Genomic DNA, 143,558 nt, shown 5'->3' on the forward strand with positions numbered 1-143,558 from the left:
AGCCGCACGCCCACCTGTGCAGGACAGGCATGAACTTAAGCTCCTCGGTCCATGTTTAAAGCAGTCAGGCCCCACCGGTGCAGCCTGCCCCTTCCAGAGGAGGGCGGCCCTAGGACAGTGGCTCTCAATCTATTACCGTTGTGGGCTGCAGTTGCAGCTCTCTGTGTTACGTGGGCAGCGTGCACACAATATATATACTACCCTGAGGATGTCACACGGGCCGCAGCTGAGCACAAGTGGCCTGCAGGCAAAGAACCTCGATACTCGCTCCCCTCTCCTGGCTGCACACGGACTCGCGCTTTCTGCAGGATCCTAGAGAGTAGACCAGTGAGTCCCTTGGCACAGAGGAGAGGTGAACCGATGGAGCCGACGCTTCTCTGCTAGAGAGATGAGCAGTAGGCCCCCGCTCCTGCAAACAAGCACACACGTGACTTAAGCACCTCCTTAGTCCTGCTGAAGTCAGGAGTAAAGTGCTGGTAGAACTGGGGCCTTATTTCCCAGCTGGAGAGGCGAGTGCACTGTCCCCTTGACTTGCCTCTGATGATTTCCTTACAGTGCCCATGTAATTTGCTGAGACAGCTCCTGGTGGAGGCTGGCTGAATTAATTGGTAGACTGTGGGGAGCACAGAGGAGTTCACCCATTTTAGCTTCCGTTCAGCTTCCTTCGAGCAGCTGTCGCTACTGTCAGGATGCTGAAAAGGGGATTTTGTTTCTGTAGATTAGCATTAATATTCAAGCCCCTTGAGAGAGGAAATCGGGGCTGGCGAAGAGTCGCACTAAATTGGTTATTGCTAAAGGCCTGTTTCTGTGCTGAGTTTGCATTTAACGTGCTGGCTGTACGCTGCTTTCATTTACTCAATAAAACAATTATCGGCTCTATGCACAGTACTCTGCACTGGCTTTCCCTCTCCCCCAAGCAGCCTTCCCTCTCCCCTCCCTGCAGCAACAGGCATAATAGACAGTTTGCATCTGTACGGACAGCGAGATTGCACTGCTGATAGCTCCAAGGTTACCCGCTCTTTAGAATAATGTTGAAGGAGCCTTCACTTCCTGAACAACTTCTGGTAACAGGCAGACGGAGACAGCTCTTCACCCAAGAAAGTACCCAGGAGGGATTGCTGAGGTGGAACACCGGGCAAAAGATATCACTAGATGGGCTTCCGCCTTACCCGCCAGCTCTGCAGCAGGAGGGGAGGTTCTCCTTTCAGCATGCACACTACTTAATAAACCATTGACACATGTCACACCTTGCCAGAGCTTAAACTACTAATTGGCTGATAATTGCCATCTGTGCTAATTGGTGCATTTCACTGGAGCACCTGAAATAAACCCACACAGACAAGTCCTGGCACAGCTGGCATTGGGTTTCACTTATGCATATAGTATCTCTTTATTGCAATCTTCAAACATGAGTCAATACATACAAAATTAACAAAAATGTCAATAGAGCTTTATTAATTATATTATTATTATTATTATTCCAAAACAACAGTGATTCCTGGAGACGCCTGACTAGAATTCAAATAGTGAAATGTACAGTGTCCTTTGTGTTCTTATATTACATTTGTTTGAAACTTATAAAAATATATATTGACTTTTCCAGTACGTATTTACAATATATAACAACATGTGGTTAATGAATATCAAAAAACCTAAACTGCTGAACCAACTTGATTCCAATTTTGGTGGGGTTTTTTTTGTGTGGGGGGGGGGGTTAATACCTTGCTAGTTTGAACAAACGCACTCTTGTTAAATTAAAGAATGGAGCTAATGGGTACTGAGCGCTTTTAAGCTCAGCACTTTGGACCATCCTCATTTCAGGCTGTCCCCTCCCTCAGCTCTGGTGGGTACCGACGCTATTGACTAGGATGCTAGTTTTCCTACTTTAAAACCTCCTCCTCCCCAGCAGAGAGACCCATTTTGGTATGGGATCATGGGAACTGTGGGAGTGTCCAGAGACCCTGAGCAGATTAGGGCCACATTGTGCAGGGCACGACCCACACAGGTAAGTCCTTCAGGACAGGGCCTGCCTGCCTGAAGACAAGACGCAACAAGCGGGTTTAACAAACAATGGGAGAGACGAGGAGACCAGCTCCGACTGGCACAGCCGGGAATGCCGGTGCCAGATGGCAGCCTGTCCACACACAGGCTCCCAACCCAGCTAACGCCGGTGGAGCTGAACAGCAGGGACACTTTACAATTATCCCCCCCACACACACACAATCCAAAGAGCCGCAGGCAAATTGCCTGTACCCTGGCAGAGTCGCAGGTATTAGTTAGGGATTATATGGAAAAGCCCTTAAATGTTGCTCCCTGCTAGTGGCTTGAGGTGGCAGTTATGCTACCAGGGGCAAGGAGTGGAAAAATGAGTGTGAGGAAGCCAATAATATGCCCAGACACCTAGCATGGGATGGGGATGACATGCTCAGGTCTGCTCCATACACTTCCTGAGCCCCTGGCCCTGGCAGCCATGCGGGTACAGAATCCTCGCCGGAAGGGAGCCAGAGACTAAGCAACACAAGGAAAAGCCAAAGTGCAAGAATAATGGCCTCATGTTGAGCCTTCAGCTGAGACGTGAATTAAAGTTTATCCTTTGTAAGTTGACAGAATTAAGTCCTCCTGATAAAATCACCCTGGGTTAGCAGCATGCCGAGAACAGCTTTGCCTGTCGAGTGCTTTTTGCACTGGTACTTTTGTTCCAATCTTCGTCATCCAAAGAAAATCCTTTGTCACGGCGTTGTTAGTAGATTAGTGCAGGGGGCACCCGAAGGAGCTTTGCGCGAATTTGAACAGACAGCCTGGAAGGTGGGCAGATGGACACCCCCCCCCCCCGCCCCCCGGAAGAGATATTGTTTCACTGGAGCATGCGGGGACAGAGGAAGCAATTGCTGATAAGCCTCTTTGAAGAGGGAACTGAAGTTGCAGCTCAAGGCCAGTTGTTTGCACTAAAAATATAATAGACCTGTGAGTTCGGAGTAATTTTTGGTTACTCAGGTACCAGTGTCTTTCCAAGGGCACCTCTTGCATGAGAAAACGCAGGTTCTGCAGGCATGATGGGTGCAGAAAATCCATCCCTGGCAGCATGGCCTATTGGCCATTCGGGCATGTGCTGAACCGGGACACCCACTACCAGCCTCCTCCCTTACCCAGACAAGGAACTCACCAAGGGGTGATAACCTGGGGGTTTTCAGCACCCTCCGGCAGGGAAATGCTGGTTCTCACTGGCCACCATGTCGCTTGCCAAAGCAGATGTTGACAAGGTCTTGGTGCTTGACGAGGTCCCAGAGCCTTTGCGTGTTAAGCTCTTTGGGTCGCTTTGCTCTGCAGAAGGACATCTGGGATCTAAAGGGTGTTCTGTTTGTTTCACGCTTGCAGCCAGAGCCTTGGCTGAGGAAAAGCTCCCAGCCTTTGGCCACTGGGTGCCCAGCTGTTTACATACAGGATAACAGCCCCGTACCTAGAGGTACAGAACTGTGGCCTGGCTTAGGGCAGCGAGGCCAATGGGACAAACTCCAGCTTGGGTTCAGTGGCTTTTCCCACTCCTGGAGCAGGGGAGGGGAAGGGAGACCAGAGCACAAGCCTACTTGGGGGTGGATTCTGCCACACACACACACTCGGTGCCTTGGCTGCATTAACGTCTACAATCTAATCCTGTCATAATTGCATTTCTTAGCTCCAGTAAAGCCTGCTGATTACCAGAAAGTGTTCTTTATTCTCCGCTGAACAGGTTCGATTACACTAATGCCCCCATGGGAAAGAGAGGGAGAACTGTGGCAGGAGCATGAAACCTTCCTTACAGCCCAAGTGATCAGAGTATCCCTGTGACTAACAGGAGGGAAGCTGGTTCTCACTGTGCCAAAGGTTGGGTGGGAAAGAGAATAAATTCCTCGGTTGAGCAGCTGACAAACAGTATTGCTAATTCATTGCATTATAAGGCGTTGAACACAGCCCTAAAGGTTAGCTACTGATGGGATAGACGTTAATATTAAAAATAGAACAATAGTCTACAACTAGGGCCCTACCAAATTCACAGCCATGAAAAACGCATCGCAGACTGTGAAATCTGGCCGTTTGTGTGCCTTTACCCCCCTATACGTTACAGATTTCACGGGGGAGCCCAGCGTTTCTCAAACTGGGGGTCCTGACCCAAAGGAGAGTTGCGGGGGGGAGTGTCACACAGTTATTTTAGGGGGAGTCACAGTATTGCCACTCTTACTTATGCACTGCCTTCAGAGCTGGGTGGCAGGAGAGCGGCAGCTGTTGGCCAGGCACCCAGCAGCAGGGCAGAAGTAAGGGTGGCAATACCACAACCCCCCATACAATAACCTTGCGACCCCCCCCCATAACTCCTTTTTTGGGCAGGACCCCTATAATTACAACACTCCGACATTTCAGATTTAAATAGCTGAAATCATTAAATTTATTATTTTTAAAATCCTATGACCGTGAAATTCATCAAAATGGACAGTGAATTTGGTAGGGCCCTGTCTATAACAGCTTCCATTCATCTTGTTTAGTGGCTGCACTGTTAATGAGGGAGCCCAATTAAAGAAGTTTATTGTTCAGATCCGCAAGTCGTGATGACTTTGAATTAATTAGATTCTTCCTTAATCAGCCTACTGTCACCTACCTATTAGCTAATGAGTTCCTGGAGCCTCTGCAGTGATGGGCGAGAAAGTAGATCTGAGGTTAGTAAGGGTGCCATTTTAGGTGTGTCAGGGCTTCTCTAAAAACAGGAACCTGAATCATTCCTAGGCAACAGGGAACGACGCTTAATCTTCTGGGAAGGGAACCTCCCATTTCAGCCTCAGTTCTGTGAGGACTCAAGAAACTTTAGCATCCCGCAAGCAGCAGCATTGCTTCTGAAACACTGCTTGGACTTCCCAGCCAAGCCTCCAGGTAGTCTGCCAGGCGGTCGGCCGGTCAGTCCAGCCATCTGGCAGCATAGTATCCTACTGGCTATAAACACAGGACACATCTAGCTCAGGGGGCTGTACCACTGTGTACACTGCTCCTTGGTTAGACAGTGGAATAGGACATGTTCCAGAATACAAGTCATCTGGCTTCAAGAGCTGCCAATTATAGAGACCTAGATTCCAAGGCCAGAGGGGACCATTGTAATCACCTAGTCTGACCTCCTGCATGGCCCAGGCCAGAAAACTGCCCAAAATAATCCCGACAGTGAATCTTTTAAACAAACATCCAATTGGTTTAAAAATGGCCAGTGCAGGAGAATCCACCACGACCCTCGATACCATGTTCCAATGGTTCATTACTCTCATGGGTCCTCATTCACACTTTAGTTCCAGTCTGAATTTGTTTAGTTTCAACTTCCAGCCCTTGGGCTCATGTTGACCTTCCTCTGCCAGCCTGGTAGATTTTAAGGCCAAAGGGAACATTATGCTCACCTAGTCTGGCCTCCTGCACAACACAGGCCAGAGAACCTCACTCAGCGATTCCTGCATCTAACCCAGCCATTTATGCTCCAGTTCAACCCCATCTTTTGGAATGAGATCCAGCTTTGATTTAAAGACTCCAGGTGATGAAGAATTTACAACTCTTAGCAATCTGCTCCTATGGCTGATTAGAGTCACTGCTAAAAATCTGCCATTGATTTCCACTTTGAACTTTGCTGACTTCAATTTCTAGCCATTAGATCTTGTTATGCCTTTGTCGCCTAGATTTGAGTCCTCAGGTAGCTTTTCCCTGTGCAGGTACTTATAGCTCAGGAACAAATCACCTGTTAACATTTTCTTCAATATGCTAAAGAGGTTGAGCTCCTGTTGTACGGCGTGTTTTCCAGACCTTAATTCATTTGTGTTGCTGTACTCTGGGCCCTTTCCAATTTTTCAACACCAGAGCTGGACACAGTTATTCCAGCAATGGTCTCTACACACCACCCAGAGCGCAGACGACCCTTAGAAATGATCACAGCCAAGAGGTTACAGATACTTGGAACCCAAGGGAAGATTTCAAATGCAATGAAATGATCAGGAATCAAGTTGGTTCAATGTCTTAGCTGGAGGAGCACAGTACACTTTCTCTATAGATAAAATGTAAACATAAAGAGCAAACAAATTGCACTTGATCCTCAGGATCTGGCATTTCTACCAAATGAAGGTTTCAGTTCACAATTATTATTTGTCTGGGTAGGAAACAACAGGAGGTTGACCAAGTGGGCTGGAATTAGATGAACCCTGAAGACAAATTCTTTCCATTAAAAGTTAACCAGGTGACATTGGGGCAGGTGTATTTTTTTTAACTGAAGAAGTGACAAAGAGAAGAGAGTTTATCTACCTCAGGGAGAGTTCCTGACCCCAGCAATTCCCCCAAGAAATGGTGTGTTGAAAGGCATGTTGATTTCTGCATGCTCTGTTGATCTGTAGCACAAATTACAGGTCCAGTTCTCCATGGGGCAATATTTCTTATCTCTTGCTTTGCACACAATTTGTGCTCTGGTTACTCCGTTGTTCCTCACCTTTACTACCAGGAATTGCTTAAATTTGTTTCACAAGCCTGCAAAGAAAGGAGGCAACTTCCTTAAGGTCAGCTCACACAGTCTGAGCTGCCGGGATTCAGGATCCTTTGACATGAGAGTTCGGCTGTGACATTGCCTGAAAGCTTCTATATGGGCAGGAACATTACAAAGATCTTTAGCTGGGACCTCTGTTGTATTTAAAATACACACCCTCTTGGTGCCACATCTGGAGGGTCTAACGTAGTGACATGATGAACACTATCTGTACACCCATCCCCAGGACCATACAACTGTCCCTCTGTGGAACAAAACAGATAAATCCAGCCTGATGACACAAGGAGGCAGTACAAAAATAACCAAGAAAGCAAGCCAGCCAAGTCCCACATAGCTGTCAAAGAGTTACAAAATGTGCACACATCCTTGCCCAGTTTACAGGCAGTGGTCATGAGATGTTATCTGAGAAAATCCCCTCTCGAGAAGAACGTTCCCATTTGGTTTGAGAATGCAACAAAACCAACATAAAGTTGGATAAAACTAAATCCTGCCAACAAAACCGTTGGACTCCAGGACTCCGGAATCTGAACAGATCACAGCACCTCAGCCAAAACAGAATTTTACTTAAGTATGGACAATTGAAAAAGCCCACCATCGAGTAAACCTTTCTGAATAAAAGAGTTAGATCCCCAACGTAACAGGCTCTGCAAGGGTCACCACACCAGTGAGAGAAGTTAAAACATACTATTGCCTCTTTGTTTCATCACCTCTATGACAGCAGAAGGAAGGATGCCCAGGCAGGGGGTAAATACTGTGCCAACACTACAGGGCATATGAGGAGTTAAGGTCCTGTATTTAGTTTCAATTTAGTTTTCTATCCCTATGGTGCAATCTAGTAGGCACATCTGAATCACAATGCAAACAGATTTCTAAATGTGCTTTGAATACTTTCCACTGCATTAATTCCCTTTGTAAATCTTTGTCTTTCCTCATCAATAATTCACTTGTAATGCTTATAGATGATAATCAAAGGCCTACAAAACTCTGTACATCTAACTGAATCCAGGCTGCAAAAATCCATTTAATTAACTAACTTAAAGGAAACTTGTACTGTTAAGCAAATGCCATTTGTGATGTAGGCTCTGATCCCTGACTGAAGACAAAGGGTGCGTTTGATGCAAATAACAGGCCCAGTCCTGCATTCCTTGCACAACAAAACAAGGTGCAGATACAGCCTGCCTTGTCTGGATTTCAAGACAGTTTCAGAGATCCCATTGCTTCATTGATTCCGTTCTGATACCCAATTCCACCATTTGGCCAGAATTTCCTGTCTTGGGATCTAATCTGGCAACACCACCATTAAAATTACCTCAAACTGACACCCCGACTGTGGCTAATCAAACCAAACCCCAAGCAGTGTAGAGTGTTCTCATCCCAGGCAGTGCACATGGCCCAACCCTTCCTGGTGCGACAGCACCGCACGTCTCACATCCAGCGACAAGCTTTGGGATGCACCTTCTGGCTCTGACATAGTGTGATACTGATCCGTGATGTGAAAGGTCAATACTGCGCTACGAATGAACACGGTGATTCTGACCAGCCATTTCTAGTCCTGCTCCAGCAAACAGGAATTGGGACAGTCTCTGGGGGAGAAATGGAGGCTACTCACCTGTTACCAGAGTTGTTCTTTCGGTGGCTGTGGGCACATCCCAGGCGTGGGAATGGACAGAGTCCAGTCGAAGAAGAACAGATACATGCCATATTCTTCTCAATAACTCCAGACTGACTCCCTAATTTTATCTGTCCCATTTCTGACAGAATTTGTGGACTTTTTCCTGCCACTTTGATTTGAATTAGTTATTTTTCACACACTTTTTGCGACTTAATGAGGTAACTCTTGGAATGGAATGGCTCCCGCTGGGGAAAAGTGGGGATTCAGACTCTCCTCTGGAAGGACAGGAATGGATGGGCCGGGCCAAGTCACCTTTCAATGCTGGGCCATTAGAGCGCGCTGTGCTCTGGACTCTATAAAACAGAAGGTACTTGTGGGGTCAGTAAAACACATCAGCTTGTATAAAAATACCTATGGATTTATCAGTAGAACGCTAGATACTAAACCACTGTCAAATCCAGTTTAAAACCAGTACACAAGTGTCCAGTCCACCCTGTTAACCTAGGTACCATGTGAAACGGCATCATTGGAGCTTGACTCTCATCCTACAAAACATTGCTGGGGAAAAACACAACCAACCAAGCACACTGCACTAAAGCTGCTGCTGGGAGAACCCCAGGACAGGAAACGCCAGCTCCTGGACTCCCTCGCTACTCTGGAACGACTAGTTTGCAGCAGACCTGTACTTCCTACCTCCCACTCACACAGCTGCTCCTGGTAAAGTCTCAGAGATTTGGTCCAGTTTAAGGCCAGCTCCCAGCCCTGCTGCACCACTGTCCCCGCGGAGTTTTAAGTCAGTGCTCTGAAAGTGTCCGTCCCTGCTGGGCTCACACCTGCACGCCTCGACCATGCATCTGTATCACCTGGGCTCGCAGGGTCTGGATCCCACTCAGGATGGTTTTCTGATGTTCCACTGAGGTGATTCCCAGACTCAGGACATCTCTGGAAAACAAGCCCCATAGCAGAGGTGAGTTCACAGCATCAGGCCCCCAAGGCCACCAGCAAATGGTGGAAATGGAGATTTTTAGACTAAAATGCAACTGTGGCTCAGGGGTACAGCTCGTGTGGACGCGAAGCCTCATGCAGTTCTCTTTGGAGCAGCCCACACATGGAGTCCCAGCCAAAGGAGACAGCAGCTCAGAGACAGGGACTGTTCAGCGCCCATGGCTGACCGCAGCATGCTGGGCACTTCACAGGCAACAGATGCTCTCTCTGCCCTGCAGACTTTGGATAGGGTCCCACACTGTAATCTCCACCGGATGCAACAGAAAGACTGGACCAGTGACAGGAGTCACAAGGAGAGAAGCCAAACCCAAAGGAAGGAGGCTGGAGGAGAAGGGTCACAGTGAGATCAGGAGCTCACCTGGGACTGTGCTACCTGTATTATCTGGGAATAGGACTATTTATCTGAAGCTTTATGAACTCCAGGTATGATGTGAGCTGTGCTGGGAGAGGTAGCCAGCCAGCCACTCACCCAGAAATACTATAATTGGCCTCCGGTTTTCCAGCTTTAAAATCTAAACAGGTCAAACAAAGGACAGAGAGACACACAAACACATGCAGCTCCAACCTCTCCTGGAGCGTGTTCTCCCGGGGGTCAGACGCTCCATGCATATCTCTTGCTCACATGTAATAGCAGCTGCTGGTATTTCAGAGCAGGCTATTTTAAGCTGCAGCTATTCTCTTAGTTTATTCCTAGAACACTCTTCACTTACTGGACTGTCATCCTTGCCACAGATTCCAGGTAGCAGTACCCCGCAGCGGTGAAGTTATCTTTGTATCTGCCCATCTCTATGGCTTCCAGCCACTCACCCACGGAGCTGAAAGACGGGAAGGCTGAGAAAGTGCGTTCGGCCAGGGGGATGGATGGATTGTGAGGCCTGCCAACTCAAACAGCACACGAGCAGTTAGATCACACCAAAGCAAGGTTAAGCTCCCATCCATAGGATGGAATCTGGCAGCTACCGCTCTAGCAGGCATGAAAGTGGGCTGGGCCCATGCAAGTTTTCAGGGAACAACTGAGGCAAGGCCCATGGACATTTAACCTGAGCACTGGCCATGTAAGGAAGGGGAGAACTGAGGGATGGTGGCTATTTGGCTCCTTAATCCTACCCACTCTGTGAGGATCTGGGATCACAGACTGTTCTGCAGTTCCATCAGGAGCTGTGTCTGGCTGTGATCCCGGGTTACTGGGCACTTCACCTTCTTCCCAAGTGATCCAACAGTAGAGAAGGCTCAGTCTGCCTGGAGCCGGTCTCACCCCTCCACCAAGAACTGGAGCAGAGCAGGTGTCATAAATAGTTAGTTAAGGGTTAAGTTTCCACCTGTAAAGGGTTAACACATAGTACCTGGTGAACACCTGACCTGAGGACCAATCAGGGAAGAGAATTTAAAATTCCTAGGAGGGAACTTTTTCTCTCTCTTCTGGTGTGTGTTGTTCTTAGCCGTTTGGAGTTACAAGGGTCCAGATGTTTAATCAAGTCTTCTGCAAGTTTCCATCTTTCTGAACTAATTTCTTCTAGTCAAGATAGTGAGTATTAGAAAGGTACTTTGTGTCCTCATCTAATAATCCTATGTTTGCAATTCTGTGTGTTTGTTATTGATTATTCTTAATTCTGCCTGTATTGTTTGTACTGAGAAGGAGAGAGGATTCTCTCCAGAAATTAGTAAGGTTATACCCTATGAATGTCCAGCTTGGACTCATAGAGATTGTGTATTTTCTTGTTTTTCTTTTAATAAATTCTTTCTATAAAGATTTGATTAAATCCCTTCTACTGTGGATACAGGGGGAGGGGGCTAAGAAACTCTCTCTCGGTGGTGAGACAGGCTTATCTCCGGGCAGAGAAGGGAGGGGGGAGAAGGGGAGGTTTCTCCCTCTGTGAGCTGATCTGTGTTTCCCCAGGGAACGTCTTTGGAAAGAGGAGGGGGAAAACAGGGGTGTCCCGGCCCACGTAAAATTGACCGGGTGGTGGCAGCAAAAAGGAGACCTACCCTAGGATTTTAGGGTGGGGGGATACATGCTGGTCCTCAACTTGAAACCCCCCAGTTTCAAGTGAGGGTGAGACCATGACATGGTGGCAAGCGGTGTTTCGGACCCATTCCACCAAGAACTGGAGCAGAGCAGGTCATCCGAAAGTCCCCAATGGCCTGCAGCTCTGCCAGCGTAGCCACGCAGCACCACCACCAATGGCTTATGAAGTAATTCAGTCACAGAGCACAGCATGACACAGACACACCCCAACGTGCAGCGTCTCTGCTGACAAGTTGGAAGAGGAGCTGCTCTTAAAGCCCTGCTTCCTCATCTGAAGGGTTCTGCTTTTAGTCAACTTCAGCTGCAGAATCCTCCTCCAGCCAGAGCTCCCAGACCCACCTGCGGGGGCTGAGGAGAGTGTGTCTGACCCGTCAGCGCTGCATTAGCTGGAGGCAGAGAGGTGGGGAGAGGTTTGGCTCTGCAGCAGAGGCAGCTTGGGAGAAAACATCAAACAACGAGGGCGTGGCCAGAGGATCCTCACAAGAGTGCATTTGCTGGATCCCACTTCCCGCGATGCCTCTCTCTGCACTGGCACGCAGGACGCCGCACAGATCAATGGGGGGTGGGGGCCCCGACGCCTTGGGGGCCCCCTGGGAATCCTGCCACCCACCCTGTGCAGTGAGGTTGTTCTGGTTCTGTGCATCCAGGGCCCTGTGTTCCCAGAGGAGCAGGAGGGGTCGCTCTCCAAGAGTCTGGCTACACGGCAGTTAAAAACCCTCGGCTGGCTGGTGCCAGCTGGCTCGGGCTAAGGGGCTGTTAGTTGCGCTGTAGATGTTCAGGCTGCAGCCCAGGCTCCAGGACCCTGCGAGGTGGGAGCGTCCCAGAGCCCAGGCTGCAGCCCGAGCCACCAAATGTCTACACCACAATGAAAGAGCCCGTTAGCCCAAGCCCGCTGGCACAGGCCAGTCATGGGGGTCCAATTGCAATGCAGACATACCCCTGGGGGACCGCGCCGGACCCAAGGCTTGGCAGGTTCATATTACTGGTGTCAGCCCGGTCAGAGCCACACAGCGGTCTGCGAACCCAGCTTCAGCTGACCAGGAATCCCTCAATCCAGCCAGATCCCATGAGGCAGACTGCACTCAGAGGGCCCGATCCTGATCTCAGGTACAGCAGCGCACGCCTGGGAATTATTGCAATGATTTAGATGGAATGGCTCTGGGTTTGCTTCAGCGTAAGTGAGTTCAGCATCTGGTGTCACCCAGGAGTGAGCGGTCTGGCGTGGCCTATGGGATACATACGGAGGCGAACATTCTAGAATTAAAGGGAAAGATCAGTGATACAGGCAGATTTTCACCTGCTGCAAGTGGAGGTGGTACATTTCAGTGGCTCTGGGTTTTGAAGCATCTTGCTTAGGATATTGTGGATGTGTGAGAACTTGGGCCTCTCATTTCGCTCCTTCTGCCAACAATCCAGCATGAGCTGGTGAAGCGGGGGCTGGCAATTCATCGGGGGAGGCAGCCGGAACCCATCCTCGATGGCCTTTATCACCTGAAATCCCACACAGGGGCAGAAAGAGAAGAGAGCTACAGAGGAGTCACTGAAGAGCGGCAGAGCAGGCCCTGTCTGTCAGCACTACTGGAGTACGACATTCCCAGTGTTTTGAGAGAGCCGAGCCAAATCGTTCAGAGGAAACATTTTTCACCACAAATTTGGGTCAACGGAAACATTTAGTGAATTCGTGTTGAAATTGCCAAATTGTTTGGTTTTGGTTGGGGAAAAAACCCCTGAAAAAATCAAAAGGTTTTGTTTTGAAAATTTTAAAACAAAATCTATCGATTCAAAATTATTTATTTTGTTTCAAAATTTCTTTCCATGTCATTAAAATGTTTTAAAGGGTAATCAGAGTAAAAAAGTCAATGAAAAGTTTTGTTTCAGGCTGAAGAGAAACGTCTTGTTTAACCCGAAACAATTGTTTTTAAACTTTTTGGGTTATTTGCATGGCTCTGCTCTTATAGGTCAAAAATATGACAAATGTCCCCCTGCACCACGTTAACCCAAGATGCAAATACAGAGCCGCTCAAGCGACATGCATGGCTTGCAATTCCCAAATACCCGTCATTGAAACATGGGCACGTATCAAGTGCCACTGTCTCCGTAGGGTCAGAGTACGGTGGCTGCAAAGCAACTCACGTCCTGGTTGGACATGTCCCAGTAGGGTCTCTCCCCGTAAGACATCACCTCCCACATCACGATGCCAAAGCTCCACACGTCACTGGCGGCACTGAAGCGATGGTACTGGATGGCTTCGGGGGCTGACCACAGGACCAGGCTCTTCCCACTCTGGCCAGGCAGAAGAAAGGAAGACGTGAGGTTCTCCGCAGCAGGACGAGGGACACGTTCACACAGGCTCACTAATGCCTCCGATCAGCAGGCCTCCCACCTGTGTCGCGGAGCAGTTAGTGACACAGACCTTGGCACCATGTGCAGTTCTAACGGGAGGGGAAAACTCTGCACCGAATTCTTTAACACTGGAACAAGCACCAGCGCTAGTCTGCAGGGCAGGGCAAGTCCTGAAACATTAACGTGGGAGGTACAGTCCCCCGAAGGAGCTGATGGCATTTTATCCATTAATATTGAATGAAAACACCCTCAGAACCCGGCAACCACACCGCTACTCCCTCCCACCTCACCTCCCTTGTAACTAGCAAATGCCTCTGCAGCGTCTGCAGAACCCTTCCGGCTGCACGTGGGACAGCAGGCGCTGGGCTCCTCTGGGTGAATACTAATTAACTGCTAGGGACAGAGACGGACTCCAGCAATCACACACCCTGCTTGTTAGAGAGAGGGGACCCTGGCGCTTCCGCAGGTCTCTCCAGCCTTTCCCCAGCCGGGGCATATCTGGCCCCCGTCTCTCGTTAGCGCCAACGAGGTTTCCATCCATAACATCTTGGACTCGGAGTCTCAGCTATAGCTCCGAGTGACATGCTTTCCCCTCCAATTCCACAGAGACTCCAAGTCGGGGTCTCCCCTGGCCTGCCACTCGATCGGGCTGGGGGGGACGCACTGAACACTCTACCAGCATCAGACACTCAGACTAACCGAGGTCTTTAAGTGCCAGGCTCGCGTCAGCAGATCCCTGTGCAGGCCACCAGGTCGGGAGAGTCACACCCTCGGTCCAAGGGCCGGCTGAAGCCAGTGTGTCAGCAGCCACTAGTGCTTTGTGCGACCAGAATACTGCCTGGGCCAGTACGTGTTCTTTGGAGTGAAGAATCCATTGTCATTTTTAAATACAAATGGTTAATGGGATGATATAATGGGGTTGGCTCACGTATGCTGGCTGTGGGACATCAAACAAAACCATTTTTATTGCTTTTCAGTTAAAAATACTGTACATTGATTTCTTCACTGGCAAGTGAAATGCTCTAAATTGGACTGAGAGTGAATTAGTGAGAGCAGCGCTATACTGCCATGCTGAAGATGTGCTCGTGGGGAAGTGTGCGTCGTTCCTAACGGAGTCTGCAGGACAGTTCCCCCCTCCAAGTGCCATGTTTGGGGTGCGGGCAGCGCCGGCTCTAGGTTTTTTGCCTCCCCAAGCAAAAAAAAACCCAACAAACCTCCGAGAGCGCAACTGCCACAACGCCGCCCCTGCAATTGTGCCGCCCCAAGCACGTGCTTGGTTTGCTGGTGCCTAGAGCTGGCCCTGGGTGCGGATGTGTTTCTGGGGGAATGTAACAGGATCTCAAGCCCCATCTCTGCATGGCTCTGAGTGCGTGTGTTCAGGAAGCCTATTGGCTGGGAACGCTGAATAGGCACGTGTGTGAATCAGACAGGTCTTAAATTCTTAATTGAAAACCATGAATTTCATTACAAGTGATAAAACACACACAACTAACCCCCAGGCTGTGCGAGCTGCTTACAGCTCCCAGTGCCTGCATGTGTACACACACGCACGCACGCACGCACACACACGATGAGAGGGGAAGAATTTGTGCTGCACTGATTCAGATTCATAGGTAGTTTATGCAGAAAGCCTTAGCATTTCACTGCCATTTACCTTTATCTCCAGCTGAAAAGAAAACTCTTTTACATGCAAATACTGGATTCATGTATCAGGAAGAGACCAGGCAACCAGAAAACATACTGCTTCTGCAGCAGGTTCGCTACATCTGGTATTAACTAGAGCTGTGAAACTCAGCTAGCTTCAGATTTTTAGCCCTACTCAACATTCAGATCAGGTCTGCAAACCTCCTGGGCGATGCTGGGCCTAGTTTTAGGTTATCCTTATTGCGGCTTTGCAGCAAAACCAGGAGAGATCCAGTTTTGCAAAGATTCAGTATGAGAACGTGGCCATTCTGCCCAAGGTTTGCTCTTTGCTTTGGGAAACATTGGAACCAGAAGCCAAAGCTAAAGGAAACTTTCTCACAAACCCTGTGAAGTGGAACCAGATTGGTTTATGGCTCCAGCAGTAACCCCAGCTGCTGGGAGAAGGATCTTAGATCTCTCTCAGGGGCAGGGCGGTGCAAGAAGACACTCCCTACCGTGACAGAACTGTGCTCCTGTTCTGATGGGTGGCAGCAGAACCTGCACAAGGAGCCCCATGCCCTTGGCTCCATCGTGGAAGGGGCTTTTGGCATCTGAGGGATCTGGACGTGTTCTTTTCTCTCTCAGGTTTTTGCAGGGAACGTGGTTCTGTCACCTGCCAGGTCCACAGAAGGAGGCTTCTCCATTCTTATGTTTCCAGAACCTCCATGATTCGTACTTTGTACGAGGAAATTCCTCCTGCCTTCTGAACCTATGTCGGAAAGTTTTGCTTCTCAAACTCTACGCTGCACTAACATATCAGTCCATTTCCAAGCACAAGAGATGGTCTAATAACCACATTACCCTGGCAGCTCATCTTTATATTCCTCAGTGACTGACTGTCCCTGACATTCCATCTCATGCACCTTCAAACCCAACCCTCCCCGCTCCCCCAAAGTTAGTGAGTATCCAGCTCTGTCACAGCACAGCTACCACACTGACAGTCCCCCACAGCTTACCATGGTGGTGAAGATGGTCTCCATTTTATCTTCCTGGGGCTGTCTGAAGCCTGATATTTTGCAAACCAGGTTGCTATTCACGAGGACTTTGTGGGCAGCAAGGGTTTTATGTACGTAGCCCATCTCGGTCAGGTACTTCATGCCAGAGGCGATCCCATGTAACATACCCGTCAGCTGGGTGGCTGTGAACTGGCCCTCGTGTTTCTGCAAGGCAGGAGTAGGGAAGGCTGCATTTCAGGGAGGTTTAGCTTGGGCTCACGTCGCACAAACAGCTCGTGCTGTGACTCTTCAGTTAGGAAAATGGCAGCACTGCTAGCCAAGGTCTGAGGGGGTAACCGACACCCAGGTACACTCACCCTGAGAAATGAATCCAGCACTCCATTCCCCATGTATTCCATCACAGTCATCATGGTGTTTCCTGGGCGCACAGACAGAAGAGGAGTATTTAGCTAACCCTGGTTTTTATCGAGCACAGTTCTGCACAGATATAAATACATACACCCAGCAAAGCCTCCAGACCCAAAGATGCCCAGCCCAGCCCTCAATGCTTTGCCCCTTGAAAGATCATTTTCTGCTTGCTTTTCACATGAGAGATTTGGGTCTTGTCTGCTCTGTCGGTCGTGGGAATCTGTGCATAACTAGAGTTAGTCAGGCGGCCACATTCAAAGGACAGGACCCCTGAGCAAAGGAGGGGAGCTGGGGAAGGGATTTCTACCCACCCTTTAGAACCAGCTTTTTAAAAACCTCAAACTCAAATGCCTGATAAACCGTGGGGAGAAAAATCTCTCCTGAAGATTCAGCAACCCCACCTCCTGCTGCCAAAGTGGAGCACTCCCGGAGCTGAGCTGCTGGCTGCTCACCGGGCATGAAGCTGAAGGTTTTGATCCTGTGGGAGAGGGGGCTGTACCAAGGGACAGTCTACATCCCTACATTAGGGAGGGGGCTAATCTTCTCAGCTGGAGACTAACTGGAGCAGTCAGAGCAACAGAGGGGAGGGTGCTCAGAAGACAAATGCAGAACAAACACAAACTTAGCTTGTCGCAAAAAAATTTGAACCAATGTGACAAAGAAGGTGAAGAGAAGAAAATTTTCAGTGGCTTAAAAACCAATGCTGGGAATCTGGGTAACGAGAAAAAGGAACTGGAAATTCTCTCTGATGAGAAGAAACTTGATAAAATTGGTATTCCCGAATGGGCAGAGTGTCCATGAGGGGAATGTTAAAATCACTGGTTACACCCTACTCAGGACTCTATTCGATAGACAGGACCAGTCTTAGAGTTACTGACGACTCAGAGTCTCAGGACCATGAATGCACATGACTCAATGTGTTAAGTAACAAAGTCCAGGGTGGGGTACTGGTGAGTTAGACACCAGCTCAAACCAGAGAGCAGGATGAGTTAGTTATTCCTGAAGCGCTTACCAACGTGTGGAAAATAAAACTGTGGTGTTACAGGAGACTTCAACCCCCAAGCCAGGCGAGAAAGGGTTAACAGCCCAGTCAGTCAGTCACTTCACCTGGGTGGTAATTAGGTAGTTACTCCTCAGACAGAGGTCAGAGGAGGTGAGACTAAGGACTGAGGGATCAGGTGATAACAGTCACCTGGGCCTTCTGCATAATCTGAGAGCCTGTAGCCAAGGGAGAGAAGCCATAGGGAGCTGCTGGCTCTTGTGATAGGCTGAAGGGCCAGAGACGCTGGCGGCTAGCAGCCTCAGGAGGAGGTAGGCTGGGCAGGACAGGACTTGATACCAGAGCCAGGGAAAGGCAGTGGAAGCCCAGGGCCCGGAGGGCAGGTTGATTCTTTGGGATTTGGACTGCACCTGGCCATCGTGTTTGGACCAGCTGCTTCTCAGCCAGAGGGCTGAGTGGCACAAAGACCGACAGACTGCGGGGCACCGGAGAGGAAACCCCTACAGCACGGTACCCTGAGACAAGTGGGCTTGCTGGCAGGGAGTACGCATCGTTACTGGGAGTCATATGCTGGAGGTCTCAAGCAGCCAGCAGTAAAACGTCACACAGAAGGTATTCACCCAATGCAAGGTACCTCTAATTTGGACCTTACTATGGTGGAAGTTACTGGAAGTTAGTGCTTGCCTAGGGGCCAGCGATAATGACCCAATTTCATTCAATACGGGCAAACAGAGGACGGTCCCAACCAGGAATACAGAACGTTTGGGAGTTCGTTGAGAAGAGTTTATTACATGGCCTAAAAGCCACAATTCCACAATCAAGAAAGAACTCTGGGTAAAAGCCCATCCTGGCTCGGGAGCTGAAGTGAAGGCAGCAATTAGAAATAAATTAGCAACATATATGGAAAGGGAAAAGGGGGAAACAGAAAGCAATCAATGTGACTGAGTGTAGGAAATCGATAAGAAAAGCTAAAGACATCAGAGGAGAATCCCTGGCAGGCAAGGCTCAGGACAGTTAGGAGGAGTTAGCAATGCTATAGGCCTATTACCAAAAGTAGATGATAAAACTGTAAATAATGATTCATAAAAGTGTCAAATGAATTTTTCTGTTCTATATTTTGAAAGAAGCAGGATCATGTGCTCGTATCACATGAGGACGATGAAGTACTTTCCAGTCCATTGGTAGCTAAAGACAGTGTTTTAATACAGCCAAATGCAAAGTTATCCCTCTAGGAACCAGGCATTCATGCGATCCCTATAGAATGGGGTTTGGTATCCTGGAAAGCAGCAACTCTGAAGAGGATGTAGGGGTTACAGTGGACAAGCAACTCAGCAGGCGTTCCTAGTGCAATGCTGGAGCAAAAAGGGGCTAATGAAATCCTTGGCTGAAGAGTGAGAAGGAGCAGGGAGGTGATTTTACCTCTGTATACGGCGCTGGTGAGACCAGCACTGGAACAGTGTGTCCATTCCTGGTGTCCACATTTTAAAAGGATGTTGAAAAAGTGGAGAGAATGCAAAAAAGAGCCACAAAATTATTTATGGGCTGGAGAAAATGCCTGACAGTTAGAGACTAAAAGAACTCAGTCTCCTCAGTTTATCCAAATGATGATTGAGAAGAGACTTGATTTCTATTACAAGGACCTTCAGGGGAGAAAATAACAGGCACTGAAGGAATCTTTCATCTAGTGGAGGAAGGCAGAACAAAACCCAATGGGTGACTAATTCACATTAGAAATCAGACACGTTTTTAACAGTGAGGGTGATTAACCAAAGGAACAAACTACCAAGAGAAGTGGTGGCTTCTCCCTCTCTTATCTTCAGATCAAGACTAGATGCCTTTCTGGAAGTTATCCAGATCAGTACAGGTGCAACTGGGTGAAATTTACAGGCCTATGATATATAGGATGTCAGACTAGATGATGGAATGGTCCCTTTTGGCTATAAACTCTACAAATTTATGAAAGGTCCTGCTTCAGGTCTCTAGATCCTCCAGTGCAGGGACTCTCAATCTTTCCAGATGACTGTACCCTTTGCAGGGTCTGATTTGTCTTGCGTACCCCAAGTTTCACCTCACTTCAAAACTACTTACAAAGTCAGACATAGAAATACAAAGTGTCCCAGTACACTATTACTGAAAAATTGCTGTCTCTCTGATTTTATCATACAATTATAAATAAGTCGACTGGAATATAAATATTGTACTTACATTTCAGTATAGAGTATATGGAGTAGAATAAACAAATCATTGTCTGTATGAAATTTTAGTTTGTACTGACTTCGCTAGTGCTTTTTATGTAGCCTGTTGTAAAACTAGGCAAATATCTAGCTGAGCTGATGTTCCCCCTGGAAGACCTCTGTGTACCCCCAGGGGTATGTGTACCCCTGGTTGAGAACCATCGCAGCAGTGGGACCTCCAAAAAACAAGACAAACATGACCTCATACTCCTGATATTTCTCCGGTAAAAAAGCAGAAAAATAAACCTTAAAATAAATAAATAGCAATAATCCCGGCCTCCTTCCAGTATCATCAGGCAGCTGAAAAAAGCACACACACGTTTCTTTTCCCCTTTCAACAAGCTCCCAGCCATCCTTCAGATTTTACATCCACAGACTTCAACTTTCTGCTAGGAGAACAGTGAATTAGGGCTTTCAAAAGCATGGCTAACTATACAATTCCTATATGGTGAAATGCTTCATGAATATCAAGTAGCTGTGGGAATGATGGGAACACAAAGCTCATGTGGGTTTTTGAGGCGATCAGACCCTGAGATGTCTCCAGAGTCACAGCTAGATGATTCATTTATTTTGAAACAAGATCACATCTGCCAAACAGAAAAGGAGGGAACTACACAGAAAAAGGGCCATTAACAGTGAGGAGGGTGTGTTTGCTCAGGGCGAGAGACTTGCTATTCTCTATCACAAACATATAATGAAAGCAACTAATTAGTGTTTCTGATTACCTAACTATCAATGGTGGAGCTGTTCATCTAAATGGCATAATTCACACACCCACAAAGCCAGCACATACCTCGTATTTTGAAGAAGAAATTAGTCAAAGGTAGGAAATGGAATGGACATAATGAGGGGTACTTAAGCACTTGACCATCAGAGGATAGATTTCTGTGCATCTGTACTGCACACAGCGGCTTAAACTCTAAGGGCCTGATTCTCTCGTACCTTCGACCCCAATCCTGCAGTTTGCTCTGCCTGCATGGATGCAAGCGCAAGATTGGCATCTCAGAGGGAGACATGGATCTCACCCCGAGGAATGCAGTCAGCATAAGGGGCCCTGGCTCTTGATTTGGGGAGGAATATTAAATACTCTCGCTGGGAACACTTTGAGTAGAAAAGTATGTGAGTGAGGGTAGCTGGATCGGGCCCTATGTTAAAACAGAAGCTGATCCCCTGTGTTATAAATAGCACGGTTAACAACATGCGTGTTCATGTTTCTCCATATTTAACTACACCTTCCTCAGATTGACAGAGAACACCCACTCCCCCAGCGACAGACAGCAACCACACACTCATCTGTTTGCTAACAAAACTCTCATTTTAATTTGCTTTTGTGACAAGAGTTGGGTTTTGCTGCTAACCGAGTTTGACTCCCTGGCTTTATTAATCTAGCTGTAAAAATTTGATTAAACAGCATCAGAACCATAAAATAATAAAAACCAACACAAGCAAACATTTGGCTTCCAGAGGGCGACTGTCCAGCATCTCCACCACCAGATAATCACATTGCTAAACAACTGCTTGAGCATATTACCAGATTAGTTCAAAGGCGAGACTCCTGCATTAATGACCCAAACTCCATGGTGGGTAATTAAGAAAAAATCAGCATTCTTCCTGCTTTTCCACAGGACAATCACTTTCTATTGCTTTTAAATTACCAAGTAAATGAGGCCGTATTGTTGCCACAAAAAATCAGATCAGGGAGCGTATCGCTTCATTTTGCTGGGCACTAATAACCGTGTAATAATGCTGGAATCACTTTGTATCTATCGATCACAGTAAGTGCCATGCAATCGCAGAGCGGCTGTCTGTGCACATCCCCCTCATGCTGCCCAACTTGCATCGTGATCAGCCCATAAACGCTCTGAGTTACACAGGACTTGGAATTGTGTCGTAACCTGAAGCAAACTGTGTGTGGAGAGGGTGTTTTTACAGCGGTCTCGTATGTGTGTTAAGCATAAAGTCTCATCATGTAACGCACATCTCTCTGGTCTGGAACATCTCCACGGAGTGATTCAACAGCCGGCGAGCCGGAGCCTGGGCACTTGGCCTCCATTGTAGCTCTGACAGACTCCTGGTCTGTGGCACTATTTTGTCCTCAACATTTCCTATTGTTATTACCATTAGCTGTAGCCAAAGCACCGGCAGCCACCGGCATTCTCACCACACGTCATGCAGGGGATACAAGTCAGCAGCCAAGCGCTCCCAGCATTGCTACCACAGTGGTGATCAGCTGGTGAGTGTGTGTTTGGAAACAGCTGGCAGAAAAGTCTAGTGTAGGCACAGTCTGTGTTGTCTAGTCCTCGCCCCTCCCCATGCCTCAGTTTCCCTATGACAATACACACCTGCCTTTGTGGAGGGCTTCAGGTGCCCTGGATGAAGGGGTCTGTGTGAGCATTCACTGTATGTTCTTGCCTTCGCTCTGAGAATCTCACACTGTTAAAACTGCAAGGATAGTGAGTGAAGCCACCACAACGCAGCACAAAGCTGCCAGTATTCTGGGTTCAGCCCTCTCTCCGAGAGAGGGAACAAGAATCCCAAACCTTTCAAGCTGAAAGTGAGGGGGTGGATGCAGGGGTTGAGTGAACCTAGTGCACTAGGCTTTCCGTGCATGAGGACTGGATTCAGATCTAGCTCTAGGATCTAGTCACAATGGGTTTGGCGAGTGTCATCCTAGATTAATTGGCCCTGTCATTAAAAAACCCCCAAACCACACACAATTTGGAACAGAAAGGAAGTCACGTGGGATTGTGCCACAGAGACCTAGGACCAAATCAGCAGATGGTGGTGCCGTCTGGGGTTGAAGTGGGTGGCAGTGCTACTGTCCAGAAGGGGAAGGCTCACCCACATGCCTTGCTTGAACCCAGATTAGCTCAAACCAGCGCTGTGGGTGCTGTGCACACCAGGAGCCCTAGGCATAGCACACAGCTGGTCTGTTTGGAACGCACGGAGTTTGCATGCAGACATGCAGAGTTAATGAGCCCCACCTCTGGTGATGACGCCCTCCAGGCGGATGATGTTGGAGTGATCAAACTGGCCTATGGTGCTAGCCTCTGCCAGGAAGGTGCGTTTCTGCTTGTCTGAGCAGCCAGCTCGAAGGGTCTGGATGGCAACCGGGAGCTCCCTCTTGCTGGGAAGTTTCAAGCATCCCCGGCAGACTTCTCCAAACTCTCCTGTGCCATAGGAGAGACGGGAATTAGAGTGTTTCCAGCTAAAGGAGCGCAGCCGTTTAGACATTTGAGAGAGTGAACATCCCAAGAGAACGCCGCACGGGACTGTTTTCATACTGTCATTCTAGGAGCTGTGCTCGCTGCTCTCTCGGTCACTCACAGGCCCTGAAAATGGGAACGATTGCTACACTGATTTTATTTATGGCTTTCTCAAATCTTCAAATATCACTGCACAGAACAGCGCTGCACAGAACTGCTGCTGTGCAATGGGACAAGGAGCAGTGCTGCTCTTCTAGAAAATCAGCTCCCCTTCTGGTAGCATTTCCTCGTGCCCCACATCCCCTAGCAGGACCTCTGCCTCTGGACCTGCAAACACTGTGATCTGGGGGCGGGCAGCCGGTGTCTGAGTACCTGGCTAATCAGGCAGATGGGCTCTGCTCTGACATAGCAGGGAACTGTATGGCCAGAAACGCTCAGGGAAACATCCACCCACAACACAGGAAGGTGGATTAAGGTCCCTTTAAAAATTCTCACCCTAGCCTCAGTTTACCATCTTCCCCCCCTTCTGGGGGGCATCGTGACTTGTTGTGAACACACAGATTTTGAAACACTTTAGTGCCAGCTAGCAGGTGCAGTAACACATGATGCAATTTCCTCCCTTTGGCTGCTTAGGCCATTCCCCTAATGCACCAGCCAAGTGCACGCTGCACTTTTGAAGTGCTTTCCATGACTGGAAGATTATCTCCCAGAGATCAAGACAGTCCTCACTGGGCTCCGACTCTCTCCACTCCCAAACCTCCTGCCCACAGGAAGTGTAGTCAGGGCCACGCATTGTTCATCAGCACTTGAGACAGAACTTTCTGCTCCTCGCAGTCACAAACGCGGCAGCACATTTTAATGAGAAAAGGCCAACTTTGGTTTTACAGGGAAAGCCAATGGATATGAAGAGCTTTATTGATCCCACAGAGAGGTATCCGGTAGGTCCCACGGGAGACTAATACAAACCATTTCTACGTTCCTCCTATTTAAGAGACCTACCCTACTTGGATTTCCTTTTCATTAATTATCGATTGCTAAAAGTTCAGAATCACTGAGCCAGTTTCTCTGCTCAGATGGCTGTGAAGATTCCTCTGCTCTCCACTGTCTGACAATCACCTTTTATTTCCATGTTAATATTTAAGCTGCTAGTTAAGCTACTCCCCTGCAACTGTCATTTTTTGTTTGTTTGTTTGTTTGTTTGTTTGTTTTTTAAAGAGCTTCTCTTTGGGAAGATGACACCCAGCATACCAGGGCCTCCACAGATCTCGCTTGCATTAGCAATTGAAGCTGCAGGGATTTTAATTTGCTTTGACGTTTTAGGCCGTAAAGTCGATGAAAATCAATAAATCATTGAGTTAGCATATTCATAAATAGTTTTTATGCTGCTGTCAAGCTGCTAAGAAGCAGATAATTGTCGACGTTCTCTGTGAGATGCTGGTCACATCACTGTACGCTCTGCCTGAGGACACTAAATCAAGCCCATGTTCAACATACTAACCAACCGCACTCTGTTTCTCCCTGCTACGAGCACACAGAGCTGGCCAGGGCACAGTGAGACTGAAAATCCCTAATGAAGCCGGTAGCAGGAAATATGGAAATGGCTTTAAAAACCCTGATGAGGCTCCCAGAATCCTATAAAGAGCCAGGCAGGTAACAATGGGCTGCTGAGATTCATTCCTACCCTGGTACCTGCTGCGGTCCCCTCAGTGCACATAGCAGCAATTCACAGGCACCGCGGCCCTTGTCCTCTTGGTTCAAGGGAGCAAGTGAAAGTCACAATCCTTTTAGTCATTCCCAGGGATCTTGTGCGTCTGCCCTGGCTGTGCCTCCTTCCTTTACAATCACTGACGGGTTTGACTGCTGCTGCAGACTGAGACTCAGTTCTCCACCTTCCTCCCAGGCCTGTCTCAGGTGAGCTCCTCCTCTCCGGCAGGAGGAGTGGGGTTGAACAATCCAGAGCCCAAGTGGGATGCACTGTGAGTTTCTCCTCATTCCCCAGAACTCTCACGCGAGACAAGGCAGCGAGGGCCATGGGGCAAGTGAGGTGTTTACACTTACAGCTGGCGAGATCCTGCCATGACCAGCATCCCAGTGTGTGGCACAGTTCACCCCCCCCAGTCAGTGCCAGGTGTCTGTTTCCTAGCACATGGCAGCTCCCGCAGAAACCTCACCGTGGAAAGAAAACCGAGGGTTGTATTTATACACCGGCAATATGCAAGGAGTCATCACCTTACAGAGCCAGGGAGCCAGGAGCTGCGGTCGATTTCAGCTAAGTAGCGCAGGGCCGGCTTTAGGCCGATTCCCCCGAATTGGGCCCCGCGCCTAAGATAGCCTCACGCCCATGCCTAAGAGGGCCTCGTGCCCTAAAGAAGAGCACCTAACTTGTTAATTTTTACTCACCCGGCGGCGGTCTGGGTCTTCAACAGCACTTCGGCGGCCGGTCCTTCAGTGCTGTGGAAGACCTGGAGTGAGTGAAGGACCCACCGCCAAAGTGCTGCCAAAGACCTGGACCGCAGCCGGGGATTCGAATCGGGCCCCGCACTTCCTAACGCCGGCCCTGAAGTAGCACTGTGAACAGGGTGATATGGCTCAGTCTCCTGGGTCGGGGAGGAGCACCTTGGAACTCATTTGCAGGGAAAAGGTCTGGGTTAAAAGCTTGTTTAAGCAGGTCCCCATGCCCCAGAGCACGACACTGCTGATTTCTGACAGGAGCTTATTCACAAGTGACTTGTCTAAATCTCATGAGCTGCATTAGATGGAGAAGTAGCACTTCTGGAACCAGCTCCTTACAGCTGCACAGAACAACGACCTGACACAACCCTGAATGCAGTGTCAGACTTGTGACCCAGAACCCAGATCCACACCTCAGCCAGCCTTTTCTGCACACCCCAGTAACATCCACAGCCTCCCTGAGTCCCTGCAGGCAGCTGAGATACAAGGGTTTGGAGGATCATTTTGTCATCTAGAAAAGGCTCGAGTGACATTTGATCTCTCCATTCAGGTGCTTATCCAGCCCATGCCTGTAGTGTCTGAGAACCAGTCTCTTAGGAACAGGCAGGGTCTCAGATATTGCTGAGTTTGTGTGTCTGTTTCATACTCTCCACCCTGCTGGCTCCCTAGGAGGGGCCAGACAGCGGCTGACAGCTCAGCCAGTCGGACACACACGTCTGCTTTTTAAAACAGAAAACTCTTGGCTGCTGACGCAACGTACTGCTCACAAAATGGATTTACAGTTTTGCTTAAGTCCCCGCTAATGGCAAGAGCTGGACCAGGGCTCCATGCCAAGCAAACCCCGAGGCCAGACTGGGGATTACACAGAACTGGCCACACTCCCTCACCTGGGCGTGAGGAAGGGTTTTGGGGGGGCGAGCGATGTCACTCAGAACGCAGGCCCGCCAGCACCTGCCAGAGCACTAGCGAGCTGTCACTGCACTCCCACTGACTCCTAGCTGGGGGCAGGCTGAGCTCCTGAGGACAGGTGCCAGCAGCACTTGCCGGGCTACAGGGCAGAGGCTGGGGAAGAACTGAGCTGGGAGGTAGGCTGTGACCTGCTCCACCTGGAAATCCTGCCTCCGCCTTGGATTGCAGCACGGAGCCCTGGGAACCCTGCTGGGAATTACCCCTTTGGGGTGAAAGAGGAGCTAGAAACCCTCCCTCCTCATGAGGTGGTAAATCCACACCCGACGCCCGTCCGATGGGCTGAGGACACTGTCTCCTCTTCAGATTGAAGGCTGTGTCCCTGGGGCACAGGGTCCTCGGCCCGGCAGGAATGCCTCTCTGCAGAGCGCCCCGGGAGCCATGCTGCAGCGTCTCAAACAAGAATACTCACCTGTTCCAATGATCCGCTCAATTTTGATACTCGAGTTGTCGAGCTCTTTGGCAAAGAGGTGCACGGCCTGCGTGGGGTCTTCACAGGTGTCAGGGTCAATGTACGTCCTCCTGGTTGGTATCTTAACTACAGCAAAGAGGGGGAATAAACAGAGTGTGTGAGAAGAAAACCCTGTGTCACCTCTGTGAAGCTCTGCCCAGCCAGGACCCCACTGAGAAAGGCAGCAGAGTGTGAACTGGCAGGAGCTTTGCCCCTCTCTTTACCTGCCAGCACTGTGAAACCCCCTCCAGCTCCCACCCCCTTCGCCGTCTCCAGCCCAGCCCACTCCTGCTGCTGCTCTTTGCTCCCCGGGCTTTGAGCTGCGCTTTGGGGCTCAGGACACGAATTGGGCCCACACCGAGGGGCCCTGCTCAGCTAATCCACACCCCGAGATTTCCTTCTGGACACCGTGTCCCCTTTTAGGATCGGAGAGAGGAGCTCAGAGAAAGCCGGTCACAGTCACCCCAGAGCTGGCGTTCACATCTCAGCTGAGCACTAAGTGCTCCATGTAAATAGAGAAAAACCCCATATTCTGTAGCACCCAGAGCGCCAGGACGCAGGCCTCCGCAGCGGGCGGGAGGAGCAGCAGGAGCTGGACTCAGCACTGGAGCAACAGCATCCATCTGGGTTTAATTTAACTAAAAAACATTGCTGTTAAACAGGCAATTAGCTCTTCAGCTTAACGAAATCCGACAATAGCTTCCCTAGGACCCTACAGATCTGTATCCTCTAGCTGTGCCGCCTGGGGCCTCTTGCGGAGCCTGTCTGCGTAGCAAAGTGATGTGGAAAAGAACACGCGGCTCTGCAATCTACAGTATGCGCCGCTGCTCCCAGCCCTCCCGCACTGGGGAGATCTTTGCAAGGCGCTGCTCTTTAGCTCACAACCCCAAACTACATTTGGCAAATAGACTGTCCTCTCCTCTCTGTACACTGTTAATGACGTGAGACAGGCAGCTGTTCCTGTCGTCTAGGGAAACAATAACTGAAGCCAGGGTCCAGGCTTCCATTCCCCAGGACACTCTATCCATTCAGGCCACAGTGCGATTCTGAACCACCAGCAGTACCGCTGCTCCGATAGACAGAGCACCTCTCCTCATTGCTTTAGCCCCAGAGCACCTCTCGAGATACAGCCAGCTCCGGCTACAGGTCAGGTTTGCTCTCGGTGGGGGGTGGCTGGTCAGAACTGCCATCAGGACAGGCCCGGGAGCATTGTTGGGAGTGCTCTCTCCGGGTCTGGACGCGGAAGGAGCTTCGCTTCCAGCATCAGGACTGATGGAGCAAATGTGCTGCCTTTCCCCTGATCTGCCTCAGCAGGAACCTCCTGCCTCTTGGGACTGACCTGCTGCATTAGCTAAAACCGCTGAGAAACTTGGCTCTGTCAGTTTGCTACCAAGTTCCTACAGGGAGAAAAGGAACCGTCCCCTCTGCTCATTCTCACACAGCCCAGCTCCAACAGGGATGATGCCTCTGAACTCAAGGAGCAGCCCCTCGAGTCTGAGCAGATCTGCCTCCCAGGTTAACCCTCCCATACCTGACCGGCTCGGCGTCCAAGCCCCCCAGCAGGGATCATTATAACCATGAGCTGTTCCAGGCCCCGATGATCAGCAGCATGGATTGCAAAGCCTCCCCCACAGGCCGCTACCATCTGCTAAATGGTAACTGACGCTGCCAGACCGAGCCCAGGAGATCGAAGTGCAGTGAGAGCGACCCAGCTACAAGGAACATTGCACAGCGTGGGTGGGGACTGTAGCAGCCCCGTGTGGGTTCCCTGTAAACCTTCCTTTTAAATTCCCAGAACAAATAACAAAGACAGGAGCATGCTGGCTCTGCTGCTCCTGGGGCCTCTGCTCCCAACACAACAGCACCGGGTGCCCTGACCTCAGGGGTTTGCCTTGCACTTCGCGAACAGGCAGGGGGCTGTGCCTGCTGCACGTGGGGCTCCCACTGGGGAACCAGACCGGCAGCGAAGGCCAATCCCACGGCTACTGAGCACAAATTCCAAAGAGTAAATATAACGCCCGCGGTTCCTCCGGCGTCCTGCCTGTGCGTGACGGCACCTGAGGTTGGGATCAGGGCACCAGGAGCAGCCCCCTCCCTACCCAGATCACTAACAGGTAGCCCAAGAAACTCCAGCTGCTGCCCTTCATCTCCCCCTGCGTTGTATGGAAAACTCTCAGCAAGCTTCGGAGCGCAGCTCAGCAATAATCACAGATCCTGAAAAGCGGATGACAGCAGCAAAGGCTTGTCTGAAAAGCGTACAGGCTCTGCTGCCTCTCAGCTGCTGCAGGGAGCAGAAGAGTAGGTGTGTGCTTAACTGGCATATGCCAGGATTCAAATACACTCGGCAGTTCTGACATTTGCATTTCCTTTGACAACAGTTGTCTGTAAAATTATCACTGCTCGATAATCAAGAGATGCCCCAGAAAACAAACCCCCGCTCTCCCGTAGCTGTATGTGAAAAGCTGACAGAATAATTCATACGCCCTCGAGAAAGCTGAAAGCATCTCCATTTCCTGTGGCAGGCCAGTGACCTCCCTGAGCAGCCAGTGCTCTGTGCGCAGGAAGGACGGCCACTGGCTTATGAAGCTGTCAAGCCAGCTGTCTCCGGAGAGCCTTGCTGTGCTGAGCTGGCCTTCTCTGGGCTAACACGGGATGACAACACTTCAAAGGAAGGATTCTGGGCTGCTCTGCAGAGAGCAGGGTTGTTAATGACAGTAAATGCAGAGCTCCCCACACAATCAGACACAGCCCAGTGGCCAGACGTCACTTACAATGGAAGTACAGCTCCTCGTCTCCGTCCTGGCTGGCTTTGCTGTACCCACACTGTCTGCAATGAGAAGCAATATTCACATTAGGCCTCGAGCGTGACTCTCCCACTGGATCCAAAGCCCCAAATGCCAGGGCCCGAGAGTGCTGTCCAATGCCCCAGAATACAGCAGCACAAGGAGCCAGAGGCCTGGGCCAAGCAAGCCTGTATGTGGTCTCTGTGATCCCAAGCCCGACAGGAGACAATTGCTGAGACAGGGGCTGGATGTGGAGTTGCAGCTTCAGCAGTGGGCGTGGAAGAGCGCAGGGGTTACTCTGCAGCACAGCAGATGAGCAAATGACAGGCGCAAGCCATGCACAGTGGGCACTGGCTGATCCAGGGCTGGGGTGGAAGCCAACAAAGGGCAGGTCAAATCTGGAGCCGCAACATGAAGGCAAGTTCCGAACTCCCAGGTATAATGACAGAGCAGCGTCTCCAGGTCCTTTCCAGCACGCTTGAGCCGATGGGCACCGGACGCCTGACACACTGAGAGCATTTGCTAGCCCAGCCATGTGGATAACTCAGATGTCCACATCCTGTGACAGGTGCAGATAAGCCCTGCTGCAGGCAGGATATTTGCTCGCGTGTCCACACCCCCTTTTTTTTTTTTTTTTTAAGCAAAGATGCTAGTCAAACGCCATGGGATGGACGGACTTGCCCCAGTGTGGCAAGCAACGAAATCACCAGGATTTCAGACGTGGCACTAGCAGGGCGACAGTCCGATCCCTGCTCTGACCCTCAGGGACTCCTGTTAGCACAGACACAAAGCCAGCTCAGCTGCGCTCCTATGGACCGCCAGTCATCACCTAACCTCTCCCTGCTGCCCTGGGCAGAGCTGTGCTCCCTGGGCTGATGCTGCACTGGCTGCGGGCAGTGGCAAAAGTCCTGCTGGTGTCCGAGGGAGCAGGGCCCCAGTGAGGACCGAGCCAGAGCGTGAGGCTGCCCTAGATGCCGTTTGGTTAATAAAGCAAAGCCACCACCACGCCCTCCTGCTCCTCTGGCAACTTCCCACCTCAGCCCCCCACTGACAGCAGCTCCACACCAGAGGGAGGAAGGAACGGCCCCAGCTCTAAAGCAGGGGCCCAGAGCCTTGCACCAGGGCTGCCTGCACGTGTAAACGGTGCAACTCTAAACAAAGGAAACAAGCCTCCCCACCCCTGGAGCTGCTCCTCTGCCACCCCAGGGCATTCGGCTGCTGTGGGGAGCTGAGTGAACTCTCGCTGCCTGTGTGAGCCTGGCATTCTGTGCACTGGAGGTCGGCCTGCCGCTCCAGAGTCGCCCCCTCCCCCCAGCCCCAGCCGCTCCGACAAGGGCACAGGAACCTGGGATTTCCGAGGTGAAGTGAGTGACAGTGGCCTGCTCCCACCCCAGCCCTGTTGTTACACAACACTTGAGTCTTCACTTGTAATTTTTTATTATTCTATTTATTTAAATTAGTCTCATTTGGGGCTCAATTTAATCTTCTAAATTAAAAATTACAGATCGTTCCACTGACCCATCTGTCAGAGGAATACCGATGCCTCTCTGAACCATTTCCCTTGTTCCAGCAGCCCTGGCAGGAGGAATGGAGATCAGAGCAAGTGGCTCCAAAGATAGCACAATTATCTGCTTCATATACTTCCCCATGCAGTGTGGAACTCCAGCTGTCTGGGTTTCACCCGTCCTTAAACTCCAGAGCTAGACCCAGCCAAAGCAAAAACCTGAGCCTTAGAAAAGCCCCAGATTGGGAAGATCGACAGAAATACAGATTTTAAAAATGCTGAACTAACTTAAGGGACTTTCTATCCTTGATTTACCAGTTGGAAAAGTGAAGCGTTTCACACTGTTTGGAGATGTCCCAGTGTGACCCACTGGTGACGCACACCCCGAACCACAGAGGATGCGAGTCTGGCACAGTTCCAAGACACGGCTGGGAGTGCAGAGACTCTTGTGCTCTCTCTGAAGGTCTCCAGTTGGCCAGCATGGTGGCCACATTGCAAACAGTGCAGAGAATCCTGGGGGTTTAGTTGTTATCAACTGGAGCCAACAAATTCTCCCAGATTCCCCCCACCCAGGCCCATTTTCACAGTCACATCACTAGTTCCCTGAGCACCACAATGGCTGCAGATGCACAGCTCAGGTTAAGCTTTTCCCACTGTCCGTTCCACAAAACCCTCTGGCCTTGGGAAAGTGACCCACTTGTGTGACAACAGCACTCAGACTCAGGACAGCTTGTAACACTGGCCAGCCAGTCCCTGGGGGAGCTGTGAATGCCACCAGCTGCTCCTGGCCATGGGCAGAGTCACACGTGAGTTGCCAAAGCATTTTTCAGCTACCAAACCCTGTAACCCCACTTGATCCCCTGGCACAAACTCCGGCTAGTCCAAGCCTGGAGCAGGAAGGTGATAGTCCCAGCTCTAGGCTGCGGGCTGGCCCTCTCGCTGAGCAGATTTGACCCTAAGGCAGCCAAACACGCAGCCCACAGGGCAGAACTTGGCTGTTACAGAGACTGTCTCTTTCCCAGTGTCCCCCGGCCCCCAGCGGCAGCATTAGGAGCATTAGCTACACCACGCCAGCAAGCCGCCCCCAGAAATCCTTGGTCTATTGCCATATGCACAATAGAAGAGGTGCGAAGTCTGCTCACCTCCTCCAGATCATCACACCAATCACCATGGAAACCAGCACAATCAGCCCAGCGATTGCAACCACCACGATGATGATGATAGGGTTCTGCTCGCTGGGAGCCACAGTCACTGCCAAGGAGGGAAGCGAAACAGGGGTTAGGCCTGTATTCCCCTCTGCACGTACCCGGCACCATGGTTACAACTCCAGATCAGCCTGCCTTGGCTTGTGCTGCATTCCTGCACCATCTCTAGCACCAGGGTCAGGGCCCTGGCAGTGCAATGGTGTGCGCCAGAGCGCCACGCTGCAGGGTGCTCCTGCACCAGACAGCACTTCCTGCATCACTGGCAGTGTATGATAGGCCCCTCGTGTTTAAACACAACCAGAAAAGGGAACAAAACTCTGGGTATTTCTAGGGCAAATCACAAGAGAGAGACTGAGGTAGGGTGAAAAATCGTTCAGGCTTTTCTGCATCATAAAGCAGCAAGACAAGGGACAGAGCCTCCCCTTGCACAGCTAGACAAAAGCTAGAGGATTTGCCGCACCTTGGTAAGGCTGTAAACGCACTTGGGTTTCAAATCTTGCCATGCTCCCTTGGAGCATCTCCCTGTCCCAGAGCTCGGCCCCTGCTCCTGCTAAACCAGCTCAGGTTCCTCCAGCAAAGAAACTTTCTCTGCAGGTCCAAGCTGCTGCTTATTGTTATTTCTCCAGTTCACGTGCGGAGGCCGTTCTGGCAGCCAGAGCCAGTGCGAGCAGCGTGAAGGGCAGTGTTGACAGGGTGAGCAGAGGAACCTCTAGCTCTCAGCCTTAGCGGACTCCTCTTTCTGTTAGCCAGTGTTAAGGAAATAGTCCTGGTTATGGGGGAGACACATGAAAATGAATAGCATACAAATGATCTCCCTCACTAGTTCAATACCTTCCTCTCCTGCGCTGGCAAACAGAGGTCTGAGATAGCGACATTCGATAGACAACTTTTACTGGATTCGATTCATTCTGAAACGTCTCCGTGTGGTAAATGGATGCAATTTAAAGCCCTGTTAAACACAATCTGCAGAACTTCATACTGAGCCAGCCATCCCTGGACTTTATTTCCAGCCAGGGCGGGTTATTAAACTGAAACCTACCGTCTCGCCCACCCCCTCCTTTAGACAGTGAAATAAGATGTTCTTGACAACAGGTTTGCATGGAAGCTGTAAAAAGTAAAACCCCCAACAAAATCCAGTGAAGCCGTTTCAGCTAGTCAGCAAAGTGACAACACCCTAAGTGCTCCATGGAGCAGGGCCCAAGCAGAGCAACCGTCTCTGATCTGGACTCAGGCTCGAGACCAGCTCTGCTTCCATGTGAAATGATCTGAAGGACCCTGGTTTTGTTCCACTGGACAATAGTGCAACTGACCCCTCTCTTCTGTGGCACTACGTGAAGGCCACCGGGCTCAGAGGATTGAAAGACAGGGAAAGTGCAGTTCAGCAGGCAGCGACCCACAGCCGTTCCCATCTGACAGCTGTTTGGTGGCCTCTGTGTAATGGAACTGGGGGGGATCCATCCAGATGTCAGTGTCACAAAAACCAAGTCACAATTGGCCCTACTGGGCATCCTCCTTGGCAGGCTCAGTAGAAGCCCCAGAGACGTCCGGTTAATTTCTCCCCTCCCACTGCCGAGGGGCTCCCTCGAGGGCAGGGCAGAAGCGGGCAGGCGGGTGCCCTTGTCAACGCTGCACTTGCTCTGTGGACAATCTGAGGACATCCGCCTGCAAGGCTGTCAAGCCAGCACCCTCATTAGCACTACATCAATCTCTGACGTCGGAAGGAAACGGGGAGCTAGGAATGAAGGAATAGGCCCTCGCTCAACAGAAGGGCCCACTCCCTCCCTAGGAGACAGGCCCACACCCAGAACAGACTCTGCTGCTTGAAGTCAATTGAGTCTGACATGAACCGTGAGCCGTAGAGCTGCTCCAGCTCAAAGTAACGCACCTGACGTGTGCTCTGTGTTCGATACGCACCCCACCGGCCTGCTAGCACTTACGCTCCCCCAAGGTTTCCACTTCAATGCCAGGACTGTAGTTTCCATAACCCTGGGCTGACGCCGTCCGGACCTGGAAGACGTAGCGCGTGCCAGGCCTGAGGTTACTGACTGTCACGGCTGTCGACGCGGTCTTCACGGTCGAGTAACTTTGATCTCTTTGATCCTATGAAATAATGAAACACAGGAGATTTAAGGAGATTGACAGCTGTCCTCTAGCTGATCTGTGGAGCAGCTGTCTTATCGCTGTGCCTCTGGGTCCCAGCAGGGCTGACTAGACCATCAGTGAAAATGAAACATTTTCTAGACGCCTCATTAATAGAAATTATACTGAAAAGTTACAAGAAGGGCGAATAAAGGCGGCTAGGCCTAGCGGACATGACAGGTGAGAGGCTGGGGAACAGGTGTTATAAAAGGGGCGATACACCAGCTTCCTTGGCTGTCCTCTCCCGTTCACCTCTTCTCATTTTCTTTCACGCCACCTTGCACGCTGGGAGAGTGCACACCAAGCCCCATGCTCTACCTCCAAGGAGGTCCTGAGCATGGCTCTACAGATCATAGAATCATAGAATAGCAGGGTTGGAAGGGACCTCAGGATTAATAATCACCATAGAGCAGAAAGTAGTTCCACCGGGCGGGGCTGAGAATAAACAGCTAAGCAGGCCTGGCATTCCAGCCAGCAAAGGGTGCTGGGTGCATACTCAGGCGCCAGCCAGCCAGCGCACTCCTGTCCCCCCCGCCCCTCGCAGCCCCAGGAACCTGGGAGATGGGCAGAGGGTGGTCGTGGATGTACCTTGGGCAGCCCTGTCTGGCTATGGAAGGACATTCGGAGGGTTGCGTGGCATGTCCTGGGGGAAGCGCTGAGTACACAATCAAGCCAGCGACAAGGCCCAGCTCCTCGAGGGACTGGGGTGCACAACGGCGCTGCCTCAGAGCAGACCTGGGAAGTCACTGGAACTGCTGGCCAAAGCTGCCGGCGTCCCAAAGGGATATCAGAGGAGAAGAGTCCAAAGGGAGGGACAGGCTGGAAGGTACTAAATGACCCCCGAACGCATCAGGGCAGGTTGGGGGGATGAGTCGCCTGAGGGGCCCAGGAGTCCCATGCTCAGTACCGTGGATGGGGGGGGGGCTGCTCGAACAGAGAGGCTCTTGGAGGAATCAGGGGCAGGGGCAGGGGCAGGCTGAGTGAGCGCAGAGGCAGGTTGGTGCATCCTGGCAGCAGCATGGCCATCTCTTTAAGCTCCCCTGTAACAAAGGGGCCTTTCAGGCTGGGACCGGGCACAGTGGGTGAGAATGTGTAATTGGGTCCCCAGAGAGGGGCTGATTTACACTAAACGGGGGCTGCTGCATGTCCCCGGGGCGCTGCCATGAGCCATTTCCAAGGAGAGGAGAAGGGACCTTCAGCCTTGGGCTGAGGCTGAGCAATGAGGAGGTTCTCAGGGAACGTCACCGAGATGGGGCCACCCAAAGAGGGCTCCGGCTGCAGCCGGGCCAGAGCCCAGGAGGACCCTGAAAAGCAGTGAGCAGGGTGGAGGTGCGAAGGCCAGAGACAGCGCCTGTACTCACTGCACTACTCAGGAGGAGGATGCGTCTGCCAGCTGGAATCTGACTACCTGCCACCACCAGGCCGGCTGGAGAGGGCCTTCTCCGCAAACTGGAGCCAGCTCTGAATGCTGGGCAGTGCTACAGGCAGGTGGGCTTGGGAGACCTGGGTTACCCAGAGCAACAAGGCCTCTGTGCACCAGCTCACCATCCCCGTGCCAGAATCCCATCACACTCCAGCGGGGCCATCGGCTGACAGCCAGCGGAGCCGCTGGACAGCTAGACCGAAGCCCTTCCTCCCGACTGTACAGCGCAGCCTAGCGCCTGGCGCACAAACCAGGTTCCCTGGAGAGAACGGAGCATTTTAAACTGCTCCAGCAAACAGCATCGGGGGGAATCGCTCGGCCACGGCACCAACTACAGCAAAGACACGTCCACTTAGCTGAGCTAGTCTGGAGCTGCCCCCGCCCTGCAATGCCTCACTCATGCAGCCTCTCCTGGATGGACCCGGACCTCACACAGCGTTAGCATAACGAGTCCACTGGGGGCTGCACGTTCTGCTCTTTGGCCAGAGGGAAATAGTTACTTGTTCTCAATCTGGCTAATGTGAAGGCAGCACCCTGGATGTTTGCAAACAGCCTAACTTGATTTCTGTGTTACTAACCAGTGCCGTGACGGGGGGATGGGATTAAACCCACCGGCGCTTCCCAGGCATGTTTGACTGGAGCAGCTCTGCTGGACCAGCCTGGAATGCAGAGAGCAGAGCTCTTCCCGGACGCAGGCTGTCCTTGGCACCAGCAGCGAGCTGTTTCCAAGACTAAATAAACGTGTATTAGCACACTTGCAGTAATCAGAGCTGGCAGGCACATTCTCTAGTGATTCCAGGCCCAGGAATGTGATTCGCCTACCCAGCTAGCTCCGCATTTCTGCCTTGTTATGACTGAGATGGACAGAACCTTTCAAGCGGCAGCTGACAAATGTCAGAGTGGGAAGCTGTGTCTCTGCATGGCAGCCCGGGACAGAAAAGCTCTGACGTAGCATCTCCTAAGGCAATAGGTCTCAGTGGGGCAGAATGGCCGTTCCGAGGGCTTTGCTGTATTCCTTGTCCTGAGGAATCACACAGAACTTAAAGACAAACTTTCAGTGGGCTCCAGAGATGCCGCCTCCACATGCCTGCAGCAGGCACATGTTGCCACAGTCCAGGTGACGTTCTCCATTGGGAATCTCAAAGTCCCAGGCCCCTGGGTATATTCATGCTTCTCCCAGGCGGATCCTCATGTTAGGAAAGCTCCTCCCAAAGCAAATTTGACAAGCCTCCACTCTCCTCAATCCAATCACTCACACAGCACCACCAGAGAAGGAGCTTATGCTTAACAAACCACTCAAATCATCTAGACATACGTAGCATCCCATAGGTGCTGGGACTAGAGGTGCCAGGGGGCTGCTGCACCCCCCTGGCTTGAAGTGATTTTCATCATATATAGGGTTGCCAACTTTCTAATCGGACCAAACCGATCACCGTAGCCCCGCCCCTGCCCCAAGGCCCCGCCCCTGCCCCTTTCTCGAGGCCCTGCCGACACTCATTACATTCCCCCTCCCTCCATGGCTCGCTCTCCGCCACCCTCACTCACTGTCATTGGGCTGGGGTAGGGGGTTAGGGTGGGCATGGGAGGGAGGGAGGGCTCTGGGCGGGAGGTGCTGGCTCTGGGTTGGGGCCAGGGATGAGGGGTTTGGGGTGCAGGAGGAGGCTCCAGGTTTGGGCGGGGGGCTCAGGGCTGGGGCAGGGGTTTATCTCGGGCAGCTCCCGGTCAGCGGCGCAGAGGGTCTATGGCAGGCTCCCTGCTTGTCCTGGCACTGCGCTGTGCCCTGGAATCGGCCAGCTGGTCCGGTTCCTAGCGGGGGGGGGGGGCAGGAGGCACCACACGCTGCTCTTGCCCCCAGGTACTGCCCCCCCAGCTCCCATTGGCCAGTGCCCATCCCGATTCATATACAGGGTTTAGTCTAGTTCAATGGATCTCAGCACCCCCACTACACAAACGCCCCCGTCCAGAACCTCTGTCTTTCCCTGCCCCGGCCCGTTAGGGGTGTGTGCTACATTCCCATCTATTGGACTGCAGCACCCTGGAGCAGGAACTAACCTTAGGGGGGTTCTGTGAGGTGCCTCATATGTTTTGGGGTGTTGTAAAGTAAGTAATAGCAAGAGTAGGTAGCAAGGTGAGAACAGAAGGATTTTCACTGCCTTGTTTGCTATTCCAAGGTGGGGAGTAGGCATTCCCAGCCAACTGGGGCTGTGTGTGCAGGCGAGAGAGAGATGTGGGGAAATGCACTGTTAAAGCTGGGACATTAGATGATGATGATTAATGGGTTACCGCTCTTATGGGAGGTAACAATGACATTTTGGAACAAATTGCTTGGCAAACAGATGAGTCTCCTTTCACCCAAAGCTCGGGTAGAAGTTATCTGAGGCCAGGTTTTACTGCGGTCTGTGAGTTCCAGGATTAATACAGCTGTAAAAGGCTTAGCAGAACTCGAGCCTGGGTTTCTCACACGTTATTTATGCTGAATAACTAACCTTAACAAATGTCTCAAACCCTCGTTTCTAGCATTAATGCCAGAGCCTGGGTTACATTTCTCCAGGGTCTGTAGATGATGTTGTGCAACACGTCATCTATTTGAGATTGTTTTTTCTCAGAGCCCTTGAGTAGAGAATCAGGAAAAAACTGAGTCCTTAAATACAAGGACTAGGTACCAAGCCAGTTTTCTGGAGTCGGATCAAATATTGATTTGTTTACATGTGAGCAACTGCTGAACTGTAGAGTTAAACTTACTAACCAAGTTCAGAGGCTGTCGATTGTTATTTCACATATGCTCCAAATCTCGTGGCTATAGTATTTTTGCTAAGAAATTATCATATTATATTTCAGCACCTGACCTCACAACAAATTCCTCTCTTGGAAACTCTCAGATATTAAAGAGCAAGTTAATGTGAATCTATTTCAAACTCATCTGTTTCAAGGGGAAGAATTTCAGCATGTCACTGCACCTTTTGCTTGGCATGTAAGGAATTTCATAAGGAGCATCCCCATACACTGACAGGATAATTTACAGTCCCATGTGATAAACTGCATTTATTTGGTCTTTGAACATATTCCCCTGTTCTCTGCCCTAGTTTTACTTCTAACATTCTCAAACCTCACAACAGCTATCAAACAGTGGCCATTTTTTTAATTTAAAAGACAATCACAAAAATGTTTGCTTCATTCCCCTCCAGTGTGGAATTTCACTCACAAATCATTGCTCTGAAATCCAGGACTGGTAATAGTCAGTCCTGAACTCACTGAAGTTTTAAGGTCATTCAGTATTTTGTGATCCAGCAGTGCCAAAAATATCAGCCTCATCCTGCTGCAGTTCTGGGAATGCCCCTCGTCCAAAGGGAGTAAGCGCATATATCTAACTTAGCTGCTGCAAGCTCCCAAGTCTCAGAATTCTAATGCACTTAAGGAAAAGCTGTTAAAAACCTCTAAAAGTGATCAAGTTCGACTCTTTCTCCCTGGAGGTTTATATATTAGGACTCGCAGTGCTGATGTAACCTGGCTTCACAGGTGGAGACAGAAAAAAACAATTAAAATAAACTCTAAAAATAGCTAAAATAATTTAAAGCGTGTATAACCAGATTGTGTAGTGGTGATTTAGGGAATGTGGAACTTGTAAGTAGCAGGAGCAACCCAAACTCATGCCAGTAATCAACCAATCTCTCTCTCTCTCTCTCTCTCTCTCTCTCACACACACACACACACACACACACACTTTTTCCATTATTGAAGATTTACAAAGCCAGTGGGTCACAGCAAACGTTCCAGGGGAGGCATGCAGACAGCATCGGTAAGGACAGCTCTATGTATCACAAATCTGGCTGGGAAGCGGGGGGACCTCTCATTTGGACTTTTTGGCATGTCACTGAAAAGATGGGAAACGAGTCTCCAAAGGATCTACCTTTTCATAGTACTTGATTTCGTACTCAGTGTTACTGGCACTTGGGAAGCCCGGCTCCTGCCATGACAAGGAAATGCTCTTCTGTTCAATTTTATCTGTGCGGAGATCAGCAACAAGAGCTGGTGCTGAAAAAGCAGAGAGAAGAAACAAGCGGATCACTAACGCCATCGCCCCACAAGGCTGGGCTCCCCCACCACTCACCCCAGAAACACAGCACCCCGATTATAGCGTCTGACCATGCAGCCGCGCCATGCAGAGACATCTCATGGAGACTTCCATGCGCAGAACTGTGCCAGAACTGGGCCCTTGAGGAACAGTATCATCAACTCATTTCTATGTCTGGTCACAGCAGTAAAATACAAGTGTGCCCCAGTGACAGATCACTTATGAATGCGTGTCAGAACTACTCTCTCCTTCTGCAGCACAAAGGGCACGTCCGCTCTTGGGCTGACACAGAGTTTCACAGACAAACCCTTTGACACAATAAGTTTCACTCACGTTAGCCTAAGTTGTGTTGTAATAAAGGGCTAGTGGGCATCTGCACCACACACCCCCTGCACGGAACCGCCTTGTTTTTCTCTCTCTGTGAGACAAGAGGCTGGAAGGGCAGAGAGAAAATCTCACTCTTGTGCCATAAAACCAGGGCGTTGAGCACAGCCAGGGCCTGCTGCCCAGCTGGCAGCACCTGCTTTGTGGCCAAGAAGTGAGACAGCAGAGGAGGACTGGGTTTTATTTGGGCAATAAGACCCTGGAGTACAAGTCCTTCTCTAGGACTCCTGACCAGCCATGAGGGGACAGGGGCCCAGGGTGAGTCACAAGACACCGGCCAGTCACTGCTGCCCAGGTAATTCCACTGCACTGTATCCTATGCTGATAAGAGAGGCCCTGAGCTAGCTCCTTTAGAAGACAAGACGTTTCCACAGGGCACTTAAAAGGCATGAAATAAACTCAACTGCATCTGCCTTCCAGCTGCACCCTGTCTGCAATTTTACAAACCCTGGGGCTCTGTCTTGCACGAAATGTGCAGGAACTCTCAGGGTTCAGAGTATAAACATGGAGCAGAGGAAATCAGCTCTTCTTGATATAATATTCAGCCAGCCAGTCACATCCCCTGGGGCTTGCTTAGATCCTGGCCTGGCTGCCTGCATTTACAACCCTATAGGTCAAGGACTGATGAAACAGGCAGAAATACATGGGGGGAGCTGAATTTGTAACCTTAGTTGTTTTGTTAATTTCATTCGTCTGTTCAGGTTTGGTTAAGAGCACTGCCCCTGTCAGGGTGGCCTGGCAGAACCCAGAAAGGCCATCCGAAGGCAAGTTCAAAGGGTAACGTTTTTAAATGAAGCAGCTTTGTTACAGCCAAAATCTTTTGCATTAAAACAGAAGGAAACTGCTTCAACTTCTGGCAACTGGTTTTAAACATTGTCATGAATAGTTAGTATCTGGAGTTACAAGAGTCAGATTTTAATCAAGTCTACAAGTTTCCACCTTCTGACTAAGTTCTCTTCAAGTCATATAGAGTATTAGAAGACGTTGCTGTGTCCTCACCTAATAATCCTATGCTTGCAATTCTGTGTGTTTGTTATTGATTATTCTTATTCTGACATGAAGAAGCAAAAACTACAGGGCTCTGGGACCCTCTTTGCTGCTGCATTTAATTGTTTTGTAGCTTAACACACAGGAATCTGTCCAGTCAATTAGTCCAGGCAACACAAACAGGCTCTTTGCTTAAAAAAGGACTTTGTTAAATGTGGAACTCAAGCACCCTGAGCCAGATCCCCCCAGCCGCACTAAGGGGGTCTCCAGCCAGCCAGCTTAGCTCTGTGGACTTGCATTGACCGTCCATACTAGGAGCAGTTCTCCTCCCAGCTCTGTATCTTAGCTCCAGCATTCCTGTCTTGCTACACGCATGCCCCCGCATTGACTGTCTGTCACGGAGTCCCCGGGTGATGCTCTGGAACTGCTCCCCACAAAGCCAGGCAGGACTCTGGGGAGCCTCCTCTCCCTTGGAGCAGACTGTCTTCAGAGCAAGAAGCTCACACGGCTTCACCTCCTGGGTCTGACCTTGGAGCATTCAGCATGTGCCCCTCTGTGCGCTTCCCACAGTGAGCCCGCCCCAGCGGGGTCCTGGGGAAGCCACAGGGTCCTGCACCCCCACTTTGCAGTCAGACGTGACTCTCAGCCAGCCAGTAACACAGAGGTTTATTAGATGACAGGAACATGGTCTAAAACAGTGTTTGTAGATACAGCGAACCGGACCCCTCAGCCGGGTCCATTCTGGGGGGCAGTGATCCAGACCCCAAAGTCTGCACTTCACTCCTCGTCCCCAGCCAGCTCCAGACTGAAAACCCCTCCAGTCCCTCCTGCTCTGCTCAGCTCCTTTCCCGGGCCAGGAGGTCACCTGATCTCTTTGTCTCCAACACCTTCAGTTGGCACCTTTGCAGAGGAGGGGCCCAGGCCATCAGTTGCTAGGAGACAGGGTGTCAGGCATTTAGGTGCACTGGCCCCTTGCTCTGCAGCAACCATACACCCTTATTCCACCACCTGGATACTTAAGAACTGCACAGGGGACACTGAGGCACCAACACAGTATTCAGAGAAAACATTACGAACATTCCCAGTTCGTCACACTGTCACCAGGAATTCTGCACGTGTATGGAAAGCAGGGATTGAAGTAGTGTTCTGCAGCGCAGAGCTGGGAGGGGAATCTCGCCTGAGCCCATTGGGTTAGCTGAGCACTGTGTTTTGCCAGCAGATAAATCAGTGGCTAGTCAGTCTGCGCTGGGCTGTCTAGTCATCTGCAGGAGGGAGATTGAGTGGGGCTGGGGTTTATAGCACACAACTTCCTGGGACCTTCTGCCTGTCAGAGTTTGTGAACTCTCACTACAGTCAGACAGTGTTATGGGGCTGCATGGTCACAGGTGAAAATGAAGCAGCAAAGAATCCTGTGGCACCTTATAGACTAACAGATGTTTTGTAGCATGAGCTTTCGTGGGTGAACACCCACTTCTTCGGATGCAAGCAGTGGACAATGAGTCTCCTGGGGTCTCTAGAGGACACTGGTCTATCAGAAAATCACTCCACAACTGGCAACTTCCAGCACTGGAATGACATGGGGTGCAGTGCAGCACACCCAGGAATGAGGTGCATCCCAGAGTCAGGAGCCCATAGTCGCACATTTAAAACAGATACCAGTGGACACACAGGTCCATTTGCACAAACTCCTGAAAGTATTTTGTTTCCCGAGATACTTGTACTACAGTTCAGCCCCACAGGGTCACAGCACCTGGTTTTCATCTCCGGTAGTGAGGGTTTTTTAGACCTTTTCACTTTCCCTTTGAAAATCTGGCCCACAAAATATAGACAGTATAAATTAACTCCTAGCTCGGTTTCCTTGAAGTGACTGTTATGGCCAGAGGAATTACAAAGCTCCACCAGAAGCTGGGTGTTAGCAGAGCTAAGATCTGAGAACAAACCAGCAAGGCTGTCTCTGCTGGGAGGCCTGGGGTTCTTTTCCAGAGGCGTATGCCTTGCAATTGAAGGGAACATGGCTGGAACCAGCTGCGCTGGCAGTATTTACTGGAGAGATTCACCCGTTCACTGGGGCAACAGCCAGGTGGCATTACTGCCATGGGGACGCAGGCAAGAGCAAGTGTCTTGCCATTTACCATGATGAGCAACTAGCTGGATTTCAAAGCTTCTGAAGAGACAGCTCCAGTCATTTGGGAAAGAAGTGCAAACCTCACCCATGTACAGACCATCAGCGGCTACAGGTTGCTGTTAAGCTTAGAGCAAACTCTCTGGCAAGCTACCAGAGCGGGAAGGTATTTTCAGCTACAGCCCATTGGCATCTCTTCACTGGGAGCCTTTCGGGTGGGCTCTGAGGGACGCTTTGTCATGTAGAGTAGATGAAGGAGACCAGAGTTCAGCTGTTTATTGCCCCATTAGCCTCCTGTTGTGCTGTTAATAGGCAGTAACCGGCCCCCTGGGCAGACAATTGGAAAGCTTCAGACTCCACGGGAAGTGAGACTAAATAGCAACACTCCCATTAGACAGCTTGGAAATCTGAGCAGAGCCCGGGGTCAGGCCCTTCCAACCCGTCAGACAGTAAAGAGAAAGCAAATCTCTGCCTGCACATAACTCAGCGTAGCAGGGCCTGGCATTCCCTGAACGTCAGACATGGGGCAGAGTTTGACCCCAGACAGCTTCCCTCCAGTCATCACCCACAGCACAGAACTGCTGCTCCAGTGACACGAAAATCAGGCTCTTGATTTGGCCTGATAGTCCCATGTGACAATCCGACTCCAAGGATAATTTCATGTAAATTGGGGCCTCTTGATTATTGCACAGGCTCAGAGGAGAGCCAAGCCGCGTGCACTGGCTGGGTGTCGCTCCAAAGTGCAGAGTACTTAATTCCCTACAGCAAAGGAGCCAGCAACAGCAGTGACTGCATCTGGCAAGCCCGTAGCAGGGTCTAGCCGAAGGCAAGTCGCTCACAGAAATCATTGGCAGGGCAAAAAAGAGGCTTTCCTGCCCCAGGACCAGTGCCTGGTTCCACCCCACTTCAGATGAGGAGAGAGAGGCAGGCACCCCGCACTACTGGCACAGGAGCGCAGAGCCAGCTGGAACTCACCCTACCCAGGCGGGGCAAAATCCCAACGGGGGATAAAAACTGTTGGTTTGTTTCAAACTCAGCTTCACAGTGTGACACCTGAAGCGGTGAGCAGGGTAACGGGGAACGAACCCCCCAGCCCAGGATTCCAGAACCAAGTGCCCAGCCGCCCTCCCCGCGTTGGTCACGTTTAGTTCTCCCACTCGTGTTAACCTGCCCGGGAGCCAAAGCAAACTGAGCCATGTGGAGCTGGGACCAGCTGGTGAGCATGAAAGCAGCCAACCTGTGCTAACCCTGGGCCGCTCCCCTGGCAGCTCAGCCTTTGCCCCAGCACTCGAGGCAGGGAGAAGGGAACGACTTGTCCGCCTCCCTCTGCTGCACGGATTTCCTCTCCCCGGCGCCTGCCTCTTGCACTGCTGCCAGCTGCCCCTCCTCACCCGCCGCCTGCTAAACCAGCCCTTTGTGCCCTCGGGCAGCATGTCACTTGTACTCCCCGGGCTCTGCGGGCGTGCTGTGTGCGGCAGGCCAGAGCACGAACTGTCCTGTACTCGTCTGCTGTACGGGAGATACCAGCAGTGTTTGCCAGGTGCCAGCGGGACCCGGACTGCGCTGTCAGAGTGTCACAAGGAGCTGGGTCAGGGACGGGACACCCGCTGGGGCACACGCTATGGGATAGAGACCTCACACTCAAAGCCTCCCCACTGACGGGTTTTTTGCTGATTTATCAGGAACAGGGGAATGGGCTGATTGGGCTGGACAAGCCCAGGGGATGCCAACCGCTTTGCTAGATAGTTCAGCAGTGAAAATCTGTCTGCAGCACACTGGATACAAATGTCCAGTGAAGCCCCTGACTCTCCCCTGCAGCTGACCATGCCAGTTACGGCCTGTCACGTCTCTCCCGTGAGGCGGCACCGATTGCTCTGACAGGAGAGGGAAAACGTTTTCTGTTCTTGGCGTGTTCCTCCTAATACAAAGTCTCTTTCGCAGTTCGCTGTAGCTTGTTGGGCTGCCAAGACCTCCCTCCTTCCCCAGCCATAGGCTGTTGGTTCTAAGATCTAGGTGCTGGGAATGGCCAAGGAGCAGAGCATCGCACTTCACCCCTTGGAGCCGCAAGGCAAGAGCAGAGGAGAGACTTTACACTGACTGATTTATCCTCTGAAATGAGCTGCTTTGAGAAACTTCTGATCTGCTGGTGGCTGTTCACAACCAATTCCCCACTGGGGACACTGCCTGCGCCTGTCCCCTTTCTGCTGCTGGAGCAATGAAGAGGCTGAACCGTGGCCCCGAATCAGGGACACAAACTCTTTGATGTCCCTTTCCCCCGATCCTCAGTGGTCACCAGAGAACAGCAGCGATAATCAGTCTCCGCGGTCAGACTCCAAAGGAGGGAATTTGCTGTTTCCCTAGTCCTGGTTTATTCCATTTTCCGGCACACCCACTGAACTGGGCGTTTACATTCCCTCACTCACAGTCAGAGGGAGCAGCCATGTCTGAGAGGCTGGAGCAAGGGACTGGGAGTCAGGTCTCCTGGGTTCTAGACCAACTCGACCACCAACACTGTGGGTGGCCTTTGGCAAGACACTTCATCTTTGTTCCTCAGCGTCCTCCTCTGGAAAGCTGAGACCAGGATCTTCCTGTCTCACAGCAGGAGCGCTGTGAATTTTAACCACTGAACTGGCACCTTACATTGCCCTTCTGTAGCATCCTTCCTCTGGGGAGTCCCAGCATTGTTATATACATCAGCACACCTAGGATTTCTCCTGCTCCAGAGCCGCCCCCCAGCCCATGGCTCATTGACAGGAAAGGGGAGCCTGGGGCAGGTCAGAGAGATTTACCCTGTTCTCACGGGTTCTGTCTCTCTTCCTAGGTCACTTTGCATGGATGCAGGGTCAGTTTTGGCTTCCTCATTTATATCCTGCCAGGTCATTCAAACACAAATCCCTAATCATTAAAGCCCAGGCAGATTTTATTTTCTGTTAATTAGAGCAAGAGTCTCTCACAACCCATCCATTAGCTGGCCCAGGGGATGGCTGGGCTGAGCTGACAGCCTGAAGGAACCTTGTTGAGGAAAAGCTGCCTGGGAAATTAGCTAGTTCTGTGTTGTCTTCCTTCTCCCCCAGATTTTGGAAGCTTGCTAGAGCCTGACTCTCCTACAGGGAATTCCGGTCAGAGGAACAAGTCCCTGGAAAGCAAACTTAAGTAGCTGTGAAACGTTGTATTTATTACGGAGCTCATTAATCTCGCTGAGAAAAGTCCTGCTGATGAATTATTCATGTTGACTGGCTCCTGGTCCTTTCAGCCTCTATTTAAACAGCTGGCACAGGCCAGACCAGGTGCCACCAGCAAAAGCAAGCCAGGGAGCGGCTGTTTGCCCGTGCGCACACTCTCTTTGCACAGGTCACTTGTCATTTACTTCTAATCTGACTAGATGTTGTTTTTTGACATTTTAAGAACTAATTCTCCAGGTAAACACACTAGCTCTGGGCACTGACCTTTAGGAGGATATTGAATTATCCATATGTGAAGAGGGTGGAGCAAGTTCATTCTAGCAATGGAGACAGAGGATAACAAAGGTTATTAATGTTTCATACCATGCAGAACAGGCCTGATTCCCTGAGTGGGAGCAGCAGGAATGAATGCAGAGGTTGGAATCCAGCTCAAGGCCCAGAATTACAAGGCACAGTTTGGGACTTTCATAGACACCAGGGTCAGCTTCATCATTCCCACAGCTCAGCTGAGACCAGAGACAGAGGTTGGCCTGTTACTGAAGCCAAACATCTGGGTCATCTTGAGCTCTCAACTTTTGGCAAGTCTTTTTCCTAGATGAAAGCCCCTGTGTAGTGCTGGGGGGGGGAAGGGATTCTGCTGTGTTTGAAATTAAAGCCCCAGTGAGAGCATGAAGCCGGAGAAGCACACCTGCGACCGCTCTGCAGGTGGATGTCCAAGTGTGGTCTGAAGCAGCGCCGGTGCCTGCATTACCATTGCAGCTAACTCTGCATCCTGTCTGGTCTGTCAGGTAATCACAACAACAGGCAGAGGACAGCTCTGAAGAAGTGGGTTTTTTACCCATGAAAGTTTATGCCCAAATAAATCTGTTAGTCTTTCAGGTGCCACCGGACGCCTTGTTGTTTTTGAGGATGCAGACTAACAGGGCTACCCCCTGATACTAGATTCCATCTGTAATTCCTGCAACATGCGCCTTGCTGGCATTTCCTTTACCCAGAGTCTCGGGTACGGAGCTGTATTTGAAAACTTCAGGTGTCAGCAGTACAGGATCCCATCGCACCAAAGACACTAAAAGCTACAGTTTCAGGAATAACATGAATGGCACAAAGCCTGCTGCCCCCTTGTGCTAGTTCAGAGAACAATAGTTAATATGACAGGATTAGGGCCGCTTCTGTACTTCCGTATACCGCATCTTGCAGATTACACCTGGCTGCCATTTTCCTCAGAGCCATTTTCTGTGATGGCAAAAATTCAAGTGCAATATTTGCTAAGGGATGAGGGTGGAAGAGGAGAAACTATTTTTATCTGCAAAGAGTCTTTCAACAATAGAGAAAAAACAGAAATATTCTAGATGAAACCATGGCAATTTTTTGCCCGCCTTGCAAAGATAAAGAGACACACACACACACACACACACCATTTCAGCTGCAGTAACTGGAACAGCTGGGAAAATGCCCACCTCCCCCATACTTTAGTGGCTACTGGATGCCTGTAGTATTTTTAGAGCGACAAGGAGGGTGAGGTAATGGCTTTTATTGGCCCAACTTCTGTTGATGAGGGAGACAAGCTTGCGACCGATACAGAGCTCTCCTTCAGGTCTGGGAAAGGGATTCCCAGCTAAATACAAGCTCAAACAGATAGTTTAGCTTAAGAAGTTAGCATATATTCTAAGGGGCCCCTCAATGGCAAACGACCCGTTAACCTACAGTCACAGGACAAAATATCTTTGTGCTTTGTAAGAGGTCGAGTTTTGCTGGCTTCTGGAGAGCAGCCTGCTCTTTGAACTGCAGTGTTGCTCTCCTAACTTGGGCAGGGGGCCTAGGGCCTGGGCCTTTTTATAAATTAAATAAAGACGGACCCTTCGTGTCTTGAAAATTGGGCATATTCCTAGCAGTGACCACAGCAGTTCTGCTCCTGGGCCCTCTCCTTCCAAACAAGCTGGGAAAAGTCATATTGTCTTTGTTAACAATCAGAGCCACCCACACAATCCCACCTCTGTATGGCCTCTAATCAGTGCTGCTGTTAATAAATCCTATTCATTGCTAATCATAGTTAAGTTTTTTTCTGGTAACTCAGTGATCTGCTGCAGACCAGTGTGTGGGGCTTCTTCATTCGTGCCATATGGTAGATACCAGCTAAAAAGTAAAGCCCCAGATGCATTAAAAAGGAATTAAAAAATCATACCGCTATAGAGTAATTTATGTTGTGAATAAAATGTTTCTTATTAATATTTTAAACTCCCTAACATTGCCTCTATTCTGAAAAGCAAACATTAAATTATTCACCATTCTGCCTGATTTTATAAACTCCATCTCACTGTGCGTGGCTTTGCTCCTCTTAATTAACAAACAAACCAGCAGAAAAGGCATAAAAATAGGTGTACTCACTGCAGCCATCTGCTGAGAAAACAACTGCATCTGAAATATGGATTCTAGCAGGAGATGTCTAAAGATGTCCTAAATACCTGGGCAGGGCTCCTGCCTCCTGTCGCCCAGGAGACCTGGGGGAGGCTGAGATCCACACTCATCGCAATGTGTCTCACCAATCCATTCCCCAGGGGGATTTGAGAGGGAGGCTTTGCAAAGACATTCAGACCTGATCCACCAAGGAATCAGAATAACTATTTCTGGGGCTTAGTCTCCTCTCCGTGCATATGGGCAACTCTTGTGGTGTTACGGGGAGTGGAAGCGGAGGCTCAGAAAGGAGAGAATAGGGAAACAGAGGAGATCTGTGGGGGTACCAGACAAATCCCCTCTCTCCATCATAATCAGAGAGGCAAACTAGTCTGCGTCCTGGGGAAGGTGGCACATGGGTGGCTACACGGCAGAAGAAAGAGCTTTGGGATCTCTCTTCCAAGTTCACCAACTCACCTTTATTCTGGGAGAGATGCTTTCATTTTCCAGCTCAATTGCTTCCCATAGGCATCCTGTGTCCTTTAACGCAGCATTAATTTAGCATCTTTCCCTGTAAATTGTGGGCATCATGCAAGTCCTCAGAAGCAGGGAAATATCAGGTTTTTATTCTGCATGGAACAAAGGTCTAAGCCAGACAACTCGAAGATGAACACGCTTGCAAAGGTTTGGAACGTGACTTGAGGCAGATGCAGCCAGAGACTGCCCAGGGCAACCCTAAGGAAACAAAGTCAAAACTGCTGCTCTAAATGCTCCCACCCACCCACCAAGAGGGCATCATGTCAGCAGATTTAAAGAGCACTTCACTAACATAACATCTATACGAGAAAGCAGCTGTTTCTGGGGCTGCACAATTTATAATTCAAGAATTCCCGGGGCGGGGGGGCACATTGCTTTAATAGGGCAGTAAAAGAGATTCCCTCCTCCCCATTCTCGTTCCCCCCAAGGTATTTATCATTTTAAAAGCAACGAGCTGTTGGGAAAGGCTGAAATAGCCTAACTGGCTAATGTGCAAGGCATTAATTCTCTTGAAACTGAAAAAATCCAGAGCCAGGAGGATTCCGTTTTTCTGGGTAATGCAGTTTCAGGCGGCCTGTGTCTACACTGCAATTAAACACCTGTGGCTGGGCTGGCCCCCGTCAGCTGAGGGGGGCTCATGGGGCTCGGGATGCAGGGCTGTAAAATGGTAGTGTAGACATTCGGGTTCAGGCTGGAGTCTGGCCTCTGGGACCCTCCCCCCTCGCAGGGTTCCACACATGTAAACCACAATTTTACATCCCCACAGCCCAAGTCAGCTACCATGGACCAGCCGTGGGTGTTTAAGTGCAGTGTAGACACACCCGTACGTGCAGCTATTCCTGGGGTTTAATGCCCAGAGATGGTTAATAGAGCCCAGTGCCTAAACTCCTCTCTACCTAGGGAAAGCTTCCTGGCACAGCACGCTGTCAGTAGACAGGAGCCCAGGCATCCAAGTTTATTCGCAGAGTTGGCGAGGAGTTGGGTTTAACATGGCATGAGCCATCGTGTTATTAGAAAACTTCAGCAAATCTTCCCTGAAAATCCTGCCCAGTTTGTGTCAGTATGAAAAATCCCAGAAACCAAAAGTGGGAAAACACATGAACAGTTATTGTTGGAATCATAGTGGAGCCTCCCAGGAAAGCACAGCAGGGAAATTAATGGTGTTTAAGGATTCTTTGCAAAAGAACTTTTAACGTGTGATTTAATGGCTAAGGAACTGAGAGGGGCCCTTCGAGAAATCTTTAGAGGATAATATTATTTTCCACAGACATTTGTCTGTCGGTCTCTGTTGCCATTTGGCATGCAGGGAGAACGTGTGATAAGCACACTCCAAGTTATCACACTTGGCGGGGGGAGGGGAAGTACAGGAGAGAGCTCTCGCCTAAAGGGGCAGAGCTCAGCACCCCCAGGAGCCACAGCTATGAAGCAAAGCACATCCAGAGTGCAACCGAAAAGTCACACGCCAAAACCATTCAAAGAAATTAGCGAGAGGGTCCCAAAGCGAAGGCAGGAAGGGAAGAGAACTAACGCTGGAGTTAACTTTGTGGAAAGGCAGCTGATCTCTCTTAACCTGGACAGAGCCCAACAGCCACAGAGACATGCCAAAGAAAAGATGGCTCGAGGATGTGTGATGCTGGGAGCTATTCACTCCGAGCTCGTGAATTGCTTTACAAAATCAGCATTCAGCTATTGCACACTCTATACCTGAGGTCCGATTGTGTTCAGCAGCCATAAGAGAGCCAAGAGGAAGCCTAAATGACCACAGGGACACACAACAGAAGTTTAAGCCACAAACATTAATTTGCACCTGTTAATTTGTGTGAATTGGCTGCAGAGAACTCCAGGCTGTGACATTAAATGGCCTCTGTGAGCCATACATCTAGTGCTTAGTGTCCCTGAAAGGCACTGCATTGACCTCCTGCCCTGGTAGTTGGCCCAGTTATGCACACAGACCAGGTATCGGGGCAGAGGAAGTGGATTTACCAGGAATAACCCCACTTCTCCCTCCATAGGGTATTTGAAAATCAGACACTTAGAACCTGGGAGCAGGGGGACTGACTTCAGTGAGAACTTTGAGCGCTCAGCAAACGAGTGCTTGACAGACACAAGCACCTTGGGACATGGGGATAATCATGCTGGCCAATTTTACAGATGGGGATGTTGAGGCACAGACAGGGGCAGTGACTCACCAAGGCACACAGGAAACCTGTGGCGGAGCCAGGAATAGAACTCGGGAGTCCTGACGCCCTTCCCCCCTCGGAACCATTCAGGAGCCTGCGTTTGTTCCAGAGATCCAAAGAGTGAAGCTAGCGCTCAGGGGCACGGCTTGTGGTGGACTAATGCAAACAGAGCTCTTGAATTTGTTTAGAAAAGCTGCCCATTAAACGCAGCAGCAACAGAATCCACGTATCCAGCAACACTGGCCAGTGCAGGCATGTGGGGAGCACCTGGGAGCCAGGACTGAAACGCTGCTTCGGGCAGGGCGGCTCAGCTGAGGCAGCTGGCTAGAAGCCAAGGCCTGTTGAGAATTCTGCAGGGAACAGCAGCTCCCCTTTACGTGCTGAGCCGACGCTGTAAGTGGGCTGTGCCCAGCTCCTGTGGGTTACCTCCGTACTGGGAAGAATGAGGACGTTTGAATTTCCTCGTTAATAAGTGTCACTCTGAGGAGTTATTGGCTGGTGACGATAGAGCACTGGAATTATAGTCCAAACCTCCGGTTACTCAAATCCAGGAGGGAATTTTCCTCATTAATACAGTCCAGCTGCCTCTCCTGCTGCGGTTGGCACATCCAGATGAACCGTGGCAAAGGGGAGCATATGGCCAGCCCCCTGCCGGTTCAAAGGGAGTCTGAGATCAGTGAGGAAACGGCGAGGGAGCGTACGCTAGAACTGGCACTTTCCTGCTGGAGGCTGCAGATAAGTGGGGAGAATGTCAGGGAACCGAGCAAAATAATTCACACATTCCACAGAACGGCCTGCCTGGGGTAATGAACTCTTCCCTTGGCCAACTGAGCACTGCACAGGACAGTTTGTGCCACCAGGAACTTGCCAGCTAAGCTGTAAATGAAGCTCCAGGCATTTCACTGGGAGGCTCTTTCAGAATAGGTGCAAAAAACCAAAGTCCCCTCTCCTCGGAGCAGATAGGGAAGAGCCCCGGGGGTGTTTCTGCAGGAGACTGGCCCAGGCTTTCCTAACCCTCACGCTTGTGCAATAGGCCAGGAGAAGTCTGGTTACCTGGCTACCCCCCGGTCTGGGCAAGGTGGTCAGGAGCATGCCAGCCACGTGTGGCCATATAAAACTTCCCTACCAGGCCCTAATTGGGCACAAATCCCATCCCCCCCGACACAGAAATTAGAGTGTACTTCAGCAACGGCCGCACTATTAATCTGCAACAAATTTAAAAGACAGAACCCAACACCTGCCGGGAACGTAAAGGACCTTGTCCTAGTGTACATTGGCATGGTTAATGCACTCCTCCCCTGCAGGTAAGCAGCTCCATTCTCTCCTCAAACACTTTTACTTAGCCCCATGCTGGGCCAGATTAGAAAAAACACGGGATTAATTTTGCCTCCTGTGGACTAAATTGCATCTCCCCCCCCCCCCCCCCGACACAATGGAGAAGTGTTAATGAAACCTCTTGTGAACACTGAAGGGGCGGGAAGTGGTTAGAGCTGAAGGCTTTAGTCAAAGCTCTATTTACAGGTACAGGGACCTGGCAGCTAACTAAGACCTTGTTTCATTTTTTAAGTTTTCTTCTGAATCTGTTTATCTGCAGCCGGAGCTTTGCTGCTGCAGATCTCATCCCCTGAAGCTGCCACGTCCCAGGCACAAACAAGGTCTCCTCTGCTTCTGCATCTTCCACTGGGTCCTGGCGTTTCTCTTTCCACACTTCTCCGCTCCCACAGAGACGTCCACATTACACTGTCATGGGGAATCAGAGCAGCTCGGGCAGCCCAGGACACAGCTGGAGATATGCCTGTTCTAACGAGTCCTGCTAAACCCTTCCGTCCGCTTATGCCAAAAAGAGAACAGCCCCTTCCTTAGCTCCAGGAGCCTCCTACTCATGCACCTGTGCTCGGATAGGAACTGACGCAATGGAGGAAGCCTGGGGTCCTCGGCTTGTTTCCAGGCCCTTAGTCCGGCTGCTCTTCACCTGTGACGCAGACTAGCTGAGGCCTGGAATGGTCTGAAAGCCCTGGGCTTGCTGAGGCACCCAACGAGAGCCGGGGATGCTCAGGCTTGACCTTCTCACAGGTGCTCCAGGAACCTGTAAAGGGTCTCACAACCCTGCAGCAACTGAGACGTGAAAGAGCTTCTCAGCGCTGCCTCCATGACAGCTCTGTGACCCCAGCGCAGCCGCTGCTGGTTTTGTATCCGAGGGTTCCCAGCCATAATGGTGGATTCCTCACACGTGCTAAGCTGCTGCCTTGAAAAGCCTCCTGCATCTCACGGGAGCCAGAGCCAGAGCGTGCCGCACGGGGAGCCAGGCTCTAGGGCAGAACCCCCAGAGAGGGGCAGGTGGACTTAAATGGCACCAGCTTGTTCCCTTGCCTACCCCCTTGCGGCCTCCCTGTGCCTGGCTCAGTCCCCGAAGTCTCTGCTGCTCTGAAATCAGTGGGAGTCCAGCCAGTCTCGTACCCAGGCTCCTAGGAACAGCTCAGAGCGATGAGCTATAGTCCCAAACCCCTGGTTACTGCTCTTTTCTATTGCACCTCCACCAAGACCAGTGCACATTCAGGATCCCACCAGTAGCTTAAAAGCTCTTGACAAAGAAACTCTTCCCCCCAGGCAGGCAGGAGCCCCGGCCATTCAGTAGCTAATATAAACTGCCCCAAGCTCTCCTCTGGCCACTGTCTTTCCCTTGGCAGCACAGGGAAGCACATCCCTCCCCACAATGGGAGCTGCCTGGAAGATGCATGTTTGCGGAGAACCCCAGACTCCTGAAAGGGCTACAGTCACCTGGAAAGGTTGAGAGCCACTACTTGAGAGAAACTTCTCTCTGTTTCTCATCCCTGCAGCTAACAGACCCACCCAGTCCCCGTGTCCAACACGCTCTGGTTCTGGAAACTTGCAGATCAGCCCTCTTGTCCTTCCCCACTTGCCAGCTGTGACAGTGTTGGCTTCCCAGCTGTGGAGAAGTCAAAGCAACATGGAAACACATTCTGCCTGTTTGCTGCCAAGCCAGGAAAGAGTCTTTTTCCAATGGCAGCAAGAATCTGTGACTCAGTGCCTGTGAGTGGCTCAAACACACTTTCCTCCCACTCTTGCCTCTCCGAGAGCTCCCCTAACAAGCTCGCCTGCAGCCACAGCATTTCCCCCAGGGCTAATCTGACTTTTCTACTTTCGAATCAAGCCATCTGGCTGCCTGACTCCCTGGGCCTATGGGGTTAACACGAGCTCAGGCGCTAAAAGCTTTTTACCAAGCTAGGACTCTCCACTGACCAGAGGAGGTCTCCTGTGTGGAAGGATGGGTCCACGCTGGCCTTGCCTCTAGACTGCACAGTCATAGAAATTACTGAGTGAGGAAAGAAAAAGCAGCAACATGAGCAAAAACATTTGATCAAATGGTGGGGAAATTATTCATAACAAGTTCAAAGTTTAATCTCTCAAGATTAAATTGTTGGCCAATTCCTATGGAGAGGGACATGGAGATGGCTCATCTCCATTAACTGTGACTGGGGAATGGATTTTCATGCAAATTAACACCAACAGAGGGAGAGACAAGGACACAAGGAGCCCTCTCCGGCTTGCCTTGGGGAGGTTTAAATCATGGAGAGGGACCTGCAGAAATATAACGGGATTGGAGCAATGGGAACAAGCCCCTCTCCACCAGGGAAGGGCTCTGGCATGCAGAGAGAAAGGCTCCTCCGTTCTGCTCGGGTCAGGAAATTAAAGGTGTGAGCCCCTGGGGGAAGGAAGACATTTGACAATGGAAAATTGTGCCCTGAAACGTGGCCTGGAGAAAACAATGTAACCAACAATTCTAATGCGCTCCTGTTCCTGTGGGACAGCCAGCCCCTGAATCACTCTCTGTTAAGGAGTTTCACATGGCTGGGTTGCAGGAACTGATTCCCTGAAGACATTTTGGTGATCCATAAATTCAAACTGTAACTTAATCACGCGATGGACTCACAGCTCCATGGAGCTCAGAACCTCACTGTCAGAATAGCGACTGTCGTGATCTCTGAAATAGCACAGGACAAGGAGAGCTAAGGGCTAAGGACTCTCCTGTGGGCCCAGGGCTATTGGATTGTGTGGGGCCCGTCTACATGTCTTTTTCCTAATTTAAAACAACACGATCACAATTATGGCATTGAGGCTACTAACACTGTACTGAACTCGCCTTCTAGTCAACAAAGCCATTCGGTGGTTACATTTCAGTCTTAAAATATGTAGACTATAGTTAAGTTAATTCAAAATATCCTGCTGCTTCCCTTAGAGCAGCTGTTATCTTAGTTTCTTTCTGGGAGGGAGTCTGGGTGCAGGAGGGGGCTCCAGGCTGCGGCAGGAGGTTGGGGTGCAGGAGAGGACGAGGGGTGCAGCCCTGTCCACTGTATCCCCCCAGCCTCCCAGCCCAGTGCTCTCAGCGAGTGCCTACGGGTCAGCAGTTCTTTCAGAGACTATGGAAACTGCTGCTCCCTCAGCTAGCACCAGCCCAGACCCTGAGGGCTTGGCATGGAGCACAGGCTGCAGCAGAAAGAGCTGCAGTACTGGACAGGCCAGTTCCAGGGGCAGATGTTACTGGGAAGACATCATCCAACCAGGCATTCCCAGGAGCTCTGCCGAGGAACGTCACGCCCAGCACTGTCCTCAGAGCATGTCTGGGATTCCAGAAACAGCTGCTCTGGATCACACTCCTGCATATCAGGCCCAGTGGCTCCTGTATTCATCTCTTGCTTCCAGAGGAGCAGTGAACATGACCCACCCCCCTTCTGTAAAGATGGGGAAAGTGACGGCCGCTGCAGGTGCTGACCTGACTGTTCCTGCCCGGGGGCCCTGGGGCTGCAGAACTGCTCAGAAAACCTTGGGCTTTCCAGGAGAGCACGAAGTTAATCTAAGCCAATGAACTTCATTTCAGGGCTGTGCCACTGCCATGCTGGGCAATACGCCACAGGCCGCAGAGCCAGCTGCATGCCTCGCTGGCCAGAGCGGCACTGCATGTAGCCAGGCAGCTCCCATTAGAGTCAGCAGAAAGCTGGGGGGTCACTGGGGCTGAGGGAAGCCAGTGTGGCATCCTAGCGCTGTCTAGCAGGCTGAGCCGTCCCCTTCCGGTAACCCCATTGGGCGGCTCCGTGTGCTTAGCCCTTACAGGGGCAGGGCACTGCTGGTTCCACTAGTTACTTGTATTAAAGAACAGCTGCCTACAGAGCCATGCCCAGCTCTGCGTGCGCCCCCAGCTCCGCGCGTGCGCCCCCAGCTCCGCGCGTGCGCCCCCAGCTCTGCGCGTGTGCCCCCAGCTCTGCGTGCGCCCCCAGCTCCGCGTGTGCCCCCCCAGCTCTGCGTGTGCCCCCAGCTCTGCGTGTGCCCCCAGCTCCGCGTGTGCGCCCCCAGCTCTGCGTGTGCCCCCAGCTCCGCGTGTGCCCCCAGCTCTGCGTGTGCCCCCAGCTCTGCATGTGCGCCCCTAGCTCTGCGTGTGTGCGCCCAGCTCTGCGCGCCCCCAGCTCTGCGTGTGCCCCCAGCTCTGCGCGCCCCCAGCTCCGCGTGCCCCCAGCTCTGCGTGCGCCCCAGCTCGCTGCGGTGCCCCAGCTCTGCGCGCCCCAGCTCTGCGCGCGCGCCCCAGCTCTGGGCGTGTGCCCCCAGCTCTGCGTGTGCGCCCCCAGCTCTGCGTGCGTGGCCCCAGCTCTGCGCGCCCCCAGCTCTGCGTGCGCGCCCCCAGCTCTGCGTGTGCCCCCAGCTCTGCGCGCGCGCCCCCAGCTCTGCGCGCGCGCCCCCAGCTCTGCGTGCGCCCCCAGCTCCGCGTGCCCCCAGCTCTGCGTGAGCGCCCCCAGCTCTGCGTGGGCCCCCCGCTCCGCGTGCCCCCAGCTCTGCGTGTGCGCCCCCAGCTCTGCGTGTGCCCCCAGCTCCGCGTGCCCCCAGCTCTGCGTGTGCCCCCAGCTCTGCGCGCCTCCAGCTCTGCGCGTGGCCCCAGCTCTGCGTGCGTGGCCCCAGCTCTGCGTGTGCCCCCAGCTCCGCGCGCCCCCAGCTCTGCGTGCGCCCAGCCATCCCACCAGCTGTCGGGTGCAGTTCATAGAAACTGAGGGGAGTTAAAGCCAGTGGCTGTGGGCTTGGCAATCAAGGGCTAAGACTGGAACCTTATTCATAGTGCAAGTGGGCGGGGGCAGGTTGAGAGGCTGCTTCCTGCAGGGGTCATTCACTGGACGTGGGCGGGGGGGGGGGGGGCTTTCCACACCTCTCCCCCTTCTACCCCTTTGGGATTCTTGCATCACAAAGTGCAAGTCCCAGACGCTCACAGGAAGCAGGGGGGGAGGAAAGCAGCAAGTGCAGCTCGGCCTGGCCCGTACCTGTGAGGCTGGTGGAGATGTTCACTTCCGCGTACTGCGGCTTTGACAAGGCACTGAAATCAGAGACCCCATTGACAGCTGCCACACGGATAGTGTAGTTAACATGTGGTAGCAAGTTCACCAGGGTAACGGTCCTGTCCACCAATCCCGTCTGCTGGGGCACAAAGCCAACGCTGCTGCCACACTGCTCGCACTGCCGCCGGAGAGCCGCCGAGCAGCGGTCACAACGGAGGTTATAGGTGACGTCGGTCCGGCCGCCCAGGTCTGCTGGTGCGCTCCATTCCAGGACCAGCGTGGACTGCTTCAGGCTGTAGATGAGATTCCTTGGAGCAGATGGGGGACCTGCAAGCAGAAGAGTGAGTGTTTCACTGGGTGCAACCTCCAGCAGCACCACTGCGAGGCCGTCACAGTTATAACCACACTGGCACTGGCACTGGCACTGGCACTGGGATTCAGGGGAAGTTACAGAATGGCAGAGGAAAAGCTGACTCCAAGAAAGCCTGTTTCTAGGGCAGTCGTAATGTCATCCAGTAACACAAGGTATCACGCTGCCTCAGCCCTGTGCAATGTGTGCTGCCGGTGCAGCAAGGAGAGTGTCCACACTGAGGCAAAGTTTTAAAGAAAGCTCTGAGCAAGGCAGAACGGGATTAAGGATCAGTCTCCCTGCAGTCTGAGTGTATGTCTACACTGCAGAAAAAGGCATGTTCTTAACTCAGGTTAAATCCGCATTAGCTAACTCAAACTGCTGTGTTTTCACTGCTATGTTAGCCTGTCTTTTAACTTGCGTTAGCAGCTTAAATGAATGCCTGTAGGGCAACATGGGGTTGAACTCAAGCTGCTAACTGGAGTGAAAAGCCAAGATGCCGTAACTTCACTATTTTAACCCAGATTAAGGACACGGTGCACTGTCCTTGCGGTGCAGACAGAGCCCTAGTGTCTGATACCTGCAGACACTTGACACATGCCAGCTCCTCACGCTGCTCCAAGCCTGAGACTTGGCTGTGCTTGTTTCACACGGTGAAATAGCTTAGAGCCAAGCCCTCTGGCTCTGCAGCGAGGCCAAGAATAAGACACATCTCACTCGGGCTGCTGTCAGTCACCCCACAAAGGCTGCTGCTTATTATTATATAAGCAATTCTAAAGTGCCCATCACCGTAGTATCTATTAATCAAATTTAATTAACTGGATGCCATTTAATTAAAAACGTGTGCTGTGCTAGACTGCGTCTATCCAAGCATGCCCTAGTTTTATTGGGGTAATGCCGGCAATCCTTACTGGCATGTTCATAGCCTCCGATTTCAGGCCTTGTAACCTCTGGCTGTGAGCTCCCTGCAGTAGGGCCTGGCTTTTCCTGGCTGTTTGGAGAGCACTGAGCTCCTTGTGGGTGCTACTGAAATACCCAGAATAACTCCCGGTGATGCTAATGCCCTGGGACACAGCTACAGAGGCCAAGCAGCTCTGCCTGGGTGCTGGTGGCCTTGCCACCCGGGTGGGGGGCAGCTCCTTGGCCTGTCATAGGCCTGGCCAGCCCCAGGGCAGTGGCAGCTCTGGCTGGCTCCTCTCTCTCCCTTCCATTTCCCGAACCACGGATGTTGCTGGAGAGAGACGTACGGGTGCAGGAGGCAGATGGCGGGTCTGACGGGGACCGGGAGTAGTTCTTCTGGCACGTGCAGAACGTGGAGGCTTCTCGATGTGTGAAGCTGTGTTCGGGGCAGGGAGAGCAGAGAGGGAGTCGGGAGGACAGCTTATAGAATCCAGTAGGGCAAGCTGTGAAGAGATGGACAGACTGTTATGGCAAGCCGAGTTCTAGCAGCACAAGCAAATGGAGAAGTTGTTAGTGACCAGCCTTCCCCAAGTCCTGAGGCCCCCTTTGCTTTGGGTCTCAGTGTTCAGAGACCTTTCCGCGGAGTCAAGGAAAGGGTTGGGCAGTTGCCAGGTTTTAGCTCCAGCAGGTTGGAGAGGCCTGAGGAGAGCAGTGGGGGGCTCTCCGCCTGGACAAGGAGGAGGCAGGCAATGAATAATGCACGGCCCAGGAGGGACAGGGAAAGTTCCAGAGAGGACACAGACGCAGCAGCAGGATTTAGCCACAGTCTGAATGGGAGGGAGGTCCTGAAAAAGGGAAGCACCAACAATGACAGAGCATTGACACTAAGGCCCCTTCACACTGCCAGAACCGTGTGGAGAGACTTAGTGTAAATGAGGATCAAGCCGCAAAGCTGCCAGCCTGGGCAAATAGGAGGAGTGTGGCTTTATCAACACAGGAGATGGATTGTGGGCGGTGAGGTGGTGTCAGTGATATAGTCATCGATACTGAATGATACAAATAGAAACTTACAAACTAATCAACTTTTGGTTCCCATGTATTCGCTGTAAATTACCTTTGAGGTTCAACTAAACAAGTAATTAATTTCAATGGTGACCCTAAAAGCATTTGGGAAGAGAGAAGCCTAAAAACAAATGTGTGAGAGTCGTGGTGCGATCAGCCAGACAGACTTGGATAGACGCGCTTTCCTGCACGGCTTATGGAGCAGGAGATCCAGCCAGGACCCCTTTGTCCTACTGGGCAGCTCCTCTGTCTGTTGCAGGAGCCACCTCCAGGTGAGACAATAGGGGCTGCAATGAGGTTGACTCAGCTGGAATTCAAGCCGAACATATGAGCAGAACATAACTTTCGGCACCACACTTTGCTTACGTCTCCTTCCTCTCACTTGTGAGGTGCTGCTGCTGCTATGCCTGCATCAGCCCTTCATCAGCTTCTTGAATATTTAAACTTAATCACTTTTAAACTTCTCAGCTGCACAGTTCCACAAAACACCCATATTTTATCGTTGTTAAGGAGTTCACTGCTGAGATTGGTCCTTTTACAAGAGATTATTGCAGGGCACTCCGGTTCATTAATTTTTTACCGTAATACAATACTGGCAGCCACAATTGTGATCTTAGGACAAAGTACCAGAGATATAGGATCAGCTGTGGATGACGTTTATTCATAGGACAATGGAATGGGATTTATTCATAGGACAATGGAATGCTCAGGCAACTCAAAGTGAAAGGTAGATTTTCATCTATTGCAAAGTCTTTTTGGAAGTCACATCACTCTGCAAGTCAAATCAAGGTGCGGCATGAAGCATTTTATTAATCCTTCCTCTTCCTTGAGAGCAAAGTTGAGCTAACCATTCTCTGGTATTCGCTATGCTCCCTGGAGTCTGGCACATGTATGGATTGCTGCCTGGCAGAGTTGAGGTCTATCCTGCAAATGAGAGATTATTTTTTTAGTGTTATATAAATAGCCTTTCAGGAGTTGCCCCAAACCCACATTTGTTTTATGTCCTTATCCCTGCAATGTCCTGTCTCAGGTCTAGGTACACCAAGAGACTCAGGTCTGTGCACCATGAGAAAAGGAGAAGCATGCTCAGTAGCCATAGCCTTTCAGTGTTGAATCAGAGCACATGTCCATGAGACCTCCTCCAAGAGTGCTTTACCCGATACCAGCCAAGCAAACCAAGAGCATCAGGGGAAAGAAAGAATGGAGCAGGCTTTACCAACGAGCTTCCCCAAACGTGGCCAGTAACAACAACAAAATGCTTTCACAGCTTAGACTGCAAGTCCCGCTCAGTACGGGAGAGAATTGCAGCTCAGCGCTTTCCCAAGACCAACGTGCCATGTTCCCAGAGGTCTGTAACTCAGGCAGAGCTGCCCACTCTTTGTCATGCGGTAAGAGACATCTTCTCTTAAACTGCCGGCAGAAACTGAAACATTGCATAATGTCGGTATTGCAGGCGCTGCACTGTGCTGCTGCCTGTTCTCAGCTCTGTACAGCAGAGGAGCTTTGCTGTAGTGGGTATCGACAGCTTCTTGTGCAGCTTTCAACCTTAAAACAAGGATTGTTTCCCTATTTGCAAAAGGCCAGTGAATCTGCTCTTGTCTCTGAAAACCCAGATTAAATAGGATTCTTGCACAATGTTACTGCCATGCAAAAAACTAACAGCTGCCTGGCCGTTGTCAACACTACTTCTCCATGGGATGCAAGCCAAGCCTCCCAAGCCCAGTCAGGTCAGCTCAGAATTCTTGGAAGCAAAAATAGAGCAACTGAGAGAAATTGTCACTGAAGCAGTTGTTCTCTCCTTGTCGTCCTTCCTGGACTCACCAGAATTCTGGGGAAGCTGCAGGATGATGCACTGAAATAGGAAACCAGGGTCTGCATCCTGCAGTTGCCAACAACTGCCTCCCAGAGCTCCCAATTCATAACAAACCACAGGCCCTTAATCGTGGTGAGGAAGCCAAACTAGGATTGGATCCTGCTCTTATTCTCTTAGCTGGGATCGATTTAAGAGAGCACAATACCATATATGTTTGGCAGTCTTTGTTTTAAGCAAACCTTGCAAAAAGCTCAAGCCCAGCGTTTTCCCCTCTACTGGATTTGTCCCTTCCTGTTTGTTCACTTCTTGCTGCAAGAGAGTGGTGCTTAATTTGCAAGGAGGCCACATTCCTGTGGGATTTGCCATGATGATGATGAAGAATTTCCTTGAATGTCTCCTTGGTGTGTTAGGGAGAACAAAATCCCCCAACCTCCTATCTTCTCTAGACCATTCAATACGCCATGGACTTTTATCAAATCCCCTCTTGTCTCCTTTCAAAGGACAACAACCCCAAACTTTTCAATGTCTCTTTCTAAAATAATTTTTCCAGGCCTCCTAACCATTTCTGGAATCCGTCTCCAATCTTCTCCCGCGCCCCAAATTCTGCACTATCCTTCCTGAGAGGGGGTGACCAAATGATGCACAAAGTATTTCACATGAGGACACACCATCGATTTACATAATTGCATCACCATTGTTATTGTCGTCTGCACCCCACTCCTGGGCCTCCAGGTGCTTCCACAATATAAATGTTAAATAATGGTAATGACCCAATAATCTATGGCCAAACTCGTGGTGCCAAGCAGACCAAACTGTCTGCCTCCCTCCTAGTCCCTCACTGATGCCCATGCAAGCGACCACTCGCATTCTTTATTGTTTGCATTGACAGCAAGCGCACTTGTTCCCATCTTGTTAAAACACCGTGTGTGCTCAAAATAGTAGCAAAACAAGCAGCATTGATTTGTGCTGTAGGTTGGCAGATAGATAACCTGGCAGATGCACCCGTGGGAAGGTTCGCTCTTACATACACAGCTGCTGCATTTCTGTGAAGGGAGGAGTGGAGATGGTTCTATCAAAGAAAGACAGTGACATCAACTTTCATGCCTGACCTTTTCTGGAAGGAAAGCAGGTGCTAGTAGGGATGCAGCGTTCAGAAGCACATGGCAAAGCTGCTCAGATTATGGTAGGACATCTGTGTCTTCCCCTGCCCAACAGAACTGCCGCATCTTCTCCATTTCACAGCACACTACAGTAACTGAGAGCCTCAAACAATTAAATTTATCCTCCATTTCCTTGTAAGGTAGGAAAGTATTAACCGTGTTACAAAGATAGGGAAATGGCGGTGTGGACCATGGGACTGGCTGACAGTCGCACAGGAAGAGTGGCATCACCAGGAATCAGGTCTCTGGAGTCCCACTCCAGTGTCTGCACAACCAGGCCCCTAGAGCAGAGACTGCTCTAGACCCACAGATGGGATTCCAGCTCTTCCATGCAAGTACAGTAGCATGGGACAGTGACATAGACACAAGCAACATGAAGCCATTGCCAGTGCACACAAAGCTACACTGAATAATCCTTAGGCTGGGCAAGTGAAAACTGCTCGACAGCGGCACCTGTGGTAACTGGGGCACTGTGACCTGCAGAATGAGAACCACCCTCCCCCCAGGCCTCCAGGGGACACAGACACACTCAACGGTCCAGGCTCTGCACCGTGCCCCATCATGACCTGGCTGAGTGATGGAGTCCCGTTGTTAATTAAGTGGTGGCAGAGGGATTTAATTTGATGCCAACATAGCATCTGAGATGGAAATTCTAGGAGTCCTGCAGCCTAATGGCTAACAGTGCAGTGCAGGACTCAGCTACTGTCAGCATCTGCTCTCCTGCCCACGGTCCCATCTGCGGCTCACAATCCTATCGGGGCAGACGTCAGCGTAGAGCAGCTCCTCTCAGCATGGAATTGTATTGGCAGTAACGTGGCTCCTAGGGGAAAGAATTCTCCACGAGGACAGGAGGACAGGCTGGGATAATGCTAGTGGCATCTTATAACTCGGCCAAGAGATTAAAGAGATTGAATCTCAGCCACTCTCACGAAGGGGAAACTCTACAGCCAGTTTTCTGTTGCCATCTTGCTGTAAGAACTGTGGAGACACGGCTAGATTTAAATAAGTGGAAACCCGCCAGGGGTAAGTAATAGCAGGGCTGTGATCCTGCTGCTGCAGTGGTTCTCAACCTGTTTACCATCGGGGGCCGCATATGTGTTATTCGGGCCACATCCAATACTACCTGTATGGCCCTGAGGATGTCACATGGGCCTCAGCTTTGTGCTGATTGGGCCGCAGGTCGAGAACCACTGTGCTGTTGGGTTCGCTGAGTTAAATCGTACACAAAGGTCTGTTGTGGAAGTAAATTTTATTTGCAGAGAGGGGTCCCGGTCAGAAATCCTCCCATTCTGCCCGGATTCCACAGCTGTTTGCTTGCTACAGCTGTCACATGTAAATGTTTGCAGCTTTATTACACTGGTAAAGTCAGAACCCTTCCTTGATAGGCTTGGCTAGCTGCAGCGGAGCAGTACACCTCCCCTCCTCTCCCAGGTTCATGCGGAGTCTGTCTGGCTCTGCATAATGCAGAAGCAGCAGCTGCAAAGCGCTTTCTAAATTATGCAATGGTATTTAATCAGACAAATGTGAGCATGAGCATGTTAAACCCACTAAAACTAACCCAGCAAATCAGTAGAGTCCAGTGAAAATCAATAATCCATTCTCTGTGGCCTTACCATTCACCTGACTAACTGAAACATGCTTATTGTTTTGCAAAGAGGAGTGGGGCAGGGACTTGAGTAAATATGGCAGCTTAGCATAAAATAAAGAGGATAAGCACAGAAGGGAGATTAAATACGAGGAAGCCACTTCCTATTATGGATTTAGGAATGAAACCCAATGCTAATACTAAAACAAGGACACACTCCTCTATATGCTTCCTCTCCGCCCGACAGCAGTGGTACGTCTGCTCCTCCACACCGTCCTTCAGAAGGGGCAGGCTGATATTGTAGAGAAAAGGGACCTGCGAATGGAAATCAGCAATTGCTCCAGCAGGCAGCAGGGCTGGGAGAGGAGTCCCCTTCTGGGTGAATTTCAGGACAAGCACTTTGAAGATCTCAACTGTCTGCTGTCGGGGGGAGGAGGGCGGGGGCTGGATTTCTTAGCCCACCTGCATGATACCTCTGCTTATAAAAACCAAGAGCTTCTTCTGTGGCTCGTGCTAGTAGCTCTGTCCTTGAAACTGGGAGCGAAGCCTCTGGCCACTACCCCCCGCCCAGGATGCCGTGCTGCCTTGTGTGTTGTCCAGTCAAAATCTGAAACTCCCCGTACTGAATGTGAGCTTCATCTTTCCAAGCCGCAGGACAGAGGAGGATGTTCTGAACGTTTCCTCCATGGAGCCGTTTTCAGATGTAATCACACTGAGGTGGGCTTTGTGAGGGGAGCTCCGTCTCCTTGCAAGGCACTTTAAAGCATTTGTAAAAGGCTAAATGGTTGTGGATACTGCCAGGGCTCAGAACCTCACAAAACAGCATCATGTAGCCAGTCCAGCACTCGGACAGTAGAGATGGAAATGGAAAGCACCGAATTCATGGCAAGGTCAATCCAGAATAATAAGAGAAGAACTGAGAAATGAAGTCAGTTATGTCAATCTCTCCCATCAGCAATAACGGCGAAACACGCTCTGCCCTCATCAAAAAATAACTGACCGTGCTGGGCAAACTCTCAGCATGCACCCTAGCCTGGAGGGGGCAGCTTGCATTGCACGTGGCAGGAGCCACAAGATTCATGTCACGGAAGAGCCCTCCGCAGGAGGGAGAGCGGCATGGTGAAGGCAGGAGGGATCTGACTGAAAGGAAGTTTAGCTACTTTAGCTCACAGGAGGTCAAATTATTTGTGAAGTTCCAAATTTCAGTGCAACTGCCAGCCTTCCACCCCCCCACCCCCCAGGAAGCTGTCAGAGCAGGAGTTGGGGTATTAGCATTAGCAGGGCTCCGGCGCGGGACAGAAACCCCCACAGATGTGAAAGGAGGCACTCTCAGAAGTTGCATTCAGCTTCGCCTAGCATTCAGAGAATGGCTTTTAAACAAACTGTGACCACTGCCAACTCGCCTCCCTACTAGATCTGCATCTAACACACTGTGACATCACAAGCACTGGCGGGAGGGGCAGACAGGCAGGGACTCAGAGCTCTGATTTGCTGCAGTTACGGAGAACCCAGCTTGAGTTTCAGATTATTAAAGTGGCAAAGTTACTTGGTTTAGAGAAATGGGGGGGGGAGGGAGTGCAAGACCCCAGGGTGACGGTAGGTGACTCAGACTGCAGGGACTGCTCGGGTACAGGCGTCCTAAGCATTCGTGTGGTGGGAAGTCTGGACACGCCCCCATCTGAGTGGTGAACACAAGAGCAGGCCAGTGTTCCATCTAGTGCCCCTCTCCCGCAACCACCTCACCCCTTCTCAGTCTCTCCACGGGCTCCCCTTTCTCATGCCACCAAAAATCCACGCTGACTGGCCTCACTTTTACACCGCTGCTCTTGCTCCTTGTCGCTTAGCAAGACATCTTCTTTGGGCTACCGCCCCGGGCCCTTCATCCGCCCGTTCGTCAGCGTCTCAACAAGCGGCACTGGCCCGTCTGCGCCTTTGAGCACTTCACATGGAATGCTAACCCTGAACCGGTGCAGAAAGCCCCGTTCCGCTTCTCAAGACCCTTCTCTGCAAAGGTACCTACAAGAGATTTTCCAAACTTTATCCCCCCGTTATTTCCCCTGTTCTAGCTCCTCCACAAACAAGGCAGAGCAGCAGGAGACGCCCCAGGGCCACATAAAAATGTTTTTCCACAAAGTCAAGCAGCAGCCCGCACCAAAGAGAGAGCATCATTAGGAGACAATACACACATTTCTCTGCAAAATGCAACTCACTGGTCTCACACAAACACCATTTTTGTGGCTTCGGGGCCTGATCTGCATGTGGGAATCCCACTGAAGTTTCCATTCACAGGTCGTTCACAGGACAGGACAGCAGGGGGTACCCCTGTACCCCGAGCCTGGCCTGATCCTGGGGCGGGGAAAGTTATGCCAGAGCTAGATCACTCGGTCCCTTAGGGTCTTGAACAGGAAAACCCTCGAATCCAACTCATTTTTTCTAGCCAAAGCTAAGGATGCCTGTTGCATCACACGGCAGTGACACATTCACAGAAGGTAGAAAGCTGCCCCCTGATGTGCAGCGGTTCAGATCCGAGGGTAAAGCTTTACAGCTCAAACGCCCTGACAGAAGCTGAATTTGTAATTAAACACGTTTTCTTCTATTCTTTCTTCTCTCCCCTTTTTGCTCTCGTGTGAGGCTCAGATATATTACATCTAGAGGGTTTCTTTAGCTCTAAGTGTAGGAGGAAACAGATTGCTTTTTTCCTAATCATGTTTCCATAACAGCCTGAGGACACTGTCCCAATCCTCAGACCAGTAAACAATTTCTGGAGCAGTTGCCAGACTGGCTTTTCACCTTCTACTTGAGCTCCTATGATAAATCTATCTCCCCCTTGGGATTTTCCCACATTCACTGTAGCTGCGCAGCCACTACAGTCATGAGTTTGGTCATGAGTTTGTTTCTTCTAGATAGCTGCCTTTGCGAAATCAGACTCCCCCTTTCTGGAATTCTTCACTTCCCTTAACAATGGCTCTTCTGCTGCTCAATATGGTCGCCTTTACCTTTGTTTTGTTATATATCTCTTCAGCATTTAATTTTTGAACTTTTTGACAGATCTGTATTTTTCTCATTGTCTCAACTTACTTTGTTCACCCACAAACCCTACAGCCATCTCTAAAGCAGAGAGGTAAAAAACCTGAAGGACACAGTATGCATTAGCACTATTGAACTTGTTCGTGTTGTTTAATTCATAGCTATAGTGGAAGTGTTGTATGCTTGCCAGCACAAATCAATAACGCCTGCAGTTTCTCCCCCAAACGCCTATCCGATCATTTATAATTAACACTACAGCTCAGTAGTCTTCTAAAATCAATTCCTTTCATTTTTTTGTGAGAAATTGTATTTGACAAAGTTCGTACACGTTTAATGTGTGTTAATTTTCTGTGCTGAGATGTTTAATAGCCTGCATTCATGAAAGGGCCATAAAGGAGAGATGACAGGACAAACGCACCAAAACTAGCGATTCAGACCAGTATGTTTATGGACTGTTATTGGTCACGTGTACACGTCCTCACGAGTTAAACCTGGAACCTTCAATCCCCTCACATCCTCCCAGTCACAGAGCCAGCAGCCGAGCCTCCTTCAAACAGGTCCCTGGCGTGGAGCCAGAGGAGCTATTTAGCTGGAGAGGGAATGCAAACCAATCTGGATTAACCTGGTCTATCCACTCCAAGTGCCACACACATCATCAAACACCCCATTACTGCATTCGGCAGTCGGAGCGGGTTACAGGTTCATTCTGAGGCTTGTTGCTAATCTGTTCTCAGTGGAACATGGATGACCACTTGGTGGTGGGTGTTTCTTGCAGGGAAAACACTGAAGGGCAGGGGCAAATGAGGAGTGGGTTGTGGTACATTTCAGGTTCTCCTTAACCTCTGCTCAGAAACTAGCCCCTTCAACTCTCTGCTCATTTAACAGGGCTCACCCAAAGCTCTAGGTATTACACACAAATTAACACACCACGGAGTAGGTCCTGAGAGACTGTAGAAAGACCCCTTTGAAGCACACCAGCGCACAACATTGCAGGAGACAGTTCTTTGTTGCCCGTGGGTGAGGGACAGGGCAGAACTTAGCACTAAACAAATTTTCTCCTTAGAATCCATCAGTTGCATAGGATGGAGGTTTAGAAGGAAGGGGAACTGGCTTTCACAGAGGATAATTGTGCTGCTGTGTCGAGGCCTCATGATGAATCACACACGCCGAGTGCCTTCAAAGTCCCTATTCCAAAGCCAGCTCCTGTCGCACGGCGGTAAAACAGTGACATCATTTCCCCTAAGGCAAGAGCATTTGCTGCAAATTTCAACTCTGTCGTATAGATAAAACGATGTTTCAAGCTGACATCTATTCATACAAAGAGAAATGTCACTGTCCCAGCTGGAGTAGCGCTGCTGCCTATTAATCCAATAGCCACAAACAACGTGAGCTGGAATTAATTTGCTCTTCGCCAAAGAGTAGAAATAAAAATCAATATTTATCTGTGCGTGGCTCCCCACAATGACGTTTGAAAGCTCCGTAGTCAGCTACTTTGTAGCGCTCCAGTCTGCTCTGTGGCATTGGGTGCCAACGATCCAGGATGAACAGACATCAGGGCTCTGGCCCTTCCCCCCTCTCCCCCGCCAATGAACACTCAGACAGTAATTCACAATACCAGGCAGCAGAGGTAGCTGCCCCTGGGTACGCCCAGCTATGGGGCAGATTTCTGGGCAGCACACGAGTCTGCTCTTGCAAATCTTTTATTTTCTGGTACTGCAAGAAAAAGCTTCAATACAGCAGAACACAATCCTGCTGCTTAGCGTACCATGTGGCTGCTCAAGACACAAACTGGCCCAGCCCCTGACCACACGAGAACAAACTGTTCCACTCGCTACACCTACCTATGAAGAGAAAAAAATTATTCTTCAGCTAGAAGTAATTTCAGGTGAGAGAGATTGCTCAAGTGCATTTTCATTAGGGCTGCGATCTCTTGTGTCTTACTCCTGGGCTACACACACCAATTACATCAAGATGAGAAATACCAGGAGAGTGTGCAGGACACGTATCCTGAGGGAGACGCAGCCGATAACAATGTGTCACACCTGCTAGCATTACTGGAAATTTACTTGGAGGAAAATTGGAAGAGAAGCCTTCATGTCATTGCTCTCTACGCAGACTCATTCAGAAGTCTGACAGAGCCCAGCTCCTAATCCCCGGCTGGGTCTACGCTAGGGAATAGCTCTTGTTCAGCAATCAATGCCCAGCACCCGGTACGGTTAGCCCAGTGCTGACCCATAAGTGTAGCTTGCACTGATGGAGCTAAATGGCATTTACGCTGCTTGAAATTGCCCCTCCCTGATATTCCTGGGGAAAAAAACCAACCCCATTGGGTATTTGTTCCTTAAAACTGTTGCAGTCGATCAATGACTTAATGCAGCAGGTCTTACTTTAAAATAAGGGTCAGCTCCTTTGAAACTGCCTTTTGAATGGAACAGCGGCCACACTGCCTGGTCGAGAGGAAAACTCAGGTCACTCAGGAAAAATAATCTTCACGTTTCCTGTCCAGTCTTTTGCCCCTGCACTGCAGATCAAAGCTGAGCTGCTGTTCAGTACTAGGGGCACCTCTCACGAAACACCACCAGCCCTCTTGTAACTAAGCAAGCGGCACCTGACATCTGCAAGGAAGAGGCGGAGAGACAGGCAGCGGCAGGAGGGCTCAATTAGTTAAGGACACACCAATCTCTACAGAGCAATTTCTTCTGCTCAGATAGGCTTGTTATTGAATGTCTTATCTATATGCTGCTCCAGCACCTACTGTGGGAAGCCCCTCGAGGAGGGTGGGCAGGGCAGGGGTAGGGAAATTCTACGGGCTTCTCCCCCTCCCCCATACAGGAGGTCAGACTAGATGATCACGATAGTCCCTTCTGGCCTTGGAATCTATGATAAAGTGTAAGTGGTACAGCTCCTGAGCTGGGGGAAAAGCCTAGTCAACAATTGTCATTGTCTGACAGAGGAGCTCTCCTGTCTTCCCCATACATGCTGGGTTTGCAATCTTGCCTTGTCTTATTGCAAAAACTGTCATCACTATTTTGCAGCCGGTGAGCAATACTGGTACAGAGCCCCGCTGTGAGGAAGAAAAGAAAATCTTGTACAATCTCCGTGCCTGTGGAAGCGGGACAAAGTCTGTGGGAAAGAGAGATCAATACTAGCAGTGGATCAGTTCTTCAAGGGACAGTCATGCTCTTCCCTTTTAAACTCCTGTTATCTTGGCACCTTACTGTTAAAATGGATCTTTCAGACTGTGCCACTTTGGAACAGGAGGGAAATCAAAGGTAGTTTTTCTTCTGTTAGAGAACTGGTTTTCAACAATACTTTTCAAAGTCTACAGTCTAATGTGTTCTCAGTATCTTTGAAACCCTTAGCACAACACTACAGTCTATTTTTTTGCCCTTTTTAAATAATTTTAAGAACACAAGTGAAATAAACTGTGTGCAGATGCCAGAATTTTGTGCATCTCTTGAAATATTAATAAGCTCTTACTAGGAGAAATTAAATTCAGTGATTTTATCTAAAAGAAAATTTAATACCCCAAGTATTATCAGTATGGCAGCGCTGAAATATCCCACGATGTGAAATCCACAAAAATATTCACTTGAATTCAGTGTAGGGTGACCAGACAGCAAGTATGAAAAATCAGGACAGGGGGTGGGGGGTAATAGGAGCCTATATAAGAAATTGACCCAAAAATCGGGACTGTCCCTATAAAATCGAGACATCTGGTCACCCTAATTCAGTGCAATCCCCAGTACTGAACAAAAACCTTATAAACATTTCCCTTTATGTAGAGCTTTCCCCAAGGCCACATAAAAGCAGAGACATCAACAGAGGCCAACTGTAGTTTACTGTTTGTCTGTTTCAATTTCGTAATGTAATTCACCAAGTTACAGGTCAGTCCATACATTGCACGGGAATATCCCCAGCCTACCCCCGATAACAACCTGGAACCTACCTGCCTTCCAGCGTTCCCCTGGCTAAGAGTGCAATACTTATCGCCTGCCCTGCCTTTCAGCAGAACAATCAGTATGTCCATCTAGGAGACAAATATCTATAACCTTAAGCTTAACAGGAATTTTGCAAACAAGTTATGATTCTTGTAACTTTCTGAGTAGTTGATGCTAAAATTAAGAGTCACCGAGTAATTTGTGTCTAGCTCTGCCAGGATTTCCAGGGCCGTAATTATGTCAGACACACCATAACATAGCGATAGAATATGTAGGACCATAAAATATCCCCAAGTTTGATAAGTACTCCAAAAAGGAATTTACAGAAGAAACCTCTATCATAAAGAAAGGCACAGGAGAAAGTGTGTGTGGGAGAGAGAGGCACCAGTTACGGGGTAGGGTAGACTCAAACTGTAGGTTGTTAAACGGATGAGGGAGGGCTTCAGTAAGACAGAAGTTCTCAATGCAGTGTCAAGAGCTGCTTTGCTTGGGTTGCAAAAGCACTGCCACCACACTATGCTAATATGCAGAACCTGAATAGGGAAAGTGACCTGTCTGCTTTTACTGTCCAAGTTGCTAAAGATGCCAAAACAAAGTCATGGAGCAAAAAGGAAGTTAGAGTCAATATAAAAGCTCTGAGATTACGTGGACTCAGGTGGCTTTATTTTTAAGCAAAAAAAATCCTTTACTAGTGTTACTAAATCAATGTATATGTAAAGAATGTCCCTTTAAATGCACAGAATTCTATCTGCCAAGGAAATTATGCAAAGCTGTATATTGTGAGGGTTACTGGATAAATCATGAAAGTAAAGCCTGGGTGTTCAGTGCAAGTCACCAGAATCCCAAGAGAAAAATAAGTCCTTAAACTATCTGCAGTTGATTATGCATAATACTCAGGCTTTAGCCAAAAGACAAAATAAACTTAGGAACCTCACACAGGTTTGTAAGCTAAACACATTAAAAAACAAAGTGCTGTACATATGGATCCTTCTTTATTGTAATGAAAAAGCAGATTTGAGGCTTCAGAAGACTCTTGCACTAAAGAGCTTCAAGAACCCCATTTTAAATTAAAAATTTCTCTAATTTTCAACTAAAACATTATTTCCTCTCGTGACCTATTGCATCACTGCCGTCTCTTGCGATGGGAAATGATGTTTCCATTAAAAATTAGAGAATTTTCAAATTAAAGATGTGACACTAAACTATACAGCCTTCAAAAAGGCCCCCAACACTATCCTCCACCCCATGCTTTGACACAGCCGGGTAAGACCCCAGTTTGGGAAAGCACCTATGTGTTTAAAGTCAGACACATGTTTAAGAGCTTTGCTGGACCAGGGCCTAACCACGTGTGGTACCTGGAAGCCATGGACAGATGGGAGGAGGCTGTAACAGACACATACTTTGGATTACTTAAGGCTTGCACGTACCCATGACACTCTGACCTCTCTCAGGCTGTGGCAATCACACATACTCTACTAGGAAGAAAGTCACATGCATGTAGGGTGACCAGATGTCCCGATTTTATAGGGGACAGTCCCAATTTTGGGGTCTTTTTCTTATATAGGCTCCTATTACCCCCCATCCCCATCCCGATTTTTCACATTTGCTGTCTGGTCCCCCTATGTGCATGCAGTGCACGGCCACACTGGACTAAGGAACCAGGTGCTGTCTGGTTTCCATTGGAAGATGACTACAAACACCACACCCTCCCTAGGCGTTCCCGTTTCACTTCCCACTCAGAGTCACAGAAGGGCTTCTCCTGGCTTGCCAGCTTTGGTTCTGCATGGCTCTGGACATCTGCCGGTCGCTCTGTCAAGAGGCCCCATTGTTCCTGTTGCCCTTTTACAATAAGAATCAGAGAGGTAGCCATGTTAGTCTGGTTCTGTAGAAGCAGCAAAGAATCCTGTGGCACCTTATAGACTAACTTGTCTGTTAGTCTATAAGGTGCCACAGGATTCTTTGCTGCTTTTACAATAAGAAGTGTGTCTTTTCCTGTTGCTTTAGGTTAGATTTGGGTTTCTGTTCATTCCAATGGCTATAACACCAGCTAGCATTTATTAGAAAAGTCCCCCAACTTCCAAGACTGTTTGGAGGGGAGGTGACCTGCACGGGGCCCCCATCAAATCTAAGGCTCAGATCGTCTTCAACCTTTCTGAAGTCTGCTTTCTTACCTGGCTAATGCAAGTGCCTCTGTTCCCGGCATGGCATGCAGCACGCCAGGATTTAGGTGTTGTTATCCTGAGTTATTTGTATTGTCACAGTGCCAAGGAACCCGAACACTGACCAGGACCCCGCTCTGCTAGGCAATGTACAAACAAAAAGACAGGTGTTGCACCAGGCTTCCCATCTAAAGAAGTACTATTCAGACACACCGTCCCAGCCACGTGGAAAGATGCCACAAAAGCACTTTCCCTATTTAGCTAAGATGGAGTCTTTCTTTAAACACCTGTGTTCAAAACCCACACATTTTATATAAATAAAAATATTCCATTTCTGCAGCTCCTGAATCCCCACATCTGCCTCTCTCATCTTGGCTCTAGTGCAGTTTTATTTGTTCCACATTCCAGTAATTCTGACACTCAAGTACAGGCTGAATACTGAGGACAGCGAGAGAATGGTTGATGTGCAATGCAAACAAATAACCCTTAGGATTTACAAGGACACAAGCGCAGTACGCATTTGAGTGCCAATACGGGAAAGACATTGCCAATAACTCACTCAGTGCCAGCAACTGCCTTTTATAAAGCTGATGTTTGCGTTTCCTCTGTATGAAGAAACTTAACTGCCAGCTTCTGGCAGAAGACACTAAATCAAGTCCTGAGTTTAAGGCCCTGGAGGGGAGGCATTGTGATTTACTTGCTGCTACCTCATCCTCATCTGACCTCTGGGAGTAAGCGATTCTAGCACCCACTAACCTCTCAGTGAGGAGCTCACTGTGTCAAGACTCTCACCCATCAAGCAAGCACCGATGCTCAACTCAGTTCCTGCAGCTGTGCCATCTCTTCCATTTCTGTTGAGTCCCCCATCTTAGGGTCTGTGCAGGAAAAGTGTCTTTATTTGCTTCTCTATTATGGGTTGCAGGGCCTGAAAGATTTAATCTCCCCCTTTCAAATACAGTGGGGACATCGCTGCTTTTTTAAGAGCAACAGACATTCAGGTCTTGTTGAACCTATCTTAAAAGTCTCCATGGATGACCAGAAAATTAGCAAGGTTAAGATACTGGACAACTCCTGCATGTTGCACTGGTTGAAAACCCAGTTTCTCTCCCCGTCCCCCTATGAAAGATTTCAACATGAAAAATTTCATTCAAAAATTTGACTTTTTTTGCAGGAAGACTTCATTTTGATTCAAATCAGTTTTGCGGTTTCAAATCAGTATTCAAAAAACAGAAAAAAAATCAAAAGGTTGGATTTGTCTCTTCTCTTTTTGGCATGGAGTGTAACAGAATGAATGAGGCTACGTCTACGCTGGCAAGTGAAAGACAAAACTTTTGTTGGTCTGAGGTGTTAAAAAAAAAACACACATGAAAGACAAAAGTTTTGTCGATGACAAGCGCCGCTCGTTGGGGGTGGAAGTTTCTTGTCAGCAGAAGAGCTCTCTTCTGCCGACAAACAGTGGCTACACTGTGCGCCTTTTAGCAGCACAGCTGTAATGGCCGGCTGTGTCGCTAGAAACTGTGTAGTGTAGACATAGCCTGAGGAAGAGGTTAGGTTTTCTCCCACTCTTTCTTCCCCCATTAACATTCTGTAACTTCCCCAGCTTTGGACAAGTTAGAGAAAAGCAAAAGGAAAACTGAAACCCTAACTTTGCCACACTGCAATTCTTCCAAAGTTGGGAAAGTTCTGAAAAGCAACAAAATGATAGAATAAAACAAAACCCCACACATGCCCTGGGAATGATACATTTTTTATTGCACCCAGTGGCAAAATGGAGGGGGGGGGGCAAAAAGGAGAGAAAGATGGAGACACACCAATTATGTGTTTTCAAAAACCAAAATGAAACAAAATTTTCATAGAATCATAGAATCTCAGGGTTGGAAGGGACCTCGGGAGATCATCTAGTCCAACCCCCTGCTCGAAGCAGGACCAATACCCAAATTTTAATTTCATTTAAAAATTTTCCTTAAAAAAAAGTCTAACAATTTAATTCAGAGTGAGATTTTCTTGTTACAGTTTGACAAATCCCCTTTTTGACAGGAAAAAAAAAATTAGTCAAAAAATTTCAACCAGCTCTGTATGTAAATAAGGCCTGATTAAACACCGTGAAGAAGATTTATTTCCCTATTTAGTTAAAGCTATTTTGTTGTAGCTGCGGGATAACTCATTCTGCAGCTATACACACGCTTCGATTGATAATGCGTGTTAAAAAGCCAGATTTGCACCACACTGTGTGGACTTTTAACACAAAGATTCAAGTTGACCCACAACCAATTTGAATTGTAGAAAAGTCCTACAGAGGGAAGCTTTCTGTTAAGGGCTCTGCACACCAACTGTTCAGCTACAAGGCTCAAGAAGCCAAATGCAGGAAAGAAAAGACTTCTTGCCTGAGATTTCTGCAGTAAAAAGCAAAGCAGATACTTCAGGCCTTCTTTATATATCAGTGCAAGAAAGGCCGTGGCCCAATTTAATTGTCCTTTGCAGACCACCATTCTGAGAGTGTGCTGCAGCAGGATCTTCGCTGGTTGAATCACGATGGGGGAAAGGTGGGGAGGTATTTGTCAAATGCAACGAGGACTTTGATTTGCAAAGGGATGGTCACTGGGCAGAGATGGTGGCTGCTCAGCAAGAGGCATTTCCCCAAAGGCTGAGGCAGAATGGCAGCATCTGAGAAATAGCTGGGCCATTAACAACTGCCAGAGGAAGAGAAGGAAACACCCAGAGCACAGGCAGGCTGAAGGTTTCCTTGCTGTGTTTGCAGTCTCAGGCAATAGTCTAGCTGCACAACGCAGTGTTGCTGTAGCTGTGTTGGTGCCAGGCTAATAGAGAGGCGGGGGGCGGGGAGGGAATAGCTTTTACTGGACCAGCTTCTGTTGGTGAGAGAGACAAGCTGGCGAGCTACACAGAGCTTGACTTCAGGACCTGAAGAAGAGCTCTGTGAAAAGCTCAAAATCTTCTCTCTCACTAACAGAAGCTGGTCCAGTAAAAGCTATTCCCGCCCCCTGCCCTCGTGTCTCTGGATGTTCAGTGTTCGGAGGACGTAAAGAATGGGTGGGGAGCTCCGATAACAAGCCAGGCTTTGCCATTGTAAATCTTGTCTCGTCATTACCAACAATTGCATGCTGTCAGGGAACATAATTATACTGTGCACACGGTTAGATTCAACAGCCAATTCAAGCTATTAATAACATGCCCTGGCCTAATCACACAGCAGAGGTACAATGCCGCCCACTGCGGAATCCCATTGCATAACCAGCACGAAGCTGTTTGTCCCCATTGCACAGCTCTGAGCAAGTGCCAGTGGCACCACCATTCTCTGGGACCGTTTGCTTGTAACTGGAATGACCATCAACTGGGCCTTGTCTCTCATCGGGAAGTGCTAACAACGCGAGCTGAGTGACTGTTGTAAAGTCCTTGGAACCCTTCAGGTGGAAGCTGCTAGAAAGGGCACAGTACTGTTACTAATTAAAAACACATTGCAAAATACAGGGCCCGTTTCAGCCAGTGAGGAAACCTTCCAAAGGCGCACACCATATCTGCGGGTTGTTAATTATCCCGTTTGCTAATCCCTTCCCCAGAGCACCCAGCAGCATTGCTGGGAGCGTCTCAGCTGGAAAAGCAGCCTCCTAGCTCCTGAACAGCTAATGACTTTACCTTCAGTCCCACAGACTCTGGCCAATACATCAGTTCCCACATAGACAAACATGCCAAGCAGCTCCAAGCTGATAGGAATGCAAGAGAGAGTGATGTGACTGGCCAGAATCCTCCCCCTACCCGGGGCACAGCTTTCATTTCCCATCTACAGAATTTAGGAAAAACTTGTGTGTACTGCAAAAATCTACACAACTGGTGAAAGTTCTGTATCAGCAACCCCACTAGCTCCACCACATTCCCTTCCCTCCTCCTTGGGCTCCTTTTGAACTAGTTGGAATGTTTCTCAGAAGGGACAATTGGGAGAAGCGTCACATTTACAATTCGAGTGTGGACACAGAAGAGCGGCTGACCCATGTGTCTGAGTGGAGGAAGGGGGAGAGTTTGGGGCTAGGTGACCTTTCTATGGGGACTCAAACCAAGTGAGCAGTGTGACATTTGTAGCAGTTTGAGCACAGCAGTCCCAAGCCTGGCAGCAAATGTTCAGCTCTGCAGGAAGTTTTGCTCAGCTGTCCCGTCACTCATTTTGTCCATTACTGGGTTATTAGAATTTCCTGTAGGACTTTGTTAATCTAACTTAACAGGGGGCTGTGGGAAGAGAACACTGTATGTAGGCAAGGCCACCTCAGCACACACTTGAAAGACAATAGGGCAAACCGTTAGCTTCAGGGATCAACAGAGCACTAGACACTTACATGGCTCTTCTCCAGGGCGGGAAGGTGATGTGGATTTGGAAAGCGAACCATCAGCAGAACGAGTCGTTCGCTCTTCTAAAGGAGATGAGTGGTCAAGCAGAGTCCTGCTGTTGCAGCCACTTTTCAGTGAGTGGTAATGGGAACACAAGAGCCTTGGATGGCTTATTTTACAGGATTACAGCCCAGCAGGTACTACAACGTGCCTATTGACAGTCGTGTACACAACCTGAGCAGAGTGTAACAAAGAAAACTAAAGCTGCCCCTACTCCTGCCCAGACTTGCATGGCCTCAATTATAAGGGCACCTTTCAAACTGGGATTAGGTTAGTTACCTGAATATCTCCCTTAAACAAGTGTGGTTACTTATGCTCCACCCCACACTGCACACTAGTGAAAGGGTGAGACCCACTATCACTGAACATGCTTATCTTACCACTGACCAATCCCTGTAGAGGGCAGAATCTCCATCACCAGTGGGGGGTGTCAATGGCCAATAGAGAATGGGGGGAACCACGAGACTCCCCTGCCCCCCAAATACAGTGAACATGTCTTACCGGAGAAGTGAAAAAAATCCGTATGCAAGAGGTTTTTGTCCCAGCCCAAGTTCATGGGTCAGTAGAGATTTGGGCCATTAGTTGCTGTAGATTTATTAGTGAGTAATCAACATCTGCAATTACTCACACAGTGAATTAACATCTCCAGTGCTCTGTGCTGTGTCAAGTCTGACTTGCTGCTCAAAAATCCAATCAGCAACTTGGGAAGAGAATGTGCTTCACATCGGTTACCCAACAACAATTTAGATAATGAGCTGATGCGGCCAGTAAGTTGCCAGTATGACTTGTGGGACACGCATGTCCCTCAGCAGCAAAACAGAGCGTTTATGTACATTTTCCTCCTCTGCATTAACTATGATAAGCCCAGGACAGAACTCATGACCATCAAGCGTTTGACAGAATGTGTCTCCAGAGCCTGCTCCTTTGTAGTAAGCCTGGCTGCAGTTACCACAGTAATTCATTCAATATGTTAAACAAATAAAGGAGAAATCAGAGGAATCTCTCCCATGAACAGGTTGGCAGCTCATGAGCTGAGCCCCGCCTCCCTAAAAGCCCTTTGAAGCACAAAGGTCTCCAAGCCTAGGAAATTGGAGGAGGGATAGTGCAGTGGTTTGAGCATTGGCCCCCTAAACCCAGGGTTGTGAGCTCAGTCCTTGAGGGGGCCATTTAGGGATCTGGGGTGAAAATCTGCCTGGGGATTGGTCCTGCTTTGAGCAGGGGGTTGGACTAGATACCTCCTGAGGTACCTTCCAACTCTGATGGTCTATGTAAGGGTGTATTCTGTAAGAAGTGATACAAAATATAGTGCAAATTCCCTTATGAAAATATAATATTAGCCCATCACCGCTCTGGGATGGTGCCCTGATGTTCTTAAGCGCGCATGTCCATTTCTAATTGCCATCTCAGTCGTGGTGTTCCTGAGCACTGGGCTAAACCCAATGATGTTCCACTAGTGGAAAGCTGTTGGAAAGTTTGGTTAAAATTTAGCACAGTTTCAGGTGTCCAGCAGCAAAATCCACATTTCCAACTCAGTGTGCAGAGTGCAAGACAGTCAATTAGCACACACCCTGCTTCTGTTATGTTAATATTAAAGCCATTTCCATATTCATGTCCAAGGGTGTGCTCTTCCCATCATTAATGCACACTGATGGTCTGTGTCATGGCCATGCTTTCTAAGGGTAGGCTGGGTCTTAGTGTCAAGACTCTCTCTCTCTAATTAACGTCACCTGAGTATTTGATTTAATTTGAGTTCTTGTCAGCACCTCTTAAGGAAAAGACCTAGTGACCTGGGACCAGGAATGACTAAATCCAACTCCCTGGCATCAGGAGGAAGAAGTGAACGATAGGGGCAGCAAGGCACAGTGTTAATGGGGACCACTCCCAGTTTAAGTGTTGCTTTCAGTGTACTAAGGATAGAGAAGGGGAAAGAGGGTTAATGAGGTGGGCACTTGGAGAAAGCAGCATTGCTGCATTTATAGATAATTTAACCCTTCGGCAATGGTTCACATCCAGGCACATTCTATCTATCACTCACTCACTCTCACACACACACACACTTTCCAGACTGATCCACTGCTCACAGGCAGCTTCTTTATAGTGGTGGCTTGTAATGTGGATTGTCCCTTCGTCATCTCGCTGGCTCCTATAACACAGCAAATACAAGACAAGGCTGAACTCTGCGGATATCAGTCCTGCCAGGTTAACCCTGAGGCAGATCAAGGAGTTAGGAGCATGCAGTACCACTCCTGTGCCTGTACCTGTTCTGCACACAAGAACGGCCATACTGGGTCAGACCAAAGGTCCATCTAGCCCAGTATCCTGGCTTCTGACAGTGTCCAAAGCCAGGTACCCCAGAGGGAACGAACAGAACAGGCCAATTTATCAAGTGATCCATCCCGTTGCCCATTCCCAGCTTCTGACAAACAGAGGACACTTCTGAGCATGGTTATGCAACAAGAGACCATCCCAAGCTGTCAAGCTGACCCTTTACACCTGCACTAAATCCACCTTTTTAACAGGATTTTTAAAATCCTGACAAAGCAGTAGAGATTCCACATCCCTCCCAAAATTGGTTTCCGTGCCATTATCCCCACGAGGAAGGTGTCCTAAAGCCTGTGGAATTGCCTGCTAATTAGATCATAGCCTCCTGGGGGAAAAAGATGCTGACTGGCAGGTGATAGAGGTGAAGTAAGAACTACATACAAAGAGGCTATTTCTCCAGTGCCTGCTGCAAGCCCAGCAGAATACTAACACGCAGCCAGCTCCCAGCAGGGCTGTCAAAACTGGGCAGAAATAAATTGAAAAGAAAACTTAGCTAGAGTGTGAATTTACGTTTCTGTCAAAGAAAAGTGGCTGACAGCTATTTTTGGAAACTGGTCTTCATCATATTAATTCACCCTCTGGTGAAAGTTGTCTCATTTGCAACAAATCTGGCTGGTAAATATTAACCTTGGGCTTTGTTGAAATTCTCCTTGCAGATACAAAGAGGAGAAGGATGGAGAAGACGAAGCAGAGACAACTTTACAACAAATGTCAGGCACAGTCTCTGTGTTAGGGCTTCAGTTACACAGAAGATGTTGCATACACTGGAAAGTAAATTATACGAAGGGGGCCAATGCATGTGTCTCATGATATTAAGGGTAAAAGGACACGGCTGCTGAGGAGCCTGTCAGGAAAAAGGCAGGAGTGGACAGGTCTGATCAGCTGCAGTGTAATAAGACTTTTAATTCACTCACTATGTGATCACTGGAGCTAGATTTCAAAATCAAGATAAGCACAGAGCAGCATCTGGCTTCAGACATACACTAAACAAGAAGAGTGTTTCAAATGTATTTAGTGACAGAACCTCATCTTATTTGAGAAGATAGTCAACAGCTACCTCATTCTACACTAGAGGTAGCTGCATTTCAGTGACTGGTGAAGTGATATGAGAACACATACAATGTTTGTCACCTGCCTTGGGATCCTTTAGGATGAAAGGAGCTGTATAGAAAGATGAACAGCAAAAAGATTTGGATTTATTGCAGCAGTGATCAGAGCATGATAGAAATACTATTAGTCCGTTTTTTAATCTCTGCTGATTACTGTGCTAAAACATTAATGTTCCCTCAGCACAATGATGACTTCAGTACTAGAATACTAGAGAGTTACAATCTAATTAGAGCCCAGCCTTGCAAATTCAAGGAGACACAGAAATCCATTTAGTCCCCACTGAGAAAAGCATGTCTTAAAAGAGCTTCCTTCTCCACCACATCAAGTTTAAGCTCTGCATCCTCCCCACTCACTCAAAGTCCATGACTCCGCCCTACTTATTTTATCCAACTCTCATTGTGTTGATCCCCATCCCTTCTGCTTTGCCAGAGATGCCAGCTTTAACGCCCAATCTCGTAGCGCCCAACTAAAGAGGTACTGATCAGCAAGGCTGGAAATAAAACTGACCAAAAGGCTTGATACACTCCCTACAGACCCCAGTGCTCATTTGGTTCACAGGACTCTGATCTGGATGTAGTGTATCATGCTTGCAAACAGGGTCAGTGTAGCTCAGGTTTAGAGGTTGCCATTTAATTTATTTTTTCTTCCTATTTAGAGTTAATCAAACACACCTGTCTGTGGGCTCTGTGCACCCAGCCTATTACAAATCTAAAACACTAGACTCCGCTCTTCGCTTTTACTGTGAGCTGGAGAATGGGGCAGATTTTTCAAATGAAAAATTGATTTCTTGGGAAAGGCTCCTGGCTTGGCAGCTACCTGGGTCTAGAGTTAACTCAGGAGCCAGCTTGTGTCTTGTCTTTGAGGGCTCATTTTTAAAGGCCAGTCCAGAGCAGGGCCAGTGCCACTAGTAAGGGAGAAAGACTCAGCCCTGTGTTTTCATCTGCAAAGGGCAACACACACTTTCAGATGCATCCAGGTTTAGTTACTTTATCATTTCCTAATTCTGCACTCTCCCTGCAAGGCACAGTGTAGGTGCACTCTCTGGAACAGCGTCAGAACCGGGGCAGGCAGGAAGCATTTGGAAAAGGGAGTAATCAGAAGAAACATTAGGGCCTGGCTTATGTAGGGGGAGAGCAGCAGAGGCTGGGGATGGGGATCAGACAGACACTGCTTTGCTCAGCACTCCCCTTTAAGGCTGAATCCTGAGAAGATGGTAACTCCAGCAGTGCTGCTCCAATAATTTCATTGCTCTGTCTGAGCCACAGCCCTGCTGCAAGGTCTCTTGTTTCCACATGTTTTAAAACAAGACATGGGCCAGATCCAAGCTTGCATTAGTAGGTGCAATGCCAGGCCAGTCGGGCTGCCACTGTTCCCAGCAGGGCTGGACTTGGTCTGGCACACCATGGCTTTTTATCACCGTATAGCTCCGTCCATAGCGACTGGCAGCTCTCGTGGGAAGAGCAGCTGGGAGGCCGCAAGAAGCTGCTTGACTCCTGCTGACCTCTCCATGGGGCAGCGCCGGCTCTGACCCAGCTCACTGCCACCTCTATAACCCACTGCCTGGTGCCAAGCAAGCACACAGAACTGGGCCCTCGGCAGCCATATTTCAGGCGCAGTTATTGCCTCCTGCCTGAAGTGCTCTCGTGGCCTGGCATCCTCATACTGCCGAGCCCCCAGGCAGGTCACCATTACAGCTGGCCAGTCTGCTGGATCCTGCAGTATCTTACTGCGGGTGCAGTTCTCCCTCTCGTGCTTGGCACACACACACCCACACACACACACCCCCGTTCAGAGAGTTACCAGCCCTGGGTAGCTCACTGCAGACGTGATGCCAGGTGACTGCTGGTCCTGCACGTGCTACTTCTTCCCAGCAAATTCCAAACACGAGGTGCAGCCAGAAGGATGTCAAAGAAGGTCTCCAAGGACAAACAGACAGAGGCCAGAGAGCTCTGAAGTGTAACATGAGGAAAGGCCTGGCAAAGAGCAGGGCCTCCTAACTGCCAGGCCCCCATTATACAGACAAATGGTCTGCCCCGGGCGTATCCCAGTTTAACTGGGAACTGTCCTTGAACAAAAGAACAGGTACTTCAGGCTGCCAACAAAGAATGAACAAGAGAAGCCCATTAAGATTAGGATTCTGTACCTGTCACCTCATGGAGTAAGGGCCCTGCTCACAGCCCCCGCACCAAATCAGGCAGTGACACCCACAGACAAATGGAGCCTCAAAGCAACTCATCGCAAATCAGTCAAGCCATATGTTCCAGACATGGCCCCAGAGGGAAAGGGCGGGGGGAGATGTTCAACAGACAGAGGAGCAGAATAGCCCAGCAGGGTTGCATGATGCCCTCTCCTTGGGGGAGAGAAAAGATCATGGCAAATGCTCTGGCAGACCAGCTCAGTGTGTGAGAGACAGCACTGCACACACTCTCCCCTAGATGCCGGCCTTCACACAGCCCACACATCAGCACGGTGGCTTGCAACCATCCTGATATACTGGGAAAGGACTTTTGCTGCAGGTCCAAGCAGCTCCCACTATTTCATGTCAGAGCTGCTGCTCCCCAGGAGCACGCCTGCTTGAGCTGGCCGGCAATCACATGGGCTGGAATTGCTTCTCCCTCACTTGTTTGCCATCCCTGAAGTTCCCTGAGCCTCCACTGGAGTCTCTCCCTCACTGGTAGGCAAAAGCACTGCTGTCAGAGATCAGAGTCACAGTTTCACTGGGAAGGAGGCCCTGGAAAACTTTAACCTGGAGTAGGGCCCTTCTCAGAACAGATCTTGGGAGCAAAGCACTGGAGTCAGATTTGCTGCACAGCCAGTCAATTTTAACATCCACAAAAAGCCATTGTTGTTTGCCTTCAAGTGAAGCTAATTTTTTTGTCCTTGTCGAAGAATTCCTGCGGCCTTGGATGCTTTCATCATAAATCTTTAACATTATTCACTTAGCACTATGCTAATGCAAAAGGTTTAAAGAAAATTCCACTTTTCAAAATTATTTTGATATTTGACCAGACATCAGACGCAGCTCCACAGAGAGTGACTAATGACCTGCTTTCTGTGAATGGGAAAAAAACAAAACTTAATTATGTCCATTAAATTACTTCAAATATTTTTCTTAAGAGAATATGAATTATTTAAACTCAACACGGAGAAACCTGAAACATTAGCAAGAGCCTTCTGGGACTCGCTATGTAAATTCCCCACTCCAAACAGATGGGAAGAGCATGGCAAGCTGCCACGCAAGCACTGAAGCAATGAACAATACCAAGATTTCAATTCAATAGTTTTATTATGGTCTCCTTAAAGAGGGCATTAAGTGAATCAGTACTACCAAGAGCACCATTAAAGGCTTTCCCGCCTTCCGGGGGAGGAGGGAGCAGAGTTAGACAGCCGGCACACTGCATCCTGTAAAGGGAATTTAAGCTTTGCATGGCGCCAAGTATTCATTTAGAGTGACCAGATGTCCCGATTTTATAGGGAGTGTCCCGATATTGGGGGCTTTTTCTTATATACCCGCCTATTACCCGCCACCCCCTGTCCCGATTTTTCACACTTGCCCCCTGGTCATCCTATATTCATTTGACAACTGAACGGTTATCCTTAGGCAGAGCTCACTCTGCTAACACGCGAGTGCATTTCTACCACAGAGAAACGTTAACACTTTAGGACATATTTACGTCCTTTCTCCTCTTGCCTCTTCATTGAGTGAGTTTTCTGCAGCCCTGCATGGCCTTCCAGAAGCAGAGTGTAGCAGTGGTTTCACCCAGTCTGCATTTTGGCAATAGCTACAGAGCCACTGCAATCTTAAAAATAAAGTTACCCTGATAGTCACCGAGATAACCTTGGTTTTAGAATCATAGAATCACAGGGTTAGATGGGACCACAAGGGTCATCTAGTCTAACCCCCAGCCACAATACAGGATTTGTCGTGTCAAATTTATCCAAGACAGATGCTAGCCAGCCTCCTTTTGAAAAAACCTCCAGCGAAGGAGCTTCCACCACTTCCCGAGGCATCTGTTCATTGTCCTACTGGTTTTACAGGTAGGAAGTTTTTCCTGAGATTTAATCTAAATCTGCCATGCTGTTGTTTGAGCCCATTGCCTCTTGTCCTGCCCTCTGTGGCAAGACAACAACTTTTCATGGCAGCCTTTCAAGTAGCTGAAGACTGCTATCATGTTCCCCCTCAATCGCCTCTTTTCCAAACTAAATATAACCAGTTCCTTCAAACTTTGCTCAGATGGCTTACTTGTCCCATCCATAGTTTAGCTGGTGGGACCAACCAAAGTCAAAGCAAGCTGACCTGGACAGAAAGAGACAGAGGAAGAGAGAGAGAGGTGCCATGATTGGGAAGACAAACCAGCTGTAGAAGGACCCTGGAGGCCCGCAGGGAAGACTGACCCCAGCCCAAAGAATGCTCTGGAGTAGGGAGGAAACTAAGGCAAATGCATGAAAAGTTTATTATTTTTGTCTAGATCCGTGTATTTTTTGTATGATTAAGAGCAATCATGTTAGATTCCTGTGCAAAGGCCGTATGTGCACTGTATTACACCTATCTCAGGCCCTCGAAATGTTAACCTGTGGGACCAGCATGCTCACACAGACGGAGTTCTGGAAGAAGGTGTGTTTAAGCTATGGGGGAGTACAGTGGGAGGGGGAGTCGGCACTGATCACAGGGGCTGGACTGTTGGACACGGAGGCCCCAGCTCTCAAGAGGGGTTGCTACACAGAGGAGCTGCATGCTGGGACCCCAGACTAAGGGCAGTGCATGAACTTGTGAGGCCTCAAGCACTCAGGATCCGGCAATTGGTTCCCCTCACAGCAATCTGGACAGTGCCCAAGAGGGGACACTTGACTAGGTCTGTGACAAAAGGGTACACAAGAACTTCCTAGTATTTGCACAGATAACACCACTCAAAGCATCCTGCCCTTGAAATTGTTTGAACAGATGCATCTTAGTTACTTTGACATTTTAAACTTGATTTACAGAAGCATTTGCTACAATGCTGGGCTGAGATTCGGTATTGAACAAGAACTAAGAAAAAGACGTTAACAAGACAATCCTCTTCCATTCCAGAAGTGTTTCCAAACACTGATTCCAAGGACAGCACCAGCCCCCCGGCTCACTCAGCCCCTTGGTAATTCCGAGTTTCTCTTACCATCATTTTAAAAGAGAGAAACTGACATGAATTTCAGCATCAGATTCATTAAAGTGACACTAGTTACGTAGGGGTTATACCCATTTTTACAGCTGTCATTAAATGTAACCTTGCAAGCTGTAAAGTCACTGAATTATTAAGTTGAGCGTTAAGCACGACAATGGGGATATTAATGTTCTAGAGTCATTTTATGGCACGTACAAAGTTATGGAAAATACCTGAAGCTATTCTGAGCCTTTGGCATGTCTGTTTAGTCAAAGATGCTGCTGAATCAGTCGGCACAGTACAACCACCACCACAAAAACCAATAGACCTTATTCCCTGGTCCCCAAATAAAGCTCTGGTTATTGGATTAGTAAATCAGAATGAACTAAAAAAAAAGAAAACCCACAACACAAGATTGACAAAATGCAATTCCAATAGTTTACATTGTGCTCTGATACCAGGGTGCTGGACACAGTATAACAATGAGATGGACTGATTGGGGCCTGAAATTGAAATAGAGCACGAATGGCCATTTTTACCTTCACACCCATCATCCTTCTCTTCAAAGCCAGCACTACATGTACATTTCCCAATGGGGACTAGCCACTCCCCCTCCGCACTGCAGTGCATCCTGGGAGGACTATCCAGGTCTACTTCAGAATGATTGACGCAGGTGCCCTTAACTTCCACCAGGGTTGCAAATGCTGCTTCTGCCACAGTGTCTGGAAACACTGCCAAGTTCTGCACCGTGGAGAGGCACTTTTTGTAATAAACCCGCACGGAAACCAGAGCCACGCAAGCACCCACGTCCTGGAAGCCCAGGTGGAAGCCTCTCTTGCTCAGGTGCCCAATCTCCCTCAGCTCTGTGTTCAGCTTCATTTTGCGCTCGCCCAAGTCCCCCTGGGTGAAGCTCTCGTCGGCAGCAATGGTGTCAATTTTTGTATGCTTGTTCTCAAGGATGCTGCGGCCCAGATCAGAATCTGACTCAACATAGTAGAGGTTGAAGGTCTCCTTGCATGTGCCAACCACTCCAGGGATGCTGTTACAATCCCTCAGGGTGAATTTCAGCTCAATGAAGATTCTTTGGCCACTGCGCCTGGCAATCCAGCCTGTCTGCAGCCAGTTGTTTTGATTCGACTCCATGACGTTGCAGACCTGGTAGGTACGAATCGGCTTGTAGTTTTCATCTACTCCACTGATTTCTTCCCACTATAAAAAGAGCACACACGTCTTGATAACTGCTATTTAGTGAGAACCAGTCTTCCAGGTAAAACCCCCTTCGTACTGAGATTATAAATACAGCCACTAAAAACCCCTTAACCTATGCATCATTATAACAGATATTAAAAAAACGGAAGCCCACAGAATACACAAATCCCAACACAGCCACTCTGCAGTGTTTTCCAGTTTCTAAATATTTAGGAGGGAGAAACACAGCCAGTAACAGAGGATGGACACAGGATTTAATGTCTAAAACAAGATCAAATTTCTAAAAGCCAGAAAAGTCTTGTCTGCAAAGCTAGAGGCAAGGTGCACTACCCCCCAGTCCGCTCCCGCAGGGCCAGGGACGGCTTTCGCTGTATTAGCGACTAATGTCATAGTTAAGTGTATTATCAGGGCCAGTTTCCAATCCCATTTGACTGACCTCTTCTCTCCAAGCACCTACTGAACTGTTCGAAAGGTGGTGACTGTCAGTCTCTCTGCAACTCCACTCGCTTTAGGCCATAAGCTGTATTTTAGTATAGCACAGCAGCAGTGGGGAAACTACCCTCCTAATTAGAGAGTACCGGTGGGGGGCAGGGGGGAAAGGAGAGTAAGGAGAGAGGAAGTGTCAGACCAACTTCTCCTCGCCTGTCATTTGGTGGGCAGGAGAAGGAAGGACTCCACCCTCCCTGCCAAGAATGACTCCAGCAATGCTGAGCAGCTCAGGTCAGAATGAGGGGCAAAGTCCCCAAGGCCGGCTGTCTCTCATGGCTTTACCCTCCTGGACAGGGAGTATTTGCCCTGTCACCCAGAAGCAGCTCACACTGCCAAATATCAAAAGAAGCTAGAGATGGCTGGGGATGAACCCAACAGGGACAATCTCCGGCCTGAAAGCAGGCCAAGGACATTGATGTTCTCAAGGAACAAGCTCACCCCAAGTGTAAGTGAAGTGGCATTTCCCTGCAGCAGCCAGGGAAGTGTTGAACGATGAGATGGTGATTAGACCATCAGCCCTGAGAAGGAAGTGATCTGAGGGCTGCTCACAGCAAGTCCTTCCACAGGTGGCAGAGTTTGTAGTGAGATAACCAAAGAAATCCCCTCATGGAGTTCCTTCCCAGCCACCCACAGGCTCCAGTCCAGCTGACCCCTGAGCCAAGCTCCAAACCTGCAGTGTCACTTCTGAAGAGGGAGTTAAGAGTAGCAGGAAACATCTGATTTCCCTGATTTGCCCTTTCAGGTGAAAGTGGGCACAGCTACAGACAGAGGCGGCAACGCAGCCATCACTTAAACAAACTACAAATCATGCAGGAGTCTGGGGTCAGAGATCCTGCCCTTTTTGCTCATCAGGGAACAGAGTGAATCCCCTAAGGCAACCGGCCTGGAGAGTGAACTAGAGAGAAAAGCTTTAATTGACTTGAGTTCCTTTTCTTAGTACAAGAATGCAAAGCGCATTGTCATGAGCTATGCTCAATTTGCAGTGTTCCTCTGACATAATCAATACACTCACTCAGCTCCTCTCCCCGGCTGTCTGGGATTGACAAACATCACCGTTCACGTCAAGGCAGCATTGTGTCAGCTTGTCAAGCCTGCTGTTCACATCACAGAGACATGTCGCTGCTTCTCAGCTCACCTCTGGGATCTGGATTTTAAGCAGAATTTTGTCTACCCATCATTCTAACACTGTTTAGTGGCTGAAGGCAGATACCGATCTAGACAAGCAATGGCCAAAAGCAAAGGCCCTCCACAGTATAGAGCATTTGACACCCCTGAGGAGATCATCGGGATCAAGAGTTCCGTCTTCATCTCCTTGAAGGGAGAGCACCAGCAAATGCACTTCCACAGGTGGCATTACTCAGCTGCTGAAGCTAGTTCGCTCAAGCCACGAAGCCATTCCCATAAATCCAGACAGCCTGGACTCACCATGCAGAATCAGGAGAGTTTCGTGACACGTGTAAGTGGCAAGTACTGCTGGACGCACACCATTGCTCTAAAGCAGAGTTCACCAGGCTGCCCAGGGGTGGGACGGGTGAGATGCTGGAGCTGTATTACAGTGACAAAACTTATCTGCATATGTTTTCACTTACCCCATTCGATGGGTGCGACGTCCAGCCCAATTCGGCCTGGGACTCCTTAGAATCCAGCAAAACAACTGCATGGGAGACAGAGGTGTTAAAAAGTGAATTTATAGAACTCCTACCCATCTCAGCCACCCTGACGAACTACACTGAACATCCAGCCTCTGAACTGGCTCGACCATTTGGAGACAGTATTCAGATCACTTCGCACTTTTAAAAGGGCACAGCGTGCCTCAGACATACACCCCACTGAGCAGTTTCACAGGAGTGACACTGCCCTGCTCTAAAGGAAACCCTGAAACAGCTTAAAATCCCAGTTTGTCACCAGCTGACACTAGAATCGTAATGATGACAACTGTCACATCTGCAAACTATTTAAAAGGCCATTTTGCCTTCCCTGACCAGCTGAGAGCAGAGTTCCAGGTTCTGCATTTGCCCACTTCTACTGTGCCAACAACAGCAGCAAAACTGCCAGAGAACATGCTGCTTTGGGGGTCTGGAAGCTCAGCACCTATCTCAGGGTAACCACAGAGCCCTGAAATGGGGCAGGTGGAGTGAGAAAGAGGGGGGAAAACAGACCATCCAATATTTTGTTACAAACGTGTAAGTGAATTGAGAACTGTTAAATTCAATAACTTACTGCTGCTAATGTGGAGTCTTTAATCTCATTTCTAAAACTTCCCTGTGTACCGCTGACTAACCAGCTGTGGTAGAGCCACCTCGCACAGCTTCGGCAGACCGACCCAGCTACACTGGGATTGGATCTATGAGCGACGTCTATTTTACAGTGGCAAGAATTCCAGGATACACATTATAGCGCACAATTGCACCTGAGTGATGAAATGCTGGTGTCACGGAGGGTCATGGCAAAACCCCCCACTAACTTCAGTGTAGCACAGCCTTCATCCCAGAGGATTAAAATGCTCAGATACCACGGCGATGGTACTAGTAGAAAAATCTTTAGCTAGCTAAAGACAGCTAAGCACTGGGCTCTGAGTAGTGTCTTGCAACACAGCTCTTCATACTACAATCAAAATATCAGCAAAGGGACATGACTCACGTGTGTAAGTCTGGTCTAGAAATACCATGACATTAGAATAAGTGATTTTCAGTACTAATCCCATGACAACCACTTGACATTAAATACCACATTGAAATTGACTTTAATGCTCGAGATTAGGTCAGGTTAGCTCACCCGGCTCCTTGGAGCAAAGCAGTGTTCCACTTTACAAACATCAAAACCTTTACAACGGCAGAATTGCTGGAAATTCCCCCATTTTCTGATCCAAGTTACTCAAAAGGGATTGGGCGAGGTCAGTTTCCAACACTTTGGAAAGCGGTGCTGCCCTTTCCAAATGCACTGTTGCCACCACCAGGCCTGAGACACTAGATATCATTTACACTAAATATAAACGCCCATTTTGATTCCCATATGTAATGGCCAAACCTCACAGGTCCCCAGCAGGGACAGATCCTGGAATGGTCAAGATGACCCAACAGGTCTTTTCTACTCTCAGTAGCTGTAATTTCCTTGTCGGGGCATTACCAAGTCATTCATTGATTCTAGTGTAGAAATGAACCAAGTATCTTGGCAGCGTACCCCAAGAGAGGCAGGATCAAATTCACTCACCCCTCCGAAAGTCATAAAAACACCATCTCTCTGTAGTGGGATTCTCTCTAAAACTAACAGGATATAAAGGCTCATCTCCACAGGCCCATGCCAAAAATAGTAGGCTGGAACCATCTGTATTTTTATCACAGTGATAAACATTTCACTGGTGTAAGTGTTGCACATGGGCCTTTTATTGGAAGAAACTATCACCAATAATAATAAAAATGTTCATTTTTAATATCCACTTTGGAATATAAAGACTGTCAAACATTTAAACCGATACAATGAAGATATTACGGATAACTGCTAGCTCTCAGGAATTTGTGGCTATAACTTCAGTCACAGACAAACAGAGAGTAGCTGGTTTATTCAGTTAATGGACAATAATTAAAAAAAAAATTAAATGACTGATTCCCTCATGAGTAAGGCTGCGTGTCTGTCATGGAGGTCATGGATTCCATGACCTGCGTGACTTCCGCAGCAGCCGGTGCTGGCTCCAGCAGCAGCAGTTTGGGTGTGTGGGAGGGTGCTCAGGGCTGGGGCAGGTGGTTGGGGTGTGTGGCGGCGCTTACCTGGGAGGGGCTCCCTGGCTCCCACCGGCATGTCCCTGAAGCCCCTAGACAGAGCGGCCCAGGCGGCTCCATGCCCTGCCCGTGCCCGCAGGCACCACCTCTGTAGCTCCCATTGGCTGCGGTTCCCAGCCAATGGGAGCCGCGGAGTTGGCGCTTGTAGCGGGAGCAGCACGCGGAGCCCCCCCGGCGACCCCTCCCCCTAGTTGCTACAGGGGCATGCCGGTTGGGGCCGGGTAGGTAGCCTGCCAGCCCCATCAACCCTTCCCCCCTCCCAGCACCAGTGGGGATCGTGGGCCAACCCCTCCCCCCCCAAGCACCCCCAGCACACACACCCCCCCAAGCATCTGTGGTCCCCCAGCCCAAGTTTTAGTTAGGGGTATATAGTAAAAGTCATGGACCGGTTTACCGCCCGTGAAATACCCGTGACTAAAACGTAGACTTACTCATGATTTTGCAGACTGTGAGCTTGGTATAAAGTTTTCCCCAGAGAATAAGGGATTCCCAAGCCAACCTGAGGATGGGGGGGGGGGGGGCGGAGATTCAGACAAAACACAACCCATAACCTGCTTGCCTCTCAACAGCAGAGAATAACTAGTCTCATCTCTACCTTCGGTTTCCATAGAATCAAAGAAGTTTTAATTCACATGCAGAATTCCCCCCCCCCCCAACAAGTTTAGTTAAATTGCCAGCCTCTGCTGTGCATTCCTAGCAGATGCTAGTTCTTCCATCAAATGATATTACTGCTGATTTGGCCATTTGCTATGCCCCCTGCCAGACCCACCATATTGTACCACTTCATAAATTCCGCTGATCACCACCAACAGTCCTTAGCGGCATTAGGCTTCTCAGTATCTGAGCAGCAAATTGAGAGAAAGGGCTGTTTCTGGACAGCACAGCGAGCAATACTTTAAAAAACCATAACGTGAATGAAGTGAAGTTCAGAGTGAACTGAAAACAAACCTTGGCTCTCTCCAGCCTGGAATCATTCATTTGCAGAGGGGTGTTGGTTACACTGCAGACCCTACATTTTACTCCAAAGCCCAATCAAATTGGCCACCATCCACTGGGCACAGTTCAGCTAATGCTCTTTTCCTACATTATAGGAGAGCGGATTACAGCGATGCTGAAATTATTTACAGCAACAAATTCTGACAAAGCCAGTACTTCTCGCAAATAACCTCCCTCCCTGCATTTCATGGTCTGCAGCTTTCATTTCGCACTGTGAATGTTCAAATGAAGCACCTATACTTCCACATCACGACTGAGTTTAGAGGAATTATTATTAACCACACTCGTGGGACTATTTACATAATCACCAAATAGCCCAGTGATGGGGCATTCATTATTTGAAAATCTAGAGCGATGACTAAAAACCCTCAACAAAAGAACGACAATTTAAAAAACAGACCGCAAGAGCAAGTCACTGGCAGCCAGTTTCTTCCTCTAGGCTCAGGGGTTTCTGATTCGGGGAGGTGGGGGGAAGGAGGAGTACTCAGTTTTCACATCACTTTTTTAGACACTCTTCTGCCCTCTCTGTGGTTAAAAATGTCGGCAGGACATACTCTAGCTATCTCACCGTACCCACAATTCCAGGGGGAGTATTAGACAAAAGATCTAGATTTCATCTGCACATAACCCATGTTAACACATTTTGGCTGCAGGTGTCCCTCTCGTGGTTAGACATGGGCAGGTACGAGGCTCCTGTTACCTCCAGCTAATAGACACAGACCTGGAGCTCAGGCAGTACCTGCTCATGCTTTTAAATCCACAGATCTTGGGTTCATGCCCCACAAACGACCCAGCCAGCAGCTTCATTACATGCCCATAAGAGAGTCTTATAGTATTAGAAGTAAAATGGGTGTGGAGAGAGGTGGGTGGAGGATGAAGAGGAAGCCCCACCGGGTCTCCTTCCCTGCCTCAACCGTGTTACTCTGGGCTGCTTTGGATTTAATTGCAACGAAGTTTGACAGACACAGGGGCTAACAAGGAAAACAGTCAATAATGCGGAACGTTACACAATTTACACTAACAACTCATTGTCCTCTAGCACCTTTCTACTAAAGACCTCAAAAGCACTCTACAAGCAGTAATGAATGAAGCCAGACATCATCCCTGGGAGGAGCACATTGTCCTCACCTTACAGATGAAGAAACAGAGGCAAAGAAGGTTGTGAGAAGTGCTATACGTTGTGTCTGATGAGTATTTTTGGACAGACCGAGGTGATGTTTGTACTGACTGGCTGGCTTCAGCTTTGTTTGACCCGAGTGTATTCTTAGCGAGCGTCTTAGTCAGCAAACTTGCTTACAGCAGAGGCTGCACAGGACAAAGGGGATGTTTTGACCACAGATATTACATAAACTGAAGGGAGTTATTGGAACAACAGATACGCAAAACGTACTGCCGAGATACAATTAGAGAAAAACAGGTAAAAAGTCCCTACACAGAGTAAAGGGTCAAAGTGACCTGGCCAAATTTGCATGATCAATGGCAATAAAGCAATTAGAGAAGAGAAATAACAACAGGAAAATAGCAAAGATAAACAGAAGTTATGCCAATTCAAGTTTACACATGTACTGTATGAGTTACATAAGATATGCAATATTCATGATACTTAACGGTTATTGGAAGAGAACTAATTAATAAGCAATTTGGATGCATATAATACAGGATAGATTATCAGAGACAGTCAGAGCTTTGTAGGAGAAACCCATTGTGCCCCATTGATGCCCCAGGAGAAAATAGCTGGCCATTGTCTTTTTGTGTATATATGTCATTCATTACTTTAATAGTAATCGCAATCCCAAGGCATGCTTCTGTTCAAACAAAGGTCTGAATTAATAAACCTGAGTGTGTCAGACCTCAGTGGGTGTCATGCTCAGCCGACGATGGGAAGAGACTTCTCCTAGGCACATCGTGTTTGTTCTAGAGCCAGGAACAGAAGCTAGATTCTCTCCTTCCTCCACCGCATGCTTCAACCAAAAAGCAATGCTGCTGAGTTCCATATTTGTAACACACCATCGTACCTGCTAGGCAAATTTGTATGCAGTCCATTTGGCTGTATTGTAACTGAAATGTAATGGAATATGTAATCCCCTCTCCAAGGAACCCACTGATTGATCAGATCTGATATCAGGTAACAGAATGCCATGATTGTATTTGGGAGCTCTCAAAGGAGCAATCAATATTTTACAAAATTAATTATTTGCCCTTTTAAATTATATTTATAAAATCCACTCATGCTGCCATTTTGAAGAGAGATCCCCTGGGACAGACCATCTCCAAAGACCAAAGAGACAGATGTTTCTGCTACTGAAGCTTAATAGAGAAATTAAGCAAATATACGCACATCTGGATAACAGAATAAAAACACATAAAAGAGAGGCCTTAAAAGGTAATGAGATGTTCAAATATTGTTTCCTGGTGCAGTGGCAATAAAGCATGTTTCTCAAAGCACAGCAAAGCACTCATTTGCACCTTGCCAGCACCACAACCTGACAGGAAAGTATTGAGATTTCAGATCTCGCTTTAGCACTACCACTGCACAGCAGCTAAGAAAGCAGGCACATGCAAATCAGCCTTCAGAGCTGCAGTGGAGTAACAAGTACAGTAAATTTAAGTCCCAGAAATATCTGTGGGGCCCCTCTGGGTACAGTCCTCTGTGCTTCTTGGCTCCATCTTCTCTTACACACCACAACTCCGTGTCATTAGGAGCCCTGGGGCTCGGGACAGGAACAAGTGGGAGCTTTCTCAGACCCCAGCATCCCACACTGTTGCTTTAGCTGCCCTCTGACCCTCTTTCCCCTCTCAAACAATACAATCTACCTTTCACCCAGATGCATCCCTGTTCTTAATACTGTCCCATAGGCACTGACACAAAGAGACAGGGTGGGAGTCCCAGAAGCCAGCATCCCACATGCTCTAGCCTGCCCATCCTTCCCCTCGCATTAGGCTGCAGCTCCACTCTTCCCACTCGTCCATGGGCTACAGAATACCCCAAGGTGCAGAAAATCTCTGCTTTCTTTCAGAGAACATTTAGCTTGTCATAGAACATAAACCTAGTGAGACGGAGATGTCCAGTGTTGTAATATTTGAAAAAACACAAAGGGACGTTTTGGAAAAATCACGTGATTTATAAATGGTTAGATGCTGAATTCTTGGATTTCTCATTTTCAGGAGAGTTTATTATGGCCTGTCAGCGTGCAAGGATTCCAGTGCAGCACAGGGGCCTGCGCTACCACGATTACCTGCCTTAGTAACTGAGCCCCGTGGGGAGCACTGACTGCACATGTTTGGCAGAGCGGAAGGTTAGAAGTATCCATATTCATTCCTTCTTCCTGGCCTCCCCACAGGGCAACGGGCCCTCAGAACGGTCTGCTGAAGACTGAATGCTCTCTGTATACCAGTTGATGGCAGTGTCGTTCAGCATGCTCTGCTAGCTAATTCATGTATCCCAGGGTGCAGCACATCCAGCAGGTAATTTTATAAAGGGGACTCTAACGGTATCTTCAAGCTGGTTGTTCGAGGGACTGGCCAGCTGGGTTCCTCAAGAGCTCCAGGTATTTCTGACCAACCTACTTTACCTAGTTTGCCAGGTAAAGCACGCAGCATGCGAGAACTCTAGACCAATTCCACCCCACACTTTGGCTGTGTTATGTACTTCGCAGAACCTACACACAAGCAGCATCTTCCCCAGCACTTAGAACCTGATAGTTCACGTCTTAGCCTGAGGCCCTGGGCTGCAGACCCTAAAGCCCCTGCGTTAATCCGGCCCTGATGGCAGGGTTGCTTGTGACTGTGGGGAGAGCAGGGCTCAGCTGTCCTCGGGGACTCTTCTGGTTCATGCCTCGTGTTCGTAAAATCTCATGCTTCAGGACTTAGCTGGTTACCTGCAAGGGTCAGGAAGGGATTCCCCCCAACCACACACACCCCAAAATGTATTCTGCGCCAAGCTTTTTGTTCTTCTTCTTCAGAGATGGCCCTGGCTGGAGGTAGAACACCGGACAGGTGGGCAGGCGAGCATTCTCTCTCAGGTGCTTGCCTGGCTGGTTCTTGCTCACACGCTCAGGGTCTAACGGATTGCTCCAGAAGGAGTTTTCCCCAGGTCAGATTGGTTGTGATCTGGGTTTTTGTTTTTTTTATTCTTTCCTCTGCAGCATGGGGTGAGGGTCACTTGCCAGGATTATCCAGGTATCTCTCACTTAATCAATTCCCTGCTAATTGCACAAGTCTCGGGCTCTGGTGCACCTCAGTCCCTCCTATTCTCTGCCTGTGGCATGTAACAGTCTAGTCTCCTGTGGGCTGTGATAATTTGGCCTAATTTTGGTTGTTGAGTTTAGCTTGTGGGCGCTGGGTGGTACTGGTGGCCTGAGCCATGCATGAGGTCAGACTAAATGATCTTGGGTCCCTTCTGGCCTCAAAGTCTCTGACCAGCTCAGCACAGAGACGGCTACGCCATAGTGTTACAGTTGCTATGGCACCAACTCCTACATTTAATTGAGCAGCAGAGTTGTTGAATACTTGCTAACTTATTGGCTTGGCATTCCCTCTCGTAGAATCGCACTCCTTCGGAGGCCAGGAAACAGATGCCCTCATCTCCAGAGCAAGAGAGCTTGAACGAACATTGTTAGCAGGAGACTAGTGGAATCCAATAGAATAAACTGACTCTTAGTCTCTCAATGATGATAATCAAGCCCCTTAACATGTTGGGCAGCCTCCTGAGGAGAAAGTTTATACACCAGTGTCTTCAAGATGTGTGCTTGAACAAGAGCTTCCTTCTGACCCCGATACATAAGGAATCTACAGGCAGACGTCTGAGACATTGAAAGGTGAAAGAGAAAAATCCAGAGAGAAGAGTGACACTCAAGTTTCTAACTATGACATGCAAGAATTTTAGGAACGCATGAAGCAAGACTTCAGTCATCAGACCCCTAAGGATTGCCAGGGATTCTCATCCCTCCACAACTCCTGTAACCGTATATTAGCATCAATCTGGTCAGCCAAGGCAGAGTTCAGGTGTGCTCTGTACTCACAGAACCCTATTCACCTAATGCACCACAGGGCTCAGCTCCCCTGGTCACTAGGAGGTTGGCTCCAGTGGCAGCTGCAGGAATTCCGTTTGGGGAGAGCCGGGCCCAGGAGCTCAAACCATCTAATGACAACCCACCTTGAGAGAAAAGTGCTGCAATATTCCTACTGGAAGGCCGATAAAGTAGGTTTACACAGGAAGACTGTTGTCCCAACTTCTTGAGTTTCCAGTCAGTCTCCTGGGAGCACAGTCCATTGGGTGGGTGGCTCATTCGTGGGGTTAGCTGCAATACAGGTTTTCATCTTCCTTGTGTTTTGCTGAGGACAGTGATTCTCCCCCACTACTGCTGTACAATCCTAACTCTCTCCTGCCAAGAGGGAGCTTGAGTTGACCTACAAGCTATATTAGATTGAATAAAAATAACCCTGCTCTCTGAGGCAACACATGGGATGGCGACTCTGTTTAATTTGTGAAATCAGTGAAGCTGAATAGCCAGAGCTCCTACTCTGCAAAAACTGGAGTGTGTGAAAACCTCCATATTGGTGTAATAAACTATGTTTATGATGGTCTATCATTTTAAATCGTCAGCCTTGCTGTAAAACTGTGTCTGCTCCCACTAACTTACTCTAGGAAGGATTTGCACCTGCTGGAGGAGGGCACTTTATCACAGTGTAATAGCAATGGCTGTGAGACATCTGAACAGAATAATGAAACCTCCTTTATCAGACGGGCCCCTGGGTCTCTGGTGCCATGAAGCTGTCACGGCTCAGGATTCATACACAAAATCTCATTGTCTTGGCTGAGATGGAGCTATTGGTCCAGAGTACAGCTATGCTTGAAGGCGTGGGCTTGGGACAGAGTGTGTAAAGGGTTAACACTGACCATTTCTGGATTGCCAGGCAGTTTTATACTTAGGACATCATGTACATATCTGTTCCAATGCATCTAAAAAAATAGGCAAAATACGTAGTCACAGTCAGCTTAGCTCTACCCATATCTGGGAGAGCTCTGTGCAGCATTATACAGAGCACACCTGAACTCTGGCCAAGTTCCTGGCAGTTCTTAGGAATCTGATGACTGAAGTGCTACAGAGATTCCTTAGAATTCTTGCATGTTACAGTTAGACACTTGAGTGACACTCTTCTCTCTATATTTTTCTCTTCTGCCTTTCAGTGTCTGTACATTCCTTATATATCTGGGTAATAAGGAGGCTCTCGTTGAAACACACATCTTGAAGACACTGGCATACAAACTCTCTTGATAATCATCATCCAGAGACTAAGAATCAGTTTATTCTGTTGGATTCCACTCATCCCTTGCTTACAACATTCATTCAAGCTCTTTTCCCCTCAAGGCAAGTGGTTCTGTCTCCTGGACTTCTAAGGAGTGTGGCAAAATGATAGGGCAAGCCAAGAAGCGAATACTGATTCCCACCAAGTACATATCACCCCAGAAAAGAGACAGAGGACACCCAGAAAGACAGTCAGGTGTCTAGAAATTAAATTAGGACATTCTGCAAAATTCTTTCATCTTTCAGTTCATTGTGAAAGTTCAGTAGCTTTCCAACAATGGGCGGGAGTGCAGGGATACCACTATATAACATACATGGCCCCGTGTACACTATGGCACACTAGGGTCGAAATCCTGCAGCAAAGCTCCCTAGGCTCCATGGCACTGTGGTGCCAAGTTCTGCAGATGAGTTAAACATGGTATTTATTGCATTAAATATGAAAGCAATCCCACAGCACAGTCAGCGTAGGAATCCTTGATTTATAGACTCTAAGGCAAGAAAGGAGCATTATGATCAATTCATCAGCGAGCTTCCCAGACCTGAAGAGCAGCTCTGCATAAGCTCGCAAGCTTGTCTCTCTCACCAACAGAGTTGGTCCAGTAAAAGCTATTCCCTCCGCCCCCATCTCTCTAATATACTGGGACCGACAAAGCTACACCACCACTGCATTTGGTCTCCCTACCCATAAGGCTGAGAAGTGTAAACAAAGTTTCAAATTCCTCAGGCTCCTATAGGAAAAGCAAAAGGTTGGAGCCGACTAACAGGCGAGGTTAATGCAACCCACGTTTGGAAATACCGTAAATAGGTGCAATCCGTGGGATTACTTGGAATGAAAAAGCTGCAGCCACCAGAGGGTGTCACTAGAGTGAAGCAGAGCTAAAAACATGCAAGGCTGGGGGACAGTAAACTGCGTTATTCCACCTGCCCTAATTACCGAGAGAGGAAGACAGGCAGAGGAGCCTTCTCAAATGAGCCAGATTGTTCAGTCAAATGATCTTGGCTGAACACCAGTGCTACAACTTGATGTTGGGGGTCGTTTTAATTGCAGATCGAGGCTGAAATCAGGCTTTGTTAATATGAACATTGCAACCACACGACCACCAGATCCAGCTGGGCTTTCAGCACGTTTCCATCCACATACCGTAACCTTTTTCGGTGGACAGTGTTCAGACTCTGATGCTTCCACCGCACTCCCAGAGGGATATGGTGGCAAGGACCACTCTGTAAGATTTGGGGCACCAATATAGTGTTTTGGGCATGGATGAATTGTGAAAGGTGCAAGAGGAAAGAGAGAGGGCTATAATAGAGACACTGTGATGCACTGAAACCACCAGGATATTTTTAACTTCAAAGAGGAAGAATTCACCATGGGCAGATTCTACCATGCAGCCAGGATCAAGGTTTACTGCACAGAACAGAAAGGGGGTCAGACCAGGGCTCAGTTTTGTTTTCATCCACTGAACGAGAGAAGTTGTGGCCAATTCTATCCTCTATGGTCCTAGAAGAAATAGAGCAACCCAATGCAGGAACATTCTCAATAATGTAGGGACTGCTTCTCAGTCTGAGAAACTTCTACATAGCCCAGGATTAGGATTCAACTCCTGCATGTATAAGTCCCACTGCTTCTTAGTTACAAAAGGAGTGTATTTCACCTACAACGGCAGGAGAGCCCAGGCTGCTCTTACAGTAAGAACTCAATATTTCCTTTCAAGCAAACCACACTATAGGCACAGATTGCACAAGATTTTTGAGTCAAATCTGAATGCCACAGAATAAGTAGCAGTCTGAAGACTATTGCACAGCAGACCAGGTCGTGCCTTTAAAAGCAACAGCTCTTGGATCCAAATGGTTGCATATAACTTAGTCCTAAGTGTTATCTTGCCTAGAGTGTCAGATCTTAGATTCACTGTCCAGCCACCCACGCTAGGGCCCTCTGCTGTGAAGGGAATGGCACAGACACTCAGAAGAGTCCTGGCTCCTCTCCCCCACGGGAGTCTGTAAATGCAGCGAGCTCATGCGAGATGGGAGAGAGAGATCAATCAGTGATAAATCAAACCACTACCCATCACTAAAACCATGCAAGTGGAAAGCACAGGCCAACATGAGCAAAGAGCTCTATGTTAGGGGAAAAGCAGAGTCCAACGTAACCAGAAAGCAAGAGGCAGAATGGGGAAAGAAACCAAGCTTGCCATGCCATTTCTAGACAGAACATTGACTACAACACTCAGCATCCTCTAGGACTTGGGCCACTTCACACCACAGTGCAACACTGAGCACCATCTTCATGGTGTGAATGGGAATGTCAGCAACACTGGTGACCCTGGTGTATTTTAACTACAGCTCTTCAGAAATTCAAAGGCTGTTAAATTAAGCTTCACTGGGCTCATCTGGAAAAAAGCAGGTGAACTCCTAGCCATTTATTTGCCTGCTTTATTTGAATGAAAACTATTGCAGAAAGCCGATCAATATGCTACAGCCAGATTGAATTCAATGGTTTTGAGTGTGAAAGCAAAGCAGGAAGGTGGTAGAGGGGTGAGAGACATGAGACTAGAACAAAGTCAGCCTGAGTTTTCCTCTTAGGACATTTTTAAGTACCTCCAGAGGGCAAGTTCAGAGAGCTGCTGTGTAACCAACTGAAAAGAAAGGGAACTTGCCAGCAAGAATTTCCAGGTGATCACAGCACTTAGACAGAACCACACTTTTCAATATAGCTTCAACATGCATCCTGTTATTTATATTGTTAACCATTAATGCAGCATCAGAGCTTTGCACAGCATTTTCCTGGGATTGCCAGAGAGGGTCATGCCCCAAGGAGATAAGCATAGAACACAGCAGTGATAGATACAGGGAGAAGGTAAGAAGCTTAAAATATAAGCCAGTTATTAGTATTACAATAGCGGTAAGAGGCCCTGCTGTGCAGGGCACTGCACAAGCGTAGAGTGGGACAGCCCCTGCCCTGAAGAGTTTGCCATTGAAGCAGACAAGAGAAAGGAAGGATTATCATCACTCTTTACAGAGATGGAACTGAGGTAAGCAAATCTGCTCTGCTCACAGCTTTGAAGCAGAGACTGAGCTAGGAGGAGGAGGAGACAGTCCAGGAGGGGAGGTCAGTGATGAAGAGCACGGGGGGAGCGAGGGTCTTTCCAGGCATAGGGAGCATCATGATCTAAAAGTCTGAAAAGGGGCAGTAGCTAAGGTGGGCAGTGACAGGGAAGACCTAAGGGCAGAGGGATTAGAGAGGAAGCTGAAGCCTCAGGATACATTTAGAACAGTCCCAAGCTCCAGGAGTTCACTTTCCTTCCCCCTTTCCAATCTCAGGGTTGTGTATTTAGATCAGATACTGTCCCATCCCAGAGGTGGGCACACTCAGTCTCTCGGCAGAGTTCCAGTGAGATCCACTGTCTGTAGCATTGCTCTTGGTAATCTACTCAACATCTGGTGGAGGTAGCCAGTGTTGACAAGCTTGTGTGTCTGTCTACAGATAAATACACACCTGGGTAAGTGACCAGATGGGGACCTGCACACAATATCCATGGGGCATTTTTTGTAAGCCAAAAGTCAGGTAGCTTCCAGGAGACCCATCATGAAGGATGCTCTGAAGTGTAGGACTCCAGAGTACCCACACTGCACTGGCAATGGAAACAGAAGCAGCAGTTCATACTTTTCAGCACAAAACAAAACAGTGTCATGCAGTTAATGCAACAGCAGGCATGTGGCACCTAGACATACAGGAAATTAGCAGCCACAAATAGTATTTCAAGCCGAAACAAACTACACTTGACCAGACTTTATTACCAGGATCTCCTCTTGGTTAATTCAATAAAGGAAAAGGAATTGAATCTAGAGTTTCCATTCCAGAGAATATTCTAGTCATGTAACCAGGAGAATTTCAGGACTCTAAATTAACTTCTGCATACCACAGAAAAGCAGAACTGTTTTCCAACTACACATGTGCATAGCATAGAGGAAAAAAACTCCAGTCAAGCAACAACATATTGGGGAACTTGCATTAGCTACCTGAATTATGAACTTTTATCACATAGGGCCTACATCATAAATCGTGTTCTCACTTAGTGCATTATTCACCAATAATACAGGGATGCACTGGTTACAGCACTAATTACAAGCTCTATACCAGTACCTCATGTTAGTTCACCTGGATGACAATTGTGCCTAAGGTACACAATCTACATGGTTTAGTTTACCAGATTACCCACAATGTCAGCCAGTCTGCCTTGGAATTTAGAGTTAGTAGTGACTCTGCTGTTCACATCACCAGTTGTCCATCTTCTACTCTCTCCTTAAATCATGGGATTACAACCCAGCAAACACAGTAAGAATTAATCAGACAAGGATGGAAGCTTTCGATTCTTTGGTCCTGGAAATCATAAAACTGCTGTCCAAATCTTTAAGCTACACACTTCTCTCAGCTAAATTAGACACTTATAGGTCCAGGGACAGAGGAAGTGAAAATCCACAGATTTGGCCAGACTACACCATAACCTTTTCCGATCTCTGGCTGTAGGGAATATCTAAGATGCCTCTATGTTATTCTGTTCTTCAGGCCAGACTTGAGGAAGAGCTCTGTGTAGGTGCAAAACCTTGTCTCTCTCACCAATAGAAGTCGGTCCAATAAAAGGTACTACCTCACCCACCTTGTCTCTCTGTGTTATTCAGTCAATTAAGAAAGGAATGATAACTGCACAGCCTAATGAAACTCATCTACCTTTGCATGTTCTATTGTCCCCACAAGTACAATACTAAAAATTCACATCTTTACAACCACAAATTGAGAGCTCTACCATGATTTCGCATTATATATGTTCTCTCTAGATACTGATCTATTCTCCCATAAATTATGAACCAAGAGGAGTTCACATAGCCAGAATAATAATCTGCGGAGGTTTTGGATCTTGGAGGCAGACTGGGAAACATGTGCACCCTCCCAGCTGTTGACTTTTTGAGCAATCTGCTTGCTTTCCCCATTCTGCCTTTTTTCTTCACATAGCAGACAAAACTAGCACAAAGAACCAGGGGCTCCTTGTAAAGCTGCACGTGCCAAAGAGAATTATCTGTGCAAGGAATCTCCAGGCACAAGATAGAAAGGGACCAGGCACCGAGACTAGAGGGAAGGGGTGAGCAGAGTCCAGGACAGACGCCCCACAGAAGGGAAGACTTCCTGCAGACTTCACTCCCCTGATCTCAGCCTCCAGGTACCCTCCTCTCTGCTGAGGGGAAGGGGAAGGGGAAGGGAAAGGAGGATGAGGACTAGCTGCTGTTTATAGGGACACTCAGGAAATGCAATTTACAATAACAACTATTTATAAACATGCAGGAAACACTATTTATATGCAGATGGCAGAAACTCTTTAATTCATCACATCCCCATCTCCTGATCCCCAAACTGTTCCCCTCTCTTCAATGCACCTGTTTTGGCAAAGGACCCTCCTAGGGAGGCTGGAAGTAGGGTGACCAGATAACAAGGGTGAAAAATCAGGACAGGGGTGGGGGGGTAATAGACATCTATATAAGAAAAAGCCCCAAATATCAGGACTGTCCCTATAAAATCGGGACATCTGGTCACCCTAGCTGGGAGGAACCACATGGGGCACAGGGAGCTTAAAGATGTTCCTGTCAGTGCCCAGCTCATGGCTCAATGACAATCAGACCCCCTCCCCCCACCAACCCTCCCACCCACAGAGACACTTGCTGTCATGTCCCTACTTCCTCCCACGGCCCCTTCCCCACCTAGCCTGCATGCTGCCCCCACTCAGCCGCCCCTCCACATTGTCCCACATCCACCCTGCCCCAGCCCCCCGCACTGCCCCTACTCAGCCGCCCCTCCACATTGCCACTGTCCAACCCCCCGCTGCCCCATCCCCACTGCCCCATCCCCTGCCCCAGCCCCCACTGCCCCATCCCCTGCCTCAGGCCCCCACTGCCCCCATCCCCATGCCCCAGGCCCCACGCTGCCCCCATCCCCGTGCCCCAGGCCCCCTGCTGCCCCCATCCCCTGCCCAGGCCCCCACTGCCCCATCCCCCCTGCCCCATCCTCCCCCCACTGCCCTCCCCCCCCCCTGCCTCCGGCCCCCCCACTGCCCCCATCCCCCCTGCCCCAGGCCCCCCCCGCTGCCCCCATCCACCCTGCCCCAGGCCCCCGCTGCCCCATCCCCTGCCCAGGCCCCCGCTGCCTCATCCCCTGCCCCCGCTACCCCCATCCACCCTGCCCCCATTGCCCCCATCCCCTGCCCAGGCCCCCGTTGCCCCCATCCACCCTGCCCCCGCCCCTGCTCCCGATCCACCCTGCCGATCCCCGCCACTGCCCCCATCCCACCCACTGCCCCAGCCCCGATCCCCTGCCCCCGATCCCCTGCCCCCACACACCCCACACAGCTCCTGCGCGCCCCTCTGCCCGTGTCTCTGATCCCCCGGCCGGACTCACCCTCCTCGGCGGCGGCCCCGGGCACCAGCAGCGGCAGCAGCAGCAACAGCGGCACGAGGAAGCCGCCGCCGCCTCCGCCCGTCTCCATGGTGCTGGCGACTCCGCGCGGCTCCGGCTGCCGCTGCCGCCTCCCTCATCCCGGCCGCTCCCCCGCCCTCCCTGGGCCCGGCCACCGAGCCCGCGCCCGTCAGAACCCGCCCCGCCCACCCGGCAGCCGGGCCAATCGGAGCCAGGGGCGGGGTCAGGCGCGGCCACTCGCCGCGAGAGGAGAGCGGAGCGGGAGGGGGCGGGGCGAGGAGAGGCACCGGCCAATCACAGCGACAAGTGCGCTGGAAGGGCGGGGCGAGGATGGGGAGCAGCCACTCACGACGGGGGGCGCGGCAGCGGCAAAGCGATTGGGGGCGCGGCCGCACGCCAGGGAGGGGAGGGGCGGGGAAAGGAGCACAAGGGATGGGCGTGGCCAAGGGAGCATGAAGGGGGCGGGGCGAGGAGCAGCGACTCAGCGTGCGGGGGCGGGTGTCCCTGCCAGCCAATTACAACTGAGGGGGCGGAGCCGAGGGTGGGGCACAGGCGGTCTGGGTTAAGCTTCAGTTGCGGTCTTGTCTTTATGGGGGGCCGCCTGGGCGGGGGGCTGGCCCTGGGGTGGGGGTACTGGGGAGGCTCTGGGGGGGCGTAGCTGGTGTTGGGGGTTCTGGGATGGGGGAGCTGGAAGTACTGGGGCTCTGAGGCTGGGGGCTCTGGTGTTAACAGAGTTGAGTGCAGGTGGACTTGGATTGGTTGGGGCCAGATCTCGGGGGCTCTGGGATTGGGGGGGAGCTGGGAGTGTTGGGGGGGCTCTGGGATTAGGGGGAGCTGGGTGTGTTGAGGGGGATCTGGGTTTGGGGGGAGCTGGGTGTGTTGGGGGGAGGCTCTGGGATTGGGTTGAGGGAGCTGGGGGGGCTCAGGGATCTGTAGTGGAATTTGGAGCCTGGGGCTCAGTTGCTGGGGGGGTGTAGCCACTCCATAGGGCTGGAGATTTAGGGGGCTCTAGGCTGCCAGGTTCTGGGCAGGGGGAGCAGCTCACAGCAGCTCAGTGGCAAGTCCACAGCCCTTGCTGTAAGTTGGGGGGGGGTGTCATTGTGCTGTTCAGAGTGATACAACTGCAAATCTCTGAAAAATGTGAGCTCCTCCTATTCATGCTGATGAGTTTGTGATTCTGAAGCGTAATGGCTACATCTCAGGGTCCTAGAAACACAGATGGAGAATTGTGCATACAGAACAGGCTTGCAGCTGCCTGCCTAATTCATATGCACAGTTACTTCAGTCCCACACATAAATGGACACTTAAATAAAGGGCAGAAATATCAGTGGTCTTAAAAACCTAATTACTATGTCAGGGTCATAGTTTGCCCTCAATCTCATGGGGAAATCTACTGTGGAGGGTACTATATGTCCTTGTAGTCAAAGTGCATCGACCCTAATTAAAAATGTAATTTGGCCCTCTCCACTGAATGAGCTCAGTTCCCTAGTGCAGTTAATGAAAAATTAGTAAATGGGTAATCTGCAAAAAGTGCTGCGTCAGGATTTTATTTTGCAAAATCAAACCCAGAAGCAGGGGAGGAGAGTTGAATCTTTTCTCCATTCATCCAAAACCCAGAGTAGCTCCAGTTTTTGTCTATCTTTGCTTTTGAACAATAAACAGAAGCAGGTCTAGCTAGGCAATATTTGTTACTAAATAGTAAGTCTCTTAGGTTTCCAAGAGTAAGCCATAAAGAGAACACTACTCTTGTATCATCCTAGAGTGATACTCACTAAAATCCCCAGATATCAGACAGAATGTTGATTGGCTTCTCAGCCTGTTACCAGTCAGACTCAGTTCTGCGTGTCATAATAAATTGGATTCATTTGATACGGTTATTGCAGTCATATTAAAATATGCCTTGAGGCCTTGTTACAGAACACTGTATTCCTAATATTATTAATAAATATGCCTAATGAAATCTGTATTGTTAGTGCTGGTGTGTAAATGTGGAGCTGCTCTTTATGTAACCCAGCTAATAAGCAGTGCAAGTATTTGAATATTTATTTTAAGTCAATAGGCCTTCATGCAAGATCTGGGGTCTGACGGTGCACAGCTCATTGCAGGATCAGCACCTAAATGTGCAAAATCTTATGACAAATCCTCATGTTATACTTTCCTTGATTGAAATCAGTCCTCTTTCAACCCAAACAGTGTTTTTTGAAAATGTATGTATAGCTAAGTTAAGAGGGTGAGATACAGGTGTTTTGGATTATGCTCAATTTACAGTTCCACCAAGACTATGCAAGTAGAAAAGCTCTCTGTGCTGTCTGAATAGACTGGACCAGTGTGGTGCATGTCAGGGGTGGTGAGGCACAAAGGAGTAGCCGGGGGGATGTAGTACATTAGTAGAGCTAGTTTCCTCCATGCTGCCCCTCTAACATGGTGAGTTTAAAGGGGGTTGTGACTAGGATTTTCTTGAAGGGGGACTCGGCTTTCAAAAGTGGGAAACAATGGATTCGTTTCACTCATCCCCCACAAAGACAAAAACATTCAAGGCTATTTTTCCTAGTATTTTTCTATTATAATCACGTAAATCTTTTCACTGTCTCCTGATCCCAAAAGAAAATGCACACATTTTCTATGAGCATGTTGCAAATTCTCATGGTGACTCTACAGGAAGCAGTAGTTTCTGATGATTTGAGTGAATGATGGGTCCCTTTCTGAGTCCTGGCTCACTAGCACTGAAGCACACAACTTCAGAGGCTCTGTAGAAACAGTGACTGCATTGCATTGTTTCCTATTAATTTCTTTGCAGTATAATTTGAGATTTTTTTCCCCTGGAGGATATTCTAGACTAAATTACAACATATTTCAGGTGAATTGAAATCATGATGTAAAAGGAAAACACGTAGATTTGAGTGTAAAGTTTGCTCATGTACTGGGCTTCTCTACTGAAAGGGCACTTCTAACAGCGAGAGTGACTGTTCTAGTGGGTGCTGCTGAAGGAAATTTGAAATGCAACACAAGTATTACATGGACCTACTGGGGCCGGCAAGGAAAGGGTTAACACTCTCTGAGCCGGGGAAAGAGCAGGACTGCATGCACTGAGCACCCTGATTGGGAGGGTCGCAGGACTCTCAGCTGTGGAGAATTAGAGCCTTCCCCTAGCACATTACAAAAGGGAAGTGTGGCGCTAGCTCTGCTTGTTCCTTGGTGTTCGCTTCCCTTGGGGGAAAGGGCCAGCTCAGAGCGTGGCTTTGAAAGGTCTGTTGCCTTGTTTGTTTATGATTTGAGGACGCTCAATGGAGCTCGGGTGACCAGATGTCCTGATTTTATAGGGACAGTCCTGATATTTGGAGCTTTTTCTTACAATAGGCACCTATTACCCCCCACCCAGGGGCGGCTCTAGACACCAGCGCGCCAAGCAGGCGCTTGGGGCGGCCGTTTCCCGGGGGGGCGGCATTTGGCTCCGGTTGAGCTCCTGCCGGCATGCCTGCGGCAGGTCCACCGGAGCCCGGGACGAGCGGACCTGCCGCAGGCATGACTGCGGCGGGTCCCGTCTTCCCGCGGCGCCGGTTGAGCTCCCGCAGGCATGACTGCGGCAGGTCCGCTCGTCCCGGGCTCCGGTGGACCTGCCGCAGGCATGCCGGCAGGAGCTCAACCGGAGCCGCAGGAAGAGGGGACCCGCCGCGGGACCGGGGAAGGGCGGCGCAGCGCTCCGCGCTGCTTGGGGCAGCCCGATTTCTAGAGCCGCCCCTGCCCCCACCCCGATTTTTCACACTTGCTGTCTGGTCACCCTAAGTGGAGCTCACGCACACCAGGGCTACAGGCTGTTTGTTTGCTATTGCTGTGTTTTATAGGAGATTGATGTAACCCTCCCAAGCGCAGGAACCCTTTAATCTGAGACCTGCATAATATAAAGACTAAGGTGTTTATGTCCTTAATTACTCAGCAACATTTACTTATTTCCTTGTGGATTTGTACAGTCAAATGTAACCCCCCTGACAGCTAGTTTGGGATGCAAATGTTGAGCCCCTGAGTGACGCAGTGTGGCTGGGAGATGCTGCTTCCTGAGCAGCCCTTCACAAAGCAGAGATGTGTAGCTAGATAGTGGGCTGAACTCTGCTGTTCTGACTCCCTGCTGCTTGTCGATAGGAAGCCCATCAACCTTCATCTTCTCTGATTAGATCAGTCCTTTCAAAGCGAGGATTTAACCAGCAAAGAGGAAGTGAGGGACCCAAGCCTGGCTTGGCAGGTGCGAGGGGAAGTAGTAGTGAGACACCCCACCAGCCACTGTCTCTGGGTACAACAGGCTGGAAGCCAGGGCTGATTCACTACATTGTACCTCTGTGCCTGTGATAGAGACTTGGCTCAGCTGAAGCCCAGATGTGAGGCAGGTGGTGAAGCAGCAGCAGAACTTTGCCTAAACTGGGTTCAGAGAAAAATAAAAATGCCCAGTCAAAAGCCGATGGGGAAGGAGGCAGGTGGGGGTGGGGGGCAGCGTTCTGTGCCAACAACAATTCATTCAGTGTAAATATTTCTAAAATGTTAGGCACTGAAGCCTAGATCCTGCAATGACTCCCACAGTGAAGCCTGCTGCCAGTCAGACTCAAAGGTACACATCCTATAGCAAGATGAATCTGATCTGGTAATTGCAGCTACGCGCATGCCTTGTGGTCCCGTTACTGGGCACCCTGTTCCTGAAATGAATGGGACTGCTCATGTGAATGGAGCTAACCCTGTGTGTGCATCTTTGCAGGATTGGGGCCTAAATCCTGAACGGAGTCTGTCTGCAGGTTTAAAACTGCAAGCCCATTATTTCTGTAACATGATCAGTAAGACCCTCAGTCTCCAAAACAAATTAAAAACCAAAGCACATTTGCTCGTGAAGGGTGTCGGACGCGTTGCACCCAGTATAAATCCGCCAGCAGCCTGAGGCGCCTGGTCAGCTAACGAGTCCACTGCCGTCGTGACCATTCTACTGAAATGAAGGAAACATTTTTCAAGCACAAAGAGGATTAGCCATTAGATTCGAGGAGTATAAATCTCTCTAGTGTTTCCATTTGATTTCCACACCTGTCAGCTCTAACCTCCATCTCCAAAGCACCAGAGTCCCCTACCAATCCCTCCATTCAGCCTTAAACATTTCTGTCCAGACATGGAGTTGAATGTTAGTTTGACAGATCTGAGGAGGGGGAATGCTGTAATGTGATACTTCACACACCCAGCTGAGTAAAAAATGGCCCTGTAGGATATTTCAGGCCCAAACAGGCAGTTATGGTATCTCCCCTCATCCCTCAGCCTCTCTGCAACTATTGTTGCTACCTTTCTTCTATGCTGAGGTTAAGCCACAAGAAAATCGTTGCTTTTCTTTTCACAGTTTGGGCAGAACTCTGATGGTGCTTGCAATTTACCCCACTTCAGGAGCATGCCTAGGTCCTGAACGACAAAGGGAAAAGCAAAAAGTCTTTAAAAATCCTAGCTGTGTCTGAAGGTGTAAGGCCTTTATCAGATGATGAAGGGCATGGAGTTCATAGGACCAGAGTTCTCCCTCTATCACACTGCTGCTCAGGGAAGCAAAAGACAGCATTTATTTATAACCTTCCTCAAGTGGAAACCAGCAAAAGTGACCCATCACTACAGGAGATTTTTCAAGCCACCCAGGAACAAAGTGATATTTAGTTGTCGTTAAAGACTCATAACTGCATAACAATTTCATGCTATGTTAACTTCTAGGTTTTCTTTCGCATATAAATTTTTAAGGAGTAAAATAGAAAAACCCAGGCACTTGACCTTTAATCGTAGTTATTTGTGTGATCAGTCAAGTGTGGGAAAAAGCTAGTTTGTGCTTGAAAGATGCCCTTTAAAATGAGATTGCTCTAATATGACACATGACTCACATGCTGTAATATATAGGATCTCACTTAGCAGCCTCTGGGGCACAACAGCCTGCCATTTAATATTCATGCATGGGCTCATGCTTCTGGTACAATGAAAGGTATTAATGTCATGTACCAAATCAATACAGACCACTGGGATAGTTTCATTCACAACAAGAAGACCCAGGGGAGCCATATGCATTTATTTCATTTCACAGCCTAACCAGTGGAGTGTATTTCAAATGTGTGGGAAGGTTTTGATGTTCGGGGTATTGTTTTTTCCAGTCACACTCACATCGTACTAATCAAATACAAACTTTTCCAATTGGCTACAACATTATTCCAGGCATCTGTAAAGACTTAATGTTAGAACAGCCAGAGGTGTTTTAATTGTGTTTCTGGAGCATCATGGTGTGCTGAGGAATTGAGCTCATGAGTTTTTCTTTGGCCAGATGGAGGGAATAAAGGTGCTGCTGGGCTGATGGGAGCACAGGGATGCTTTTATAAACAGAGACTCTTAGGTTTGAGTGAGGAAAGCTCTTAGAAAAGAATTCCTGGGTTTTCTGCTCACTCCTGTCATACAAACACACAGCTCTGCCACCTTTCTGATTTCCACTGCCCAGCACTAGGAGACCCCCAGGTGACAGCAATGGAAGAGTTTTGAGTTGTCATTGATGATCCCTGCTTCAAACTCCAGAACAGCAAAGGACTACCCTGAAACTCAGCAGACATGAGGCTGGCAGGACCCGCACCTCTATAATTCCCTGAGATGAGATATTAGCTGCTGTAGTTGGAGACAGAAAGATCGTTTTGAAACTGCAGTGAAAATAACCCTCATGACAAAAAAATCGATAGAAACACCAAGGACAAAGGATCAGACTCCGTGCCCATCAATTCCTGAGATAAAGAGCTGGAAGTCTTGGTGGGAGAATGGGCACAGCTGGACCAAGAAACAGAACTTTTTTCTTTTGCTGACAAATGAGTTTTTAGGATAAAGGGTAAGGGAACTGGGAGGACATAGGTTTTGATGTGTGGTGGCAGGAGATGCCCTTGGAGAGAGAGACTACAGAGAAACTGAAGTCTTGATGTTATGGTAGTTTTGCACCTGGACTTTTCCTTGTGGACTCAAAAGGTTTTGGTCACAAGTGTAAATTAATTAGTCGCATGTCGTCTTAGTGCTCTTTTGTGCATGTCACACAATCAACAGACTCCAGCACAGATTTCCATGTCTCTGCTGCAAAGAGCTGGAATCTGGAAAAGCAGAGGGTGCTGCAAGCAGGTCAGGTCAGGTGTATTGGCAGAGCTGTGGGATGGGAGGGCTTGTGCTAAAAGAGTAGGGGGCACTGCAGGTCTAGATTCAGGGGAACTCTTAGGGCTGTGTGGGCATGGGCCAGGATGGGAGTAGCCAGAGGTGAGGCACATCTGGATTGAAGGGCATCAGCAAAACTGCCAGAGGACAGGAATAATCTATTAATTTATTTGGCATGAAGTAAATATGTCAACTTGGAATGATGAAAAATTAGGAGGGTTTAAACAATCAGCCTACATACACTGTACCATCTGCAAATCTTCCGAATACACAACCCCAAGACATGTTCTGAGGTCTCCAAGAGGGTACCTCAATAAATGCCCCCACAGGGGCTGGTGGCAATGCCAGCTAATTACTGGCATTCTTTTCTCACAGTTCAGTGACAGAAGTCATAGCTAAAATAAAAATTAATGTCAAACTAGCTCATAAATCCCATGATAAAGGCAGTAGAGCGCCTGACTGCAGGCTCCAAAAGGAAAATGCTCATAACAAGGATTAACTCTTTGTACCTTCTGTGGTGTTGAACTGGAAATAAAAGCAATCAGTGCAATCCGTTTGTTTTTAATGACCTACTTTGCTGTCAGATGTAGGCTCTTCTTGCACTCTATGGAATCTCTGTAGTATAAATGTTTCACGGCAGCCCTTCAGCTTTTAATGTAATCATAGGAAAGATCCTTGACTAAATAAAGGCAGCTAATCTGGGTAAATGCCTTTAAGCATCTTTACATTTCTTGCTAATGGATTTCTAGGCAGCCCACAGGGACCCATGTACCAGAAAATAATGTAAAATATAGTGAGTGTCTTGTGTTTTTTTGAAGTGCCTCACATTTGTCATAAAATGAGAAAATCCACAGCTGTAGGCAGCATAAAACCATTATATTCCTAGAATGTATATGCCTTTTTATCATTGTCTATATGAAATCCGGACTTTCATTGGGGGCAGGGATCCACCCAGTGCTACATTCCAACTCAGTCAGAGACAGATTATCACATGCTATTAATTAGAGCCAGCCAGGTGGGGATCTGGGTTTTTCAATCTGGTGTTTGAATCTGAAGTGCAGGCTCCCAGCACTTCGCACTGCTCCAGAGCCCTGCACAGAAAGAAAATGACAACCTCCACTCCCTTTATCGTCTGTGTTTTAGGATCAGCACGCTGGCTTGGAGAGAATAATGCTGTTGCTATCATTTATCCTGGCTGGGAAGCCAGCAGAGCCAGTCAGCCAACCACAGCTGGCTCAGGTGAGGGGTCAGTACAAACCATTTCTGTAGCTCGTGAGACCTTGTATCCTTCTGAGCATCTCTATTTGTTTTCCTTCCTCCTTTTCAGACTCACTTATCAAATCTGGATAGAAGGATAATCAGTGCAGAGCAATATTAGCACCGAATGGCAGGCCAGCACTAACTCAGGGCAGCTGCCCGGTGACCTAGTTCGAACCAGGCACAAGTCCAGGACTCAGAAATTCCAGATTGACTTGTATAATAATCATCTTATTTATTAAGCCTCTGCCCTTCCTTCCCCTCCCTCTCCCCACCTCCTTCATCCCAGCAGGGCTCTCAGGGCTTTGCACAGACCATTTAAATATAAGAACAACACACCACATACTCTTTATTTTGTTCCACTAATTCAGTGACTTTCACAGTGATTCAGAGTCAAAGGCAAATCCCCATACAGAGAATGGATCCATTTGTTCCGCGCATTGTGAAGGCGAGAGGCCCGTCTGACCTTGTCCTTCTCTCCATGTAAACAAAAGCAGTGCTCCCATCACTCTGCATGCTCTCTGGCCACCTGCCATGAGGTCCATACCTTCCTGCAGAGACTTCATTCATCAATGTAGCAACCTCAGCTAGTCTGGTGCATCCGTCCATGCAGCCAGATACCCAGGTGATGGGCACAGTATAAGAATATGAACAAAGTATAATTCTGCCCTGGCTTCCATGCTGTGCCACCCAAAGTGGGTGAGAGGGGAACAGCAGGGAGCACATGCTCCTGCAGAGGAGGAGATCCTAGTCTCAAGGATATGCACCCTGACAGCAAAGGGTTTTCTTCATCAGTCATGCAGCAATCTCTCTTCTTTCCTCCAGATGACATTGGCTGTGATATGCGGTGTTGTTGTAGTTGTGTCGATCTAAGGAGATTAGAGAGACAAGGTGGGTGAGGTAATATCTTGCATTGGACCAACTGCTGTTGGCGAGAGAGACAAGCTTGCAAGCTTACACAGAGCTCTTCTTCAGGTCTGGGAAAGGTACTCAGGGCAGGTCTACACTACAAACGTGTATTGGCAGAGCTGCACCCCCCACAACACACCTTTCTAAATCCACGAGTCTTACGCACGCCTGTCACAACATGTGGTGCACCTCATCCAGGGCACTAAATACTCAGTAACAACAAGGAGGGTGAAACCAGACAATCACTATGCTCTTGAACTCCCTATGAACTCACACAGACAAATGATAAAAGAGAAAAACACCCTGTCACCCGTGGGTGAACACGTCTCACAAAAGCAATCGCTCCATTCCAACCTCTCAGTCTTCATCCTCAAAGGAAACCTGCCCAACACCTACAAAAGGAGAGCCTGATCGCTCAAATTCAGAACTTTGCTAGACACTAACAATCACCGACTGAATAGAGACGCTGGATTTATATCTTATTACAACCATCTGTAACCCACTAAACTCCTCACCAACCTGCTTTTTTCCTCCGTTCTCCCCTATTATTGGAGAGAGGTTAATGGGCCACTTCACCTTGAATGGTCCCTTCATAGATCCATTAGGTCCTTGTGCTGAACAATCCATTCTACCTGGTATTTCGCTGTGCCTCTGTGAGCACGTTGTCCAGGCCTGCAGAAGAGCTCTGTGTAGCTCTCAAGCTTGTCCCTCTCACCAACAGAAGTTGGTCCAATAAAAGATATCACCTCCCACACCTTGTCTCTCTAATTGGCTGTAATATGAAGATGACGCATGGCAGGACGTCCCAGAGCGAAGCAGTTCCCATAAATGGTCATAGCACAATGTGACCATATGGCTACTTTGGCTGGTGCGGTCCCTGCTACCTGTGCTAAACCCCAGAGCATCCCCTGCGTGGTCCTGCTGCCCTGAGAGTCTTGCGCTAGGACTTATCCTCCTTGGCATCTGCAGTTTACAGCAGGGCTTCCACAGCCTAACAAATGTTCATAGCAAAATATGTTGCACCCCATTCCCATTGTGATGGATACGTTCACAACTCTACGACATGTTCTTCTAAAGCAGCAGAGGGAAGCCAAAGCAAGTGCACTGGCAGCTGGGAAAATAGAGACATGGGCCAAGCAAGTTTTAATCAGAAAAATTAGACACAACAGAGGGTCTGACCCAAGGCCAGTGTACAGGAGGTTTCTCCTCTGAAGAAAGATCAGTTCTAATGGCCTATAGGTGGAATTTCACAAGGGTAGTTATTGACTTTGATGCAGGCTCTGCTACTCACAGCCCTTATGAGCCAGGAAACAATCACACCCATAGCCCATGTCTGAAAGAATGTCGATGTTTCTGGAAGTTGATCTGCTGAGTCTCCTCATGAAGTTTCAGGTCTCAATACCAACCAAAATTTGGGCCACATTTGCAGAAGGTAACCTAGGCATGGCAGCCTTCTCCTGAGCCAGGCTGGCTTCTGGTGACCTCAGGCAGACTTCTCATTTCAGGTGGGTCCGGCTGCTCCTGTCAGGGGTTCTGAAGCCAAGTACAGATGACTGTGTGTGTTTATGCACATGGCGTCCCAGCACATTGTGCTGGTGGTGAGCTGTGTATGCAGAGAATCCAGATATAGGCACTTTTCAGAAGCAATGTATCCAGGCCCAGGGCCTTTTCAGATTTCACCCTCCCAGCAGCTCTACCAGTGGGGAGGTCTCCCAGGAAGCATCATGGCCTGCAAGATCACCATGGGCGACAGGTATCATAGGCTGGGGGAGTCTGTGCTTCTCCAAAGAGCCAGGTGTGGCCCCGCCCACACTCCACCCCTAGCTCCCCCTCCTGCTTCCCACTCTCTGGCTCCAGTCTCCCTGTGCGGGGGTCCCAGTTTGGGCTGGGGCCATGCTGCCCGCCCTCCTGGCGCTCCGGGGCTGGGGGTGCTGCTAGCCTGGGGCAGGGGCCGCCGCTGGCAGCCACGGTGGGGGGGCTCTGGCCTCCAGTGCAGAGAGGGGTGCAGAAGGGGCGGGGTAGGGGTCTAGCCTCCCCCAACTGGCTGTTCACACGTCGCCCATGGGTTAAACTAACCTGCTTTATTGCCCCTGTCACTTTGTGTCTGTGCCTGAGAGTCAGACAGGGAGCCCAGCTCTCCAAGTCACCTCTGTTTCTCTCATCGGCTGCCCTTGAAAGGCAGGCTGGAGAGAGACCGTCTGAGTAACCTCTGGCAGATGGATTGTTCCGCTGCATTAGCAACTGGTCCTGCTGGGCTCTGTCCCATCTGGATGTATTTGTCTCTGGTTACACTGTGGTGAGTTTTAAAGGGGAATGTAGGGAAAAGCAGGAATCACAAAAAGCCCACTTGGGTTGTCCATAAGGAAATACTGCAACTCCTGTTACCTCAAGGGGTGTTTTCTGAGGAGTGGTGAACTCATTGCAGCAGCTTGGACAAAGCTCTGAATCCAGGCACAAACTGGAGTTAATTAAAGCAGGTGCAAAAGAAATAACCATCTCTCCCTTTCTGAATCCCAGCTCCACCCCAACACGATGCACTGCTACCATGCGATGGCAAGGGATGTGTCTGGTGCATGATGCAAAGGTCACCCAGACTTCGCTTTCCTGGAGGAGCTGAGAGAGACACCAAATGAGAGTGGGGTCAGGACAAGAGGAGTTGTTATTGAGCCAAATACATCTCTGGGGTAACAATCACTAGCCACTTTTGAAAATCTCAGTCAGCCCCTGTGCTCTCGGGACGTGTCGCCCAGGGACAGGTTTGGGCCTTGAGTTTCCCACAATTCCTGGCTTCAAGGTGTCTGAAGGATGACAGCACTGCAGGAGGAGAGTGTCTAGGGAAGCTTGGAGACAGATAAGCAGCCAATTAGCAAAGGGTGGCGGGCAGGTTCTGCAGGTAACAGCCATGCTAGAAGAACTGCCATTTTGTAATAAAAGCTGGTGGTAGGCTGTGGCCCCATCTACACTACAGCTGTAACCCCACCAGGGGACCTGTGGTACCGAGGTTAAAACCGGTGCTGTATTCAGGCCCTACCTGTGTTTCGTAACTAGGTAAAAAACGTAGACAGTCCAAGACTTTCTGGCCAATCCACAACCCCTTCTGCAGTGGGTTGTGACTGGCTTCCCTGACTCAGTGACAGCTGGAGCGTGAAAGGGGACTGAAGAGGTTTCCGAAATGGGAAAGACCTAGGAGATCACTTAGCCCGTCCCTGTTCCCTAAAGAACAGTCCCGGGATGCTGTGTAGACAAACCCAGGGGTGGATTTGCACCATCTCTACGATGCATGTCTCATAGTCTGAGCACCCTTCTGGATAGTAATATTCCTGGTGTTCAGCCTATGGTCCTTTTCTCAACTCTGGATTTCATAACAGGGAGCTAGTGAGTTAACCAGATAACGAGGTGAAAGCACAATGACGAACATCTGTGCTCTGTCCATTCCGTGCTGACACATGGCTATCACTCCACTTCTGCCTGCAGCTCCAGGACACAATCCCACCTGTGACCTCCTGGCAGTGTGATTCACTGAGACAGTTCACCCAGCACAAAGCTCATTGAAAGAACATTACGGTCCTGAGACAAATCTCCTGGAGTTAGGAGAGAACACATGGCAGGGTAAAGCCGCAGTCCCCCAGAACCCTGGAGGGAAGGGCAGGGCAACACGGAACAGTACGGTAGCTCTGATACCGATCAGTCAATTCCTTGCCTGCATGGGTTAATCCTCAGACCCTACCTTACTGGTTAGGATCCGGTGAGACGGTCTCCTGCATTTTTAGTGCCTCTTTTAAATGTTTAAATAAACCTTTGATGAGAAAATTTTGAAAAAGGAAAAACCACCATTTAAACTGCATCACCAGGGCAAAAACTTGGGGGAGAAAGAGAGACTGATTCATAGTATCTCAGTTCTTCGCTTAGCACACACACTGACAATGTGATGTTGTGGTACGTAGAGGGGCATGTAAAGATACTGAGGACACTTGGTGTATTCGCCGTGTGTGTGTGAGATAGATAGATAGATAGATAGATAGATAGATAGATAGATACCAGCTGGAATCTTTCTCCTGTGGGGCAGTAGATCTCAGAGAGGCAAACACTCTTGTTCTGCATTTAGACTCTTACATGTTAATATGCAAAATGTCCCACTTCTTTGTCTAGAATACAGTACATTAACTCATTCTCTTTCCACTTTATCTGACATATGGCCTGTCCCAGCAGCCACATTGCCTGAACGCGGCCCATATTCACAAGAGGGAAATGCTATAAGCGGCTGTGGCAAAGAGGCAATTTGTCTCCAGTAAAGTCTAACATCCCCTTAAACATCAAAATAAAAGAGGAGCTATAGATAAAATAAGGATCTCAGTAGAGCAGGTCTGTTGACCCCAAGGGCCCGATTCACATTAATCTGACTTTCAGGGGTTCTTCTCCGAATAGCATCCCAGCCCTCCCACCTAGGGAAGAAACCACAATGACTAGCCAAGTGGAACGTGTGTCTGCACAGCCCCAGCTGCAGGTGGCCATAAGCCTCCAGGACTCATTCCCTGATTCGGGGCTGGCCCCCCGGTGCAGCACTGCTAGCAGTGAGACAGCAAACAGGACTCCATCCAGCCCATCTCTGGAAGCTGCTGCCCATGAGGAATTTAAACCTCCCTCTTTGAAAAGAACCAGGAGACCCACAGTGTCCCAGCCCACACGTTCCTTGTCGTGGGGTCAGGGTGTGTGATGGTTACAGTTGGGATGGGCATCAAGATGCCTGGCTTCTATCCCCACCTCTGCCACTTGCTCGTTGTGTAACCCTGAACAAGTCATTCTCGTGACAGACGCTACAGGAATGCCAAGGAACAAATCAGACTCTTGTGTTCCCTGAGGGGTGAGACCAATGGCTGAGGGTGGGACGGCTGCTGTCTGCGCACGCATTGGGCCTGCTCGGAGCTGGGTGACATGACCCCATGTTGGCCTGGGCAGCAGTGGGGAGAAATGGACTCCCCATGTCACTGACACTGGAGGAACCGATCGTGTTAGCAGCACTGGGGGGTTGGTGAAATGTCCCAGCTGTAGGCAAGTCCAGTGTGACTCCCATGTGTAAGAAAGATGAATTCAAACTGGAACAGATGCAGAGAAGGGCTACTAGGATGATCTGAGGAATGGAAAACCTACCTTATGAGAGGAGACTCAAAGAGCTTGGCTTGTTTAGCCTAACCAAATGCAGGCTGAGGGGAGATATGATTGCTCTCTATAAATACATCAGAGGGATGTTATTTAAGTTAAGCGCCAATGTGGACACAAGAGCAAATGGATATAAACTGGCCATCAACAAGTTTAGGCTTGAAATTAGGTGAAGGTTTCTAACCATCAGAGGAGTGAAGTTCTGGATCAGCCTTCCAAGGGGAGCAGTGGGGGCAAAAAACCTACCTGGCTTCACGACTGAGCTTGATAAGTTTATGGAGGGGATGGTATGATGAGATTGCCGACAATGGCATGTAGCCGATCGTTGGCTGCTAGCAGCAAATATCTCCAATGGCTGGTGATGGGACACTAGATAGGGAGGGCTCTGAGTTACTACAGAGAATTCTTCCCAAGTATCTGCCTGGTGGGTCTTGCCCACATGCTCAGGGTCTAACTGATCACCATATTTGGGGTTGGGAAGGAATTTTCTCCTGGGTTCAATTTGGCAGAGGCTGGGGGAGTGGGGGTTGCCTTCCTCTGCAGCATGGAGCACGGGTCACTTGCAGGTTTAAACTAGTGTAAATGGTGGATTCTCTGTAACTTGACATCTTTAAACCATGATTTGAGGCCTTCAGTAACCAGCCAGACATTCGAGGTCGATTACAGGGGTGGGTGGTGAGGTTCTGTGACCTGTGATGTCCAGGAGGTCAGACTAGATGATAATGATAATCCCTTTTGACCTTAAAGTCTGTGAGTTTATGAGACTCCCCTGCCGGTACCTGATTTGCTGCTGCATGAAGTGCCTGGGTGAATCTTTGAGGAGAAAAGCAAAGTCTGTTCTGCCTGCTTGTGTGTGTCGCCTGCCTCTGGGCTGCTGGGTCTGGTTGAAGGATGATGTGGCTGGAGCAGGCGTCTCCTTGGATCCATACCAAGACTTAGCAGCTCTACTCCTGTGAGGCCAACATTCATGTGAAGGAGATAGAAGGCCTCCACTTGGCATAGCTGAGTCTTTGGGTGTTGGGGCTATTTCACACATTCTCAGCTGGGCATCATGGGGGGACTCCAGGGGAAACAGGTGCATTTGGGTTATAAACTGCTCAGTCCTCTGTGGCAGGGGTTCCTGAGCTGGATTTGGGAGTCCCCTGCCCTTCCTGTGTTGCTAAACGGAAGAGGGGTCCTGGCTAGGTGTGGAGAAGTCCTGGTATGGAAAAGGCTGAGAAGCACTGCTCTATGCCAAGCCTCTGCCATACCCTTTGTGTTCCTGCCTCTCCCTTAGCAGCTCATTAAGACGGGCTCCTGCAGTGGCTTCACTTCAGCCAATGTACTGCAGCTTCTCAAATCCCCGAGAGCTCTGCAGGGAGAGCCAGATCACCATGGAGCTTAGCATGCACTGGGGTTCAGCTGCACCACAGTGTGCCTCTTGTGTGGACATGTTCGCACTGGTGCAGTGTGACTTGCACTGGTGCAGCGGCAGCAAACTCCACTTTCAAAACATGTTGCATGAGTGTAAGTCATGCCAACACTCCGGGTTTTCAGCTACAGCACTGGGTGGGGGCTCTGTGTAGACAAGGTCTTAGCTCACTGTGTTTGCTTTCCAACTGAAACCCCCAGGAGCATCTGGAGAGAGGGACGGGGAGAGACTGGGGAGTAGGTGGCTTTGCTGGATTTTTTTTGCCCCATGTTTAGAGTGGAGGAGAGGCCTGCCTGAGCCAAGGCAGGGTTGTAAGAGGGGAGCTGGCTCACTGGAGAGCTGGGGAGTCTCTGGTGGCATTTCTCCTTTTCTGTCTGCTCTATGGTTGCTTCTCGCTTTAAACTCGAATCACAAAATCCCTTTAAATGAAAAAGCTCCTTGTCTCCTGAGCTGTCCGCTGTAATTATCTCTTCAAAGGAGGGACTTAGGATGCCTTAGTGTGGACTGGGCATCTGATTCTGCCGATTTAGTATATATAAAATAATTAGACTCTCTGGTCCAGGCCCTGAGAGACTCGGCCCAGCAGGTAACTCGCTGAACACAGGCAGCGTTCCAGAAATGCAGGTAAGAGTTCAGGTCTGCAGAGCAGTTCAAGGCTGGAGCCACATCTCCTTAACAAGAGCAGAGGGGCCTGAGATGGACAGTGCAGCAGCCCTTCCTGGGTAGCCTGCAGAAATAAACCCTCCTGTGCCCTGCTGGCCCTGGCCATCAGGCAGGGTCCATTGCTGGGGAGCACAGAGAGAAAGGAAGGATCCGGATGTCTCTGCTTTATGGCAGTGCACTTGCTTTAACTCACTGCCATGACAGTAACACAACATGGGGCAACTTCCTCCGAGGGGAGAAATACCCGTAGCCTGTTTACATCCCGCCACCCTTCCCCAGCATCAGGATCCATATGATTGAGCTTGAGCTTGCCTCACTGGGACCCAAAGATTTCGGCTGGTGGTCATGGCCGCCAGCACCTGCTGCTGGGTCATTTCTCTCAGAGGGGAGTTCAGACCGATTTTGGGCCTTAATTTCTGAGGTGCTGAGCCCAGGCCGTTGACTTCACTGGGACGTGTAGGTACTTGGCGCCCCTGAAAATCAGGCTGTTGGAGAAGCAGATTGGGGAGGAAAAGCAGAGAGCTCTGGGGGGAGCCCAGGGAGCAAACGGGGCACTGCTGCCCTGGGATGCAAGCCCCTTGCAGTTACAAAGTGAGAAGGAAATAAAAATGGACAGGGGAAAAAAGGAGAAAGGAAGGAAAGGCGAAAAACCTTATGAATGCTCCAGTGTGGCCTGGAGGCCTGGATACGTGGCTCAAATTCAAACCTGGGGCCATGGCCCTCCAGGCACGAATGGTAAAGAGAGTCTGTGGAGGCTGAGTGAGAGCGCGAGCCCCCACACCTCCTCCTCTAGGCCTCATTCCTCCTGTCCATTCTCATCTTCACAGCAGAGAGGCCTCTGTGAGTTTCTCTGGCTCATGCCATTTCCCTGGCTGGCCTGTTCAGAGACGCATGTTAGAGTCCTGCCCTAGGACACACACTCTTCCCAGCAGCCCCAGGGACTGGCCAAACACAGGCTCCGCAGGGAGGAAAAGGGGTGGCAAAAGCACCCCCCACTCTCACTGTGCTCCACCAAGATGCATTTCTCAGTCACTTTAATGACACCCTCAACAGGGATCGGCAACCTTCGGCATGCGGCCCATCAGGGAAAGCCGCTGGTGGGCCAGGCCGGTTTGTTTACGAGCCGCGTCCGCAGGTTTGGACAATCTGGCCGCGGTTCGCCGTTCCAGCCCAAGGGGGGCTGTGGGAAGCAGCGTGGGCCGAAGGATGCGCTGGCTCATGCTCACACTTCTCTATAGTGCTGCTGGCCAAAGCACCGAGCTGCCCCGGCTTTGCCTTTCTGAGGACAGGACGTGGGAGGAAAGCGGGTGTGAGATGCTGGTGAATAAGTCCTGAGCCCCTGGAGCTGTGTAGAGCTGGCTGGACAATAGAGACCCGGACAGGTAATTAGTATCAGAAGGGAGATTTTACAGGATTAAGAATAAACAAAGGGAATCAATTATCTGATAGGAGGTTTCAGTCAGAGTCACACAATGGGATATAAATTACTGACTCCGGAGATCTGATGGAGTCCAGATAGCAACAAAGCAAGACAAATCCAATTCCATCCCAGCTCATAATGGACCTGCAGCCCCTGGCTCAGGACCAGCCTGGGGCTGTAAATACTGGGGAAGGCTAAAACGAAAGCATTGCTATGAATCAGCTGCAGCTTTGAGTGGACCTGGCCAGCCAGCATCATTACAGCACGGACCGATGCAGTGTCACTAACGCTCCCCGCCTCAGAGTGTGCCCCACTCAGGGACGGACACAGGCAGGTATGTAATCTTAGTGCCACTGACATTAAACACAAGAGAGGAGCAATGAAGAAGGGGGCTGGAAGGGGAGCTGGGGGAGGGCTGAGGTATGGAACAGCCCTACCTGTTTAGGGAGCAGTAATGTCGCTCACTAACAACCGTCACTAGCAAGGACTAACTGTAAGCACGGCGTGTGGACACAGCCACTGTGGCAGACAATAGAGGAGGCAATTAAATGTGACAGGGCCAGGGCTTGGGCATTACAGATGGAGTCTGCTCATCCTCCCTGCACTGGGCAGGACACTTACCAGCCCTCCAGTGCAGGGGAGATTCTGGGAATTTCATTTACTGAACATACTGGTTCCCTGCCATCTTCCACTCCCATTCACACTGCACAGCCTGTACCATGCTTGGAACCTGCCACCTTGCTAGACAAACAGAGCTGCCCATCCCTGCCAGGCCTCTGAAGACTTTGCAGAGAACACAGGCCAGCTGAAGCCAATGGATTTACCCCAAGGAGGGTTTTAGCCCATTCCCTCTTACGTGCCCCTGCAGTGACAACTGCTCAGCCATTAATAACAGCTCTGATATTCACTGTGATGATATTACTCAAGAGGAAATCATTGGGTGCTAATAGAAATGTAATTTAGCACTCCAGAGGAACCCGCTTGTAATTTAGTGCTAATTAATGTCCAGTTACTTAAAGTAAACAGATTGAATTTGGGACTGAATTATTTTCTACGCATTTAAATAGTTTCTGAACTAACACTGTCATGACTATCAAATTCCTGTATTCCCAGAGCCTGAAAGCCACAAGCCCCCAGACGTGGGTGTGTCTCCAGCCATAAGGAAAAACAACGAGGAGTCTTTGTGGCCAAGCAGTGTAGCACCATGCCCGCCCAGGGCGTGCTCGCTGGGCTCTGTTTAAGCCTGCTGGGGGCCGGGGTGGAACAAAGGGACATGAGGCAAGAGAGACCCCCAGCCCTGAGTGCTGAAAGGCAGGAGCTGACATTGCCTGCTCAGGCCCAGCATAGACATAAATTCCCACACAAAACTCTTTGCTGAGGAACAGCTGAATTCACCCAAGGGAGCTTCCCACTCATGCAAAACCTTCAACTACAGGGAACGAGGGGATAGACAGTAGATGCCACCTAAACACACAGACCCATTCCTACCCACCAACAGGCGTAGGCCCGAGCACACCTCCTCCAGCAAATGCAACAACGAAAGAGCAGCCTCAACCCAGAGCCATGGGGGTGTATTGTGGCTTGGTCTATGGGAGCTACATGGCATGGGGTGTGTTGTATCCAACAGGGCTTGGGGTGTGTTGTATCCGACAGGGTATGGGGTGTGTTGTATCCAGCTGGGCATGGGGTGTGTTGTATCCAACATGGCTTTGGGGCAAAGGGTTGGAGGTGGAGGCTGGCAGGTATGTGGCTCTGCTGAGGACGATGGAAGGAAAATAAGGGTCAAGATTTTCAAAAATGACCAATGTTTTCAGGTGCCTGGATTTTTGGGGCCCAGCTGAGGGCTCCTTATATTCAGAGATTTTGTGGCCAGTCTGACCACCTGGGCAAGCCAAGCCAAAGAATCTCACGCTGCATCAAGCTCAATAGTTCTGTTTGGGCTGCCATGTAGCATTTACACACACGTTGATTTAAAGAGGTCAAGTGACGGAGAGGCCACCATATTCCTAGGTAAGTTGTTCTTTGAAGTGCCCTGATTTTCAGAGAGCAGGTGCTCAGCACTTTCTGAAAATCAGGCCCATTTAAGGTGTGTGAATTCAGGCTTCCAAAAATCATGAGTTACTTTTGACAGTCCAGACAGTGGCAATGGGCTGGTTTTTCAGGATCAGTGAAGGAGCTTGAGGAGTCTGGGCTCTGTGCCACCCCACTGCTAAATCGCATTAGCAGGGAGAAACGCACCACTTGGGTGCCCTGGCAGCAAGTTCAGCCCCCTACGAGAGAGGCTTGGGCAGAGCAGTGATGCTGGTCTGAGGCCGCTCCTGCTCCTGCTCCTGGCAACTGCACTTCAATAGTCAGCAACTGGGGTCTTCCCTGCAGCCACCTCCCCACCACCCCCGGTGCTTCAGTGACAAAACCCAGCAATAATCTGGGGCGAATCCAAACCATCACTGATTTGTTGCTTTGCATTTTAACATGAGGCCATCAAAGCTTGTCACCCAAGAGACGATCAGATGAGCAGATACACCCTAGGCCAGTGGTTCTCAACCTGGGGTACGCAGACCCCTAGGGATACGCAGAGGTCTTCCAGCTCATCTAGATATTTGCCTAGTTTTACAACAGGCTACCTAAAAAGCACTAGCAAAGTCAGTACAAACTAAAATTTCTTACAGACAATGACTTGTTTATACTGCTCTATGTACTATCCACTGAAATGTAAGTACAATATTTATAGTCCAATGGGATTATTTTATAATTATATGGGGAAAATAAGAATGTAAGCTGTTGTTCAGCACTAGTGTGCTGTGACACATCTGTATTTTCATGTCTGATTTTGTAAGCAAGTCATTTTAAAGTGAGGTGAAACTTGGGGGCACACAAAACAAATCAGACCCTGAAAGAAGAACACACCTGCTCTAGGCACCGGTTACAAATGGGTCAATGGTAGCATCGTATATTGTGACCAAAGCAGTCTAGGATTTGTGGTCTAGGTGGACAGACCTTCCTCTGCAGCATCCAGTCCTGGCTGGAGACAGGACACCGGGCTAACGGGGCACCATGTCTGGCTGCGTAGAGGGGTGCTGTGATGACATCGCACAAGGGCATGTAGGCACTGCCATGCCAGATCAGACAGGTGTCTAGGATTTGTGGTCCCCATACCAGGGTAGAGGTAATGCCTGCACGTCTAAGCCCTGGAGGTACCCTCATAGCAGCGATTCAGGGTAGCTTGTGGCTTTAGGGTTAGAGTCCAGAAGGCCACAGTTCAAATCTGAGGCAGGTGGACTCTGCCCTTCATGCGGATGAATTGACTTGCGGGCAGAGAATGGATCCCTCAGATAAGACCTTAAAATTCAAGTCCCCGTTTCCCCAGCATGGACAACAAAGATCCTGGGCACTTTTCATAGGAGCAGGGCTTTTACCAAACGTCCCTCTCCTCTCTGTTGTGCTCCTGGCTGCCAGCCTGCAGAGGTATCTGCATTCAGCGGTGCTGTGCGAATACGAGGTGTACAGGTCAGCGAAATGCAAAGTCCAGCTTGTTACATTCAGTCTGGTAGTGTGGCAGAGGCTGGGGGCAGGGCAGGGCAGGGGTGTTATTCTCTTGTTTCCTAGAGTGATAGGATACACCTGTGTACAACAACCTGCTCCCTAGCCCGTGAGACAATCAGACTCCACAGGAATCCTGGGACCCAACCAAGATAATGTGCCTGACAAGCTCTGTCAGCGGCACTCAGACTGAGCAGCACCTCCGCCTCCTTGCCCAGGCAGTGAAATCAAGGCAGCCGCTTGCAGGCCCTGTGAGACACTACTTGGCATGGGTAGGGGGATCGACTCTGGCCCCAAGCGTGCGCTGGCATGGGAAGGGCCTGGCACGCTTGGGGGGAGCAGAGCATGAGTTTGGTGGCGACAGAGCCGAGGAGGTGAGTGACCTGTGGGGTCAGAAGGCGACAGGAAGCGCACTGCTCTGCCAGTCATTTGGGCTGCGAGGCTTTCGAGGCAGAACTGGGTAACTGTGGCGGCCTTTCCAGGCACTTTCCTAGGCAGAGGCAAAGGGCGTCCAGCTCTGAGGTACAAAACACAGGACATGAGGGTAGACAATCTGGACTGGATGTGGGAAGGCTCGGCTCAGTGCCGCTTGCTCCCTCCGCGCCCGCCACGTTCTACCCTTTAAAATGGCAACACATGCAGGAGTGTGAGGAGAAAGCGCCGAGCCACTGATGGGACCTATGTACCTGGGCCTGGCCCTACTTTCCCCCGCTGAGCCTCGATGGGCCCCAGGCCTGAGGAGAATGCCCAGGTCTCCTCAGCCCTGGCTCCCTGCACAGGCAGCAGCGCCCCACCCTGTTCCCTCCAGCCCCCAGGGCACAGACTTGGCAGGGGATGAAGCCAAGGGTGGCCCCTTGCACAAAGGGGAAACCCGGAAGGAAAGGCAGGCCACACGCCTGGGAATGGGAGGAACAAGAACCAGAATTTTTGATGTCCCAGGAAGACACACAGCTGCAAAAGTTATTACAGATCATAAAATCTTCTAGTTTTATAAAAAAAACCCACAGTCCAGTCTCTGTGATATAGAGAGAAGAATACAATACAAGGACCAGCAATCCCTAAAGAGAGGAGATTGTAACCCTAGAGCTCCCAGCAAGAGAAGAAATAAATGAAATTAAAAATACTCCTGGCACTAGCATAGCCCTTCCCTGCTCAGTCTCTGTCTTGTGTGACTCCCCACCAGTCTCCTCTCCGGGCACATTGGCTGTTCCATTGCTGAGCTGTTTGGATCAGGGACCTTCTCTCCTGCATGTCTGTAGAGTGTCTAGCGCCGTTAGCACTAAATAAATAACAATAGCTGGAGACGAGGATTAGCTGTTTAGACTTATGCAAAGGAAGCCTCCAGGGCCTGAAGCAAAACAAAGGTTTAGTGCGACTGTGCAGGGCTGCTGGGATGAATCACATTTTACTCCATCCTTATTACAGGACGTTCACATTGAACATTTCAAAGGAAACCCTTCTTTGCCTGTAAACACTGAACCCGGGTGCCTGTGATTGGTGACTGCACACAGAGGTCTATCAAAGAAATGCTAAGCACTGTTGGATTCGAGAGCACCAGAGAATAACTGAGTGTGCGTGGAAATGGAAATGTCGGCTTTTGAAAAAAAGAGAGAGGCTGAGATTTGACTTGATGTTTCTCTGAAAAATTCACAAAGAACAAAAGGTGAACAGGCCAAGGGGAGAAAACCAGAAATTTTGGCCAAAGCAAACCCAGGCCCGAGAAACACACAGTCCAGAGATCTGAGCAGCTGCTCAGCCACCTGCCTTCACATCTGTCCAGGGATCTCAGTGGGGCCAGAGAATCACGGCCCAGACCAACATAGGGGTCAGTCCCATAGAGTTAAACAATTTCCTGGAGTTAAACTATCACTTCAAACTGCAGAAGCATCGCAAATATCAACAGCCCTCTGCAAGGGCTTCCTCTCCCCTTCTGCATAGAAGAGCCTGAAAGCAGTGCTCCCAGAAGAGCCATTGCCAGGTCCCTGGGTAGAGAAGAGGGCTGGCTCCGGTCAGGCAGAACTGGCACATGCAAATGGCTGAGCAGGGTCATCAACATACACATAAACAATAAGGCCTGAGGCTGACAGTCTGCAAACGAGGAAATTAGAGCTCTATTTTTCAAAAGGCTCCTGTCGGCTTTACAATGAATTCACTGATAGAAACACAGAGCAAACCCAGAAGGAGCAAATTCAGTGGCTTTCAATTCATGAAGCCACAGGGCTTTGAACAGCCCAGATCCCTGTGGCTGACAAACGCCTCGTTCCCGTTCTCTCTTTCGGATCTGCTGTCTCTAAACCAGCAAGGGAGCGACGTTTCCTTGAAATAAGAAGCCTTCCCTGCTCCCACGGCCCAGCGTGTATGCTGAGGGGTGGAGAAGGCCTCTGACAGGAACAGAAGGGAGCACAAGGGAGGTGCTGCAGGGTTTGTCTCACCTCTGCTCCTGCTACTTGCATAGCCGCTCCTTCTGGAGCTGGCAAAACTCCTGCCTTCATCCCATAGAGCTCTGCAAAGCCAGGCACCCCCTCAGCCACACAGAGACTTCCGTGCAGCCTGGGGGAGTCGTCCCCATGCAGACAGACAGCACATGGCCCGGGCACCTCCCACAAACCATCTCCAAATACAGCTCATGGAAGAGAAGTCATGCACACGCCTTGTGCTGGCCCCATGCAGAGGGCCGAATTTCACTTCCTTATAGCAAGAGCTCCAGCAACTAACGCAATGGATAATGTCGATATCCACCAAGCAGCAGGTGCAGCCACCAGTCAGTTCCCAAATTTGGCAGCAGATGACATTAGAGAGGAAGGAGACTTAGCAATTTACCCAAAGCCACTGCCTATGGGTAGTTTGGTATAAGGAAAATAACAGTGAATGTGGCCAAGAGATGGGGTATCCAGAACACTCCGTTACTTTCAGAAACCTCATCGATTTCCCTTTGTATTTCAGAGATTTTCTTGCCAATCCCCCTGGGTCCAGAGCAGGGCTTCAGGGATCACCTCCCGAGGGCTTTTCCCTGGGGTAGCAGGTTTCTGACTCATGCTGTGGGAGGAGCCTGGAGAGTCAGTGCAGCTGCACAGGGTGAGGGGCTGACTATGTTGCCCCCACCCCAGCCCTCTGTAGGGGGCTGCTGTTGGAGCGTTACTGAAGGACACGCTGCATGTGAGTAGAACCCCATTGCTGGGGCCTGCCAGCCCTGTACAGGCTGATCCCCAGGAGCTGTGCTGCCACGGATCCCTAGCTGGGCACCAGCATCACAGGGCAGGCTGGAGCCTCACACACGTTAACACAACCCAGGAGCATCATATGCCAGGTTGTCCAGTGGGGATCAAGAGTAGCCTGGCTCCCTTCAACCCCCACCAGATGCACCCAGTCACCCAGAGTGGGGTCTTCCCAGAGGTGGGCAGGAGAAACGGGCCAAGGGTGCCTGTTCTCTCTCCTCTCTCCTGCTGGGCTCCCACTGGCTAGCAGAGGAGGGAGCCTGTGGGCTTTTGGCCCTTCGGTGAGAGGAAATTGGTAGGTTTGGCCTGATAGAATAACTAGCTGCACATGAAATGGCCCATCCTAGTCTGCCTCATGGGGCGAGCTCAGAGCCTGCAGCCCTCTGCAAAGCATGAGCATCGTCCTCTCTGCCATCAGCTGCTGGCTTCTTGGGGGATAATGACTGCAGCACCCCAGCCAAGCAAGAGCAGAAACCACTCCCCTGCTGCTGACAGTGCCCATGCTGGGAGCCGGGCAGACCGGGGCCCAACACCAGACAAGGAGCAGGAGCACACACAGAGACCAGCTGCTTGCCACAGAGGAACCAGTTCAGAGGGACCAATCGTGTTCTTGCGATACCAGCCAAACGGAGTGATCAATGGTGTTGAAAGCGGCCAGTAAATCCGGGATGCAAACTCCCAGGGGAGGAGCTTGTTGCCTGTTTTAACAGCAGCTTTTCCAGGGCTGTGCGAGGATGAGCAAGAGCCACATTGGGTTTTTTCCATCCAGGCAAGTTCAAGTGCCTCGAGCTTTCAGCATCGCTAGGCTCATTTCAAGCCTCCTTTTCACTCCCAAGTGCACTCTGAGGAGAAGGGTGGCGTAAAAGGACCCTGCTGCGCTGGACACAGTCACCCTGGCAGTCAATGACTGTGAGATTAGCAGGGGCCCTTAGGTGCTCTCAGCACAGGGACTCCAGTCTGGGAATCCCTAACCGGCTGCTCAGCATGACCCGGAGTGTCAGAAGGGCCCCGTCACCCCAGGGTCAGGGGCTGCTGCTGCTGGAGGCAAAGGGAGTTTGGCCTAAGTACTAAGGACATCAGGACTGACCCTAAGCAGCTTCTCAGGCAACTGCACCAGTGTAACCAGACGAAGGCCTCAGCTCCACCAGCCAGCGCCTCCTGGCCCCTGCTGACTGGTCCATGTTTTGCCCCACCACGCAGGGTGGCTGCTCAGACATTGTGAGGCTGGAATCTGGAGCAGCCCAAATTCACTGCCACCAAGAGTCTGCTCTGCTGAGTGGCAGACGGGCAGGGAAGCAGCGCCGGGGCTCAGCACAAACAGAGGCTTCTCATTAACGTGGGGAGAGGATGTTCACAGCAACAGCCACTGGAGTCTGGAAAGATCAGTTCTGGGGCACGTGGCACCGGCATAAAGGTACCAAGGCAGAGGATGGTCACCTGTGATCTGCTGCTCAGGCTGGCCCAGCATGATCAAGCTGAGCTCTCCGAATCCCAGCACGGCTGGAGGTCTGTTGGTTCTCAACACTTTACAGTGGAAATTCCCAACTGGTTCTATTGCTCAGCACAGCAAGGCAGCTTGTGAGCCACCTCCTCCTAAGGAAAGACACCTGGTCATTTGCACCACCTCGTGCCCTAAGCAATGTCCCTGGTGTGGCATGAAGGCCATGAGGAGCATGCCGTGTGCCAGCACACTGAACTCGGAGCACGTTCACAGGGAAAAGCTAAGCTGCAATTTTCCACCAAAGGCTGATCATAGGAAACTGCATTTCACAAAGGCCCCAGATTCTCCCCGGAGGGTTGTTCCATGAACTTCCCAGCAGCTACCGCAATCATGGACAGTCCCAGCCCACAAGGCAAAAGTGGCTGCCTCTCGGTTGCTGTCCATGGTGCTGCATTTTTGGCCAGGACTTTGGCATTCTTTTCTGTGCACAGTTCGCCCCAATGGCTTTGAGGTTGCATGAAGTCACTTGCCCAATCTCACCCTTTACCTAGACATGGGCAAAATAGCATCTCACCCCGAGTCACTGCTACAGGCTTCTTTGTACTTGGTTCTAAAACAGGGACATTAATTTTTTCCCCACTTTGGTTAAAATATTACATTTCAGACTGAGAACTCATGTCTGATCCTTTGAGTCCAGAGGTCTGTGACGGAAAAGCTGACCCACCTCAAGTATAATGGTGCAAACCACCATTATTATAATTCTGATACCCAGTTATATGTAGTTTGAACAAAGGAGTTTGCATGGCTTTGATTTGCTCCTCTTGTATTCCTGGCTGGTTTTATTAAAACCAGTTAGAGAGATCTGCAGCAGTTCTGTTTGAAGCACAGTCATTAGGATTTGCATTTTCAGTGGGGTCAGAAATAGTTTCAAAGGGGCTTGCTTTTGTTTTGCAGTGGGATCTGTGAAGCATGGGCCATACTTTCCCACCAGATCTATTTCCAGGATTGATCTTGTTATGGTTCCAGTTGTGTTGTTCTTACTCTGCTCTGCTACCATAATGAAAAGCAATGTAAAAGTTCTGAATCTAGGCCACTAAAGACCTACGGAAGATCATTGTCATGTGTGTGTCTGAACACCAACTGCCTGGGTTCTGTTTCTGGGTCACAGAGCAGAACACTATGGTTTCTTTGCAGGATGGGCTCCTTATGGTCCCATCACAAAGCCGGTTGTCAGACGGCATCCCTGGGAAATGTCTGTAATGCGAGGTCCCCAGTACAAGTCAGAGAGTGGGATGTGGTTGCAGTGTGTTGGAGCTCTAAGTACCCACAAGCCAGGGCTTGGCCAGAAAGCACCGATGAGATGACTTCTCGAAGTTAAATGGCAGCTTGAACAGCTCAGTCGCTGTTTCATTGGGGCTCTCGCACTGGTTGGGACCAGCTATTTGGATAATCTGGTGCCTGCTTAGCCCAGCCCATCTGCAATGCCAGCGCTTCATCTGATACCAGGATGTGCTTCCTGACTCTTTCTTACGTTAGTCCCTTTAACTGCCAGCCCCTCTGATGATCTCTATAGCTGGCCCAGGGCAGGGCAGGGAGATGCTAGCAGGCTGTCTTTCTGGGGGAATTGGAGCAGCAGAGGCAGTGGAAAGAGGAAAACTGAAATAACTTTCCATGATCAGTCACTCATGTTTCAGTAGATTCACTTTGCTGCATTCACAGCTGGTGACACTTTTCAGGGTTATCTGAGGTGTCCAGGGTGAATTGCTACCACCTGCTCACAGCAGAAGGGAGCCCTGTCTGTGCCCATCTGGGACAACGCTCCCCAATTACCAGCTGCTGGCAACCCAGGTGCCCCACTCCAGGCCCTGTGACCCTCATATGTTTCCAGGGCAGGCTAGCACTTTACACACCCACTTCCTTACATAAGGGCCCAGTCCCCTGTCTTTTGGACCCCTATAATGCACAGCGATCTGCTGCACCACAGTTCCCTGGTTCCATCTCAGTTCAACACTCTCCTAAGCATGAGGCATGTAGACAGGTTCCTAGTAGAACCAGACTGAAGTGCATTGAACAGAGCTTGAGGGAAAGATTCAAATAAAAGCAAATATAAGGATGTGGAAACATAAGGTTATAGGTAAAAGAAAAACATAACATGCAGTCTAGAGCCTGTCCATATGAACAAGGGACTTTCCTGGCTAATAAGATATTTCTCACCCTCACCCAATGGTTAATTCTTGCAGCTGGGATCCACTTTTCAGGAGATGCTCACCCTGATAGAGCATCCTCCTCCTGTAATAGATAAGCCACGTGATCAAATCTTCCGCTCTTACCCGACCCTGGGCTCTTGTCTTCTAGCTGAGCGGGCCCTTTCTTCCAGAAACTCTCCTGGTTGCTGTTTTCTGTAAATCTCCAGCCTGCCTCGTCTCCAGACAGTAACCACAGGCTGTCTGCATGGGTGCCCCTTGGTCTCAGGTTGATTGCGTCAGTCTCCAGCTCGCCCTGCTCAGGTGTAGGTGTTACTCCCAACAGGCCTGGAGCACAATATTGACGTGCTACATAACTCTAAAGCTGTTTCCATACAAACATCTCACAATTACCATGACAATTAGCTAGGCCGTAGTTTCTGGCAGACACCACCCATGGCCCCCTCGGGTGTAATATCAAGAAAATGATTGGACACAGGTATAAAACACCTGTCAGGACATGCCTGGGCATGTCTGTGTCCACAGCTCTGTTGCGTTTGCTTTTTGCAGTGAGTCTAATCAATGAGCTGCCTGGCCAGAAGGTCACTGAAACAGAGACTGCTAAGTGACTATTGTAAAATATGATGTTGTACGTATTTATCTACTCCTGCCAGTGCCCACAATGTACCAGACAACGAGCTCATGGAGAGGGAATTTTGAATTCTTAGTCATGAACATTCACACCAGGAAACTGATGCTAAGAAGCTATGCTCATCAATCAGGGAACAGAAACATATCAGGTGATCTGTGTCAAATCAAGATATATTGAGAACTGCTTGAAAATGAGCTACAGCCGAAGAGTTTTTAGTGGAAATTATTGAGCAAAAAATTATGAATTCTGAATCCATTTGAGAAAATTGCAATCTGGAGGACTGTGACTTCAAGGAGGAGACACTTGGAAAATAAATGATTTGTTAAAAATAGTTCCCTTAATGTCAGAAATCACTCTCCATTCCAAACTTTGCTTTGAATGTGACCCTGATCTTGATACAATCTTATAACCTGTCACTTGAGTCTCACACTGTGGAGCTGGTGGGCTGAGCTCTTCACAGTTGCGTAGGGGATTTGGACACACAATTCCATAGGATTAACAGGAGCATTGTGCCTAAATCCCTTAGTCAGCTTTGGAAGTGGCAGGCAAGGTCTCTCTTGTGTTTTGGATTTTCTTCCACTTTACAGTGGTGCCCCTGTTTATTGTTGGGGAAGGAGCTTCCGCATTTTGCATTTGATCCTTTGCATCAACTCACCATTTAAAATTAATTAGAATAAGTTCTAACTTTATTAGCTCCTGAATCACTCAAAAGTAAATATCCGTTAACAACAATCACACTGAGGTGACTCACTCCCGGCCGACAACTCCGGTAGATTTCCTTGGGGTGAATGTGCCTTTGGCTCCTCTTCATTAGGCAATCACAGAGGCAAGGTGCATAACATACTAATGAAGAAGGACACTTAGGCGATAGCTCCACCACTCAATAAGCACAAGCCGCTCAGTCGCAGGACCAGGGTTGTGGGGAGGTCATGCAGAATGAATCTTTTTATTTTTAGCTGATAAAAGCTGGTAACAGACTTTGCAGCAATTTAGTCCAGCTGAGGCTAATTCCTGACTCCATTCTCGCCCCAGGACGCGGCACTTGGGCAGACTCTAAATAAGGCGCCAGCATAGTGTGTCCAACGCCATTAAGTCTCCTCAGTAATTACACAGTGTTCACTGAGCAATGGGATGCTGGTTCGCGTCTTCAGGCTGTGGAGTTTCTATCCCCAGAGCTGCTGTGCCTGCATATTTGAGCTGGCTGGGGAACCTCTAAAGGAAGCAGAATCCTCTTTAGGGCCCTGCCTGCCCCCCGGGAAGGTCCCACAGAGCCTGGCTGCCTGTCCACCTCCTCTCCAGTGTCCAGCGTGATCTGCATTCCCAGAGGGAGCGAGATGATCTATGCTCCTGTCTCTGAGCCCGGGGATGTCTCTGGGGTGGGTCACTGCCCTTTCCAGTCTGATTTTGCTGTTTCTGGGAGGAAACCGCATCACACCCAAGCATGAATTTCATCCTCTGAGCCACTAGCCAGGGCCTGAACCTGCACAGTGTGACATACCCACTGCTGCCACTGTGCCGGACCGAGCCTCACAGCTGCTCAGTCCATGCAAGGAGGGTCACACTGAACCAGTGCAACCAGAATGGCCGGAAGGAGTCGATACAAACTCTCACTGCAGGGGAAGATCAAGATTTTACATAACACTGAGATCAGAAAAATGCCAATTTCCCTGCTCTTTGGAAGAAGAATTAGCGTCACTTTGCCCAGAACGCCATGTCCATATTAACAAGCGACGGGGGCTCTGGACTGGGACTCAGGAGAACTGGACTCTATTCCCAGCTCTGCCCTGACATGCTGTGTGCCCGTCCACATGCCTGCTTCTCTTTCCTCTCCCTCCTTTTGTCAATTCCGAGCATGAGCCCTTTCTCTCAATGCTACCCCAGGGGCCCTGCTCTCTGCGGAGCCTCCCCCACCCCAGGCTACTGGAATGCACACATGCAGAAGAACAGACTTAAGAAGACCCTGGGAACCTTAACCCAGGAAATACAGATGTAGTTTAAGGTCTCAAGTGCAAGCCCCCAGGTTTGCAGTCTGCGCTGGATTCCATGTTCAGTGCTGCACGGCTGCGTCCTGGCTGCTGCAGCAGTCAGCACTGCGGGGATGGCAAGTTCATCCATCACAAGGCATCCATCGGCCCAGCTGTCATTAGCCGCCCATCAGCACAGCTGCCCACGGGCTGCAGGAACCGGCTCTGTTCTATTTATTCCTGAATTTGTCCGAGGTGGCTCTCACAACCCCAAGCACGTGTGCATAATGATCCAAGCTACCTCAGTGGAAACACATGCAAATGGCCCCTAATTAAGCAAAGCATTTAAACACGTGTTTAATTTCCATAGACTTCAGTGCTGTTTGCTGAATTGGGGCCAGAGAGCTCAAAAGCAAATAGGAATTGGAGAAATCTCAGCCACTCCAGAGGCTTTCACCTGACTAAATAGACAAACCGTGCAACAGGCACTGAAGGTCAAAGCAACAAAGCACCAAGCATAAAGAGGAAGGCCTCGTCTGCGTGGGAAGGTGTTAGCAGTTATACGGACAGAGGCATCTGGGTACAGCCCCTGTCCCCACCCCCTGGACTCTCTTACGCTGGTATCAGAGTGGTTTTTCAGTTAGCTTGAACCCCCACCCATGTGACAGAAGCTAAACCAAAAAGGGCCCCGTTTGCCCCAGAATAAGGGCTTCCCCATGGGGTACCTGTGGTGTAACCAGCACCATTTGAATTTACACCTTAGTTTATACTGAAAAGTCTTTCCCAGGTGGGGGAGCAGCCAGGCAGCCCTGCTCTGCACTGCCCCGTGTCACTCTCTGGAGGTGTCAGGGGGGCAGCCCCTGGTGAGGAGCGGGCCCCTGGCCCAGTGGTAACCCCTCTCGGCGATGGCAGGACTGCACTGATAGCTCCAGGATCGCTGCCTCAGGGCACGGGGTATGTGAGGTGCAGCAGGTGCTGGGGGCTCTGACTGACGTGACATCCCCTGCGTGACTATGGCCAGCACTGTTCCTTAAGGCTGCAGAAACAACCCCCCCAGCCCAGCTGAGCTGCCTGCAGACTCCACACAGCACCCCTACTCTACGCCAATGGATGCTGCTTCATGGGCCACCTGATCTCCGCTACGCACTGAGGCTGGGGTACCCAGAGGAGCCCCCGAAGAGGAGCCATGTCTGTTGTGTGTCTGCAGCACCCAGCCCAGTGGTGCCTGAGCTGTGCTGGGCCCCCAGCACTAGCACAGCGAGTGCCTGATGCCCTCTGGCTCCCTTTGAGAAGTTCAGCCTAAATCCAGCACCCCCAGCAGAGCACCCAAAGCCTGTTGCCTTTGGCTCTGCTCCTGCCCCGATGCAGCCAGGATCAGAGCTCTGTCTGGTTTCAGTGCGAGCGGACTCAGCTCTTTGTCTGGGTTAGTGCAACCCAGCTCCTCGCTGCTCAGCCTCTGCCCCTGCTCCCTTCGCTGGGAGTCCCGGTCCCTCCTTTCTGTTTCTGCAGTTAAAAACTTGCAGCCAATTAGGAGGAGAGTCGGGGGGAAGCCCTGGGCTCTGGAAGGCACTGTAATAAGCCCTGATTATAATGGTGTGTTTGCTTCCCACGGTGAGATTGCTACAGAGCTTTGCAAAAATATTGCTTAAATAAACAGAATGAGAAGAAACACTAGCAAGTGTCCAATCTGCATTATAATTAGGGGGAAGAATAACAATGGCAGAAGCAACCCTTTCCCATCCACAGCTGCCGTTTGTGCCAGCTGTATTTGAGGGGATGTCTGCATTGCAATGTAAGCCCACCATTCAAACTCAGGCTCAAGCCTACCCCCCTTCCACTAACCCACAGCTCGGACACAGAGCCACACAGGAGTGGAGTCAAGGCCCGGCCCAGGGTGCAAGCCCTATTGCTTTGCAGCGTAGACGCAGCCCCACTGGATGCATGCTTTCAGAGTCCCCCAAAGGTATCCCACAATTCCATGGGCCGACTGCCTTTGTCCTCTGGACAGTCGAGTTCTCCCACACTGCACCACGAACAAAGGGCTAGAGGGGCTGCTGGGAGGTCTGGGATATGGGTGGTTGGACACAATCCCATGCAATGCAGTGTAGATGCCGGAGCCCCAGGCTGGGAACCAGGGTTCAACAATTCCTAACCTGGGGTTACAAATGAGTGTAGACACTCAAGTCCTAGCTTAACAAACTCAGGGTCTGCTAACTCGAGTTCTGCTGACCCTGAGCTGACACTGCAGCATTGGCCTACCCTGAGAAGCTACGCGCCATCCATACCAGGAGCCGTCTCTGGAAATATGCGAATGTTTCCTTAAAAGAAAAATAAAATTGACTATTCTTGCCCATATTGCCATTTCTGTGGTAATAAAACATCAGGGAGAATCTTACTGGCCCAGACGCTTTCTGCTTGGTAGAATGCTGCAAATTTGAAGGAAAAAATAAGGATTTAGCCCCCTTAAGGGTCACTATCAAGAGACCAAGTTAAAATTCTCCATCAAATTCAGGCGTTTTCAAAGGCCTTTGCAATAACAATTGGCCTCATTTTCAGAAGTGCTGAGCACCCCCAAGTCTCACTGAAGACAGTAGAAGCTACAGGTGCTCAGCACCATCTGAAAATCAGGGTCAATAAATGTAGCCGTCTGTGTGAGCATTGCCTCTAGTGCCCATCCCTGGAGAAACAGCAGTTCCAAAGGGATCTCAAAGCATGTCCATAAATACAGGAAAGTGTCACCACTGAAATGCAGCCACCTCAGGGTGGAAGGGGGCAGCTCACAGCAGTGAGGAGAGGAAAAACATTGGCCAGGGACCGGGGTCAGAGCCAGACTGTTATGCAAAATGCCTTGGGATCCCGGGTCTGGACTGCAGGCAGGAGTTTGGGGTTGAAGGACTCATCTGAAAATACCGTTTATTGTTGTTTTTCACTAGCGCAAACACTTCATTGCGAATGCCACCAGTCAGGGTGGTGCCCGCCATCCCCACTGCCAGCAGAGGGCATCCTCGGGGAAAGAGGCAGGACCAGACCGGACAGTCACCGTGATTCTGAGATTAACTCGCGCTCAGGATAAATTCTGCGACCCACACTGTGCCTTCGGGGCTAACTGTAGCACTACATAAACCAAACCCACTGTGCAAAGCCCGACTGGGTCCTGTGAGATGCTCCGTCTGGTGAGACTGTAGCCTCAGAGGCAGCTCTCCCCTCCGCCTGCTTCCCCTTCTCTCCTGCTGCCCTAGGAAAAGCCCATTGCCGGGTGGTGGGAGAGAGACCCCAGTGCAGGTGGGACACACCGTGACAGCCCTGGCTCACGTGGACAGGGCAGCAGTTACGGAGACACTGGGGACACGAACACGTCGTTACAAACTGCGACTCTCTCTTTCTCCCCGTTGGGCCTCTCTGAGTAGGGCTACACTGCAGTTCAACCCCCGCGGCCAGCCTGCACCAGCTGACTTGGGCTCACGAAGCTCAGCCTGCAGGGCTGTAAAACCCTGGTGTAGACATTCGAGTTTGAGCTGGAGCCTGGGCTCTGAGACCCGGCGAGGGGAGAGGATCCCAGAGCTCAGACTCCAGCCCACGCCCAAACACCTGCCCTGAGCCCCAGTCAGCTGGCACAGGCCAGCCGCGGGAGGTTCATTGCAGGGTAGATGCACCCTCTGAGGCCTCAGCAGCCTTGGTCCCCTCCCCTCCACTCTGCAACTGCGTCTCCCTCCACCCCCAGCCCCAGTATCTCTCCCCAGATGCAGGAAGCAGCTGGGTGTAGAACAGGTGGTACAAGGCCTAAGTGATGGCATTTCCCAGGCACTAACAGACACCTAATGATTCCATTTCCTAGCAGGAGGATGTTCCCCTCGCAGCTGACACCTCCTATGCAAAGCTCCAGCCGAACGCGATTGCAGACGACCCAGGTAATAAAGGCCAGGCTGGGCTGTAATGGAAATGCCAGCTCAGCCCGGGCTGCAGGGGGGTGGCAGGCACAAGCCTAATGACGATGTGACATATCATATTTCTAGCATAATTTCCATGGCAGCAAGAGTAATTACATGGCAAAGGCTGAACAAAACCCATTCAGACTGATTAGAGCATATCCAGGAGCAGGGCGCCGGGGAGCAGGACGGGGCTAGATTGGATTTTACCAGCAGGAGGGAGCACAGCTTTCAGCGGACAGCAGCCATGGAAGAGACCTGGTTAGTTCGCGTCTATCACCGTAAGCCATGGCAGCTTGGACCGTACGGCTGGTTCTGGAGGGAAATGGGGCTGGTCGGGATGGAGGGGTTGTATGGTTGCTCGGGAAGCAGGCAGCATTGTTTAGTGGTCAGACCTAGGAGGGAGTCGGGACTTCTGTCAGCCATCTCTGTCACTGACCCACTGCGTGACCTTGGGCTATTCATTTCACTGCTCTGTGCCTCAGAGTCTCCATGTGTGCAACGGAGGTGCTGATACTGACCCTGCTCCAGGGCCCTGAGGTCGAGGTCCCTGGGCAGGTGGTGGTGTTATTTATTGTTAGCACGCTGGTTTGTTTCTTGTAGGGTCTCCCATCCTCACTGAGCAGCATACACATTACTAGTCTGGTAGGGTTGCTCTGCTCTCCACCAGAGACCTCTCTCCCTGGTTTTCCTGTCATCCCAACCACAAAGTCGAAGGAGTTTTCTGCGCTTTCCCCCTGGCTTCCCAGTGCAGTGACAGGAGAGCTCTGGTGTCTCTCTGCCTGGGCTGCACAAGCCGATGTGCCTAGAGAGAAATGTCCCAGCCTCAGACTGTGCTTGCCAGCCAGCCCCTGCAGGACCCAGGCGGCTCCATGCTAGGGGATCTGGGAAGATGGCAGTAAATCAAGTTGATCGGGGTGTGTCTCTAGATGAGCGGTGCCTGTGCTCCTTCCCCTAACCTCTGGATGCTCCTGGAGCACGAGCCTTCTGGGAAATTCCTAGCACATCACCGGGGCTCGCACAAACAGATACGAGTGCTAACAATCGGCGTGGGCGCCGCCAGTCCAGCGTCTCTCTGCAGACATGGGCCTGGATCCCAGCTCCCTGACTCTGAGCGGGTTCGGCTCGGTTTCAGACCCATCTCTAAAGCCCTGGTGCCAACCCTGTACCGAGGCGGGTGTTTTCCAGGCCCAGACGAACCTTCCCAACGAGGCTGGCGTGCGAGACTGGAGAGAAAGCGGCGTGTGTAATCAGAGACCGAGGAATGGCAGCGTGGTCGAAGGACGCGATCACACACTTCTCCAATTTGTCATACACCATAGTGGGGAACGCGGAGTCCGAGCGTCACTTAAACCCTTCGGATCAAAGCAGAATGCAGCCTCCGGCGAGGTGACTGCAAGCACCTGTGCTGCGGCTGGGTGGGGTCCCATCAAGCAGCCTCATTGGGCTCACGGCCACGCTGCCTTCGCTTTACCACACTGCCTGGCCGTGAGGTGCCCAGTGTCTTTGGGCAGAGGCGTGAGAGGGAGGGGTACACACAGGGCCCAATGTGGAGCTGGGATGGCTGAGGCGGCAGAGACCCAGGCAGGGATAGCGGTGACCTCGGCTGGGGGGAACAGTGACCCAGGCTGAGCAGGGTGGCGACCCAGGCTGGAGATACACAGATTCGTCCCTCTCTCTACTCTCCCCATGGGTATTTCTACTCTCCCCACTGCTGACAAGCGTGGTGGGCCTGCGGGGACAGCCGCCACTTGGAGTCTGCCTAGCAGTGCCCTGGCCATTCCGGCAGGCCCAGAGCTGTGTGCAGAAGCGGCTGCGTCAGCCTGGCTCTCCGTGGTCCAGTGATCTCCTTCCGCGGCTGCCAACGAGCACAGGCATCCCTGCCCCACTGCCTTCCCCCCGGCCACACGGCGAGACTGTGAGCTGGGGCAGGAGCCTGGGTCAACGACAGTTAGAGGAGAGCTGAGAAAGCCTGACAAAGCCACCAGCATGTGAGAAAGGCCCCCGCCCCGGGTCTGTCTGTCTGTCCCCCCCACCCGTGGCTCCCTCTCCCTGGACCCTGCTCTCCTGCAACAATCTCCCTCCCTCCCTCTCGTTTGACATTATCTGAACTGGCAAATCTGGAGCAGGGTTTGGCAAAGTCTCTGGAGCAGTGGAGAGTGAGCGAAATCTCCCCCGTCCCCTCCCTCCTAGCCCCCCAGGGCCAGATCTGCCCACTAAGCAGAACCCGCCAGCCCCACAGCATCCTGGACGGAGTGAAGGAGGCAACCTGGTAAATATGCTGGAAAGAGATTGCACCAGTCCCAAACCATCCCAGCTGCACAACCTGCTGC

General features: G+C 49.8%; 1 protein-coding gene across 5 annotated transcripts; it reads right to left on the minus strand.

Moving 5' to 3' along the window:
• Positions 1-8,421: 8,421 nt before the first annotated feature.
• On the minus strand, positions 8,422-106,492 carry EPHA10 (EPH receptor A10). Of its 5 annotated transcripts, XM_039511460.1 has the most exons (18): positions 106,299-106,492; positions 90,366-90,430; positions 87,618-88,287; positions 59,714-59,869; positions 58,103-58,444; positions 39,835-39,959; positions 34,303-34,465; positions 32,303-32,411; positions 29,645-29,700; positions 26,835-26,960; positions 22,784-22,969; positions 16,514-16,575; positions 16,158-16,361; positions 13,309-13,458; positions 12,473-12,666; positions 9,860-10,024; positions 8,978-9,086; positions 8,422-8,497 (listed from the first exon to the last, which is right to left on the minus strand). In XM_039511460.1, exons 1-18 carry the CDS (start codon positions 106,384-106,386, stop codon positions 8,474-8,476), a joined length of 2,994 nt encoding a protein of 997 aa, XP_039367394.1. In that variant the 5' UTR covers positions 106,387-106,492; the 3' UTR covers positions 8,422-8,473. The 5 variants fall into 5 exon arrangements, 4 of the variants coding, with proteins under 4 accessions (XP_039367394.1, XP_039367395.1, XP_039367396.1 ...); XM_039511461.1 differs by lacking the exons at positions 8,422-8,497; positions 8,978-9,086; positions 12,473-12,666 and having other exon boundaries at positions 9,885-10,024; positions 106,299-106,490; XR_005590786.1 differs by lacking the exons at positions 8,422-8,497; positions 8,978-9,086; positions 9,860-10,024; positions 12,473-12,666 and adding an exon at positions 15,657-15,910 and having other exon boundaries at positions 13,344-13,458; positions 106,299-106,489.
• Positions 106,493-143,558: the final 37,066 nt, after the last annotated feature.

The sequence above is a fragment of the Mauremys reevesii genome, linkage group 23 (genome assembly GCF_016161935.1).
Source record: "Mauremys reevesii isolate NIE-2019 linkage group 23, ASM1616193v1, whole genome shotgun sequence".
NCBI lineage: Eukaryota > Metazoa > Chordata > Testudines > Geoemydidae > Mauremys > Mauremys reevesii.

What these genes read in the sequence shown, in the direction of transcription:
- EPHA10 (XM_039511460.1), bottom strand. Translation starts at nt 106,386, where the DNA reads ATGGAGACGGGCGGAGGCGGCGGCGGCTTCCTCGTGCCGCTGTTGCTG. An exon ending in GCCATCTGCCTCCTGCACCC is followed by an intron (nt 58,445 to 59,713) that starts GTACGTCTCTCT and finishes TTCTGCTTGCAG; the next exon opens with GTCCCCCATCTGCTCCAAGG. An exon ending in GTGGCAAGGATGACAGTCCA is followed by an intron (nt 9,087 to 9,859) that starts GTAAGTGAAGAG and finishes CTTGTTTTCCAG; the next exon opens with AGATGTCCTGAGTCTGGGAA.